At 43.5% G+C, this 144179-nt stretch overlaps 5 protein-coding genes and 1 pseudogene across 5 annotated transcripts; 4 read left to right on the top strand and 2 right to left on the bottom strand.

Annotated features, from left to right (window-relative positions):
* Window positions 1-680: 680 nt before the first annotated feature.
* LOC112220639 (neuronal acetylcholine receptor subunit non-alpha-2-like) lies at window positions 681-2499 on the top strand. The gene is made up of 3 exons (XM_042303087.1): window positions 681-1047; window positions 1408-1499; window positions 2023-2499. The coding sequence occupies exons 1-3, from the start codon at window positions 1001-1003 to the stop codon at window positions 2214-2216; spliced, it is 333 nt and encodes a 110-aa protein (XP_042159021.1). The 5' UTR covers window positions 681-1000; the 3' UTR covers window positions 2217-2499.
* Window positions 2500-3840: 1341 nt separating this feature from the next.
* LOC121838627 lies at window positions 3841-5704 on the top strand (annotated as a pseudogene).
* A 21972-nt stretch (window positions 5705-27676) lies between these two features.
* LOC112220944 (neuronal acetylcholine receptor subunit alpha-7-like) lies at window positions 27677-108667 on the top strand. Its single transcript, XM_024382942.1, has 9 exons — window positions 27677-28256; window positions 53909-54048; window positions 71404-71448; window positions 79135-79244; window positions 93154-93401; window positions 100348-100542; window positions 100955-101041; window positions 106751-106860; window positions 107497-108667. Exons 1-9 carry the CDS (start codon window positions 28187-28189, stop codon window positions 108106-108108), a joined length of 1617 nt encoding a protein of 538 aa, XP_024238710.1. The 5' UTR covers window positions 27677-28186; the 3' UTR covers window positions 108109-108667.
* Window positions 58052-61240, bottom strand: LOC112220945 (kelch repeat and BTB domain-containing protein 13). The gene has a single exon (XM_024382943.2). The coding sequence runs from the start codon at window positions 61002-61004 to the stop codon at window positions 59574-59576; it is 1431 nt and encodes a 476-aa protein (XP_024238711.1). The 5' UTR covers window positions 61005-61240; the 3' UTR covers window positions 58052-59573.
* A 17813-nt stretch (window positions 108668-126480) lies between the features above and the next one.
* Window positions 126481-129204, bottom strand: si:ch211-175m2.5 (uncharacterized protein LOC568697 homolog). Its single transcript, XM_024382940.2, has 5 exons — window positions 129022-129204; window positions 128707-128892; window positions 128492-128591; window positions 128059-128189; window positions 126481-127826 (listed from the first exon to the last, which is right to left on the bottom strand). Exons 1-5 carry the CDS (start codon window positions 129064-129066, stop codon window positions 127542-127544), a joined length of 747 nt encoding a protein of 248 aa, XP_024238708.1. The 5' UTR covers window positions 129067-129204; the 3' UTR covers window positions 126481-127541.
* A 23-nt stretch (window positions 129205-129227) lies between these two features.
* Window positions 129228-133904, top strand: LOC112220943 (small integral membrane protein 19). Its single transcript, XM_024382941.2, has 3 exons — window positions 129228-129503; window positions 130417-130541; window positions 133167-133904. The coding sequence occupies exons 1-3, from the start codon at window positions 129373-129375 to the stop codon at window positions 133229-133231; spliced, it is 321 nt and encodes a 106-aa protein (XP_024238709.1). The 5' UTR covers window positions 129228-129372; the 3' UTR covers window positions 133232-133904.
* Window positions 133905-144179: the final 10275 nt, after the last annotated feature.

The raw sequence follows: 144179 nt of genomic DNA, 5'->3' as shown, positions 1-144179 counted from the left end.
GTGAGATTCCAAAGCACAGAGTCAGCCATCCTTCCCTCTTCCCCCTGAAGCCCCCTTGTCCATAGTAAATAACTTCCTCTCCAAGTAGGCTACACGCAGCTGTCAATCAATAAAGAAAGAGATAAGGCTCTAGCACCACTCACTCTTCTCTTGGAGGACAGGCTGATCCTTAACCTTTTATCGGCTTCCCTTAGGAGGAAGAACTGGTAGACGCGTGTCATGTATTTTATCAAATGAAAGCTACAGAAAATGACATCCAGCCAGACTTCACTGCTTTTAGCGAGCTCTAGCGGACGGTCTGTGACCTGCATGTGGAGAACCACGGCGAGAGAAGCAGACAAACGAACTTCAAAGGAAATAAATCTCACCCCAGCAGCTGCCAAGCGTCAAAAATGTATTTTCTTGGTGAGAAATGTCAGAAGTTCATGTTCACTATACGCATGACTGATGGGTAACCTATATATGCTAACTTTATCATGCTGTTTTCTGAACTATTGCAAATTCCTCAACTTTCCCATAGTGGCAAATAATATAGCCTACCAAGCTAACTCCCGGTGTCTCAGAATATTATCACAACAACGGTTAGGCTACAGTGTTAGTCTACAGTTTCCTCACAGGTGTGCACCCATGCCTGGTAATCTGCCCACCCACACCTGGTAATCTGCCCAGTGCTGTGGATCCGTAGACGTCCCTCTGATTGGTTTAGGATCCTGTTTAAACCCCATTCAAACCCCTCCCTCTTGTCACCGCACGGCGTGCTGGAGAGATTTGCAGAACCGCGGGGGTGCGTCGCCGGGGCCAGTCCGCCACGCAATTAGGGTTTTGTTCTGGAGGAGCTCAAGCGAGGGCTCGTTTTTAATATTATAGATTTTTTTGTCATTAACAACATTCCTATTGTAATTATGAGACTTGTTTATTGCTCAGGTGGTTCTCAAGTCGTTGTCTGTAGCCTAATGCATGATATGAGTTTACAGAAGCCTCCGAGCCATTGAGAATCATCATGAAGTTGCGGACACCTGTCCTCTTTTTGTCTCGGCACCATTCTGGGTGAGTACAGGAATTGGAACCAGTGCATGTCTTGAACAATAAGTAGCCCAATAAATTAGTTCTAAACGTGTGGTGCTTGCGAGGGATAGCCTGTGGAACTGAGAAGTGTGTGACACATTTTTACCTATCCAAGTCACAACGGGAGAAAAATGTAACACATCTGGGCTTACGTAAATGCACAATGTGACATTCCACACGATTCCAATTTCTCATAATCATGCCATCTGACAAACTGGGAGCATTAACTGCACTCGGCCCCTGTGGCGCGCCTGTTTCTTTTGGCACGGGATAAATCTCCGGCGCGAACACGCGCTCCCTCCGTTCTCCTTCATGTCTGGTTCTGTTTCTGCTCACCAACAGGACCGGTCGATGGACATGGAGACAGACGAGGTGTCGGGTGACTGTGTCTCTGAACCCAATATTATCTTTGAAAATAATGGTCATCTTATCTGGTGAATATGCTGAAGTGCAAATGCTGGATGGAATCAAAACGATGTTAAATGTTAGGGCTGACAGATGGGGCGCCAGAGGGTGAATTAACTCTAGCTCCAGGTTAAGGGTCACACACACAATATATATATATAAAGTGTGGGAGAGACAGACAGACCACCAAAAGACACATACTTTCAGCTATACACATCTCCTCTGGAGTTGTTTCAGTTGAGAAGCCAGCTCTCTAGCCTGTCTCTGTCTCCCCCCCACCCCCATTGTTCAACTGTTTGTAATCAGATTCATATTCCACAACCCCTTCTTATGCAACCACAGTAAACACTATCTACAAATCTAAATGAAAATTAGAGACCATTAGTCTGTGGTGCTTAAGAATTTATATTGGAAATAATAGTTTAATTGACAGCTGGTGATACAATGATTGTTTCTTATTAAGCTCTTATACATAACTTAAAGCCTATATTCTACGCCTCTTCTCTCACTCCATTAAACTCCATCTCTTTCCCCCTTCACTCCCATCCCCAGGTGAGTTGGGGTCTCTGGCTGAGATGGAGGACCTCCTGTTGAGGAACCTGTTCCAGGGGTACCAGCGCTGGGTCCGGCCCATCCAGCACGCCAACGACAGGGTCACAGTACGCTTCGGACTCAAGATCTCACAGCTGGTGGACGTGGTGAGGATGCACACTACACCACGTGCACACACACAAACAAGGAATTGAAGCGAAACGCACATACACAGTGACGAAAGACCTTACCGTACAAACAAACAATGAAAGTAATCATAATCAAATCAAATAAAGATTCTAAATATCTTGTCTGAATGGCTTGAGCCATGCACTTTTTAAGCCAGAATTGTAATTCTGTCCCTCTCCATGTTGCTGAAACAAAACGAGCACTGCCACAGTGAAACAGCCCGATTCTGCTGAGCTGTCCAAGGTCCTGACGTAAAGCTGTTGGCCTCCGTAGAACTCACAGAACACGCTCGTTTTCAAGAGGTTACATTTTTTCAGGGCCAGATGTGATAGGCTGAGATGGTAATGGAACAGTCCCGGTCATGGTGTTTTCCTCACCTACACATACACATCAGTCTATGTATTCATCTCTGTCTCTCTGAGGGTAGAGGCCTGTGGTATGTAATTATCAAAAAGGGTTGTTGTGAATACGAACTGACGTTATCATACCAAAGAGAATGAAAGGAGGAGAGATGAGGTTGGAAAATTAATAGAACAAGGAGGATGGGGAAAGAGCAACAGGAGGAGGTATGGTGAGCTAGTGAGAGAAGTGCTCTGCTCCAGGCTGATGAGTGGTACCAGTGTTGCTAGATGTCTGTCCTGTATTTGGTTACAGTTCATCTCTGGACTATGTGATCCCCACAACCTCAAACTCAATCAGACAGCTGATCCCCGCTACTTACACACTTTTCTTCCACGCTCCCTCATTTTCTCTCCATCTGTTAGTCTTGCAAATCAAATCAAATCAAATTTTATTTGTCACATTTAATTTTACATGTTACCATGATTTTGTGCACTAGTTCCGACAATGCAGTAATAACGAGCAAGTAATCTAACCATTCAAATGAGATGGGATAAAGAATATGTACATAGGATATTGAATGAATGATGGTATCCTAGGCAAATACAGAGATGATTCTGTATATACATATGAGATAAGTCTACTCTAAATGATATCTTAAAGTGGCTAGTGATCTGTCTTACATAAGGATGCAGGATGATAAGAACAACATATGAGATGAACAATGTACTTATATAAGGTAGCATTGTTTAAAGTGGCTAGTGATATATTTACATAATTTCCCATCAATTCCCATGATTAAAATGGCTGGAGTAGAGTCAGTGTCATTGACAGTGTGGAGGAAAATCAATGTTAGTGGTGGCTGTTTAACAGTCTGATGGCCTTGAGATAGAAGCTTTTTTCAGTCTGTCCCAGCTTTGATGCACCTGTCTTTCCCTTCTGGATGACAGGGGGTGAACAGGCAGTGGCTAGGGTGGTTGATGTCCTTGATGGGCCTTCCTGAGGATCGGGTGGTGTAGGTGTCCTGGTGTCCTATCTTGCTTACCAGTGTGGTCATTTTCTTCATTTAATTTTACAATCTGATTTTGGAACACTATTGGTCTGCGAGTGCTCCATTCAAATGAGATGGGATAATGAACAGGTCAAAATTTATCCTGAAACAGACATGATTCTGCACCATAATGTCTTCAGACAAGACAGTGTTACATCCACCTAGTTTCCCACTAATAGTTCACATTAATAGACCGTTTTGTTTGATGTTTTCCTAAAATGTATGTTTTATATGCACAATAACCCTGACTCTTATTACTATCCTCCCCCAGTGCTGATGGGCGGTTTGAGGGCTCCCTGATGACCAAAGCCATTGCTAAGTCTAACCGTAGGATCACGTGGACCCCTCCGGCCAGCTACAAGTCAGCCTGCACTACGGACGTCACTTTCCCCTTCGACAGACAAAAACTGCTCCATGAAGTTTGGATCCTGGACATACAATGGTAACATGGTGGACATGATCCTGTTAGATGATTATGTAGACAGGAAGGACTTCTTCGACAACTGAGAGAGGGAGATCCTGAACGCCACGGGGGCCAGAGAAAACCGGCGGGACGGGATGTATTCCTTCCCCTTTATAACATACTCTTTCATTCGGAAACGTCTCTCGCTGTTCTAGACACTTTCTTATTGTTCCGTGTTTCGGTCTGTCGTTCCTGACCTTGCTGGTGTTCTATCATCTGCCAGATGAAGGGGAGAATCTCTGTCTGTCTGTCTTAGAGATCATCCCAACTACCTCCAAGGTCATCCCTCTCATCGGGGAGTATCTCCTCTTCATTATGATCTTCGTCACTCTCTGTCATCGTCACGGTGTTTGCATTCAACATACACCACCACTCCTCAACCTCCTACCACCCCATGTCCCCCTTGGTTTGCTCCCTCTTCCTTCAGAGGCTAGCCAGGATGCTCTGCATGCAGTGCCACACCGACCGGTACCACTATCCAGAGCTGGCACCGGAGAGCCCAGATCTGACGCCCTGGTCTGGGGGCTGGAGAGGGGGGTCAGAGGGGGAGCGGGTAGACCCTCATTAAAGGTTGTGCAGGACTCGAAGTTTGTTGCTCAGGTTCTGGACAGGATATTTCTGTGGGCCTTCCTCACCGTGTCGGTCCTGGGGACCATCCTCATTTTTGCCCTGCATATATTCCTTAGTACTCCTCCCCAGTCCGGTCCTCCTCCCCAGTCCGGTCCCCAGTCCGGTCCTACTTTAACTCATCACCCCTCCCTTGTTGGGAATCCAGCACCCCCCTCTAACTACCTTCCCCTCCCCAGTCCGGACCCAGGACCCCCCCACTCAGCACCCCCTGCCGATTCACCCTCTGATGCTAATTCCCCAAACTGAGGCCAGGACACCCTACCAACAATTTAACCCTGACCTCCAGCCTGGATCTATAGCCCCTCCGTCTCAAGTTTCTGCTGAACCTTTCAGCCAACTTGCTATGGTTAGACTCAACCCCATACAGTTGAGCTATGCCCTCACTTCCCCTGCCAAACCTCGAGTCAGAATAGCACATCTCCTTGCTATAGAGCCTTTACTCACGTTTACATATTACACTGACATAGTTCACTCAATGCACAGAAAATAAATGACAAATATTAGCTTGTTCTTAAGCACAAACTTTGACTGAAATACTTTGAATTAGTGTAATATTTACAATATATTCTCTGTAGTTACTGTATATACCAAGAACATTTTACTTAGTTCTGCCTGACTTTGTCTCAATAGACTCCTCAAAACCATTATCACCTTGTGGCCCAACTATTGTGTTCTTAGTTAGTGTAACTTAGTTAGTCTGTGAGTAGAATGGCGGCGGCATCCAGGCCACTCTGATCGGAAGATCACTGTTCTATTGGTGTTCGTCGAGGGACCTCATTAGCAAGGGATTGTTTGGGTTCTGTTTTTTAATTTTATTTGGGTTTTGTGTCCTTTGACTTATTTCATACTAGTTTGAGCACTTCATCAACTAGTTAATGATAATAAGCTATTATTCAAGTACAATGTATAGACAACTTTCCCCCCCAACTGAGGTCAGGTATGTGATTACTGTTTTGAGTATGAGCGCAACACAGTGAATCAACTCAATTGTTCCGGATGTACGTCAAATCAGAATAAAGAGATTTTAAATACCGAAAGTTTGTATTTCATCATGCAGTATTGAATGTCTAAATCACTTCATTTGGATTCGCTTGGAACTGTTTAGAACGCTCATAGTGATGTGGATGTTACAGACCAGATGAACGTGATAGTTTTAAATGTAGCATTATTGTATTCCACTAGGGGGCAACCTTGGTATGGCAATGATTATCAGGTGTCTCCTACACAGCAAAGTTTTTGCTGTTGGCCTAAATATGGGAGCTATTTATTTTGTCTTCTCAATCCTTTGGTCCTGAATCTTCACAGCATGTAATACATGTTATCTCTCACACACTGATACTCTCACACACTTTTGCATGTCATGCACACAAACACACACATATCCAATAGGAAAAAATGTGTTTCTCAATAAGGAATCATTCTATGAAATAAAATGCCAACAGTCACAACTACGATCAGGCTGCAAGTAGTCTCGTGATAAGAGCACTGAGCCAGTAACTGAAAGGTCGCTGGTTCGAAATACCCGAGCGACAATGTGACGAATTGGTGGATGTGCACGGCGCTTAACCCTCATTATCTCCAGGGGCGCTGTACTACTATGGCTGACCCTGTAAAACAACACATTTCACTGCACCTATCAGGTGACAAAATGTTTTATCATTAGCCATAGAAGTCAGTTTCTCCTGGGCTTGTATACTCATTTCAAGGTAAAGAACCAACTGATAATACATTATAAAATCCTGAATTAATTCTTAACTCTTAGTTCAAAACCGTTTGAGCCGATGCTATATTTATCATACCATTACATTTAAAACTTAAATTGTGATGTCAGACTGTTCGTCTAGTACAATCTTTTTTCCCCCTCTGGGATATTCCCTCCTTTCTTCCCAAATGCCACCACATTGGTGCATTCTTCCTCAGAAGTGGTCGAGAAAGGATTTGAAACTGGCGAAGGCAGCTGTGTTTGGAGGCCTGGTGAATCACTACCAAGCGATATGTGGACAGGTACAGGCCACTATTTGGGTATAATTCCTGTCCCTTTGGTGAGATCTGTGGCGTCCCAGTTGATTTGTATTGACTTTATTTTAGGTGGTAGATCACCTTTAATATTGCAAATTGCGGCTTCCATAAATATGCCTTCGGAAAGTATTCAGACATCTTGACTTTTTCCACATTTTGTTAGGTTGGAGCCTTATTCTAAAATTCCCTCATCAATCTACACACAATACCCCATAATGACAAAGCAAAAACAGGTTTAGACATTTGTAATTTATTTAAAAAAAAGAATTATCACATTTACCTAAGTATTCAGTACTTTGTTGAAGCACCTTTGGCAGCGATTATAGCCTTGAATCTTCTTGGATATGACACTTTTATTTACTTAACCTTTATTTAACTAGGAAAGTCAGTTAAGAACAAATTCTTATAATGACAGCCTACCAAAAGGCAAAAGGCCTTCTGCGGGGGCTGGGATTAAAAATGAAAATAAATAAATCTAAGGCAAAGCATACATCACGACAAGAGAGACAACACTATACAAAGAAAGACCTAAGACAACAACAGAATGGTAGCAACACATGACAGCAGCACAGGTTACAAACATTATTGGGCACAGACAACAGCACAAAGGGCAAGAAGGGTGAGAACAATAAATGACGCAAAGCAGCCACAACTGTCAGTAAGAGTTTACTCAACTGACACTACAAGCTTGGCACACCTGAATTTGGGGAGTTTCTCCCATTCTTCTCTGCAGACCCTCTCAAATTCTGTCAGGTTGCATGGGGAGCGTTGCTGCACAGCTATTTTCAGGTCTCTCCAGAGATGTTCGATCGGGTTCAAGTCCGGGCTCTGGCTGGTCCACTCAAGGACATTCAGAGACTTTTACTGAAGCCACTCCTGCGTTGTCTTGGCTATGTGCTTAGGGTCATTGTCCTGTTGGAAGTTGAATCTTCACCTCAGTCTGAGGTCCTGAGCGCTCTGGAGCAGGTTTTCATCAAGGTTCTCGCTATACTTTTCTCCGATCATCTTTACCTCGATCCTTACTAGTCTCCCAGTCCCTGATGCTGAAAAACAACATGATGCTGCCACCACCATACTTCACCATAGGGATGATGCCAGGTTTCCTCCGGATGTGACGCTTGACATTCAGGCCAAAGAGTTCAATCTCGGTTTCATCAGACCAGAGAATATAGTTTCTTATGGTCTGAGAGTCTTTAGATTCCGTCTTGACACTCTACCATAAATGCCTGATTGGTGGAGTGCTGCAGAGATGGTTGTCCTTCTGGAAGGTTCTCCCATCTCCTTCTGGAAGGTTCTCCTATAGAGCTCAATTTTTATGGAATGGTCTGCCTACCCATGTAAGAGACGCAAACTCGGTCTCAACCTTTAAGTCTTTACTGAAGACTCATCTCTTCAGTGGGTCATATGATTGAGTGTAGTCTGGCCCAGGAGTGGGAAGGTGAACGGAAAGGCTCTGGAGCAACGAACCACCCTTGCTGTCTCTGCCTGGCCGGTTCCCCTCTTTCCACTGGGATTCTCTGCCTCTAACCCTATTACAGGGGCTGAGTCACTGGCTTACTGGGGCTCTTTCATACCGTCCCTGGGAGGGGTGGGTCACTTGAGTGGGTTGAGTCACTGATGTGATCTTCCTGTTTGGGTTGGCGCTCCCCCCTTGGGTTGTGCCGTGGCGGAGATCTTTGTGGGCTATACTCGGCCTTGTCTCAGGATGGTAAGTTGGTGGTTGAAGATATCCCTCTAGTGGTGTGGGGGTTGTGCTTTGGCAAAGTGGATGGGGTTATATCCTTCCTGTTTGGCCCTGTCCGGGGGTGTCCTCGGATGGGGCCACAGTGTCACCTGACCCCTCCTGTCTCAGCCTCCAGTATTTATGCTGCAGTAGTTTATGTGTCGGGGGGGCTAGGGTCAGTTTGTTATATCTGGAGTACCTCTCCCTTCCTATTCGGTGTCCTGTGTGAATTTAAGTGTGCTCTCTCTAATCTCTCTCGGAGGACCTGAGCCCTAGGACCATGCCTCAGGACTACCTGACATGGTGACTCCTTGCTGTCCCCAGTCCACCTGGCCGTGCTGCTGCTCCAGTTTCAACTGTTCTGCCTTATTATTATTGGACCATGCTGGTCATTTATGAACATGTGAACATCTTGGCCATGTTCTGTTATAATCTCTACCTGGCACAGCCAGAAGAGGACTGGCCACCCCACATAGCCTGGTTCCTCTCTAGGTTTCTTCCTAGGTTTTGGCCTTTCTAGGGAGTTTTTCCTAGCCACCGTGCTTCTACATCTGCATTGCTTGCTGTTTGGGGTTTTAGGCTGGGTTTCTGTACAGCACTTTGAGATATCAGCTGATGTACGAAGGGCTATATAAATACATTTGATTTGATTTTGATTTGATCTCCGCAGAGGAACTCTGGATCTCTATCAGAGTGACCATTGGGTTCTTGGTCACCTCCCTGAGGGAGCCGGGAGGCCAGCTCTAGGAAAAGTCTTGGTGGTTCTACACATCTTCCATTTAAAAATGATTTACAAACTGTGTTCTTGGGGACCTTCAATGCTGCAGAAATGTTTGAGAAACTTCCCCAAATATGTGCCTTAACACAATCCTGTCTCGGATCTCTACAGACAATTCCTTCGACCTCATGGCTTGGTTTTTGCTCTGACACGTACTGTCAACTGTGGGACCTCATATAGACGGGTGTGTGCTTTTCCAAATCATGTCCAATCAATTGAATATACCATAGGTGGACTCCAATCAAGTTGTAGAAACGTCTCAAGGATGATCAATGGAAACATGAGCTCAATTTCGAGTCTCATAGAAAAGGGTCTGAATACTTATGTAAATGAGGTGTTTCAGTTTTAGATTTTTAATAGAACATTTGCATACATTTCATACACATTTTTGCTTTTTCATAATGGGGTATTGTGTGTAGACTGATGAGGGAAAACGTCAATTTAATCTATTGGTGGCAAATCTGATGGCCGAATGGTAAAGCACATCTAGCCGCTCAAGAGCACCCTTACCTGCTGATCTATAAATTCTGTCTCCGTAGTCTGGCATGGGTAGGATGGTCATCTGAATCAGGCTTAGTTTGGCAGCTGGGGTGAAAGAGGAGCAATTACGATAGAGGAAACCAAGTCTAGATTTAACATTAGGCTGCAGCTTTGATATGTGCTGAGAGAAGGACAGTGCACCGTCTAGCAATACTCCCAAGTAGTTGTATGAGGTGGCTACCTCAAGCTCTAAACCCCCAAAGGTAGTAATAACACCTGTGGGGAGAGGGGCATTCTTCTAACCAAACCACATGAACTTTGTTTAGGAGGTGTTCAGAACGAGGTTAAGGGTAGAGAAAGCTTGTTGGACACTAAGAAAGCTTTGTTGTAGAGCATTTAACACAAAATCTGGGGAGGGGCCAGCTGAGTATAAGACTCTTTCATCTGGATATAAAGGGATGTGAGAGCTTCCTACTGCCTGAGCTATGTTGTTGATGTAAATTGAGAAGAGCATGGGGCTTAGGATCGAGCCTTGAGGTACTCCCTTGGTGACAGGCAGTGGCTGAGACAGCAGATTTTCTGACTTTATACACTGCACTCTTTAAGAAATGTAGTTAGCAAACCAGCCCAAAGACCCTTCAGAGACACCAATACTCCTTAGCCGGCCCACAAGAATGGAATGGTCTACCGTATCAACAGCTTTGGCCAAGTTAATAAAAATAGCAGCACAATATTGCTTAGAATAAAGGGCAATGGTGACATCATTAAGCACCTTTATGGTTTCAGTGACACATCCATAACCTGAGTGGAAACCAGATGACAAACCTGAGAGAATACTATAGACATCAAGAAAGCCAGTCTGTTGATTATTGAGTTCCACTTTTGATAAACAGGGCAAAATAGAAATAAGCCTATATCAGTTAGGATCAGCTTGATGTCCCCTTTAAATAAAGGGCGAACCGTGGCTGCCTTCCAAGTAATGGGAACCTCCCCAGAAAGAGACAGGCTTGGTGATGATAGGGGCAGCAACCTTAAAAGAGAAAGCATCTAAACCATGACCAATATGTTTTTTTGGGGTCAAGATTAAGGAGCTCCTTTAGCACCTCGGACTTAGTGACTGCCTGTAGGGAGAATCTTTGTAGTGGGGTAGGGGAAAAAGAGGGAGAAGCATCGGGGAATAGTCGCATTAGACAGGGTGAGGAAGGGGTGAGGAAATGTTGGACGGGCAAGGAGGCATGGCTGAGTCAAATAGGAATCCTGACTTAATGAAGGGGTGATTAAAGAGCTCAGCCATGTGCTTCTTGTCAGTATCAACCACATCAATACATTAAGGGACATTGACAGCTGTGAGGAGGATAGTTTATTCTCCAGGTCTTTAAATGTTTAATCGTCACCTCGATCGGTCTCATTCTGATTGTCATAAGTACTTGGTTATCTGCACGAACCCTAGCTATTAAGTTGAATCAGCAATACACAAATTGGCTTAATTATGTATTTACTAAATATCTAAATAATCACGCAGAATTACAAATATATACCCAGAATAGATCACACATCGATTACTAATCATGTCATGAAAAGCCCCTAGTGGGCTAACCCGATATGACTACTGGTTACATAAAGGAAAGGGGTTGGGTTTGAATGAAAGAGCGGGAAGACTTAGGCACAAAGGAATTGGGTCTCTATTGGACCTTGAGAAGCTATGCTACTGTAAATACAGAATCTTATGCATTCTAATAACCGCCCATTCAGAAAAGGAAAATGCAAGATATTTATATTTACTCTGAGCTGAGCTGCGCTTCGATAGATGGGTCGAAGATGGAAGACTGGTTTACCCAGCAGAGATCGCCATTGTCCTTTGAAGAATGTTTCTGGTCGTAGTATTGTAGAACGGATACGTTAAAGTACCCTGTCGATTTTCGGAGATTGTCTGTCCTTTCCTTGGCCACATACGTTTACAGCTGCAGCTGATATTTTGACGTCTAGGATGTATCACTCCTTTAGTAAATAATCATTCAAAGTTCATACCAAGTTGCCATAATCAATTGTGCTGCATTCTGGCTGGTTGAGTTGAAATTCACCATTCTTGTGTGGTGATTATCACCTCCATGTTGAAAAAGAGAAGGGCGTGTTTCATAGTTCTCAACCAATGTCTGTTCACTTGGATGTGGCCACTGAGTGAGCATAAGTTTACTTATGAAAACAATTCTCTCATTTAGAAGCTAAAATTACATTTAATCTTTTCACAAATAGTTTCATATTTAAACATTTAAATTGCACAACAATTCCATGTGAATCTGATAACTAGAATGTGTAGACTTTCCAAAATACTATTTATGTCATCCTATAATCAGATCTGTCCCAGACACCAACTGATCTGACATCATATTATTTAAATACCAACGGACACTTTCAACTGGTTGAGAAAGGGAAATATTGTTCCATTCCCCAACCTTTTGTGTTACCATACTCTCCCTATGTTAACAAAGGGCTTTCCAAGAGTCCATTCTGTAGAGTGGAGAGAAACGGGAGAAAGGTATTTATGGGGGTGTCATAAACCTCACCCAACAGGGCAACATCATGACAGTGTATTTAAATACTCAAATGTTTAGTATTTGGTCCCACATTCCTTACACACTGACTTCATCAAGCGTGTGATGCTACAAACTTGTTGGGTGCATTTACAGCTTGTTTTGGTTGTGTTTTCGGATTATGTTTTGTCCAATAGATATTGCTGACCTATAGTTATTATCATTATTAGATACAATGCTAATCCTCTTACACTGTTTAAGCAAGCAGAGCCGTTCACACTTTAAAACATGTAGAATGATCAGGAATAGTGTGCTAATAATTTGCTAACTTTTATATCTTTTTTTGTCCACCATCCACTTTCATGGGATCATCATTTCCAACATTCTATTCTATTCACTGTAAACAATGTCACTTTTGACACAAATCAGCTACTTTGACCATTTCCCAACTTAAAATTCTTTAAAACTTTTATAAACTACAACTATATAAATGAGCATAAATTTGACTAAAATAACCCATCAACAGTAACCCTTGAACTGTTCAAGCTAGAGACACCAAACCAACTTTTAGGCTATCCTATCCACTGCTCCAAAATACTTTCAAAGAGATGAAGCAATTCACACAATTCTTCTTCATGGAAAATTACCATCTAGTTTGGTTTAAATGTTTACATTTAAACATTTTCTGATACACATGTTCAAATTGAATAGGCCTAATAGAAAATAGGTGTACATTTTTCAATATATATTTTTTCTACCGTGTAAAATTTCTGTTTTGATATTGTTTTCCAATTTTCTAATCTACTTATTTTCTAATCTAAAAAATGTAAGTAAAAATATTAGTGTGGCTGGGAAAACGGGGATTTCTAAAAGTCTGTGGTTCAAGGGGACACTACCTCTTCGGTGCAGGGGAGATTAGTGTTGCCAATACTATACACTGTAAAGTGGTAAGCTAAGTTAATGTGGTCCTCTAGGAGGTGAAGTCATACACACACACACGTATGCACGCACGCACGCACGCATGCACACACACACACACGCACACGCACACACACACGGTATCCCCGAAGCAATGCTATACAGGCTAGCAGTCTAACAGCCATGGTGCGTTGTCAGGACACCGATGACAGTCTTGGTAGCCTACAATCACTGACTGTGAAAATACATGGAGTTGCTTATCAGTCCTTGTCAGCTGCCCTTCGCTATATATAATGTTATCCTCAATCCCCTGCATATGCCAACACCTTGCATAGTATCTTATTCTAACAGCTAGGCCAGCTGTGTGTAACCTAATGGCATGGTGTTTTATTCACACTTCAAGTAGCCTCGCAGGCCTAGGTTTACAGACTATTATCTTGTGAATGCAACCTATGCACAGTTTCAGTTTCTAAATTGAGATTCAAAACTGCTCTCAACAACATCTGGTATTTTGCCAGCCAGGAAAATTAGAGGAACAATGATTACAAAAAATATATACATCTAACTCCCTTCCAGCCAATCACAAAGTAACACAGGCTATCACATGACCTCAAGAGAAGAAGCAAGAGACAGTAGTGATCACTGAGAAGTCATATTTACTAACTCTTCTAAGAAAGGAGTCTTCTTTGATATTACACCTGATCAAGCACAATGTGGCACGATGCCACTGTACCACCACAGTCAACGGTCAGTTTGAACTGTTTGACATACTTTGATCACTTGCGAACCTAATTAGTGGAATACAGGATAGGGGGTAACATTAGCTAGCTAGAATAGGTTTTTTAAAAAAGAAGATAAAAAAAGCTTGTGATCTCGTTGCTAACATAGCTGCTTTTCAACTGCAACCAAAACACTTGGGATAACTAAAACTTAAAGAAACTGTAACACATTGGTTGATAATTAATTTGATTTAATCAGAGGAACCAAAACAGCACAAAACAGGCTTCTTAAGGAAGTAGCTAGCTATGCTAGCAACAGTTTACCCCATACCATGGCCTGGTTAGCCAAATCCAGATGTTGAGATGTGTTGACATGCAGCCATGGTTTACCCCCAGTCCCATATAGTACGTAGCTACACAGTTATTTTGCAACCAGGCTGTGCCCTGCCTCCTAGAGTTTGTTTAGCAGACTCAGTTTAAAAGTGAGCAAAAGCAATGAAATGTTTTGACATCCTCCAACATCTACATCATTTGGTCAGATTTAAAGACTAATAAACTTGACAACTTGCCCGAAGTTTGTCAGTGAGATCTTGTTCTTCTTTTCTTTTTTTCGTGAATTGAGGGAGTTGAAAGGAGACACATTTAAGAGAACTTATACATTGATCAATGTGCGACTATTCCATGGTTGTTTCTCAGGAGCAACATTTGAGATACAGTATTTGCGAAATTGCTCTAAATCTCTCTTTGGTGTTGAATAATACTCTGTTTTGTCTAGGAGACATGAAGATCATACAAAAAGAGATCTCATCCTTGATTTTCCTTTCCTATGGGATGTCCCCAGACATGTCCCCACACATGCACACACTCATGCAGAAACACACGCATACAGTACGCACAGCCACTATATTATAAAAAGTAGACACCTTGCCAGAGTGCATGCAAGACAAAGACAATGAAAAGGAAAAAAATCATAAATGATGTAGGATGCTTATTTTTAGCTCTCTGTATAGGTGTCTTAGAAAAACTGCACTGTACGCCCTTCAATTCAGTCACTTGTAACATGCATTGAACATACTCTCAGCAAAGTGTAAAGCTCCCAGGTCCAACACTCTGCTGACATTGTATACAACACACAGGTAAATCACATTTTGAGCTATTTTTCTTTCTTTCTCTTCCTCCCCATCTCTCTCTTCCCTCTCCTCCACATGTTACCTTGACCTTTTCACTCTGAGTGTGTGTGATAGTTCTACCCTTTCCCAGACACCTCATAATAACTCTGTTAAAATATGAAGATAGCCAAGCGCCGCCACTACACTCAGTAGCACTGTCAAAACTGTCAACAACAAAAAAATATTACAACATCTGTAAAGAAGTGCTGTACACACGGCAGCCACGATATGTTTACAATGACGCATTGGTAATAAGCCAATATTTGGGCGACCAAATGAGAAAATGTTGGTGTGAGCATTTGAAATAAGATCAGGATCAAAAGAGCAAGTTCAAAAATGTTAGCTAGGTAGTCCAACATTCTCTCCGACATGCAACCATCCCAGAGACAGGGGAGAAAGGATGGTGATCCTGCTGCTTCTGCCAGCCAGCTAACCAGCCATATTCCAATCAGTTGCACCTGATTCATCCTAGCTAGTCAAAATACAGAGTAATAAGCAAGCATTTTGGCAATATTGATGACAGTTTGGAAACTGGAGGTTGGCTGTGTGTGTCTGACCAGTACTGTCCCAGAGCTTGGGGAAGTGTGTGTCTGACCAGTACTGTCCCAGAGCTTGGGGAAGTGTGTGTCTGACCAGTACTGTCCCAGAGCTTGGGGAAGTGTGTGTTTGACCAGTACTGTCCCAGAGCTTGGGGAAGTGTGTGTCTGACCAGTACTGTCCCAGAGCTTGGGGAAGTGTGTGTTTGACCAGTACTGTCCCAGAGCTTGGGGAAGTGTGTGTCTGACCAGTACTGTCCCAGAGCTTGGGGAAGTGTGTGTCTGACCAGTACTGTCCCAGAGCTTGGGGAAGTGTGTGTCTGACCAGTACTGTCCCAGAGCTTGGGGAAGTGTGTGTTTGACCAGTACTGTCCCAGAGCTTGGGGAAGTGTGTGTCTGACCAGTACTGTCCCAGAGCTTGGGGAAGTGTGTGTTTGACCAGTACTGTCCCAGAGCTTGGGGAAGTGTGTGTCTGCCTCGTGCGGCAGGTGTGCGAGACAACATTCCCAGCATCATAGCATAAGTATCAGTGAATCGCGATGATGTATGAAATACTAGTGATAGTGTAATCAATGTGTAATAACTGCATAAACAATTAATGAACGTGTTAAATTGTTATGTGACGTGCAATTACATTCATGTCCTGATTCATGTCCTGACGTGTGAAATTTATTTTTTTGACACGCGCATACTCAAACGGAGTTCCATACTCCTTGGCCTGGTTATGTCATGGCAGTCAGTGCAGATCAACATGTGCTTGTTTCAGAACCATGTGTGGGTGTATTTCATCTGTTTTTTCACTGAGTGCTGATTTGGGATCAGTTGTGCCTTTTAGATCACAATGAATAAGATGACATGGACACAGGAGACCTGACCCTAGATAAGCACTCCTACTCTGACAGGCTTGATACATTCACCCCTGGGACCAGTAAAACCCCCAGTCCCAAGCATCAAAGTCACAGAGCCTCAGACACACACATCAAAACTAACCTGACCCCATTCCATCACATCCCAAGGTTATGAGGGATGCGCCCAGGCCATGTTAAAGCCAGGGCTGTTTTACGTGTCTGTATGTTTGCGTGTGGACATAGATCAGGTGCAGCTTAGTTTGCATGTGTGTGTGTGCTGTGTGTATGTACATAATGTCGGTGCGTGTGTATGTGTGTGTGTCCGTGTTTGTGTTTGTCGCCCACTCGGACTCATGCAGTGGAGGAGATCTTCGAGGGCGATACTAAGCCTTGTCTCAGGGTAGTAGGTTGGTGGTTTGTTGATATCGATCTGGTACACCACTGGTGCTGCGCTTTGGCAAAGTGGATGGCATTATATCCTGCCTGGTTGTCCCTGTCCAGGGGTATCTCTCTCTCTCTCTCTCTCTCTCTCTCTCTCTCTCTCTCTCTCTCTCTCTGTCTCTGTCTCTGTCTCTGTCTCTGTCTCTGTCTCTGTGTGTGTGTGAAAACACATTATCTGTGTGACTGTCCTGGTCAGTCTGTTAAAAGTAAGTAAACATCTCATGCAGGCAGGGGATAGTGGAGAAAGGCAAACACTAGGCTACTGGAGAGTGGACTACACACTAGTCTACTGGAGAGTGGACTACACACAAGGCTACTGGAGAGTAGACTACTCTCTATGCGACTGGAGAGTAGAATACCACACTATGCTACTGGAGAGTGGACTACACACAAGGATACTGGAGAGTACATGACACTCTATGCTACTGGAGAATAGACTACACACTAGGCTACTGGAAAGTAGACTACACACTAGGATACTGGAGAGCAGACTACACTCTATGCTACTGGAGAGTAGAATACCACACTATGCTACTGGAGAGTGGACTACACACAAGGATACTGGAGAGTAGACTACACACGAGGTACTGGAGAGTAAACTACACACTAGTCTACTGGAGAGTAGACTACACACTAGGATAATGGAGAGTGGACTACAAACTAATATACTGGAGAGTGGACAACACACTAGGCTACTGGAGAGTAGACTACACATTACGATACTGGAGAGTGGATTACACACTAGGATGCTGGAGAGTGGACTACACACTAGGATACTGGAGAGTAAACTACACACTAGGATACTGGAGAGTGGACTACACTCTATGCTACTGGAGAGTAGACTACACACCAGGCTACTGGAGTGTGGACTACACACTAGTCTACTGGAGAGTAGACTACACACAAGGATACTGGAGAGTAGACTTCACACTAGGATACTGGAGAGTAGACTTCACACTAGGATACTGGAGAGTAGACTTCACACTAGGATACTGGAGAGTGGACTACACATTAGTCTAATGGAGAATAGACTACACACTAGTCTACAGCAGAGTGGACTACACACTAGGATACTGGAGAGTAGACTACACCCTAGGATACTGGAGAGTGGACTACACACTAGGATACTGGAGAGTGGACTACACAGTAGGCTACTGGAGAGTGGACTACACACTAGGATACTGGAGAGTAGCGGACACACTAGGATACTGGAGAGTAGACTACACACCAGGTTATTGGAGAGTAAACTACACACTAGGATACTGGAGAGTAAACAACACACTAGGATACTGGAGAGTGGACTACACAGTAGACTACTGGAGAGTTAACTACACACTAGGATACTGGAGAGTAAACTACACACTAGGATACTGGAGAGTGGACTACACACTAGGATACTGGAGAGTAAACTACACACTAGGATACTGGAGAGTAAACTACACACTAGGATACTGGAGAGTGGACTACACAGTAGACTACTGGAGAGTTAACTACACACTAGGATACTGGAGAGTAAACTACACACTAGGATACTGGAGAGTTAACTACACACTAGGATACTGGAGAGTGGACTACACACTAGGATACTGGAGAGTGGACTACACACTAGGCTACTGGAGAGTGGACAACACACTAATCTAATGGAAAGTGGACCACACACTAGGCTCTTCCCTCCCTCCACCTTGCTCATTCTCTCTTCCCTACCTCCATTCTCTCCTCCCTTCTTCCACCTTACTCATTCTCTCACTTATCTGACTTTTAATCTCTCATATTTTCCCCCTCTTTCTCTACACCTCTATAAAGCACCTGATCTCCTCTCTCTCTCTCTCACACACACACACACACACACACACACACACACACACACACACACACACACACACACACACACACACACACACACACACACACACACACACACACACACACACACACACACACACACACACACACACACACACACACACACACACACACACACAAGGGGATAAGGCGTGGCCGGAGGAGGGAGCAAATTGGGACGAATTCTCCTGGTGTTTGGTGCGTTAGTGACACTAGAAGAGGAAACAGGCACACACACACACTTTACCACATCCCAAGACAGATTGACCAGACAGAGCAATTTATACCTGCAAAAGACGTCTAGATTCAGACAGACAGGACAGACAAGACGCAGACAGAGACAAAGAGAGAACTCATCATCTATCAACTCCAGACTTCGTTGTACCAGTCAGTTGCGCAGCGCTCTCGTCACATCTGGCTCCTACTCCATCTGGCTCCTACTCCATCTGGCTCCTACTCCCCCCAATTGTTAGACTACTACTGTCTGTGTGCACTGGGCATCATGGTGCTTGTCTGTCAGTGTGCACACAAAAACAAGCCATCCTGCTGGTATCAAGACAACCAAACTGGAAAATAGCAAGAAGAAACATGTCACTTTAGTTTTTCTCTAGAAGATCTATGATTACACAAAATAAAGTACACGGGGCAACTCCAGCCTGAGATAAAGAAAGAGAGAGAGCACATTTGGTATATTGCGCAGTGTTTCCCTCCACCGCTTATCGGATTCTATTCCTGATTAAATTATTTATGGAACAGCATAAATAGGTCAGTTGATTACTGTATAAGCCCTGCTGAGGCAAAAGTAAGATAAACAGACCTAAATTAAGTTGATTAATACCAGGAATCAAAAATCACTTTGATACACGTTGCCATAACATGCTACATTGGCCAAAGCTACATTGGCCAAAGCTTGGTAGTATTACAAAAAAACTCTAGGCCTAGGTGTTGCAGACTATTTACTCCATTCCTCAGTTTTTCATTAGCCTAGGCTACAAAAGTTTGTTAGGCTACAAATTTGTTCAGCTGTGAAAATATTAGGCCTACCCAGGTTCCCCCTTTATATCCTAATGACTTTGTAACTGCTCTAAACAGTTGTCCACTACAACAAATCATCACTGGCACCCTAATTTACAGAAAGACCCACATGATGTATGGTTAGTGAAGTAGAAGACCTTGAAACATTTCTTGTAAAAAAATGCCCAAATGACTCCTATGCAATCAACTGTTTAATCAACAAGAAGCTTCAAACAATGAGATCATGGAAAGACATCTGACCATGATGGGGAGGGTCCACACCCAGCTAGCACATTTGGTTCCTTGGAACATACATGTTTGGTTTCCCATTGATTTTGGGAATGAAGCCATACGTCTCCTAATGTGTAAAATTGAACATTCTTTAAATGTTTTGAGCATGGAGGTGTAAATTCTGCCTTTTCTGGGAACCATATTTTTAGGTTGCAGGGAGGTTCTGAGAACATTTTGCTATGAAAGTTTTCCTGGGAGATTTTATAAACGTTCTGAGAATGGAAATGATAGGTTATTTGGAGGATTTTTAATAACTTCTTTAAAACGTTCACTGAATGTTTCGATAAGACTTTTAATAACACTGCTAGCTTGGTTTGGGTTCATTGTTTCTGAACGTCAAGCACAGATGGGACAAATGGAAATGAATTTGCTTAGGCATTAATCTATGATCTTCTGTTCTCGATCCATGGAATTAGTCCACTGCGCCACTAGGATAGAGCTAGCATGCCATGTTTAAAAAAAACTCATGCAAAGCAGTTTAGTCTGTTCAAACAGACCCCATCTAACAGGAAACACTCATAAAAAGAGGATACAGAGAGTTTTGTTGACGTTGAGAATGGAATGCATATGTTTTTAAATAACATTTTTAGAACTTTCTTTGAATGTTACTAATGTTTTTGGTTTTTTTTTTATGGAAAGATTTCTTCATGTTCTGAGAACATGACTTTAAATAGAACCACGAGGAAACCTGCAGAAAACATTATACTGAGGTACTGAAATTCAAACAGATGAACGTTGTTTCTTAACGTTCTCTGAACGTTTGGAGTACATGACTATAGAACCATGATGAAACCTGTAAAAACACTATGCTGAAGTACTGAAATTTCCACAGAAGAATTTTGTTTCTTAACATTCTTTAGAACATTAGTTTATATAGAACCATCTGTAGGAAATGTTATGCTGAAGTACTGAAATTCCCACCTAAGAATCATATGGCTCGCAGAATGGTATGTGCTAGCTGGGTATCCTGCACCATTCCCAGACTGTTGTGGGAAAGCTGTATGCAAAATAGGACAATTACGCTCTCACCAAGCTCTAAGAAACATATTGCTTTCAGAATGTTATACTAGATGGGCATAGACTTGAATATCAGTGACTTTTTTGTACTCAAGGATCCTGATGTGTTCCCCATTGATAAAAACTTGTCCCAGACTATTCAGACCAATGCGGTAGAATCCAGCAGGAGGAATGAAGGTCTCAGAGATGTCTCCTTTGGCCAAAGTGTCCTAAAACAGTCCTGCTGACCAGCCGTGTATAATGGACCCGAAAGATAGCTGGACATACGTTTGTTCTTTGATGGCTGGCGTCAAAGTTAAAATCAGACAGCTAAATTGTGCATCTGCAGCTTTTTCTCTGTTCTCTACGGCAAAGGCGGCTTTTACATTTTTTTTTATTTCACCTTTATTTAACCAGGTAGGCTAGTTGAGAACAAGTTCTCATTTACAACTGTGACCTGGCCAAGATAAAGCAAAGCAGTGCGACAAAAACAACAACACAGAGTTACACATGGGATAAACAAACGTACAGTCAATAACAATAGAAAAATCTGTATACAGTGTGTGCAAATGAAGTAAAGAGGTAAGGCCAATAGTGGCGAAGTAATTACAATTTAGCAATTTACACTGGAGTGATATGTGCAGATGAGGATCTGCAAGTCGAAATACTGGTGTGCAAAAGAGCAGAAACAAAAAACAAATATGGGGATGCAGTAGGTAGTTGGTTGGATGGGCTATTTACAGATGGGCTGTGTACAGGTGCAGTGATCGGTAAGCTGCTCTGACAGCTGACGCTTAAAGTTAGTGAGGGAGATATAGTCTCCAACTTCAGTGATTTTTGCAATTCGTTCCAGTAATTGGCAGCAGAGAACTGGAAGGAAAGGCGGCGAAAGCAGGTGTTGGATTTGGGGATGACCAGTGAAATATACCTGCTGGAGTGCGTGCTATGGGTGGGTGTTGCTCTGGTGACCAGTGAGCTGAAATAAGGCAGAGCTTTACCTAGCAAAGACTTATAGATGACCTGGAGCCAGTGGGTTTTGCGACGAATATGTAGCGAGGACCAGCCAACGAGAGCATACAGGTCGCAGTGGTGGGTAGAATATGGGGCTTTGGAGACCAAACGGATGGCACTGTGATAGACTGCATCCAATTTGCTGAGTAGAGTGTTGGAGGCTATTTTGTAAATGACATCGCCGAAGTAAAGGATCGTTAGGATAGTTGGTTTTACGAGGGTATGTTTGGCAGCATGAGTGAGGGAGGCTTTGTTGTGAAATAGGAAGCCTATTCTAGATTGGAGGATTGGAGATGCTTAATGTGTGTCTGGAAGGAGAGTTTACAGTCTAGACACCTAGGTATTTATAGTTGTCCACATAGTCAGAACTGTCCAGGGTAGTGATGCTAGTCGGGCGCACGGGTGCGGGAAGCGATCGGTTGAAGAGTGTGCTTTTTGCTTTACTTGCATTTAAGAGCAGTTGGCGGCCACGGAAGGAGTGTTGTATGGCGATGAAGCTCGTTTGGAGGTTTGTTAACACAGTGTCCGAAGAAGGGCCAGATGTATACAGAATGGTGTCGTCTGATTAGAGGTGGATCAAAGAATCACTCACAGGAAGAGTGACATCATTGATGTATACAGAGAAAAGAGTCTGCCCAAGAGAAGAAGTGAATGGGGGAATGACCTTTATTTGGCAACAAATCAGCTCTGCATGCCTCGATTATCCACTTCCATACACTTTTGGGCACTACTCCTGGCTTTCTTGAAAGGTTTATGTAAAGTTCATGGATCCACAGTGTCTCTAGTGTTTTGCAAGGAGACTCCTGTGATAGTGGTAGGCATGCTGAAGGGTGGTTGTTCAGTCTGGATGGGCTTGGTAGGCATGGTGGAAGGTGGTGGTCTGAAGTCTCTGGATGGGCTTGGGCAGCACCTGTCCACATTTGTCCAATTCTGCATATATGTCTTTGAGTTCTTCAGAGATCTGCAGTTGACCCTTAAGGCCTTCAGTCCCATGCTCTGTAAAGAGTTGAAGCTAAGTACCACAACCACAGAAATAGAATGAATAGAATGTCCGTCCCCATTCAAGTCAATGATGGCATAATGGGTGGACTGGCAGCCGTGTTTGGTTTAACTATGCCAGGAAGTAAAAGCAGGAAGTGAGTCAACTCAACTGACATTACAAAAAATACATTCCATTCCGTGAGCCACACCAGTTAGCATAATATGAATGAATATTCTACATTACCACACTGGGTGCGTTCGTAAATTGCCTCCAGTGTGTCAGAGTGCGCTCTGGGTCGTTTGTAAATTCAGAACGTTGTCAGATTGTCCGTTCGTAAATTCAGAGCGTTTCGCTCTCAGTGTTCAGAGCGCACACTGGATGCTCTGGCTGAGGAGTGGGGTTGATCTGAGTATTCTCACCTCACGACGGGAGTCAAGCACAAAAGCTAACTGGCTAAAGTTGCCTAGCTTGCTAGCTACTTCCAGACACAAATGATAGAAAACCTCACTCTGACCATTTTACTCACCCTAGCAGAGCTGGTTAGGCTGTTTTCATGTTATCTAGAGCCTTAGTGACTAACTGTGCTGCTGGCAACAATTTCATTACGTGTTTTTGCTGATGTTATAATCAGCGGATCATAATCAGCGGATGTTGCATGTTCGTAAATTCATCAGTTAATCTACGCTCTGGCACACTCAGACGAGAATGCTCTGACATCAGAGTAGACAGCCAGAGTGAATCCACGAACGCACTCACTGTAAAGTCCAATGTGCTGTCATTACTCAAAACTTTTGAGGAAACGCTTTGGAATTAATAAATATGAGTACAGTTACTTAAAGTGATTTTGGAGTTATTACTCAAACTGATAGAGTCACTGTGACCCTAGGGGGTTCAGATTTGAGTTGTATCAGCTTGAACATTTTTAGTAATGCCCCCACTAAGCCACGCCTCCAATATAATTCCCCAGTGTGCCTTGCCTTTTCAAATGAATTGTAGTTACCACCCATGACTGTATTTGTTAGTGAAAGAGACATGGTTGTTGAATTAGTTCATTTTCAGTCCTGTGGCCTTCACCAAGTGAGTTCCTAGGTGAATGTTATCATTATAATTAAACTATTTTTGGCAATACATTACATATCTCATAAGGCCTTATTTTGAGGCCTAGCATTACCCTAATACAGTGGCCTAAAACTCATGATTTTACAGGCCACATCAGGCCTGCAAGTATGGTTGCAAAATTCTGGTAACTTTCCCAAAATGCCCATATCCAGGAATCTTTCAACAGTATTGTAACAAGTGTTTTGAATAAATGTAGCCTGTACAATTTAGCTAGCCAAATGACATTGCAAACACCAACAACACAGCTAGCTAGCAACAAGCTAACCAAGCTAGCAACAAACTAAGCTAGCTAGCACAGTTCACGGTGAACAATTCTAGTTGAAACTGGTCAGGGAGAGGTTTGGGTTCACTTCAAAATTACATTTATTGACTGCTAAACCATGTACAATCATTTGCATACATCTCCTGTTGTGCTAGTCTCTGTTCTGTCAATGCTGATTGTGGGTTGTGCTGAGCAGCACAGACAGCTGTGTTGACATGACAACTGGGTTTGAATTCTGAACCTTTGAATGGATCATGTGACAAAAGTGTTTGTTTTGATTGGCTGTTGTTTCCAACTAGTTGCACAAAGTTGAAAAGCTTCAACTGGATGCAACCAAGTTGCAGATGGGTTGATTATTAATGTCAAGGGGGTATTTCCCAAAGCAATCAAGAAGCGATTTAGTTTGCAAACAACTAAAATTGATCAACTATAATGTAGAATGTGCAAGTGTGAACACTTGCTTAGCCCCGGCTATGGTGCAGTGTGAATGTGTCTAATGTACATACAAACATACAAACACACACACACACACACACACACACACACACACACACACACACACACACATATATATATATCCACAAAATCTACCTGCAGTAGAGCATGCTGGGAAAAAGTTAATTTGTTATCATAACTTAAACAAATAGAGTTGATGTGACTTCTCATTTAGTTTTGAGTCAGTACCACAAACATTTTAGGTTATAATGCTTTTTCATTGACTTTTAATTCAACTAAGTAGAGGTATTTGAGTTAAAATGGCTTGGGGTTTACAGTGCATGGCAATCCAGCATCAGTTGATAGAACATTCTAATGAACATAAAAATGATTGCACAATAACAGGTCAGCCATAGCGAGCGTAGGCCTACCCATGAGTTTACCAGTCAAATCGCCCGGGTTAGAGGCTCTAAATTGAGACCATTCTTAGATTATATTTTTGTGAGAAATCACGAAAGATGTACACATGCGCTCCCTCACCCAACCTGAGACCACCATTCAAAAACCATAGGCTATAGTATACATCAACATTGAACTGCATGTTTTCAAACACCCCTCTATGAAATAACTAGTCAATATAATATTATTAGTGGATACTTCATCACTAGTTTGAAATAGGCTTTGTTGAAGGCATGCTATTTGTATGATGAAGTCAAGTGTGTGTAAACTGTTTTTAATCTGTGGAAAAGAGGTAGGGTACTCCCTGCATTCCGAAATAACATGTCAGCCTTCAATTATATTTGTATTTATTTTATTTAACCTTTATCAGGGAGTCATACTAAGACCAAGGTCTCTTTTATTGATGACCACTGAATTACATATTTTACAGAAAATAAACATACAAAATATAAATGCAAGCAGATGTGAAGCCTACAGTGTAGAGAAAAGCTGTTTTAACATATATTCATATATTTTTTTACATCAATATATATTATTTTATATCAACAATTAAATGTTTCCTATAAATAATTCAATTTTTTATATCAACATTTTAATTATCGATATCAAAAATGTGATGTTTTTTTTAATAGCCTATTAAATATATAAATCATTGATATCGATCATTATAATTGATTATTGCATTTTTTAAATAAAAAATGATATGATAATGACCGTAATGGAGACGGGATTGCAAACCCCTTGCAGTCTTTACATTTTGCTGCCTTAATTAAAACTACATCTAAAAATGGAACGTACTCCTCTTTCTCAAAGTGAAAGAAATATTTTTGAAAAATGTGTCAAATTTATGAAAAAATGATAAATGAAAATGTATTGATTACATTATGCCTTCACACCCCAGAGTTAATACTTGGTGGAAGCACCTTTGGCAGCCATTATAGCTGTGAATAATAATTTTGAATAAGATTCTACTAACCTTGCACAACTCTTAGGGCAAATTATCCATGTCAAAATTACTCATGCTCAATAAATTTGTTTGGGAATTATTGATGAACAATGTTCAATGCTTGTCACATATTTTCCTTTCAATTAAGTCCTAGATAACCAGGTGAGGGGAGTTATTTACTAATTTGTGACCATAGTCAAGTACAAGGGAGGAGCGAAAACCCGCAGACACTCAGCCCTCTGTGGAATGAGTTTGACACCTGTGCTAAGGCATTGTTACATGGTTTGGTAACCTGACCATGCAGCTCAAAGCCCAAATCTTGAGACTGAACATGACAGCAGGGAAGATTATAGGCATGACACTTCCTTCCTCTTTCCAGGACATTTTCCAGGAGACCATCATCCGACAGGCCAGAAAGGTCATGTCGGACCCCACACATGCACTGAACTTAGAGTTCCTGCTGATGCCATTAAGGAGGTGTTATAAGCTGGCTGAACAGATATAAACTTTTGTTTATCCCCCTGTCAATAAAACTGCTTTACAGCAGGGGAGTCAGACGCAATGACAGACTGGAGCCTAGCTTTCATCATGTGGAACTGCCACCTAGACATTTTTTACATTGACATTTGAGTTATTTATCAGGTGCTCTTATCCAGATCAATTAGGGTTAAGTGCCTTGCTCAAGGGCACATCAGCAGATGTCTCACCTAGTCAACTCTAGGATTCAAACCATCAACCTTTCAGTTACTGGCCCAATGCTCTTATAGGTTACCTGCCACCTGACATTAATTTATTAAACTTTTGTGTGGGTGGGGAGGGAAGTGTATGATAATTCTATGTATTTATGTATTTACAGTATGTTGAAGCAGCAGCACTCTCTATTGTCCAAGTCAAATTTCCCCTCGGGACAATAAAGTATATCATATCATATTAACTCTGGGGTGTGAAGATATACAGTGTCCAATGAAGACATCTTGTTGTTTTTTTTCTAAATTGGGAACATGTTCTATATGGAGTAGGTTGTATACACCTGCAGGAAAACAATCAAATGTAATAAATGTTTAGATCTAATTTTAGATTAAATATTTGAGAATTTTGAATATAGCCGACTTGCGCAATTGCACATAATGTATACAGTTAATGGAGTCGGTCTCAAGTTTATTTTATTTTGTGAAATATTTATGCCTATTAGGGGTTTGCGTAAAATATCACCACATTGTAATACACATTTCAGAACAACATTTATGATCAATGTAAAGTTTTAACTGTTAACACAGTTCATAGTGAACTTTTGTGTCTGCGTGTTTAATTTTTTTTTTTTTTTTTAGAAATGTTGATGTTTTTCTAAGACTCTGACCTAGACAGAGACTCAGACCTCTCTGGAAGCTCTCAGCGGTGCGCCTGACGTCATCCCCGCCACTCGTTGATTTAAAAAAAAGTGGCACGAGGAATGCGCTCGAGCAGACCAAAGGAGCAGACGAGGCGGGAAACGGGTGAGCGCGCGTAGAGAGACAGCGCGACCACAGCCACAAGTTTATCAGTGTAAGATTCACAACGTCCGAGTATTCGGACCGCGAGTAGTATTTTGTTATGCGTAAAAGTTATTTTCTTACTGTAGCCTATGCTCCGACAATTCGCCCGGGCGTATGAGAATGTTCTTTTAACAATCGTACAAGCGCAAATGTTGTTCACTATCTCTATCTCACTCATTCACTCTCCACCTCTCCCCAGCCCATCACTCTCCACCTCTGCCCAGCCCATTACTCTCCACCTCTCCTCAGCCCATGACTCTCCACCTCTGCCCAGCCCATCACTCTCCACCTCTGCCCAGCCCATTACTCTCCACCTCTGCCCAGCCCATCACTCTCCACCTCTCCTCAGCCCATCACTCTCCAACTCTCCCCAGCCCAATGCTCACACCCTGGCTGAACAAGCGCTTACTCTCTAGCCGCCAGTGAAGGCTCGAGGGTCGTCGGATTCCTGTGAACGAAAGGATGCGGTGCCGCATGTCTTTTGGACAAGGTTCGGTTGGGATCTATCTATGGATGGCGGTCCTTTTCAAAGGTATGGTTGGCTCCGAGTCCACTTCTCTCTGTTGAACTGTGTTTCATGTCTGTTTAGAGGGAATGTGGTATGAATGCTAACCCTCAGTGATAGGCTACATACTCTAATTTGAGTTTTGGGTATACACAACAAAGTAGGTTTCCGGTTTCCAGGTAATTCTGGGCACGATTTTTGACGTTTGAAATAAAAGCACAAAGGACAGAGGAAAGTGATTTTTTAAAAATCTCAAAATAACAGTTAACGTTACCTGTAAGATTGGATTGAAACACAAATACAGTTGTGATCCAACATAGTGATGGGTTTTGGGAATAGAGTAGGCCGATTTGTATTTTGATGGATTATTCTAAATAGCCTAGGTTTGAAGTGTCTTTTCCTTTCATGTCACAGTGCAGTCGGATTCATTCATGTGCTGTGGCAATCTACAGTAGGATTATGTCATCTATTCTATACAGTAGGCATAATATACCATATAACCTAATGCATATGCAGGTCGGATGCAGTTGGGGTACATTTAAAATAGTTAAAAGTGTATGTGCACAGTGTGTTGTGCTTATTCATAGGGATAATGCATTTGTTCTTAAAGCCCCCATTCCACTCCCCCAATCATCCCTGACATCTGGGTCTACTTTATATACTGTGACGCATGCACAGCACAGGGTTTACAGAGGTTTATTGGCATAGAGGCATCTCTCCAGTGTGTTGCGTGTTACTGTCTCTGTGCATTGTTTCTCTGTCTCTTTGTGTGTGTCCAGCACACAGACACCTTCCCTGTCCTCAACTACCTACTCCACTCACATCACTGGCCAGGGATGGATGGAGGGAGAGACAGGGCTTTGGTCAGACAGGGCTTTGGTCTCAGGCAGACTTGTCCTACGATTGCCAATGTCTGACAGACAGACTGGTCTTCATAACCATTTGATTGATAGTTGAAGCAGACTATCTTTTTCTAGACATTCAACTCCTTATTCCCGGTCTGATGGGGCACTGTTGTAGCCTGACTGACGTGGCTCAGGTGGAGAGCTGTGACAAATCGGTCTGGACAGGAGCCTGTTGTAAGTGCAGTATTTACACAGAAGTTGGCTTGAGCTTGGTTCTCTGAAATGTTTTTTTTTTTTAGACCTCTCGTTTCAAAACCCTACACTTGTGTTGGAAGGGGGTGGCACTCTGGGGCTGTGTGTGTGGCTGTCCATGTGAGTGTTTGAGTGAGAAAGACACAGAGGTGAACCAATTGGTAAAAAAAGCACAGCCTCCTTCATTATCTGCGCATCTTGCCTACAACATCATGGAGCCTTTCCAGACTTTGAAGTCAGGAAGACTTCAAGTTAGGTGTCAGCCAGACAGGCACTCTTGTGCATGAGGCCATGCAACGTATACGGGCAAGTGTTGGTGATCAAATCATTTACACATCAACATTCAATAATGTCTTTCAGCACCACAGATCTACTTTCAATCAATCTTAGTTTACAATACTTAAAAAAATATTCTATGAGATGCTTCTGAAGAGTAAGAGTAACTGTGGCGCAATAAAGACATCTTAAAAAAAAACAGCAGTGTTGCTGTTCTTGACACAAACCGGTGCTCCTGGCACCTACTATCATACCCCGTTCAAAGGCACTTAAATATTTTGTCTTGCCCCTTCACCCTCTGAATGGCACACATACACAATCCATGTCTCAATTGTCTCAAGGCTTAAAAATCCTTCTTTAACCTGTCTCCTCCCCTCAATTTACACTGATTGAAGTGACATAAATAAGGGATCATAGCTTTCACCTGGATTCACCTGGTCAGTCTGTCATTGAAAGAGCAGGTTTATCTCACTCAGTGTATATTTCTGTTTCCTTTGAGCCAAAAGACACTTATGAAGATATGGATTTACATATTCAATCTTACTAACATCTGTGTAAATCATAATATATATGAATACACATTCATTTGTAGCAGCAGTAAAATTACTTTTGTATAGAGTATTCCATTGTGGCGTGACATTGGATTAGATTAGGATTATATCTAGAGCCCTGAGATTAGACCCTATGTCATTATCGTTAATGTTGTACTCAGCTGTTGGTGTTCAGGAGCGACAACATTTGTCAGGACATAAAGGAACATTATTTTTCTCAAGGTAGTGTGGCTGTGGGAGATGTACTGAAGACCATTTGGAAGTAAGTTAGTTTCCTGGTGTTCTGACCACAGGAGTGTACAGTCGTGGCCAAAAGTTTTGAGAATGACACAAATATTAATTCTCACAAAGTTTGCTGCTTCCGTGTGTTTAGATATTCTTGTCAGATGTTACTATGGAATACTGAAGTATGATTACAAGCATTTCATAAGTGTCAAAGGCTTTTATTGACAATTACATGAAGTTGATGCGAAGAGTCAATATTTGCAGTGTTGTCCCTTCTTTTTCAAGACCTCTGCAATCTGCTCTGGCATGCTGTCAATTAACTTCTGGGCCACATCCTGACTGATGGCAGCCCATTCTTGTATAATCAATGCTTGGAGTTTGTCAGAATTTGTGGGTTTTTGTTTGTCCACCCGCCTCTTGAGGATTGACCACAAGTTCTCAATGGGATTAAGGTCTGGGGAGTTTCCTGGCCATGGACCCAAAATATCGATGTTTTGTTCCCCGAGCCACTTAATTATCACTTTTGCCTTATGGCAAGGTGCTACATCATGCTGGAAAATGCATTGTTCGTCACCAAACTGTTCCTGGATGGTTGGGTGAAGTTGCTCTCGGAGGATGTGTTGGTACCATTCTTTATTCATGGCTGTGTTCTTAGGCAAAATTGTGAGTGAGCCCACTCCCTTGGCTGAGAAGCAACCCCACACATGAATGGTCTCAGGATGCTTTACTGTTGGCATGACACAGGACTGATGGTAGCACTCACATTGTCTTCTCCAGACAAGCTTTTTTCCGGATGCCCCAAACAATCAGAAAGGGGATTCATCAGAGAGAATGACTTTACCCCAGTCCTCAAATCCCTGTACCTATTACAGAATATCAGTCCTTGATTTTTTTTCCTGGAGATAAGTGGCTTCTTTGCTGCCCTTCTTTTTATTTTACCTTTATTTAACCAGGCAAGTCAGTTAAGAACAAATTCTTATTTTCAATGACAGCCTAGGAACAGTGGGTTAACTGCCTGTTCAGGGGCAGAACGACAGATTTGTACCTTGTCAGCTCGGGGTTTGAACTTGCAACCTTCCCACTACTAGTCCAATGCTCTAACCACTAGGCTACCCTGCCACCTTGACACCAGGCCATCCTCCAAAACTCTTCACCTCACTGTGCGTGCAGATGCACTCACACCTGCCTGCTGCCATTACTGAGCAAGCTCTGTACTGGTGGTGCCCCGGTCCCGCAGCTGAATCAACTTTAGGAGATGGTCCTGGCGCTTGCTGGACTTTCTTGGGCGCCCTGAAGTCTTCTTCACAACAATTGAACCACTCTCCTTGAAGTTCTTGATGATCCGATAAATGGTTGATTTAGGTGAAATCTTACTGGCAGCAATATCCTTGCCTGTGAAGCCCTTTTTGTGCAAAGCAATGATGACGGCACGTGTTTCCTTGCAGGTAACCATGGTTGACAGAGGAGGAACAAGGATTCCAAGCACCACCCTCCTTTTGAAGCTTCCAATCTGTTATTCGAACTCAATCAGCATGACAGAGTGATCTCCAGCCTTGTCCTCATCAACACTCACACCTGTGTTAACGAGAGAATCACTGACATGATGTCAGCTGGTCCTTTTGTGGCAGGGCTGAAATGCAGTGGAAATGTTTTTTGGGGAATTCAGTTAATTTACATGGCAAATAGGGACTTTGCAATTAATTGCAATTCATCTTATCATTCTTCATAACATTCTGCAGCATATGTCAATTGCCATCATGCAAACGGAGGCAGCAGACTTTGTGAAAATAAATGTTTGTGTCATTCTCAATGACCACGACTGTAGATTTTCAACCACTCACATCATCTCACCCCAGACCCTATACTGCCATTACCATGCTACATTACCCTACTCCAACCCCACCCACTCTGTGAGCCCAGTGATGCAGGGTGGGAGAAAGGGTTACAACCCCAGTCACATGATGGTGGAGAGCTGGTGTGTTAATAAAAGGCGAAAGCCTGGCATTGTCAGCTGGTTTAACTTCAGCGTGCAGGCAAATGCATGTGCAAGGAGTACAGTCGCAATAGATGGGGGACATTCACACTGTGTTCACACACACACTGACTTGACTCTAATCTAGTCAGCCTTAGAAAATCACTGTCACATTTGAACTCCCTCATGTAAAATGTATAATTTCTTGCGGCATTGTTTTTATGTTGGAACTCTCTCTACTGTCTTTTTCCACTACCCCCTCTCTCCCACTCACTAGCTCTGATTTTCCCCGCTCCCTCCCTCCCTCCTCTCTTGGGCTGAGGGCTGAAATAGGTCAGTGAATATGCACACCTTTACTTTGATGTGTGAAGACAAAACAGCTGTCTGGACCCTCCACTACTCAACTGGATATCATTTTATCTAGTAAAAACACTATAGGATAACTCTAGATTAAACTGGCTTTGAGCACAATATAGAAAAATGTGCTTGAAATGGTGAAACCACCCTCTTGTGGTAAAATGAGTTCAATCTGTGTCACAAATGACACCTTACTGCCATTATAGTGCCCATAGGGCTCTGCTCAAAAGTAGTGCACTATATAGAGGATAGGGTGCCTCTTGGGATGCATTCTCTGTCTTCACAATGGGTTTTGGGTATTCCCTCTGGATTCTAAAACACTTCTAAAGAACACATCACTTCTTTAGAGTTACTGAACAGCACAAATGTATTACATATAGCTGTTTAAAACAAATCTATCCTTTATTTCTTCACCTTGGAATGGCTTTCTGACAGGCAGTTAAAAGGACACCCGTGAAAGTCTGAGTCCTAAACTTTAAAAGAGATAGATGGGCACAATTAGTAGATACAGTGCCTTTGGAAAGTATTCAGAGCCCTTTATTTTTCCACATTTTATTAGGTTACAGCCTTTCCTAAAGTTGATTAAATAATTTCCCCCCTAATCAATCTACACACAATACCCCATAATGACAAAGCAAAAACAGAATTTCTGAAATTTTTGCAAATGTATAATTTTTAAAAACTGAAATATCGTATCAGCATAAGTATTCAGACCCTTTACTCAGCACCTTTGTCATCGATTACAGCCTCGAGTCTTCTTGGGTATGACGCTACAAGCTTGGCACATCTGTATTTGGGGAGTTTCTCCCATTCTTCTCTGCAGATCCTCTCAAGCTCTGTCAGGTTGGAAAGGGAGCGTTGCTGCACAGCTATTTTCAGGTCTCTCCAGAGATGTTCGATCGGGTTCAAGTCCGGGCTCTGGCTGGGCCACTCAAGGGCATTCAGAGACTTGTCCCGAAGCCACTCCTGCGTTGTCTTGGCTGTGTGCTTAGGGTCATTGTATAGTTGGAAGGTGAACCTTCACCCCAGTCTGAGGTCCTGAGCTGGTTTTCATCAAGGATCTCTCTGTACTTTGCTCCGTTCATCTTTGCCTCGATCCTGACTAATCTCCCAGTCCCTGCCGCTGAAGAACATCCCCACTGCATGATGCTGCCACCACCATGCTTCACTGTAGGGATGGTACTAGGTATCCTCCAGACATGATGCTTGACATTCAGGCCAGAGAATCCTATTTCTCATGGTCTGAGAGTCCTTAGGTGCCTTTTGGCAAACTCCAAGCGGACAGTCATGTGCCTTTTACTGAGGAGTGGCTTCCTTCTGGCCACTCTACCATGTCGGCGCCACTCTTCCGGCGCCGGCAGAGATGGCCTCCTCGCTTCGCGTTCCTAGGAAACTATGCAGTTTTTTGTTTTTTTACGTGTTATTTCTTACATTAGTACCCCAGGTCATCTTAGGTTACATTATATACAGTCGAGAAGAACTACTGAATATAAGATCAGCGTCAACTCACCATCAGTACGACCAAGAATATGTTTTTCGCGACGCGGATCCTGCGTTCTGCCTTACAAACAGGACAACGGAGTGGATTCCATGCAGCGACCCAAAAAAAAAACGACTCCGAAAAAGAGGGAAACGAGGCGGTCTTCTGGTCAGACTCCAGAGACGGGCACACAGTGCACCACTCCCTAGCATTCTTGCCAATGTCCAGTCTCTTGACAACAAGGTTGATGAAATCCGAGCAAGGGTAGCATTCCAGAGGGACATCAGAGACTGTAATGTTCTCTGCTTCACGGAAACATGGCTCACTGGAACAACGCTATCCGAGGTGGTGCAGCCAACGGGTTTCTCCACGCATCGCGCCGACAGAGACAAACATCTTTCTGGTAAGAAGAGGGGCGGGGCGTATGCCTTATGACTAATGTGACATGGTGTGATGAAAGAAACATACAGGAACTCAAATCCTTCTGTTCACCTGATTTAGAATTCCTCACAATCAAATGTAGACCGCATTATCTACCAAGAGAATTCTCTTCGATTATAATCACAGCCGTATATATCCCCCCCCAAGCAGACACATCGATGGCTCTGAACGAACTTTATTTTACTCTCTGCAAACTGGAAACGATTTATCCGGAGGCTGCATTCATTGTAGCTGGGGATTTTAACAAGGCTAATCTGAAAACAAGACTCCCTAAATTTTATCAGCATATCGATTGCGCAACCAGGGGTGGAAAGACCGTAGATCATTGTTACTCTAACTTCCGCGACGCATATAAGGCCCTGCCCCGCCCCCCTTTCGGAAAAGCTGACCACGACTCCATTTTGTTGATCACTGCCTACAGACAGAAACTAAAACAAGAAGCTCCCACGCTGAGGTCTGTCCAACGCTGGTCCGACCAAGCTGACTCCACACTCCAAGACTGCTTCCATCACGTGGACTGGGAGATGTTTCGTATTGCATCAGACAACAACATTGACGAATACGCTGATTCGGTGTGCGAGTTCATTAGAACGTGCGTTGAAGATGTCGTTCCCATAGCAACAATTAAAACATTCCCTAACCAGAAACCGTGGATTGATGGCAGCATTCGTGTGAAACTGAAAGCGCGAACCACTGCTTTTAATCAGGGCAAGGTGTCTGGTGACATGACTGAATACAAACAGTGCAGCTATTCCCTCCGCAAGGCTATCAAACAAGCTAAGCGCCAGTACAGAGACAAAGTAGAATCTCAATTCAACGGCTCAGACACAAGAGGCATGTGGCAGGGTCTACAGTCAATCAGACCCTGGGTCTCGACCCGCCCTGTGCAACTGGGTACTGGACTTCCTGACGGGCCGCCCCCAGGTGGTGAGGGTAGGCAACAACATCTCCTCCCTGCTGATCCTCAACACTGGGGCCCCACAAGGGTGCGTTCTGAGCCCTCTCCTGTACTCCCTGTTCACCCACGACTGCGTGGCCACGCACGCCTCCAACTCAATCATCAAGTTTGCGGACGACACAACAGTGGTAGGCTTGATTACCAACAACGACGAGTGTGGTCCACTCACACAGACAGCATCGTGAAGAAGGCGCAGCAGCGCCTCTTCAACCTCAGGAGGCTGAAGAAATTCGGCTTGTCACCAAAAGCACTCACAAACTTCTACAGATGCACAATCGAGAGCATCCTGGCGGGCTGTATCACCGCCTGGTACGGCAACTGCTCCACCCTCAACCGTAAGGCTCTCCAGAGGGTAGTGAGGTCTGCACAACGCATCACCGGGGGCAAACTACCTGCCCTCCAGGACACCTACACCACCCGATGTTTCAGGAAGACCACCAGATGTCATCAAGGACATCAACCACCCGAGCCACTGCCTGTTCACCCCGCTATCATCCAGAAGGCGAGGTCAGTACAGGTGCATCAAAGCTGGGACCGAGAGACTGAAAAACAGCTTCTATCTCAAGGCCATCAGACTGTTAAACAGCCACCACTAACATTGAGTGGCTGCTGCCAACACACTGACACTGACTCAACTCCAGCCACTTTAATAATGGGAATTGATGGGAAATGATGTAAATATATCACTAGCCACTTTAAACAATGCTACCCTATATAATGTTACTTACCCTACATTATTCATCTCATATGCATACGTATATACTGTACTCTATATCATCGACTGCATCCTTATGTAATACATGTATCACTAGCCACTTTAACTATGCCACTTTGTTTACATACTCATCTCATATGTATATACTGTACCCGATACCATCTACTGTATCTTGCCTATGCTGCTCTGTACCATCACTCATTCATATATCCTTATGTACATATTCTTTATCCCCTTACACTGTGTATAAGACAGTAGTTTTGGAATTGTTAGTTAGATTACTTGTTGGTTATTACTGCATTGTCGGAACTAGAAGCACAAGCATTTCGCTACACTCGCATTAACATCTGCTAACCATGTGTATGTGACAAATAAAATTTGATTTGATTTGATTTGATTTAAAGGCTTTTTGCAAACTCCAAGCAGGCTTTCATGTGCATTTTACTGAGGAGTGGCTTCAGTCTGGCCGCTCTACCATAAAGGCCTGATTGGTGGAGTGCTGCAGAGATGGTTGTCCTTCTGGAAGGTTCTCCCATCTCCACAGAGGCACTCTAGAGCTTTGTCAGAGTGACCATTGGGTTCTTGGTCCCCTCCCTGACCAAGGCCATTCTCTTCCGATTGCTCAGTTTGGCCGGGCAGCCATGTCTAGGAAGAGTCTTGGTGGTTCCAAACTTTTTCCATTTAAGAATGAAAGAGGCCATCGTTTTCTTGTGGACCTTCAATGCTGCAAAAATGTTTTGGTACCCTTCCCCAGATCTGTGCCTCGACACAATCCTGCCTCGGTGCTCTACGGACAATTCCTTCGACCTCATGACTTGGTTTTTGCTCTGACACTCACTGTCAACTGTGGGACCTTATATAGACAGGTGTGTGCCTGTTGTAGAAACATCGTAGAAAGTTGTAGAAACATCTCAAGGATAATCAATGGAAACAGGATGCACCTGAGCTCAATTTCGAGTCTCATAGCAAAGGGTCAGAATACTTATGTAAAATAAGGTATTTCTGTTCTTTACTTTTGATAAATGTGCAAAAATGTGTAGAACCCTGTTTTTGCTTTGTCATTGTGGTATATTGTGTGTAGATTGCTGACATTTTTTTTATTTAATCAATTTTCGATTCTGTCCGTAATGTAACAAAATGTCTAAAAAGTCAATGGGTTTGAATACTTTCCGAAGGCACTGTATGGACCAAAATACATATTGCGATAAATTGCCTGAATTGATGCGATAATGATACATAGAACACTAACTTTATAACATTAATGTAACGATTTTCCTCCTCCTCGTCTGAAGAGGAGAGGCGAGAAGGATCGAGGACCAGCGTGAGGGGGTTATTAAATATTAAACTAAACACTATGAAAAACAAAACAACAAACGAGAACAAACCGAAACAGTCCTGTCTGGCGACAAACGCTGACACTGAAAACAATTACCCACAAACAAACAGTGAAACCCAGCTACCTAAGTATGATTCTCAGTCAGAGACAACTAATGACACCTGCCTCTGATTGAGAACCATACTAGGCCGAACATAGAAAAATCCCAAATCATAGAAATACAAACATAGACTGCCCACCCCAACTCTCGCCCTGACCATACTAAATAAAGACAAAACAAAGGGAAAAAATGATTCATGATTTAAAGTACTACTGTTAGTTTGATACTTGTAGCCATCAACTTCACATTTCTCTAGTATACAGCTACTTATCATAATGAATGATATCAGCTAAAAACCCTGCGATAGATGATCGGTATGGTCGGTGTCAATCATTTTGGGATTATCGTCCCAGCTCTAACAATGAGTTATATCTGTCTGTTTGCTTCTCTTCACCTCCCACAGGGGTTAATGTGTGTGTGTTTGTTTGTGTGTGTGAATGTTTGCATAGCCGCGGGTAGATGTTTTGAGTTGGGGAGCAATGCCATTTTTCGAATAAATCATTGCATGCATCTATAATCACATTTTCGTAGTGGCATACAGTTGAGCATATGCGTTGTTAGGTTTACCACACATGGGGATTTTTTTTAGCAGGGTCTGGGGATTTTTGGGGGCCTTTTAGAAACACATTTCATGCAATTCCATGTTCTTTACATGCTAGCTGACATTAGCAGAATCTTTTTTAATACATTCAAATGACAGATTAGTCTTTTCTTTTCAGGAGTAGGCATTTGCTTTCCAAACTCTACGGTTTTCTTGCTATTTGTATTTTGGAAATTTACAAAAGGCAAACTGAGAGTCGCAACCAACCATAGAAATATAATCCATAGATAGCAGTTCCCATTCAAGTCAGTACTGGCAGCCATAGTGTACCCAGGAGTTTGCCATGGTTAGAGTTTCCAAAACTCTTCTATGGATTATATGTCTATGGCCACAACGCAACAACCTGTTTTATATTTAGTATTTTGAATTATTTTATTTATGTCTGTTTCAATGGCGGTCGGTGCCGTTTAAGATGAGGGAGGCCGATTATTTTGTTCACGAGCATGGCCTTATTTCTATTACATCAAATTGGAGGACTGTCATGCATATTTCATACACCCAGTTCAATGTAACAGCTATAGGTTTAGGCTACTACAAATTTTCCCTGTACCCATCATGATGTTGCTAAAACTGATGAATGAAAGTTTACAACATAGGCTTATGACCCCTGCTGTTCGATATTCTGCTGGTCTTTTTGAGACCTTGTGTTCCTAACTGTCCCTCTGATGCATAGACTAAGAATGAGTAGAATGTACATTAGCTTTGCAGGCAATATGTTTTGTTCCATACATGATGCTCTGAGCTCATGTGTTCTCAATTCCGATACTCTGTTCTTGTGTTCTTAGATCTTGTGTTCCATACAATCTAATGTTCCATACTATAAAGTTATATATTGTATTTTTTTATATCCCTGTGGTCTGTCCCTATGTGTTTGTTGGCTTCTGGCCTGATGACCACAGACCTATAGAGAACTACTAATAGAGCCCAACCGATACTTCAGTTCACTGACATTATTGGCCGATATTGGCCTTTTACTGCTCCATCGGTAATCAATATTCAATGTATAGGAGGAAAAAAGTGAATCTAATGCTTATCTGAACATTTGTGCCATTTCGAAAAAACAAAACGTTTATTCTTTCACTGAAATATGGAACTGTTCGGGTGGCATCCATAAGTCTAAATATTGCTGTTACTTTGCACAACCTTCAATGTTATGTCATAATTACGTAAAATTCTGGCAAATTAGTTCGCAACGAGCCAGGCGGCCCAAACTGTGGAAATCCACATTTGAAGCATAGTTATTGGACAATTACTAAATAAATCACTGTACTAGAGGTCGACCGATTATGATTTTTCAACGCCCATACCGATACTGATTATTGGAGGACCAAAAAAAGCCGATACCGATCAATCGGCCGATTTTTATACAGTATACATAATTGTAATAATGACAATTACAACAATACTGAATGAACAATGAACACTTTTATTTTAACTTTATATAATACATCAATAAAATCAATTTAGTCTCAAATAAATAATGAAACATGTTCAATTTGGTTTAAATAATGCAAAAACCAAGTGTTGGCGAAGAAAGTAAAAGTGCAATATGTGCCATGTAAAAAAGCTAACTTTTAAGTTCCTTGCTCAGAACATGAGAATATATGAAAGCTGGTAGTTCCTTTTAACATGAGTCTTCAATATTCCCAGTTAAGAAGTTTTAGGTTGTAGATGCATGCCATTCCGATTAATCGGTCGACCTCTACACTGTACCTAACATCTTTACATAATTTTGGACATACGAGTTACCACAACCGGTCTCAGGGATGGCTAACTCTGGATATTCTGAGTTAGGCAAATCAACTTTTAGTTCTTGCACGTAAATGTGCCGTTAAATGTGCCGTTCTGGTGCCTCTAGGGCCATTCAGACAGCTGATTCAGGACCTTATTACTGATGAATGTGATGTTCTGGTGCCTCTAGGGCCATTCAGACAGCTGATTCAGGACCTTATTACTGATGAATGTGATGTTCTGGTGCCTCTAGGGCCATTCAGACAGCTGATTCAGGACCTTATTACTGATGAATGTGATGTTCTGGTGCCTCTAGGGCCATTCAGACAGCTGATTCAGGACCTTATTACTGATGAATGTGATGTTCTGGTGCCTCTAGGGCCATTCAGACAGCTGATTCAGGACCTTATTACTGATGAATGTGATGTTCTGGTGCCTCTAGGGCCATTCAGACAGCTGATTCAGGACCTTATTACTGATGAATGTGATGTTCTGGTGCCTCTAGGGCCATTCAGACAGCTGATTCAGGACCTTATTACTGATGAATGTGATGTTCTGGTGCCTCTAGGGCCATTCAGACAGCTGATTCAGGACCTTATTACTGATGAATGTGATGTTCTGGTGCCTCTAGGGCCATTCAGACAGCTGATTCAGGACCTTATAACTGATGAATGTGATGTTCTGGTGCCTCTAGGGCCATTCAGACAGCTGATTCAGGACCTTATTACTGATGAATGTGATGTTCTGGTGCCTCTAGGGCCATTCAGATAGCTGATTCAGGACATTATTACTGATGAATGTGATGTTCTGGTGCCTCTAGGGCCATTCAGACAGCTGATTCAGGACCTTATTACTGATGAATGTGATGTTCTGGTGCCTCTAGGGCCATTCAGACAGCGGATTCAGGACCTTATTACTGATGAATGTGATGTTCTGGTGCCTCTAGGGCCATTCAGACAGCTGATTCAGGACCTTATTACTGATGAATGTGATGTTCTGGTGCCTCTAGGGCCATTCAGACAGCTGATTCAGGACCTTATTACTGATGAATGTGATGTTCTGGTGCCTCTAGGGCCATTCAGACAGCTGATTCAGGACCTTATTACTGATGAATGTGATGTTCTGGTGCCTCTAGGGCCATTCAGACAGCTGATTCAGGACCTTATTACTGATGAATGTGATGTTCTGGTGCCTCTAGGGCCATTCAGACAGCTGATTCAGGACCTTATTACTGATGAATGTGATGTTCTGGTGCCTCTAGGGCCATTCAGACAGCTGATTCAGGACCTTATTACTGATGAATGTGATGTTCTGGTGCCTCTAGGGCTATTCAGACAGCTGATTCAGGACCTTATTACTGATGAATGTGATGTTCTGGTGCCTCTAGGGCTATTCAGACAGCTGATTCAGGACCTTATTACTGATGAATGTGATGTTCTGGTGCCTCTAGGGCCATTCAGACAGCTGATTCAGGACCTTATTACTGATGAATGTGATGTTCTGGTGCCTCTAGGGCCATTCAGACAGCTGATTCAGGACCTTATTACTGATGAATGTGATGTTCTGGTGCCTCTAGGGCCATTCAGACAGCTGATTCAGGACCTTATTACTGATGAATGTGATGTTCTGGTGCCTCTAGGGCCATTCAGACAGCTGATTCAGGACCTTATTACTGATGAATGAGTTAGTTTTTTATCACTGTGTTTCTCTTTCTGCTTGCTCTTTGTATTTATATTTAGATTTGTGTATTTTCTGTAACTTCTGTAATTTAGGGCTCATCTGTAAAAGAGACCTTGGTTTTAGTATGACTCCCCGATTAAATAAAGGTTAAATAAAAAAATTCAATAAAATAGCACTTTTCAATGGCAATTTATGAAAATTTAGTGTGGAAAATTACACTTTTTAATTTCCCTGCTGTTAAACCGTATATCGGCAGTAAGTTTTGTCCCCCCGAATATCGGAATCGGTATCGGACCCAAAAAATAAATATTATCTAAATAATATCTAAATATTGGTCGAGCTCTAACTACTAACCTACATATACTGGTCTCCCGACTCCATGTCCATTGGGACTAATTTGACTAGGGACTCTCCGTAGGGACCCTTGTTCTGTGTGCCTGGCATGGCCAAGTCTCCTTAGGGACGGACCCTTGTTATGCACCCTTGTTTTAGCTACAGTGACACAGTAGTTAAGTGATTATGAATTGGTATAATTAGCCTAGTCATCAATAGTAGTTCAGTTCTGCCTATTTGGACCAGTCTGCCCAAGAATTACACCCTCTGTCTGTCTGACTTGGTGCAGTAGGAGGAACTCTTAATTCTAGGCTTCAGCCTGTGCCTTGTGTCTGGAGCTGAATGTGGGATGCACATCTGAGTGTACTGACCCAGTAAAGAGTCTCAGATGGGGCATGATCACTGAGTAGGGAGGGATGGAGGAATGGAAGAAGGGAGGAATGGAGCGATGGAAGGAAGGAGGGGTATGAGAGTGTCAGCCAGCCTTATGTGTGTGTGTGTGTGTGTGTGTGTGTGTGTGTGTGTGTGTGTGTGTGTGTGTGTGTGTGTGTGTGTGTGTGTGTGTGTGTGTGTGTGTGTGTGTGTGTGTGTGTGTGTGTGAAGGGGAGGGAGGATGTCTTGTCTCAGCTTCTGTTTGCAGATGCTACCCAGAACAGAGGCTTATTTCCTGATTCATGTGTTCAGGGTAAATCAGCCCACAAGGAAGAACACATTAGCACACAGACAACGCTCTTTATACGTCTACAAGGCGGGGAACCATCATCACTAGATAATCTATTCGGACACTTCTTCTTCAGGCTTTCTCAGCCTACCAGTTATAGTCTCGAAAACCTGACCCTAGGCAGTAGTGACTAAGTTCGGTTTTCAATGACGGACTATTTTGGCATCTTCGATAAAGAAAAAAAAATCTGGGGAGGCTCTTCTTCAGACAGACAACTCCCCAACATATCACGAGGCAGACACATACCAAAACGTTGCGATTTGAAACCAAAGTTTGCAGGCAAAACCTTTGCAGTGGTCTTAGTGAAGGTGGTTAATGCAAACTAGCCCCTTGCGAAATGCACTAATTTAAAATGACTCCCGTGATGATATTCATCTTTCGAGCTACTATTCTGTATTTTATTGAAGCGGATAAGGTAGTAACACAGGCAGTGAAGTAGTTCCTCTATGTCTAAAGAGTCCGTCATTGAAACCAGACCCGAGTCTCTGTTGCCTAGGGTCTGATTTTCAAGACTATATCAGCTCAGATCTCTTTTAAAGCTAATCCTTTTGATCCCAGGCTGTGTCACAACCGGCCGTGACTGGGAATCCCATAGGGCGGCACACAATTGGCCCAGCGTCGTCCTTGTTAGGGGAGGGTTTGGCCGGGGGGGGGGGCTTTACTTGGCTCATCGCACTCTAGCGACTCCTTGTGGTGGTCCGGATGCCTGCAGGCTGACTTTGGTCGTCAGTTGAAAAGTGTTTCCTCTGATACATTGGTGTGGCTGGCTTCCGGGTTAAGCGGGCGGGTGTTAAGGAGCGCGGGTCATGTTTCGGAGGACACATGACTCAACCTTTGCCTCTCCTGAGCCTGTTGGGAAGTTGCAATGATGAGACAAGGTCATCATTGAAATTGGGAGAAAAAGGGGGTAAAATACAGCAAAACAGTTTTTTTACACTTCACTTGCACAGCACAAGCTCCATGCTAGTAAGCATGTCCAATTTGGAGCTGTTTAAAAATAGCAACACAGAACTGCATGTAGTATTTTCTGCATGCTATGGTGAACAAATGTTACTCACTATTAGGGCGGCTAAACAGAGACTCGGTGAATCAGTAAGGTTTGGGTGACGGGACAGCTGAACCAAAAAGAGCTCTAATATTAATGCCTAGATTGAGAGAGGGAGAGGAAAGAGAGATCAAGGAAGTGACAGATAGGCAGAGAGAGAGAGGTGGGAGAGGGGAAGGGGATATGGAGAATGACAGATGGAGAGAGATGGTTGTTTACTGTCTGTCATTCTTGCTGAGGGTGTAAATGAATTACGTGTTAGTGTGTGGGCTGTGCAGCTCCAATTCTAACTGTGGAGTTATGACTGACTCTTAAGTATACCACTTTACCTAACCCTCCCCTCATATTCCCTCCCACTCTCGCCACTCTAACACCCACAAACTTGCCTGCCATTCTCTCTCTCGTTCCCTTCCTCTGTTCTCTTCAGTTCTTTCACTCTGTCCTGTGACTGTGAGAACTCCAATACCTCAGAGAGAAACCTGCTGTCAATGAACAGTGAGACACTCCTCTCACCTGTCCAGACTAGGAATGACTGTATTTGTAACAAAGAATTCCTCTTTAGGACATTGTAGACATGGCTGAGATTCATGATTCCTGGCCCTACTAAGAAATAGATTATTCACACCATTAGGATTTTATGTCTTTTACTAAGCTCAAGTAAGTTATAAGGTTAATATCCATATTAATATAAAATGTGTGTTTTAGCTGGAACATGTATGCGTGTATGTGTCTGGAAGTTGCTTTGGGGTTTTTATGCCCTGTCTGGACAATAATCTGGGATCAAAAGACACGTATTAGTGTGTGTGTGTAGAGGCCTGAGGTGTGCTGTGATTGGGTTGCTGGTGATTCAGGCACATAGCTCAAGCAGAGAAAACAGCAGGAGAGAGAGAGAGATAGAGAGTTAGAGAGAGAGTGTTAGAGAGAGCCCTGTCGATGTTAATGGGGGCCTGAGAGAGAGAGAGAGAGAACACCTGACCACTGTGACTGACCCAAAATTAAGGAAATATTTGACTGTACAGTCTCAGTGAGCATAGCCTTGCTATTGAGAAATGACACCGTAGGCAGAACTGGCTCTCAAGAGAAGGCAGACTATGTACACACTGCCCACAAAATGAGGGGGAATCTGAGCTGCACTTTCTAACCTCCTGCCAAATGTATGACCATTTTAGAGACACATATTTCCCTCAGATTACAAAGACCCACAAAGAATTCGAAAGCAAATCCAATTTTGATAAACTCCCATATTGTAACGGTTTTCTTGTGTCGAAGGAGAGGCGGACCAAAACGCAGCGTGGTTATTATTCATGGTTCTTTAATAAAGAAACTATACATGAATAGACTAACAAAACCAATAAATGTGGAAAAATCCAAAACAGCCCTATCTGGTGCAAACACAGAGACAGGAACACTCACCCACCAAAACCCAACACAAAACATGCTACCTAAATATGGCTCCCAATCAGAGACAATGACTAACACCTGCCTCTGATTGAGAACCATATCAGGCCCAAACACAGAAACAGACAAACAAGACATCCAACATAGAATGCCCACTCAGATCACACCCTGACCAAACAAAACATAGAACATACAAAGCAAACTATGGTCAGGGTGTGACACATATCTACTTGGTGAAATACCACAGTGCTCTATCTGTGCACGTGCCTGGTTTTACCCATAATGCACTTCACTTAATTAACATCATAAAGGCATGAATGACACGACACACATTTTCAGGACATAAACATCTCAATCAAGGTGCTAAACCGTGCCTTAAGTTACACATTCCAATGTTACCAATTATCCTCCCCGGGACAATCAAATAGGTTCGCATGGACCACAACACAGTTTAAACACTGCACTCCCTGTTTACCAGTCACAACATGAATAAATTCTCTACAATTACGAGGGAAAATAAAGTAGGTATTTTTAGACTCTGTAGCTTAAATTGAGTGTTTTAATTGTTAAACACAGAAGTTTGTCTCACGGTTAGTTGCAGGTGGTCTCACAAACAGACTGATAGGAAGAGACAGAGAGATACTCTATCCATTAAATCACTCCTCCCCACCTCTCCTTCGGTAGGCACAAGAGAGGTTTAAGGGAGGTCTATCGAATCCCTGGTTAATAACAGGAAAGGTCTTGCCATTTAAATCTCCTCCCGTGTGTGAGTGTGTGTGTGAGCGTGTGTGACAGACACTGAGACAACAGAGATGCCGTTTTTCTAATGGAATGAAGAGATGATGCATATCAGGAGAGTGTATGTGTTCTGTGATTGTGTGTTGTATGTCGTTTGTGACTCCATAAACACACAAACTCACTTAAAAACCAACCAGAAACAATCAGAGATGACTTTCTCTTTGTCAGTCAAGGAGCCGCTACAATCCTCCCGGCAGTCATGTAACAGAAGAGCTTTAATGAGTAGCTTATGTTATCACACTGTTTTATTGGGGGATGGAGAGGGAGAGATGAAGAGAAAGAGGGAGATGTTGAGAGAGCGGGGGGTGAGGTAAAAAATGGAGAGATGGAGAAGATGCAGAGAGAGATCCTCACAGATGTTATCTGAGACATGACTTTCTGTGTTCCTTCCTTTCATCTCTCTGTGTTTGATTGAGTACCATGCGGCGTCTGCTAGATGAAGCCTCAGCCTCTCTGCTTCTCATGGCTCTTTAAAGAAAACAAGCTCAGAGTAGCCTTACCGAGTCCTGTTGTAAGCTGTGTTACACCATGCTGATATTTTGTTTGGGAATTCAAGTTTGTGTAACATGTTTCATTAGATTACCACATCCCAGCCTGTAAGTCATTTAACCACATCTTCACAAGGCTTTCCTCTGTGAGAGCTTGGAGTGTGAGAGGGTGCGTCTCAAATGGTTGAGCGTCCCTATTCCCTATATAGTGCACTGTTTTTTTTACTAGGGCCCATGGTGACTCCATAAACACACAAAGGGCTCTGATCAAAAGGAGGGCACTATATAAGGAATAGCTAGGGTGCCATTTTGGATGCACACAGAGTGAGTTTTTAATCTGCCATCATTCACCTTATTAGTTTAGGTGTGTGTGTGTATATTAGAGGTTGACCGATTATGATTTTTCAACGCCGATACCGATTATTGGAGGGCCAAAAAAAGCCGATAACGATTAATCGGCCAATTTTTATATATATATATATATATCTTTGTAATAATGACAATTACAACAATACTGAATGAACAATGAACACTTTTATTTTAATTACTACATAAATAAAATCTATTAGGTCTCAAATAAATAATGAAACATGCTCAATTTGGTTTAAATAATGCAAAAACACAGTGTGTCACGAACGCCATCAGGGTGGAAATGACCGAACCAAGGTCCAGCATGGTGAGCATACATTTTTTTAAATGTAGCCAACAAAACAAAGAATACGGAAACGACCGTGAAGCTTACTTCGGCTATACAGGCCACTAACAAAGACAACTACCCACAACTAAGATGGCAAAACAGGCTGCCTAAGTATGATACCCAATCAGAGACAACGATAGACAGCTGTCCCTGATTGAGAACCATGCCCGGCCAAAACATAGAAACAGAAAACATAGAAATAAAGAAACTAAAATGCCCACCCTAGTCACACCCTGGCCTAACCAAAATAGAGAATAAAAGCCTCTCTATGGCCAGGGCGTGACACAGTGTTGGAGAAGAAAGTAAAAGTGCAATATATGCCATGTAAAAAAGCTAACGTCTAAGTTCCTTGCTCAGAACATATGAAAGCTGGTGGTTCAATATTCCCAGTTCTTCAATATTCCCAGTTAAGAAGTTTTAGGTTGTAGTTATTATAGGAATTATGACGCATCGACTATTTCTCTCTATACCATTTGTATTTCATATACCTTTGACTATTGGATATTCTAATAGGCACATTTAGTTTTGCCAGCCTAAACTCAGGTGTTGATAGTAATGCTTGATTCACAGCACCTAAGAGTGGCTGGCAAACGCAGTAAAGTTTTGATGAATGCTTAAGAGCCTGCTGCTGCCTACCACCACTCAATCAAATATCAAATCATAGACTTAATTATAATATAATAAACACAGAAATACAAGCCTTTGGTCATTAATATGGTCAAATCCGGAAACTATAATTTCAAAAACAAAACGTTTATTCTTTCAGTGAAATATGGAACCGTTCCGTATTTTATCGAACGGGTGGCAACCCTAAGTCTAAATATTGCTGTTACATTGCACAACCTTCATTGTTATGTCATAATTATGTAACATTTTGTCAAATTAGTTCGCAACGAGCCAGGCGGCCCGAACTGTTGCATATACCCTGACTCTGCGTGCAATGAACGCAAGAGAAGTGACACAATTTCCCTAGTTTAATATTGCCTGCTAACATTAATTCATTTTCACTAAATATGCAGGCTTAAAAAAATATACTTCTGTGTATTGATTTTAAGAAAGGCATTGATGTTTGTGGTTAGGTACATTCGTGCAAATTCTTTCTTTTTTTTGTTATTGCGCTTTTGTTAAATCATCACCCTTTTGGCAAAGTTTTTTATTTGTATTTTTTTTATTTCACCTTTATTTAACCAGGTAGGCTAGTTGAGAACACCTTTATTTAACTAGGTAGGCTAGTTGAGAACACCTTTATTTAACTAGGTAGGCTAGTTGAGAACACCTTTATTTAACCAGGTAGGCTAGTTGAGAACACCTTTATTTAACTAGGTAGGCTAGTTGAGAACACCTTTATTTAACTAGGTAGGCTAGTTGAGAACACCTTTATTTAACTAGGTAGGCTAGTTGAGAACACCTTTATTTAACCAGGTAGGCTAGTTGAGAACACCTTTATTTAACCAGGTATGCTAGTTGAGAACAAGTTCTCATTTACAACTGCGACCTGGCCAAGATAAAGCGAAGCAGTTCGACACATACAACAACACAGAGTTACACATGGAATAAACAAACATACAATCAACAATACAGTAGAAAAGTCTATATACAGCATGTGCAAGGATAAGGATAGGATAAGAGAGGTAAGGCAATAAATAGGCCATGGTGGTGAAGTAATTACAATATAGCAATTAAACACTGGAATGGTAGAATGTGCAGAAGATGACTGTGCAAGTAGAGATACTGGGGTGCAAAGGAGCAAGATAAATAAATAACTACAGTATGGGGATGAGATAGATTAGATGAGCTATGTACAGGTGCAGTGATCTGTGAACTGCTCTGACAGCTGGTGCTTAAAGCTAGTGAGGGAGGTAAGAGTCTCCAGCTTCAGTGATTTTTGCAGTTCGTTCCAGTCATTGGCAGCAGAGAACTGGAAGGAGAGGCAGCCAAAGGAAGAATTGGCTTTGGGGGTGACCAGTGAGATATACCTGCTGGAGCGCGTGCTACGGGTGGGTGCTGCTATGGTGACCAGTGAGCTGAGATAAGGCGGGGCTTTACCTAGCAGGGATTTGTAGATGACTTGGAGCCAGTGGGTTTGGCGAAGAGTATGAAGCGAGGGCCAGCCAACGAGAGCATACAGGTCGCAGTGGTGGGTAGTATATGCGGCTTTGGTGGCAAAACGGATGGCACTGTGATAGACTGCATCCAATTTGTTTTGGAGGCTATTTTGTAGATGACATCGCCGAAGTCGAGGATCAGTAGGATGGTCAGTTTTACAAGGGTATGTTTGGCAGCATGAGTGAAGGATGCTTTGTTGCGAAATAGGATGCAGATTCTAGATTTAATTTTGAATTGGAGATGTTTAATGTGAGTCTGGAAGGAGAGTTTACAGTCTAACCAGACACCTAGGTATTTGTAGTTGGCCACATATTCTAAGTCAGAACCGTCCAGAGTAGTGATGCTGGACGGGCGTGCAGGTGCGGGAAGCGATCGGTTGAAGAGCATGCATTTAGTTTTACTTGTATTTAAGAGCAGTTGGAGGCCAAGAAAGGAGAGTTGTATGGCATTGAAGCTCGTCTGGAGGTTAGTTTATACAATGTCCAAAGAAGGGCCAGAGGTATACAGAATGGTGTTGTCTGCATAGAGGTGGAACAAAGAATCACCAGCAGCAAGAGCGACATCATATATGTATACAGAGAAAAGAGTCGGCCCAAGAATTGAACCCTGTGGCACGCCCATAGAGACTGCCAGAGATCTGGACAACAGGCCCTCCGATTTGACACACTGAACTCTATCAGAGAAGTAGTTGGTGAACCAAGCCAGGCAATCATTTGAGAAACCAAGGCTGTTGAGTCTGCCAATAAGAATGTTGTGATTGACAGAGTCGAAAGCCTTAGCCAGGTCGATGAATACGGCTTCACAGTAATGTCTCTTATTGATGGCGGTTATGATATCGTTTAGGACCGTGAGCGTGGCTGAGGTGCACCCATGACCAGCTCTGAAACCAGATTGCATAGCAGAGAAGGTATGTGATTCGATGATAAATTAACAGGCACCACATTGATTATTTGCAACACAGGACAAGCTAGTTAAACTAGTAATATCATCAACCATGTGTAGTTTAACTAGTGATTATGTTAAGATTGATTGTTTTTCATAAGATAAGTTTAATGCTAGCTAGCAACTTACCTTGGTTCCTTGCTGCACTTATGTAACAGGTGGTCAGCCTGCCATGCAGTCTCCTCAAGGAATGCAACATAATCGGCCATAATCAGCATCCAAAAAGGCCGATTACCAATTGTTATGAAAACTTGAAATCGGCCCTAATTAATTGGCCATGCCGATACACCTCTAGTGTATACATTCCCCACTTTGTATATCAGAGAGGAGTAAAACATGAAAGAGGCAAAGTGAAGGCTCTAGTTTCTGCAAGGCTGCAGAGCGTGCAGGTGACATGCAGATACATTGATGTCTATTGTGGACTAATGTAGATGTACAGTATGTAGATGACATCTCAACACCTTTTCAGAACCCATAGGCCTATGTGTTATACATTGGGTGCTGTATTGCTGATAGTTACTGTATACAAGTACACACGTTGTATGCATTGATGTGAATATGGATAGCCCAGCTATAGCAGAGCTATTTCTAGGTCTCTCCAGAGATGTTAAATTGGGTTCAAGTCCGGGCTCTGGCTGGGCTATTAATGGACATTCAAAGACTTGTCCAGAAGTCACTCCTGTGTTGTCTTGGTTGTGTGCTTAGGGTCGTTGTCCAGTTGGAAGGTGAAGCTTCCCGAGTTTGAAGTCCTGAGTGCTCTGGAGCAGGTTTTCATCAAGGATCTCTCTGTACTTTGCTCCATTCATCTTTCCCTCGATATTGACTCATCTCCCAGTCCCTGCTTCTGAAAAACATCCCCACAGCATGCTGCCACCACCATGCTTCACCGTAGGGATGGTGCCAGTTTCCCCCAGACGTGATGCTTGGCATTCAGGCCAAAGTGTTCAATCTTGGTTTCATCAGACCAGAGAATCTTGTTTCTCATTGTCTGAGTCCTTTAGGTGCCTTTTGGCAAACTCCATGCAGGCTATCATGTGCCTTTTACTGAGTAGTGGCTTCCGTCTGGCCACTCTACCATAAAGGCCTGCTTGGTGGAGTGCTGCAGAGATGGTTGTCCTTCTGGAAGGTTCTCCCATCTCCACAGAGGTACTCTAGAGCTTTGTCAGAGTGACCATCAGGTTCTTGGTCACCTCCCTGACCAAGGCCCTTCTCCCCCGATTGCTCAGTTTGGCCTGGCAGCCAGCTCTAGGAAGAGTCTTGATGGTTCCAAACTTCTTCCATTTAAGAATGACGGAGGCCACTGTGTTCTTGGGGACCTTCAATGCTGCAGAAATATTTTGCTACCCTTCCCCAGATCTGTGCCTCGACACAATCCTGTCTCTGAGCTCTACAGACAATTCCTTCTGCCTCATGGCTTGGTTTTTGCTCTGACATGCACTGTAAACTGTGGGACCTTATATAGACAGGTGTGTGCCTTCCCAAATCATGTCCAATCAATTTAATTTACCACAGGTGGACTCCAATCATGTTGTAGAAACATCTCAAGGATGATCAATGGAAACAGGATGCACCTGAGCTCAATGTCCAGTCTCATAGCAGAGAGTCTAAATACTTATGTAAATAAGGTAGTTATGTTTGTTATTATTTTTCATAAATTTGCAAAAATGTCTTAACCTGTTTTAGCTTTGAAGGTTAAGGATTTATTTTAGAATAAGGCTGCAACGTAACAAAAAGTGTAAAAAGAGAAGTGGTCTGAATACTTTCCGAATGCATTGTATGTATGTACTTGTCACATTGGTATGAAGAGATTCTGGAGTAAGGCCTCGGGGACGAAGACCAAACATGCACTATACAAAAACACAGGATTGAAACCCAAACAAAAGAGCGAGGAGTACCTTGAATAAATAACCCACGCACACAATGATTAACACATGGGACGAAACCCGTAATCATCGATCCACAAGGGCACGAAAGCCAAAACACACAGCACAGGTACTTACACGCACCAACGGACATACAATAATCGGCCGCCCAATGGAAACCAAAGGGCACATATATACAAATACAATCAGTGGGAATAGGGGACAGGTGTGCGTAATGAAAGTTCCGGAGGGATCCGTGACAGTACTATATATGTTTTAATACAGTACACGTGTGTTGTATAGATTAATGTCTATAGATTAATAAGTGGCTAAGTGCTGCAGCATTCAGGTTTATCCTCTCGCTCTCTCTCCTTCTCCTCTCTCTCTCTCCGCTCTCTTTCTTTCTCTGACCTCCAGTAGAGTCATGACCAGCTATAACTCACCTCATTATGGCCCTAATGGACCTCGTCAGCAACACGCTGTTACAGAGATACATCTCTCCCTTTCTCTCTCCCTTTCTCTCTTTCTTTCTCTCTCTCTCTTTCTGACCTCCAGTAGAGTCCTGTCCTGCTATAACTCACCACATTATGGCCCTAATGGACCTCATCAGCAACACGCTGTTACAGAGATACGTCTCCATCTTCTTTCTCTCTCTATTCTTGCACTTTTCCATGCACTGTACCTGTCTCCCTGCATTCCCTTGCTAACCCTCCTTGTTTTCTTTGTCTCTCTTTTATATGCATATGAGACTGTCAGTGGCGTGTATGTATATGACTGAGTGTGTGTGTGTGTGTGTGTGTGTGTCTGTGTGTATTCCTGTGAATGATGTGAACAGCGGTGCTTGTCTTCCACAGTTCGCTCTGTCTGGGGTTGGCTGTGCAATGGGGCGAGATGTTTGAATCCCAAACCAACATGTACTGTAGACTACGTCTGCTTGTCTCTATCTGTATTCTACACAGTCCTCTATGAACCAACCCATAACAGTGGCTATATACTTAGAAAAAAAGTGCTATCTAGAACCTAAAAGCGTTCTTCAGGTTGTCCCTTTGAAGAACCCTTTTTTGTTGCAGGTAGAACCCTTTTGGGTTTCATGTAAAACCCTTTCCAAAGAGGGTTCTACATTTAACCCAAAAGGGTTCTACATTTAACCCAAAAGTGTTCTACATTTAACCCAAAAGGGTTCCACATTTAACGCAAAAGGGTTCTACCTGGAACCAAAAATGGTTCTACCTGGGGCCAAAAAGGGTTCTCCTATGGGGACAGCCGAATAACCCTTTTGGAACCCTTTTTAGGACTGGACTATTTTGTTGTGACCACTGTGTGAACATTTATGTATCCTTTTCTTCCTCGAATATGAAGAGAACACATTTAGGTCATGCATCTGTTTAGCCGTAGCTCTGAACAAACCCACTTTTAGGATCAATTAAGGAACAGTCTGTTCTGGTGCCAGTTGGCCCTAGACTAACACAACTGTGATTCCTGTGTGTTTAATGTCCCTCGTCCTTAACTGACCAGTGGTGTAGCTTCTCTCCCCTGGCCTCAGCTTTAATGCTGGATCTTAATAGGATCAGAGGGAGAGAGGGAGGAAAGGATGAGAGAAGAGAGCAGAGAGAAGAGATAAGAGGATGAGAGCTGGGCCAGCAAACACATTATCTTAATCACCACTGACCCCCTCCCTCCCAGCTAACTGACTGAGGGAATAATAGCTACAGAAGAGACATTTTCTCTCCCTAACATGCACGCTGACTTGTTTCCTTGCTGTACCCCAGGGTCCCTACAGGGGGAGCACCAGCGCAGACTGTACAAGGAGCTGATGGCCAACTACAATCGTCTGGAGAGACCAGTGATCAACGACTCCTCTCCTCTTCTGGTGGAGCTGGGAATGACTCTGTTGCAGATCATAGATGTGGTGAGGGAGGGAGTGTGTGTGTGTGTGTGAGGGGGGCATCACTGTGTTAGCTACTTGTTTATGTGTGTGGAGCAATGGCGGTCGTTGCCGTTTAAGATGAGGTAGGATGTAGGATGATCATTTTTTGAATGAGCATGGCCTTATTTCTATTACAGCATATTGGATGACTTCCATTCATATTCCATTCACCCAGCTCAATGTAACATGGATAGGTTTAGGATACTACATGATGCTAGAATTAGCCCTATACCCATCATGAGGTTGCTACAACCTAGACTACGAATTAAAATGTATAACGTAGGTGCACAAGGTCGGGAGAATTTTGAGCAATCAAGGTGACAGACAGTGACACATTCAATACCGCCTTGCACACTCTTGCCTGCTTCTAGCCGATCAAGAGTGTAATCATTAGTCCAACAGAGTTTCTATTGGACAAATTCAGGTATGTTTATCACTGTTTCGTTCCGTTGTCTTCCATTTAAGAAATGTTTTTCAACAGAATCAGCGCAATAATTACATCCCTGATCACACACAAACAAGAGTTCACTTTCATACCAGACACATACTGTACAAACTGCTCGTTGTATATATATTTCCTTCTCACATCTATCTACGTTCTCTCCTCTCACCTTTTCCCTTTGCTTGTGGACTTCAGTGCACAACACATCAGGCGAGAAAACCTTTCCAAGCCAAACCTTCATATCATGACTGCTAACCGTTACACAAGGCCTACAGACTTGTCATGTCATAGTCAACATAGCTACTAGAATTAACATGTTATTAAACCCGCTACAATCATGCAGTAGACTGTAGCAATCAGTTTAGCAGTTACACCAGTGGGCCCCGGTGGCAATAAATTAATAAAAACAAAAGCTTACATTTACTTGGAAGAATTCCAGTGTTGGTTAGTCATAGCCAGTTAGCTAACATAGCATCCCTCTCTGTTTGACCCGCGTGTTTGAGTATGCTAAACTATACAAAAATATAACATGCAACAATTTCAAAGATTTGAGTTACAGTTAATATAAGGAAATCAGTCAATGTAAATAAATTCATTAGGCCCCAGTCTATGGGTTTCCCATGACTGGGCAGGGGTGCAGCCATGAGTGGGCCTGGAAGGGCATAGGCCCACCCACAGGCCCACTCACTTGGGAGCCAGCGATCCCGCAGGTGATGAAGCCGAATGTGGAGATCCTGGGCTAGTGTGGTTACACGTGGTCTGCGGTTGTGATGCCAGTTGGACATACTGCCAAATTATTTTAAATGATGTTGGCTTATGATAGAGAAATGAACATTCAATTATCTGGCAACAGCTCTGGTGGATATTCCTGCAGTCAGCATTCCAATTGCACGCTCCCTTAAAACTTGAGACACCTGTCAGGTGGATGGATTAACTTGACAAAGGATAAAATGCTCACTAACAGTGATGTAAACATACAGTGCCTTGCGAAAGAATTCGGCCCCCTTGAACTTTGCGACCTTTTGCCACATTTCAGGCTTCAAACCTAAAGATATAAAACTGTATTTTTTTGTGAAGAATCAACAACTAGTGGGACACAATCATGAAGTGGAACGACATTTATTGGATATTTCAAACTTTTTTAACAAATCAAAAACTGAAAAATTGAGCGTGCAAAATTATTCAGCCCCCTTAAGTTAATACTTTGTAGCGCCACCTTTTGCTGCGATTACAGCTGTAAGTCGCTTGGGGTATGTCTCTATCAGTTTTGCACATCGAGAGACGGACATTTTTTCCCATTCCTCCTTGCAAAACAGCTCGAGCTCAGTGAGGTTGGATGGAGAGCATTTGTGAACAGCAGTTTTCAGTTCTTTCCACAGATTCTCGATCGGATTCAGGTCTGGACTTTGACTTGGCCATTCTAACACCTGGATATGTTTATTTTTGAACCATTCCATTGTAGAATTTGCTTTATGTTTTGGATCATTGTCTTGTTGGAAGACAAATCTCCGTCCCAGTCTCAGGTCTTTTGCAGACTCCATCAGGTTTTCTTCCAGAATGGTCCTGTATTTGGCTCCATCCATCTTCCCATCAATTTTAACCATCTTCCCTGTCCCTGCTGAAGAAAAGCAGGCCCAAACCATGATGCTGCCACCACCATGTTTGACAGTGGGGATGGTGTGTTCAGGGTGATGAGCTGTGTTGCTTTTACGCCAAACATAACGTTTTGCATTGTTGCCAAAAAGTTCAATTTTGGTTTCATCTGACCAGAGCACCTTCTTCCACATGTTTGGTGTGTCTCCCAGGTGGCTTGTGGCAAACTTTAAACAACACTTTTTATGGATATCTTTAAGAAATGGCTTTCTTCTTGCCACTCTTCCATAAAGGCCAGATTTGTGCAATATACAACTGATTATTGTCCTATGGACAGAGTCTCCCACCTCAGCTGTAGATCTCTGCAGTTCATCCAGAGTGATCATGGGCCTCTTGGCTGCATCTCTGATCAGTCTTCTCCTTGTATGAGCTGAAAGTTTAGAGGGACGGCCAGGTCTTGGTAGATTTGCAGTGGTCTGATACTCCTTCCATTTCAATATTATCGCTTGCATCCGGCTTTAAACTTCTTCACAACAGTATCTCGGACCTGCCTGGTGTGTTCCTTGTTTTTCATGATGCTCTCTGCGCTTTTAACGGACCTCTGAGACTATCACAGTGCAGGTGCATTTATACGGAGACTTGATTACACACAGGTGGATTGTATTTATCATCATTAGTCATTTAGGTCAACATTGGATCATTCAGAGATCCTCACTGAACTTCTGGAGAGAGTTTGCTGCACTGAAAGTAAAGGGGCTGAATAATTTTGCACGCCCAATTTTTCAGTTTTTGATTTGTTAAAAAAGTTTGAAATATCCAATAAATGTCGTTCCACTTCATGATTGTGTCCCACTTGTTGTTGATTCTTCACAAAAAAATACAGTTTTATATGTTTATGTTTGAAGCCTGAAATGTGGCAAAAGGTCGCAAAGTTCAAGGGGGCCGAATACTTTCGCAAGGCACTGTATTTGTGCACAAAATCTTTTATTTCAGCTCATGAAACATGTGACCACCACTTTACATGTTGTGTTTATATATTTTTTCAGTAATAGCTAGCATCATTTTACGCTAGTTAAGTAAGTAAAAGTGAGGAAAAATATATACTAAGAAATATAGTTAGCTCTCTCTCTCTTGCTTCTCCTTAATTTTGGAAGAAATGAATTTGTTCAAAACTGTTCAACTATTGTCTTTCTCTCTCTCTTTGAGTCAACTACTCATCACATTTTATGCACTGCAGTGCTAGCTAGCGTTAGCTTATGCTTTCAGTACTAGAATCATTCTCTGATCCATTAATTGGGTGCACAATATGTCAGTTCATGCTACAAGAGCTCTGATAGGTTGTCCTCCGGAAGTTGTCATAATTACTGTGTAAGTCTATGGAAGGGGGTGAGGATCATGAGCCTCCTAGGTTTTGTGTTGAAGTTATTCTACCCAGAGGAGGACTAGCCTACAGAGTGCTGCTGAGGCTACTGTAGACCTGTGGTCACGATCACTGTCTTCAAACTCCCTGTCCAAGATGAGCCAAGGCGCAGCGTGCATATAATTCCACATATTTTAATAAAGTAAAACTTTCACAAAAAAAACAGGTAAACAGAAACCGAACGTGACGCAACCGTGGCGCACAAACACACACAGAAAATACATATTTACCCACAACATTAGTTGGGAAAAAGGCTGCCTAAGTATGATTCCCAATCAGAGACAACGACAGACAGCTGCCTCTGATTGGGAACCACACTTGGCCAAAAACAAAGAAATAAAAAACATAGAATGGCCACCCAAATCACACACTGACCTAACCAAATAGAGAAATAAAATGTCTCTCTAAGGTCAGGGCGTGACACCTGCATTGCAAAACAGTGTGTTTTAATCAATTATTTGGTGATGTGAATATATTTAGTATAGTAGATAGTTTAAAGGATGTGTTTTTTATTTTTTATTTTTCTGAAAACCTCTGAGGAGGATGGTCCTCCTCTTCCTCCTCTGAGGAGCCTCCACTGGTGTGGACGTGTATGTTGATGAAACCACGACTGATAAACACGCTTTATAAGAGAGATTTTGAAGCTTTGAACATTGTCTGTTGAGAGTTCTGTGTGTGTGTGTGTGTGTGTGTCTGTGTGTGTGTGTGTGTGTGTGTGTGTGTGTGTGTGTGTGTGTGTGTGTGTGTGTGTGTGTGTGTGTGTGTGTGTGTGAGTGCGTGCGTGCGCGTAGAGGGGACATGTACAGTTGCAGGTCTGTCTGTCTGAGTTTAGGTGACGTGTCTGTTGACGTGTAGAGGTAATACACTCCTGCTGTTTGGCTCCTGTTATATAAGACTCCCAGACAGACAGACACACACACACACACACACACACACACACACACACACAGAACATGGTTTCTGATTAGCAACAGTTGCTGCTGCTGTGGTTTTGGAGCTGTTTTGGTGGCTGGATAGCCTCCATGGAGTAAGTGAGTGTGTGTTTGCGCGCGCGCGCGCGCGTGTGTGTGTGTGTGTGCGCACTGTGCAGAGAAACACTGATGGAATATTGCTGTAATATACTGCATATTCATACAGATGCAGCACCTGTGGTTCTGATTTGTAATTTGACTAGACTGAATGAATTCTATTAATTTTCTCTTTAATATGCATACTTTTGAGCACAACATTCTATACTTGTTTTCTAGTACAATATTCTATACTTGTTTTCTAGTACAATATTCTATACTTGTTTTCTAGTACAATATTTTATGCTTGTTTTCTAGTACAATATTCTATACTTGTTTTCTAGTACAATATTCTATACTTGTTTTCTTGTACAATATTCTATACTTGTTTTCTAGTACAATATTCTATGCTTGTTTTCTAGTACAATATTCTATACTTGTTTTCTAGTACAATATTCTATGCTTGTTTTCTAGTACAATATTCTATACTTGTTTTCTAGTACAATATTTTATGCTTGTTTTCTAGTACAATATTCTATGCTTGTTTTCTAGTACAATATTCTATACTTGTTTTCTAGTACAATATTCTATACTTGTTTTCTAGTACAACATTCTATACTTGTTTTCTAGTACAATATTCTATGCTTGTTTTCTAGTACAATATTCTATGCTTGTTTTCTAGTACAATATTCTATACTTGTTTTCTAGTACAATATTCTATACTTGTTTTCTAGTACAACATTCTATACTTGTTTTCTAGTACAATATTCTATGCTTGTTTTCTCTCATAAAAAAAACAAGGGTATTTCTGGGTTCTAAGAGGTTTTCCACAAATTGCTTAATTCTCTCATCTCTGTCGTTTTTCCTCCATCTGCCTCCTGGGGTTTAACTGGGCCGTGTTACTGTTTATTTCTGGCACCATATAACAATGTTGTGTGTTGTGACTGAACAGAGACAGGGGAGAGGTGGCTGAAGTTAACCCATACTTTTAATACAGTAACACCTCCCCCCAAGCACCGTAGTACAGCTCTATCAGTGTACACCATTACAGGCCAGCCTTGGGAAGCCTCAGTAAGCATGTCCATAGTGAGCCACTCTTGGGAAAGCCTTTCTTCGTCTCCCTACGGGGTTTCCATGTGTCCCCAGTAATGGTATACTCCAGAGTTAGCATGTGTTTGACCGTGAACACAGAGTCACCCCTGACCATGGCGGTAAACAGTGCTCCCTTAGTGTTGATGTAACTTCCTGGTATAGCGGTCCACTGTCCCGTGGTGATGTTGTAACGGTCCATGAGGCAGCGTAGGAAGTCGTCCGATGGCCCATTGCGCATCACATACAAATTGTCCCTGTGGGCCACCATACAGTGTCCGTAGCTCTGCGGCCTTATCATCGTGGTGGCTAACATCCACTTGTCCTTCGCCGGGATGTACTCGTAGATATCCGTGGTGTCTGGCGGCCTCCAGAAACACACAAACATCCGCCTTCGTGCGATGGCGCATGCCACAGCTGCCACAGGCCGTGGTGCGGACTGCACGAACGCCCATTCTCCTGTGGCTACATCATAAGCCTCGGCGGAGGACATGGTTATTTTCTGGTGCTCACCGCCGATGGCGTACAACTTCCCCTCGTACCCCAGAAGGGTGAAGTCGGCACGGGGCTGTTGGGGTCCAGGTAGCACACTCCACGTACTCGTCCCTGGGTCGTAGCAGAAGCCGCCGTCCACCGTGCCTTTGCCATAGCCGTAAATACCCCCCACCACATACAGCCGGTTGTCCAGGACGGCGATGCCCGCCATGGAGGTGCTGGCGTGGGTGGGGAGGTCTGTTAGGTGCCTCCACTCTCCCTCCACCTCGTCCAGGTAACACACGGTCCTAAAGGAGTCCTTCAGCAGCTCCATAGAGGGTGAGTGGGTTCCCAAAGCGACAAAAGATGCTGGCGACAAAGACTCTGCATACAGTACCAACTCCTCAGGTAGAGTGTTTGTTGCCTCACCCTTCAGGTCACTATAGGCGTCGCAGAGGAACAGGGCAGCACATTGGAACAGGTTGGGTAGACCAAAGATGGCCGCTGCGTGGTAGAGCAGGAGGCAGTTGTCAGAGTCAATGATATCGCAGAGATGCTGGGACAGTGACGCCACCTGGAGAAAGGCAGCACATTCCACGGCCTCTATTAGTTCTTCCGGGTCCTGTAGAGAAAGTTTCTCGCCCCTGGACACTGCCAAAGCAATCAGGAAACCCCGTGCATGCACTCCTCCTTTCAGATGCAGCTCATCCTCCTGGCTCTCCCTCATGCCAGACCGGAAGAGGGCGCGGAAGTACTCGCTGCACTGCTCCAGCAAAGCCCGGTCCACAGTTAAAACGCTCCCTTCCAACCTTACCCTCAGAGAGCCTGCCTGCTGCGCTCCCTCCCCCAGCTTGGGGCTCTCACTTTGGGCTTCGGCAGCTCTTTCGAGTCCCTGGCTTCTGGAGGCCTCCATCTCATTCTGAGGTTCCTCTACTTCAAACTTGTTCCTGGTGACAATACACTATGGCAAAGTGACACAGGCTAGGACTGACAAGGTTTTCCCCAGGCTTGATGATATTTCAAGGTGTGCTAGGAGTGTGTAGAGTTGTATTGCCGCCTCTCTGCCTGCTCTGAAAATAGAATGGTGCTATAGATAGCAACAGCACCGCTCACTAGCGTCTGATAGGAAAGGGAAACTGTTGACATCTAAGCGACATTACAACAGGCTGCAGTTAAATCTCATAGCAAGCGCGCCCTTGACTACGTTATGAATAATGAAGTAGGTACAAACAGAAATGAAATTTTTACTGCTACTGCCTATCTACCACCAACAATACAAACTGCTATTACTATAAATGATGAAGACAATAACAATATGGTCAAATAAAGTGTTGCATTATATAAAAATTACTGTTATTATGCTAACAACTCTAATTGAAGTTTGGGGAAGCTAATTTTCACCATGAAAACTGACCTTTATAATGAAGCATTCCATGCATCATCGCATTTCCAGCCATTTGCAGACTACTGTAAGATAGCCTACTATTTGTAATGTGTTGAGTAGATTGGATAGTCATAATTTAGGCTAGTAATATACTGTAACTCAATCACTGTTTGTTAAAAAGACTACTCAGTGCATGGCTGAACCAGTATAGCCGTAGAGGCCTAGGCTATAGGCTATATCAGATACATTTCTTCTTTCTTTGCAAGAGGAAAAATGTGGCCTTTTATAAACACATTTCATTCAATTCTACTACACTTTATATTACTGGAGATGTTAGCAGAATTTTTTTTTATGTGAGAAATGACAGGGTAGCCTACTCTGCTGACATTGACAAACAGACATATGAAAACGACGCTGTCCATATAATAGGCCTACGAGAAGGGGAGACACAAATAGAAAACGACATACACTGGAGGAGGAAATTATTGTCCCGAAACACACTGAGCCAACAATGATAAAGAGTGAATATGCTCAGTGCACACTCATCGGGAATGTGGCAGATGCACTCCGCTGGTGCCAATAAACTGCAGGCCTACTGTTGTTCGCTCAATTAAGTTGGGAATTAAGGAAATTCAATTAGCATAATACAAAAATCCTATAAAAATCGGTACATTTCAGCTAGAAATATGTTTTTTTGCCTTGGATGCGTCTCAGTCCACCGCATCCGGGGATGTTGCACTTCCGCATCTGCATTGAAAGTTGACAGAGCTAGAGCGGTGTTTGTCAGACCATGAGACATCTGGAAAATGTATCTTCTCACAAAATTGTCTGTAGAGTCCGAATGGCATCTCCGGCCCCCACAAGCGTCTTAGGACCCATACTAATATGACCCCTCTGTGGAAAGGTGAGACTCTCACGAACACGTACATGTTACATGTTGGTTGTTTTGCCAACAGGCCTCACAAGACTCATCTGAAGGTCCCCCAGTACCAGTTGAAAAAATGAGGGGAAGTACACTGTACTGTATATACAAACGTATGTGGACACCCCTTCAAATTAGTGGCGTCAGCTATTTCAGCCATACCCGTTGCTGACAGGTGTATCAAATTTTGCACACAGCCATGCATTCTCCATGGACAAACATTGGCACTGAAGACTTCAGTAATTTTCAACGTGGTACTGTCATAGGATACCACCTTTCAGTTTGTCAAATTTCTGTCTTGCTAGAGCTGCCCCAGTCAACTGTAACTGCTGTTATTGTGAAGTGGAAGCATCTCAGAGCAACAACGGCTCAGCTGTGAAGTGGTAGGCCACACAAGCTCACAGAACGGGACCGCCGTATGCTGAAGTGTGTAGCTCTTCCTCGGTAGTGCGTCTGTCCTCTGTCCTAGGCTACATAAAGAAACATGTTAAAAAGTAATGAGTTTGATGCAACAAATCACAACGTTTAGTTAAAATATAGATACACTATTATTTATTAACATTATTAGCACACAAATGTGTTCAAGGCAGTAGGAGACAGACGAAAGTGCATTTAGCTACTGGACAATGAAAGAAAGTTGAAAACCAGTAGAACATGAGAGAAATAGGCTACTGGTTTCAATGACATAGGGAAGTCTTTATGAAGTTATTGCCTCCACGGATATGGTGGGATTTTGCCTAGGCTACTTTGAAGCAAGGTAAAACATGCCTCATAATATGTACACTTAAGTATACAGTCGTGGCCAAAAGTTTTGAGAATGACACAAATATTAATTTTCACAAAGTTTGCTGCTTCAGTGTGTTTAGATATTCGTGTCAGATGTTACTATGGAATACTGAAGTATAATTACAAGCATTACAATCATAAGTGTCAAAGGCTTTTATTGACAATTACATTAAGTTAATTAATGCAAAGAGTCAATATTTGCAGTGTTGACCCTTCTTTTTCAAGACCTCTGCAATCCGCTCTGGCATGCTGTCAATTAACTTTTGGGCCACACCTGACTGGCAGCCCATTCTTGCATAATCAATGCTTGGAGTTTGTCAGAATTTGTGGGTTTTTGTTTGTCCACCCGCCTCTTGAGGATTGACCACAAGTTCTCAATGGGATTAAGGTCTGGGGAGTTTCCTGGCCATGGACCCAAAATATCGATGTTTTGTTCCCCGAGCCACTTAGTTATCACTTTCGCTTTATGGCAAGGTGCTCCATCATGCTGGAAAAGGCATTGTTCGTCACCAAACTGTTCCTGGATGGTTGGGAGAAGTTGCTGTCGGAGGATGTGTTGGTACCGTTCTTTATTCATGGCTGTGTTCTTCGGCAAAATTGTGAGTGAGCCCACTTCTTTGGCTGAGAAGCAATCCCACACATGAATGATCTCAGGATGCTTTACTGTTGGCATGACACAGGACTGATGGTAGTGCTCACCTTGTCTTCTCCGGACAAGCTTTTTTCCGGATGCCCCAAACAATCGGAAAGGGGATTCATCAGAGAGAATGACTTTACCCCAGTCCTCAGCAGTCCAATCCCTGTACCTTTTGCAGAATATCAGTCTGTCCTTGATGTTTTTCCTGGAGAGAAGTGGCTTCTTTGCTGCCCTTCTTGACACCAGGCCATCCTCCAAAACTCTTCACCTCACTGTGTGTGCAGATGCACTCACACTTGCCTGCGTGAGTTCTGAGTTCTGAGCAAATTCTGTACTGGTGGTGCCCCGATCCCGCAGCTGAATCAACTTTAGGAGACGGTCCTGGCGCTCGTTGGATTTTCTTGGGTGCCCTGAAGTCTTCTTCACAACAATTGAACCGCTCTCCTTGAAATTCTTGATGATCCGATAAATGGTTGATTTAGGTGCAATCTTACTGGCAGCAATATGTGAAGCCTGTGAAGCCCTTTTTGTGCAAAGCAATGATGACTGCACGTGTTTCCTTGCAGGTAACCATGGTTGACAGAGGAAGAACAATGATTCCAAGCACCACCCTCCTTTTGAAGCTTCCAGTCTGTTATTCGAACTCAATCAGCATGACAGAGTTATCTCCAGCCTTGTCCTTGTCAACACTTGCACCTGTGTTTAAAAATATATATTTATTTTTTAACCTATTTTTCTCCCCAATTTTGTGGTAGTTACAATTGGTAGTAGTTACAGTCTTGTCTCATCACTGCAACTCCCGTATGGACTCTGGAGAGAGCCATGCGTCCTCCGAAACACAACCCAACCTAGCCTCACTACTTCTTGACACAATGCACATCCAACCCGGAAGCCTGCCGCACCAATGTGTCGGAAGAAACACCGTACACCTGGCGACCTGGTCTGCGTGCACTGCACCCGGCCCGCCGCAGGAGTCGCTTGTGCGCAATGACACAAGGATATCCCAAACCCTCCCTAACTCGGACGATGCTGGGCTAATTGTGCGTCGCCCCATGGACCTTCCGGTCGCGGCCGGCTGCGACAGATCCTGGGCTCGAACCCAGAATCTCTGGTGGCACATGCAGTGCCTTAGACTTAGACCACTGCACAACCCGGGAATCCCACTCACACCTGTGTTAACGAGAGCATCACTGACATGATGTCAGCTGGTCCTTTTGTGGCAGGGCTGAAATGCAGCTGAAATGTTTTTTGGGGGGGATTCAGTTCATTTGCATGGCAAAGAGGGACTTTGCAATTAATTGCAATTCATCCGATCACTCTTCATAACATTCTGGAGTATATGCAAATTGCCATCATACAAACTGAGGCAGCAGACTTTGTGAAAATGTATATTTGTGTCATTCTCAAAACTTTTGGCCACGACATATTTTCATAATGCATACTGCCTCCAGCTCATTTCAAATAGTTTTGTCATGCGTTGATGAAGCCTGCCTTCCGTTGCCTATACATTTAAATGGTGAATGGGAAGTGCACTTCAATTACCAGTTGAGAAATAAAAATAGTATTTATTTTTAAACATGGACCAAAAACTTTTTTTTAACTCAATATTGCATTTAGAATTGTAGGGCAATGATTATGCTTATAAAAGCGCTGATTTTCCGCTCAAAGCCTCTGTATGCTGTGCTTGTGTGATAAGTACAATCCATAACAATTATACACGCGCCAATTTAGTTCCACTAAATTATGCAATTTAACAGACAGACCGATAAGCACGACCGGTCAAATGTATTTCCATCAGTGAATAGGCTTTAAAAACATTTTATTTTATTTTTTACAATAGGCCTGTGACACTTATTTATCGGCTTTTCATTTTTGGTATTGGCCAAAAGCCGGCTATTACCGGTGTGTGTGCACTGTGTGCACTGTGCAGAGAAACACTGATGGAATATTGCACCATCATTCCATCCTCTCACACTCAGAACAGACCCATGCTGAGACTCTGACACATGGACACATCACCGCCCGATAGTAGACTGTCTAATCCCTATTTTCTGGTCATTAGGTCTTCAATATCCCTATCATTTATATCCAGACAGGCGGATAGACAGAGAGACGTTTACACACACACACACACACACACAGACACACACAGCAAAGGGGAAAGTGTGAGAGAGAATACATTGACCCGTGAAGGGTATATAATCATATTTTTACAATGTCCATTTAATCACCAGGCATATTTGTTACAGTACATCTCTAGGAGAAGGTCAGTAGCCAGATCCTCTGTTCTACCATGCTGCTTAATGATGCAGAGAGGGTTTCTCTAATTTAAACAGGACACAGCCACTCCTCTCTCTCTCTCTCTCCTTCTGTCTCAGTCAACCTGCTCCATCCCATCAGCTCTCTCAGTCAACCTGCTCCATCCCATCAGCTCTCTCAGTCAACCTGCTCCATCCCATCAGCTCTCTCAGTCAACCTGCTCCATCCCCATCACCACTCTCAGTCAACCAGCTCCAGCCCCATCAGCTCTCTCATTCAACCTTCTCCAGCCACATCAGCTCATTTAATAATCTTTGAAATCTAAAAGAATCTGTGTGCATGTGTTAACAGCTCCAAGACAATGGTTAAAAGTGTTAGGAGTGTGTAAGGAGTATTAAAAGTGTTTAGCATGTTACTGTACAAAATATAGTCTTAAAAGTGTGTAGGGTGTGTTAGCAGTATTAGGAGTGTGTTTATGTTCTCGCTTCTCCATATTCTGTTCTCTGTCCCGGGCCCTGGGGCAGTGATGTTTTTCACCTTGGCTGCCAGTCAGTCGTTCAGAGCTGTAGAAACCAGAGTCTCTAAAACACACAGAGAGAACAAAACTGTTTGTGTTTTAAATATGGCTTTTACAAAAGCCAGATCTCTGATCCCATTTGTCAACTAGACTCTGAGGAAAGAGGAAGAGGAAACAGAAAGGGCATAGAGCCGTGCGTAGCTCAGGAGGGCATGCACAGTTCCCCTCAGGGCTAAGGTAGATTTTATATTTGCTCTGAAATGTTTGTTGTTGTGTGTATTGGCTTTGGCTCTGTGGTCTGGTTGTAGCTTTAAAAAAGGTAAATAATGTAACCTTTATTTAATTAACTAGGCAAGTCAGTTAAGAACAAATTCTTATTTACAATGACAGTCTAGCCCGGCCAAACCCAAACAACACTGGGACAATTGTGCACCGCCCTATGGGACTCCCAATCACAGCCAGATATGATACAGCTTGGATTTGAACTGTAGTGATGCCTCTTGCACTGAGATGCAGTGCCTTAGACCGCTGCGCCACTCGGAAGGCCAAATAGTGTGCTATGGTTCCTTTGGTGTGATCTAGTTCAGGCTCAGGCCGGAACTGTGGTGTGTATGCTGGTGTGGTCCCTTGTCTTGGTCCAGTCTGTTGGTCAGGTCTAGTTGAGGTCTGGTCCAGTCTGTTGGCCAAGTCTAGTTGACGTCTGGTCCAGTCCTGGGGTCTAGTCTAGTTGAGGTCTGGTCCAGCCCTGGGGTCGAGTCTAGTTTAGGTCTCGTCCAGTCCTGGGGTCGAGTCTAGTTTAGGTCTCGTCCAGTCCTGGGGTCTAGTCTAGTTGAGGTCTGGTCCAGTCTGTTGGTCTGGTCTCATTGAGGTCTGGTCCAGTCCTGGGGTCAAGTTTAGTTGGCCAAGTCTAGTTGTGGTCTGGTCCAGTCCTGGGGTCTAGTCTAGTTGAGGTCTGGTCCAGTCCTGGGGTCGAGTCTAGTTGAGGTCTGGTCCAGTCTGTTGGTCAGGTCTAGTTGGGGTCTGGTCCAGTCTGTTGGTCAGGTCTAGTTGGGGTCTGGTCCAGTCTGTTGGTCAGGTCTAGTTGGGGTCTGGTCCAATCTGTTGGTCAGGTCTAGTTGGGGTCTGGTCCAGTCTGTTGGTCAGGTCTAATTGAGGTCTGGTCCAGTCTGCTGGTCAGGTCTCGTTGAGGTCTGGTCCAGTCTGTTGGTCAGGTCTAGTTGAGGTCTGGTCCAGTCTGTTGGTCAGGTCTCGTTGAGGTCTGGTCCAGTCCTGGGGTCTAGTCTAGTTGGGGTCTGGTCCAGTCTGTTGGTCAGTTCTAGTTGAGGTCTGGTCCAGTCCTGGGGTCTAGTCTAGTTGAGGTCAGGTCCAGTCTGTTGGTCAGGTCTCGTTGAGGTCAGGTCCAGTCCTGGGGTCTAGTCTAGTTGAGGTCAGGTCCAGTCTGTTGATCAGGTCTCATTGAGGTCAGGTCCAGTCCTGGGGTCTAGTCTAGTTCAGGTCTGGTCCAGTCCTGGGGTCTAGTCTAGTTGAGGTCAGGTCCAGTCTGTTGGTCAGGTCTCGTTGAGGTCAGGTCCAGTCATGGGGTCTAGTCTAGTTGAGGTCTGGTCCAGTCCTGGGGTCTAGTCTAGTTGAGGTCAGGTCCAGTCTGTTGCTCAGGTCTCGTTGAGGGCAGGTCCAGTCCTGGGGTCTAGTCTAGTTGAGGTCTGGTCCAGTCCTGGGGTCTAGTCTAGTTGAGGTGAGGTCCAGTCTGTTGATCAGGCCCAGTCCTGGGGTCTAGTCTAGTTGAGGTCTGGTCCAGTCCTGGGGTCTAGTCTAGTTGAGGTGAGGTCCAGTCTGTTGATCAGGCCCAGTCCTTGGGTCTAGTCTAGTTAAGGTCTGGTCCAGTCCTGGGGTCTAGTCTAGTTGAGGTCAGGTCCAGTCTGTTGCTCAGTTCTCGTTGAGGTCAGGTCCAGTCCTGGGGTCTAGTCTAGTTGAGGTCAGGTCCAGTGTTGTGACTCAGGGCAGGGCAGTGAGACTCAGATGGTGAGGGGGGCCCATGGGTCCTGTCTGGGAAAGGCTCAATGCATGATTTAACGCGATTGGCTAACGGGACGAGCACAGCTGCCAACGCTCCACTGAGCATGGGTGTGTGTGTTTGTGTGTGTTGTTAATGTGTGTAGTGATGTGTGTGTGTGTGTTTGTGGGGGGGTGGGGGTGGGTCGTGCATCATGCAGAGCCGTCTTTAGTTAGTTTTTCAGTGATGTTGAACACTGAATGTGGCCCAACTTTGACCTTCTGGATGATGATTTGATTTGATGCATAAAAACAACGAGTAGATGAGAATGCACCACATGATTTTGGGGATATTTCAGAGGAATAGCTACTTTAAGCATGAAATCTCCCTGGTGTCAACACGTAATATTTCACCTTTCAAAGTAGCCTACCTGTCGCCATAGCTACAGCACAGCTCTACACATGGTTCAATGTATACAGCTTTGAGACAATAACAGGACTGCTTGATTAGGTGTAATTGTTTCATCACTGGCAGTAATGTCTCTAGATCAACAGTCATAAACTGGTATTACAGTAGCTGATTAGCATAGTCAATTTAGCCTTTCTGACACGATGGTCATTGGTTAGGCCATGCCACTGCAAACTAACAAGCTAGGCTTCAATTGTTAGCCATACACCTTGTATTAACATAGCAGATACAGTATTAGCTTAACATAGTCCAAATGCTCTCAGAGCCTGCTTCTGTTAGCATAGCACAGTGGATATTAGCCAGGATACTATAAATTGGTGATTTGCTAACTGTGGAGTTAATCGTTTATTTACTACCTTTGCGAAAACAACATTTTAGGTCAGGTCCCCACTCCCCCCTGACACACTCACTCACACTCACACGCACTGAATACATCACATATTAAGATGTTGCTGCAAGTCATTTCTTGTGAGTATGATTACAGGGAGTGTAAAGGGCAGTAAGGTGGGGGGGGGGGGCAACACTCTTTTACACTATTTATACTTTGGCACTTAAGATAATGCTGCATTTGATGTGCTGTGGTGTTTATGTTTGTTTGTGGGAGAGAGAGAAATGAGAGAGAGCGGGAGAGAGAGAGAATTACTTTTCACATTCCACAAAGTCTTGTTAATAGTTTTCTACATTGTGCAAGCTAATTATATTGCAAATTAAATTCCAATCTGTGGGTATCTATTTCCTGCTTGTGTTGGGGAGCCAGTTAGTTTTGATTGGCTTCTGGCTCCCCATAGACAGCAATTAGACAAGCATCAAACACCAGCCCAGACACATTGTTAGACTTAAAGATACCCTCTGCAACTTTTGTATAATTTCAGCCAGTAGTTTGAAACTGGTGCTCACGAGCTAAAACTGATTCCCATTTTTTGTGTATTACGTCATCCATTTCGTGTGATAAGATACAAATTTTGTGTGATATGTTACAAATCCAATTTGTGCAACATATTAAAGGGCAACTCCACCACATTTCATTATCTTCAGCATTATACCATTGTCAACATATGTGAAAACAGCGCATTTCTACATTTTGTTAAAAAAAAAAAAGTTTCAAAGTTCTACCCGATGACATCATCATCATGCTTTTAAAAATTTGAATCTTACGGTGTGATGTCACAGAGAAGCATGTTTTTAGGACATTTCATATCTTTTTTACCGTAGATCATAGAAACACGTTGTTTTCACATATGTAGACACACACTGGTTTGGTGCTGGAGATGATGAATATGAGGTTGAAAAGAGGTGGAATTTACCTTTAAGAATTTGTTGTGCTTAAGATCCAGGAGTTCATCTTGAAGGGATAAGAATGATAACAATCTTCAAACATTCAAATGGGAAATATTATTTAAAGTGCCTATGCCAAGGTCTAATGACATTTCAAAGATGTGACTTCCATTTTTTGTGAAACTTTCTATTGGACTAATGAGACAGTGAATTTGCATGTGTTTGCATGTGTGTTTGTGTGGTTGGGGGGTGGGGGGTTCCCATGGTAAGAGATGCCATATCCAGCACAGGAGGCTGCTGAGAAAGGGAGTGATGTTGTAACCAGCCACCAGGGATGTCCAGTGACCCTCACAGCTGAGCGATGCAGGGCTGTATCGTCGGTGACCTTGAGTTGGTGGAAGGTTGATATTTTCTCTTCATAAATTTGACCCTAACAGCCTTCAACACCCACCAAGCCTGCTCCCATCTGCTAGACAGACACAATTACTGCAGGATCAGAACACACACATTGAGGAGAGGGGGATCTGCAAGCTGTCGCTACACACACAAGTACACATTCCCTTTAGAAAGAATGGCACTGTCTTCATCATCGGGGTCATTTGATGGAATATATTGTCACATAGCCTCCACTCTCAGCCCTACTTTTTAGAAGTGAGTGTTAGTGATTGATACAGTGGAAGAGAGGCAGAAACCGACAAAAGTGAGATCGACTTATAGAGACGTCCTGTAGAGAGAGAGAGAACAACAGAGGAGGAAACATATCTGTCTAATCACTTATTTACTCAGATCAAGCAGTCTGAGGTCTGTCTCTCTGCTGTGTGTTGAGTTGTTTAGGTTCATGGGGCTTGTTGTTTTAGATTGAAACGAGGCGCCAACTATATGCTGCGTGCCTCCACTGAACCCAATGCGTATAAAAACACTGTGGTTGCATAAATGCGAGGTTTCACAGTCCAGTTGTTTTGTACCCATGCCAAACCAAAAGCAGACAATCATCAAAACATTACCCTTTTCTATTTACTGTAATGACTTCCTGTTGTAGCCATTGAATTGAACTTACCTTCTGTCTTTCATCAGGATGAGAAGAACCAGGTCCTGATGACCAATGCTTGGCTACAGCTGGTGAGTAAATGGTTGAGAACTGAATAACACACAATTACCTATTATTTTCTCATGCATAAAATTGTACAATTGTATTCGTCACATGCTTTGTAAACAACAGGTGTGGACTAACAGTGAAATGCTTACAGGCCCTTCCCAACAATGCAGAGAGAAAGAATAGAAAAGTAAAACATGTAAAATATAAGTAATAATAGGTACACAATAACTAACGTTAACATGGCTATATACACCGGTACCAGTCGATGTGCAGGTGTACGAGGTAATTGAGGTAGATACATATAACTAGGAATATAGATACAGATAGTAAACACTAGCAGCAGTGTATGTGATAAGTCAAAAAAGATAGTCTGGGTAACTATTTAACTAACTATTTAGCAGTCTTATGGCTTGGGTTAGAAGCTGTTCAGGGTCCAGGTTCTAGACTTGGTGCATCAGTACCGCTTGCCGTGCGGTAGCAGAGAGAACAGTCTATGCCTTTGGTGGCAGGAGTCTTTGACAATTTTTAGGGCCTTCCTCTAAACTTAACGCTGACACCGCCTGGTATAGATGTCAGGGAGCTTGGCCCTAGTGATGTATTGGGCTGTACGCACCAAGCGGGGATGCAGCCAGTCAAGATTCTCTCAGTCGTGCAGTTGTAGAACTTTTTGAGGACCTGAGGGCCCATGACAAATCTTTTCATTCTCCTGAGGGGGAAGAGGTGTTGTTGTGCCCTCTTCACAACTGTGTTGATTTGTTTGGACCATGATAGGTCCTTAGTGATGTGTATACTGAGGAACTTGAAGTTCTCGACACCTCGGTCAATGTGAATGGGGGTGTGCTTGGTCCCGTAGTCAACTATCTGCTCCTTTGTCATGCTGACGTTGAGTGAGAAGTTGTTGACATGGCACCACACTGCCAGGTCTCTGACCTCATCCCTATTGTCTCGTTGTCAGTGATCAGACCTATCACTGTTGTGTTGTCTGCAAACTTAACGATGGCGTTGGAGTCGTGCTCTGCCATCCAGTCGTGGGTGAAACAGGGAGTACAGGAGGGGACTAAGCACGCAGCCCTGAGGGGCCCCTGTGTTAAGGGTCAATGGATGTATTGTTGCCTACCTTCATCACCTGGGGGTGTCCCGTCAGGAAGTTCAGGATCCAGTTGCAGAGGGAGGTGTTCAGTCCCAGGGTCCTCAGCTTCGTGATGAGCTTGGAGGGCACTATGGTGTTGAATGCTGAGCTGTATTCGCTGAACAGCATTCTTAAATAGGTAATCAAATCAAATCAAATCTCATTTTATTTCTCACATACACATGTTTAGCATATGTTATTGCGGGTGTAGCGAAATGCTTGTGTTTCTAGCTCCGACAGTACAGTAACATCTAACAAGTAATATCTAACAATTTCACAACAAGACAAGCAATACACACAAATCTAAAGTAAAGGAATGGAATTAAGAATATACAGTGCCTTGCGAAAGTATTCGGCCCCCTTGAACTTTGCGACCTTTTGCCACATTTCAGGCTTCAAACATAAAGATATAAAACAGTATTTTTTTGTGAAGAATCAACAACAAGTGGGACACAATCATGAAGTGGAACGACATTTATTGGATATTTCAAACTTTTTTAACAAATCAAAAACTGAAAAATTGGGCGTGCAAAATTATTCAGCCCCTTAAGTTAATACTTTGTAGCGCCACCTTTTGCTGCGATTACAGCCGTAAGTCGCTTGGGGTATGTCTCTATCAGTTTTGCACATCGAGAGACTGAAATCTTTTCCCATTCCTCCTTGCAAAACCGCTCGAGCTCAGTGAGGTTGGATGGAGAGCATTTGTGAACAGCAGTTTTCAGTTCTTTCCACAGATTCTCGATTGGATTCAGGTCTGGACTTTGACTTGGCCATTCTAACACCTGGATATGTTTATTTTTGAACCATTCCATTGTAGATTTTGCTTTATGTTTTGGATCATTGTCTTGTTGGAAGACAAATCTCCGTCCCAGTCTCAGGTCTTTTGCAGACTCCATCAGGTTTTCTTCCAGAATGGTCCTGTATTTGGCTCCATCCATCTTCCCATCAATTTTAACCATCTTCCCTGTCCCTGCTGAAGAAAAGCAGGCCCAAACCATGTTGCTGCCACCACCATGTTTGACAGTGGGGATGTTGTGTTCAGGGTGATGAGCTGTGTTGCTTTTCCGCCAAACATAACGTTTTGCATTGTTGCCAAAAAGTTCCATTTTGGTTTCATCTGACCAGAGCACCTTCTTCCACATGTTTGGTGTGTCTCCCAGGTGGCTTGTGGCAAACTTTAAACAACACTTTTTATGGATATCTTTAAGAAATGGCTTTCTTCTTGCCACTCTTCCATAAAGGCCAGATTTGTGCAATATACGACTGATTGTTGTCCTATGGACAGAGTCTCCCACCTCAGCTGTAGATCTCTGCAGTTCATCCAGAGTGATCATGGGCCTCTTGGCTGCATCTCTGATCAGTCTTCTCCTTGTATGAGCTGAAAGTTTAGAGGGACGGCCAGGTCTTGGTAGATTTGCAGTGGTCTGATACTCCTTCCATTTCAATATTATCGCTTGCACAGTGCTCCTTGGGATGTTTAAAGCTTGGGAAATCTTTTTGTATCCAAATCCGGCTTTAAACTTCTTCACAACAGTATCTCGGACCTGCCTGGTGTGTTCCTTGTTCTTCATGATGCTCTCTGCGCTTTTAACGGACCTCTGAGACTATCACAGTGCAGGTGCATTTATACGGAGACTTGATTACACACAGGTGGATTGTATTTATCATCATTAGTCATTTAGGTCAACATTGGATCATTCAGAGATCCTCACTGAACTTCTGGAGAGAGTTTGCTGCACTGAAAGTAAAGGGGCTGAATAATTTTGCACGCCCAATTTTTCAGTTTTTGATTTGTTAAAAAAGTTTGAAATATCCAATAGATGTCGTTCCACTTCATGATTGTGTCCCACTTGTTGTTGATTCTTCACAAAAAAATACAGTTTTATATCTTTATGTTTGAAGCCTGAAATGTGGCAAAAGGTCGCAAAGTTCAAGGGGGCCGAATACTTTCGCAAGGCACTGTATAGTATTTGGGCGAGCAGTGTCCGAGCGGCATAGACTAAGACACAGTAGAATAGGATAGATATGTATATATATATATATATATGAGATGAGTAATGCAAAATATGTAAACATTGTTAAAATGACTAGTGTTCCATTATTAAAGTGTCCAGTGATTTCTAGTCTATGTATATAGGGCAGCGGCCTCTAATATGCTTGTGATGGCTGTTTAACAGTCTGATGGCCTTGAGATAGAAGCTGTTTTTCAGTCTCTCGGCCCCTGCTTTGATGCACCTGTACTGACCTCACCTTCTGGATGATAGTGGGGTGAACAGGCAGTGGCTCTGGTTGTTGTTGTCCTTGATGATCTTTTTGGCCTTCCTGTGATGGTGGTGTAGGTGTCCTGGAGGGCAGGTAGTTTGCCCCCGGTGATGCGTTGGGCAGACCGCACCGCCCTCTGGAGAGCCCTGCGGTTGCGGGCGGTGTAGTTGCCGTACCAGGAGGTGTTGTGCCTTCTTCACCACAGTGTCTGTGTGAGTTGACCTTTTCAGTTAGAAGTTTTTCACCTCCACTGCGGTCCCAGTGATGTGGTTAGGGGGGTGCTCCCTCTGATGGTGCTTTTGTCCAAGTGGGAAAGGGCTGTGTAGAGTGCAATAGAGATTGCATAATCTGTGGAGCTGTTGGAGCGGTATGCAAATTGGGATGGGTCCAGGGTGTCTGGGATGATGGTGTTGATGAGAGCCATGACCAGCCTTTCAATGTATTTCATGGCTACAGATGAGAGTGATCCTGGTCGATAATCATTTAGACAGGTTACTTTGCCGTTCTTGGGCACATGGACTATGGTGGTCTACTTGAAAGATGTAGATATTACACACTGGGCCAGGGAGAGGTTTAAAATGTCAGTGAAGACACCTGACAGCTGGTCAGCGCATGCTCTGAGTACGCGTCCTGGTAATCCGTCTGGCCCTGCTGCCTTGTAAATGTTAACCTGTTAAAAAATCTTATTCACATCGGCTAAGGAGAGGGTGATCACACAGTCATTCGGGAACAGCTGGTGCTCTCATGCATTGTTCAGTGTTGCTTGCCTCGAAGCAAGCATGGAAGCCATTTAGCTCTTTTGGTAGGCTCGCGAGATTTGGCGGGATTTCTTATGAGCGTCTGGATTAGTGTCCCCCTCCTTGAAAATGGCGGATGTTACCTATAATCCATGGCTTCTGGTTGGGATGCGTATGGTCACTGTGGGGATGACGTTGTCAATGCACTTATTAATGAAGCTGAGGACTGATGTGGTAAACTCATCAATGCCATCGGATGAGGCCAGGAACATATTCCAGTGCTAGCGAAACAGTCCTGTAGCTTAGTATCTGCTTCATCGGACCACCTCTGTATTGAGAGCCTAGGGTTGGACGGTTTCCAGATGTTCGTATTGTCATACCGTCCTTCTCTCGTTCCAGGATTTACGGTATTACCAGTTTAGTACACAAGGGGGCGCCAAAAATTCTAAAAGATTATTGGGCATTTGTTACCAGAATGCTAACAAAATTAGCAAAAGTAATATGGAATTTCCATGGAGGTTGCTAGCTAAATATGCTAACGAGCACAAATGAAAATAAACACATTCCAAATACAGGCAATCCAGCTCATAAAGTTATTCATGTATAGGTAGGATCTACCAAATGTCATTTTTGGTGAGTTTGGACATTTGCAAGTGAATATGAACAAGAGACATTGTGGAAATGAACAAAGTTTTTTGATGCATGCTTGTCTGCTCTGAAGCAGCATGTTGTGTACACACTGTCTGTCTTGAGTCGCTAGCGCAACGGGCATGCCTGCTTTGCTCAGAGAAGAAGGGGGAGGAGCAGACAGGCCAAGAACAGAGAGAAGGAAAATACAAGGAAATCAAAAGATAGCAGTGGCAGCTGTATAGACAACGCATGCAAAGGGCTTTGACATCTCAAACATGGCAGAAAGCTGACACAATATGATGCCCTGTCACCTTATTAATTCAGTAACTTACTTAGATAACTAGCAAGTTAAATTTAGGGGTCACGTTAACACAGAATTCTTCTTTTTTCATGCAGGAAAATAGCATTTCCCCCATCCCACCGAAGAGACAGTAACACCATCTCAGATTGATATGCCAGAGGGGATGTCTGGTGGGATCACATCCTATTAGTTGTATATTGAGATATCAATAGCCTGTCCTTATTGTCTCTTAAAAATATTGCTTCTGTTGAGTTAAACCTGCCAGTTAGTTTTTCCATTTTGATCTTGATCCAACATATTGGATTGGACAGTTTAGATTGCTTATCCCAATGTTCCGTTGGTAATCTGGAGGATACATGCTTACAGAGAGTTGAGGTCGGATTTCTGGAAGGGGCATGCAGTCCACCTTATTTAGTCTGGTCTCTGTCATTGACATGACACAACCAAAATGTAGCGATCGTCGTCTGAAGGAGAATCGGACCAAAACACAGCGTGGTAAGTGTTCATGATTCTTTATTAACCAAAACACTTGACCAAAATAACAAGGGGGGGGGGACCGAAACAGTTCTGTAAGGTGCATAAACTATACAGAAAAACAACTACCCACAAATCACAGGTGGGAAAAAAGGCTGCCTAAGTATGATTCCCAATCAGAGACAACGATAGACAGCTGCCTCTGATTGGGAACCACACTCGGCCAAAAACAAAGAAATAGAAACCATAGAAATACAGAAACTAGAATGCCCACCCTAGTCACACCCTGGCCTAACCAAAATAGAGAATAAAAGCCTCTCTATAGTCAGGGCGTGACAAGAAAGAGCAATGCCTCCACTCTCCACAATCATTACAAACAGACTTCTGACCAATTTACGTTTCCCCATTACTTTAGTAAAATTGTATTTATTTATTTATTCATTTACCCCTATATACAGTGGGGCAAAAAAGTATTTAGTCAGCCACCAATTGTGCAAGTTCTCCCACTTAAAAAGATGAGAGAGGCCTGTAATTTTCATCATAGGTACACTTCCGGATGCATGACTTTCAACCTTTGTCTCTCCCGAGCCCGCACGGGAGTTGTAGCGATGAGACAAGATAGTAGCTACTAAACAATTGGATACCATGAAATTGGGGAGAAAAAGGGGTCAAATTCAACAACAAAAAAACAAACAAAAAAATCCTACAATGTGATTTTCTGGATTTTTTTTTCTCATTTTGTCTGTCATAGTTGAAGTGTGATGAAAATTACAGGCCTCTCTCATCTTTTTAAGTGGGAGAACTTGCACAATTGCACAATTGGTGGCTGACTAAATACTTTTTTGCCCCACTGTACAAGTCTTGCAATTATTCATTATTTTCCTATTGTCCAATTAGGACGCCAGCCTCAATATTCTAGCCAATCACTCAGCTAGTCAATGTTGTGTGGATTATGCGACACTGGCTTTGGCTCATATCATCAGAGAATGCCCTCAGGCTCAGAGTGTTGCCACAACCCTTCAGTTGACAGACTGCCAAGACACAAGCTCAGACAGGATCTTTCATCAGAGAATCAATGAAAAGCCCCCCCCTCAATGCTGTTCTGTCCTCAGTATATGTTTAATGTGCCGCCTATCTGTGTGACTTTCTCTAATGTCTTTCTCTGTGTCCTGCCCTCAGTACTAGAGGTCTTCACGGTTCCAACAAGTTAGACCCGTTCCGAAATGGACCCGGGGCTCTCCCACCTAGACTCTATATGCATGAATTCATTTTTTAAATATAGAGACCCATTCCGAACGGACCTGAGGACAACCGGACCCGGTCCATTCAGACCCGGGAAAGGTCCACACTCAGTCAGATCATATCCGAGTGAAGGAAGCCGCAGAAAAGCCTATTTTGTTTGCTATGTTATTATCTGGAGGGAGACATACATGTAATCAGAGCCAGTGACCCGCTATACCAGCAGGCAGGGGAGGACCTGTGCCATGTGTGTGAGTGGACTGGGGTGCAGGCAGCAGGAAGGGAGAAAGAGAATGTCACCAGCCAAGCCGAATCGCTCGCACTGATAGACTAACTTCTACCTGATTTATATAGTTTCAGTCTTAACTGCATCAAACCGAGACAATAAGCATGTTAAGCTAGCTAGCTCGTTAGCTAAGCTAGCTGGCTAGGCTAATTGAGGCATATAGGCTATTGCACTTTTCCCTGTCTTTCCCCAACAACGAGGCGACTCTATTCGGATAATACAGTGGCAGCCTACCTGTTGGCTCTTGGTTGTTGTAGCCTATCCTTCTCACTTTAACTTTGAATTCCGTCATTTTAATTCTATCTTCCATTGATCTCCTAACATGCTTGTCACACACGGCGGCTCGATGACTGCAGTGCCTCTTTGATGGTTTGTGATTCGCTGACAACAACAACAAGCTATACGTGCCAATCTCGTGAAAAGCCTGAGCAGAAGAATAATTATATAATTCTCTCTTTCTACTGCAGCAGGCCCGTCTGGTCTGTACGAGCCCTTACTGGCAAATCAGTTATAATTACACATACACAACGAGACAGGTTACAATCAAATCAGATCCAACCTAGACTCGTGAGATCATTACGAATTCTCAGCGTCTCAGGTATTCAGGCACAGGTGGACCTGAATATGTGTCTCTCTGTGTTCTGTCCTCAGTACTGGACTGATGTGTACCTGAGCTGGAACCCAGAGAAATACCCTGGGGTTCAGAACCTACGTTTCCCCTCCAGCCAGATCTGGACCCCTGACATCCTCCTCTACAACAGGTGAGCTCCCACATTCCTCCTCTCTCCTCCCACAACCCCCCTCTCCTCCCCTCATCCTGATCTCCTGCCATGATCCTCCCCTTCTACAGAGCTCTCGCTTTACAAGAGGTGGAACAACCATCCCCTGTTATATGACAACTTTGTGATGCAGTCATTATGATTGATCCTTTCTTGGGATGAATTTCGAGCTGACATTGTCTATAAACCAACAGCATCGGAGCATCTGTGATCTGCCATCACCCTGCCTGGAGGGACAGGGTTTGAATAGGAAATATGTTTACAGACGTGTTTAGTGCAAAACTCCCTCAGATTGTGTGTGTGTGTGTGTGTGTGTGTGTGTGTGCGCGCGCGCATGTTAGCATTGAAAGGCAGTTGGGTAAGCATGTTTTTAGACGTTCACAGTGTTTGGGATACAGGTGCGGTTTGTGTCGTCTTGTCTCATCTCTCCCTTTATCACCCCCTCCTCCTGTTAGTGGCAAATTTACAGAGATTGTATCTACCCCTCTTCAGTTAGCTATGTAGGGCAAAACACAAGCAAATGCACTGCTTAGACAAGTGAGAAAGAGAAATACATGGAGTGAGGTAGAGACACATAATTACAATCTCCATGCATGTAATCACCACACACACATCACAGCATCACAGGATCACAGGATTAAGGAGAAAAAACAAAAAGTATTTTATCCTGATTTTAAAAGTCCTGCTGCATTTAGAATAGGGATTTACTCCTCTCCTAACCTCTCACCCCTCTCTTTACCTAACCTGCTTCCCCCCTCTCCCTCACTTTGTCCAAAAGGGTAACTAGTGCAGGAGATTTCCTTCTCATTCATGTAAAAGGTGCCTATTCTATTATATCCTGTTCTGTTCTATTCTATTCTATTATGTTATATTCTATTATGTTCTATTCTATCCTTTTCTGTTCTATTCTATTCTGTTCTATTCTATTATGTTCTATTCTATACTGTTCTATTCTATTCTATTATGTTCTATTATATCCTGTTCTATTCTATTATATTACGTTCTATTCTATCCTGTTCTATTCTATTATGTTATATTCTATTAGGTTCCATTATATTATATCCTGTTCTATTATATTATATTATGTTATATTCTATTATGTTCTATTCTATCCTGTTCTATTATATTCTATTATACATGTTATATTCTATCCTGTTCTATTCTATCATATCATATTCTTCATATAAAATGAACATGCTTCTAGTATTTTTGGTGTGCGTACATTTATGACACTATAAAGGTTAAATGATGGTTAGGGTCATTGGTTTGGGTCATTTTGAAGTAAACATCACAGATGTTGATGAATTTCACCATGAGAGCAGGGTTAACCTTGTAGACCTTCTAATATCATGGTGCTGCAAAATATAATCAGTTTTATAGCAGTGCTGCTGAGGTTTAGCTGCCCCAAAGGGAACCTTACATTTACAGTCTCCTGCAATGATATGCACCATTGACACACACACACGCACGGCTAAACACAGTACTTTGAGACTCACACACACTGCACCCTCACATGGCATGCACCCTCACATGGCATGCACACACACACACACACACACACACACACACACACACACACACACACACACACACACACACACACACACACACACACACACACACACACACACACACACACACACACACACACACACACACACACACACACACACACACCAAAGCACCAGACTTTAATGACACACACACCATTAAACCGTTCGTCATGAATGTGCAACCAATAACATGCTGGTCTGGCAGCAGTGTATATAGCTGAGGCACCCAGGCTCATCAGTATGCTTCATAGATGAGAGAACGTAAATATTCATTTATTCAATTCTATTGTAATTTAATGGGAGGGGATTGACTCAGTTTAATACATCATTAGTGTTTTGATCTAAAAAGACCATTTCATTATTGAATGCTTTATAAGTACACACAAAAGAAGGATCAACAACATGTGACAGATTATGCATTGTTTTTCTGCATTCCATTTCATTCGTTCCCCCTCTGAAAGATCCTGTCACATCTCAGACTGCCTGGTATTCAGCGGCCGAGGGACGTTGAACACGTCTGATTTCTGTTTGTTTGCGACTCAACGCATAGCAGGATTAGACTATAAAACATTGTTGATTGCATTGGTAAACTGTCGGCAGCATTGAGTTAGCTGTGAATGAATCCTGAATAGCAACATGTGTTTCCTAAAGAATATGTGCTGAATATAATAGCATGGGGGTGTGAAATGCTGTACATTACTGTATGATACAAAAACAACTCAAACATGACACATACACACCACCTTTCAAAGGTTTGGGGTCACTTAGAAATGGCCTTGTTTTTGAAAGAAAAGCACATTTGTAGTCCATTAAAATAACATCAAATTGATCAGAAATACAGTGTAGACATTGTTAATTTTGTAAATGACTGTTGTAGCTGGAAACGGCTGATTTTTAATGGAATATCTTCATATGCGTACAGAGGCCCATTATCAGCAACCATCACTCCTGTGTTCCAATGGCATGTTGTGTTAGCTAATCCAAGTTTATTATTTTAAAAGGCTAATTGATCATTAGAAATCCCATTTGAAATTATGTTAGCACAGCTAAAAACTGTTGTGGAGATTAAAGAAGCAATACAACTGTCCATCTTTAGACTACTTGAGTATCTGGAGCATCAGCATTTGTGGGTTCGATTACAGGCTCAAAATGGCCAGAAACAAAGACCTTTCTTCTGAAACTCGTTAGTCTATTCTTGTTCTGAGAGATGAAGGCTATTCCATGCAATAAATTGCCAAGAAATACAACGCTGTGTACTACTCCCTTCACAGAGGAGCAAACTGGCTCTAACCAGAATAGAAAGAGGAGTTGGAGGCCCCGGTACACAACTGAGCAAAAGGACAAGTACATTGGCGTCTAGTTTGAGGAAGTCAATGTTTTTATTGTTGTGCTGACCGATCAGACCATGGACACCCGGGTGACAGAACATAGGATAGCACAGTACAGATCAGAATAATACACTAGCAATCAACTATAGTGTACGTATAGCCCAGACATACTATTACACAGTTACACGATTGGACATTGAGCAGCGCTGCCTATTACAATCATATATCAGGGGTGTGTGTTGACAAATTGCCATCCTAATCTGGTGTGGCTGTGTGTACACGTCTCCCATCTGTCGAGATATCATATTAAACAGACAGGCAGCCATTCACAGGGTTTCCCTGGCGGACTGGGAAGTGTTCACTCTCGTCTGTCTGTCAATAGAGTGTATCAACTGCACAAGCCCCTGTGTGTGCGTTTCTTTAGCCTTGACTCTCAATTAGGACCGGTGTGACTGTGACAGTATTGTGAATGGACACGTTAGGTTTTAAAAAACGAGTAAGATCATCACTCTCTCTCTCTCTCTCTCTCTCTTCCTCCCTGCTTCTCTGCACTGAAAATGGTTTATATGTGTATTTGTACTGGGAACAAATTGAGACGAGGCTCACATAGACGTTGTCTGTTGTCATTACACTGATGCTCAGTGTGAGAGGCATGCAGAGACAGAGAGAGGGACATATGTTCTGTCCCAACTCCCACTCATCAGGCCCCTGGGGCGGTTTCACTGTACAGTCTATGCCTGATCCTAGTGATCTGAGGGCAGTGAAGGCACATGGGGAATGATACACGAGGAACATTCTCTTCTTCTTTCTTCCTCTCAGGGTAGACTGGACGGACTGTCTCTTCTGACCTGGTTGGATGTTTCCTTCATATATTTTACTTCTCTCTTGCTTTCTCTCTGTGTCTTTCATTGGGTTCTATCGCTCTGTCTCTCGTCTCACTCTCCTATATCTTTCTCTCTTATCTCTTGTCTCTCTCTCTCGTCTCTCTCTCATTTCTCTCTCTCTCGCCTCTCCCTGTCTCTCGCCTCTCTCTCTCGTCTCTCTTGTCTCTATCGCCTCTCTCATCGCTCTTATCTCTCATCGCTCTCGTCTTTCTCTCTCTCGTCTCTCTCTCGTCTCTCTCTCGTCTCTCTCTCTCGTCTCTCTTGTTTCTATCGTATCTCTCTCGTCTATCTCTCTCATCTCGTCTCTCTCTCCATCATTTCCCTCTCCTCTCTCTCTCTCTCTCTTATCTCTCTCTCATCTCTCTTTCTCACTCCCTCTTTGGGTACCCAGTTGAACTGCTTCATCTCTTTTTTTTGTGTGTGTGTGTGTGTGTGTGTGTGTGTGTGTGTGTGCGTGCGTGAGTGGAGGTGCAGCAGGAGGCGTTGAGTGAGTAGAGAAGACAGTAAGGTGTCACGTCCCCTGGTGCAGGAACCTGTCACCACCTCTATTGTTTGTCTGGTCTCTGTATGTCGCCAGAGCGCGTTGCCCCCTTTCACTGTCCCCACATGTTTAAGACTTTACTCTTTCCACCATGTGCGTGTGATTTGAACTCTGCCCCCTCTCTCTGTCCCCTCTCCCAGGGATATCACCTATCACCTGTCCTCTCATGCATCTGTGCTTTTATTGTTTGAGTGAAAATGGACTTGTGTGTGTGTGTTCTCTATCGTTTGTATTTCGTTTCCTCTGCTTTGTGATGCACCCTGTTCTGAACTCGGTGTGTGCTCTGCATGTGTCTCTGTGTTCAGATTGCATGTACGTGTGTGTGTGTGTGAGTGTGTAAATGCACACTCTGGCTACGCACTAGCTGATACAGAACGCCGAGCTCTGAATAAAGCCCTGCCCATGCATAAATCTCCCCTTGCCCAGCCAACACAGATACACTCATCCTGCACGCACATGTGCACATTGCACACACACACGTACAGGCACGCACACACAGACACACACAGGCACGTGCTCGCATCTCATCCTGCCAGACCAGCACAGATCGCACACCTACAGCAAGTAGAGATAAATGACGACTAAACTCTGAAAAGGTAGATCATTCGATCCACTGAGTCAAACAGGAAGACGAGATGGAGAAAATAGATAAATCAGCAAATCCTCTCTAAGGCTCGGGCCACTCTTTTGTCACCGCTGAATGTGTGTAAGCCGGGGGATTGTGTTCCCAGGCGCGGCTACGTTATTGCTTGGGGTGTCTCGCGGTTGTCGGGGGGGATAAGTGGTCGTTGATAGGGGTCTGAATAAAACTGTCAGGTGCCTTAATGGGTTTCCACTGTTGGGGATGGACCACTGATAAAAGGGGAAGGCATGGTCTGCCCGATACGACCTGCAGTGTGTTTGTGTGTGTGTGTTTCGTTCCTGGAACTGTGCTGCTTGGTGCTACCTGTGCTAGTTACATTGTGGTTATGTGTTTGCATGCGTGAATATTATATCTGATCCTGGATCAGTCACAGAGTTAAGATTCTTCACCCAATCGCTCCAACTATAACTTCAACCCCAGTCCCAGTCGGAACTAAGCCCTAGAACCATCCCCATAGCCCTAGCCCCCCGCATCACCACTAGCCTCATCGTCCTTTCCAGTACAAGCATATGCAATGTGAGTTGAGTCATGAGGTAGCCTGCAACCCACAGATCCTCTAGACCCAGTAGACCCTCCAGACCCAGTAGACCCAGTAGACCCTCCAGACCCAGTAGACCCAGTAGACCCTCCAGACCCAGTAGACCCACTAGACCAAGTAGACCCACTAGACCAAGTAGACCCAGTAGACCCACTAGACCAAGTAGGCCCACTAGACCAAGTAGACCCACTAGAGCCAGTAGACCCTCTAGACCCTCCAGACCCAGTAGACCCACTAGACCAAGTAGACCCACTAGACCCAGTAGACCTTCTAGACCAAGTAGGCCCACTAGACCCAGTAGACCCAGTCGACCCACTAGACAAAGTAGACCCACTAGACCCAGTAGACCCACTATACACAGTAGACCCTCCAGACCCAGTAGACCCACTAGACCAAGTAGACCCACTAGACCCAGTAGACCCACTAGACCAAGTAGACCCACTAGACCCTCTAGACCCAGTAGACCCACTAGACCCAGTAGACCCAGTAGACCCACTAGACCAAGTAGACCCTCTAGACCCACTAAACCTACTAGACCCTCTAGACCCACTAGATCCAGTAGACCCAGTAGACCCTCTAGACCGACTAGACCTAGTAGACCCACAAGACCAAGTAGACCCACTAGACCCAGTAGACCCTCTAGACCCACTAGACCAAGTAGACCCACTAGACCCACTCGATCCAGTAGACCAATGAAACCCACTAGACCCAGTAGACCCTCTAGACCAAGTAGATCCACTAGACCCACTAGATCCAGTAGACCCAGTAGACCCTCTAAACCCACTACAACAAGTAAACATTCTAGACCCACTAGACCTAGTAGACCCACTAGATCCAGTAGACCAAGTAGACCCACTAGATCCAGTAGACCCAGTAGACCCTCTAGACCAGGGGTGTCAAACTCAAATACCCAGTGGGCCAAAATGTAAAACCTGAACAAAGTCACGGGCCAACATTGAACAAATTAACCTTTTAATATGGACCCAAACAAGTTTTGCTTTAACATTGAATATGGAACAAGCATCGCTTATTACCATACAATATATAATTTAATAGTGGAGACATGCAAAATCGAATTTCAAATGAAAAAACACATCAATGGCATTCATTTATTAAATAAATAAAATTTAAATAAAAATTGTATGCCTCTTTTCTATTTGCAGCCTTCTGATTTAAATACCAAAATAAACTTTTTTTTAATTTTACAAATAAAATGATAATAAATCAATCAACCATTCAAGCCCATGCCTTGTAGCAAGAAAAAGTGCATAAAGAAAACGTTAATTATTGCACACTGGTCTAATCTGATGTGCCCAAGCCAGATACCTGGCATCTCTTCTTGGATGCTAGTTCATCAATGTCTGGGCTCAAGTTCTGAGCTGAAGAAATCCTCAGTATCGAGCGAAGATGTTCATCAGTCAGACGTCTCCTGTGAGTTGTTTTGGTCATCTTCATCGAGGAGAAAAGTTGCTCGCATAGATAAGTGCTGCCGAACATGGAGAGCATCTGAGCAGCTTGGGTGCGGAGCTGAGGCATTGTGTCAGGGATGAACCGTGGAAACTGTGCGGCGCCCACAGCATCATACTTTGACTTCAGCGTGTCGTTGCACTGGAGTTCAATCAGCTCCATTTGGATGTTGGTTGGTGCATTTTCCACATCAACTGCAAAGGGATTACTAAGCAGTTCAAACTTGCATTTCTGGGCATCGAAGTCGGCAAATCGCCGGCTAAACTCAGCGGCGAGAACACTGAGTTTTTCAGCAAACTGTGCGCATGGGAACACGGCGGTAGAGATCTGCGCTTTTATGGATTGGCAGCAGGGAAAATGGCAAGGGTTTCCTTGCAGCATCTGATTCTCCCACAGGCACAGTTTAGTTTTGAAGGCCCTCACTGCAGCGTACATGTCTGTGATGATGCGCCCCCGCCCCTGAAGCTGCAGGTTCAGCGCATCGAGATGGCTCGAGATGTCACAGAGAAAGGCCAGCTCACACAGGAACTTTTGCTCCCGGAGCTCTGCTGTATCCTTCCCTTTGGTTTCCAGGAATTGACATATTTCCTCACGCAGCTCGAAACATCTGTTCAGTACTTTTCCTCTGCTTAGCCATCACACCTCTGTGTGATACGGCACGTCTGCGTATTCCGAACCACACTCCTCCAGAAAAGATTTAAACTGGCGGTGATTTAGACCTTTGGCTCTTATAAAGTTAACTACCTGTGTTACTGTGGTCATAACATGTTCCATCTTTAGGGCTTTGGCACACAGTGCTTCATGATGTATGATGCAGTGGTAAACAGTTAGCTCACCTGCACAGTTCTCTTCCCGCATCTTCTCCCGAACCATGCCCACCAGTCCACTCTTTTTTACCGCACATCGCTGGCGCACCATCTGTCGTTAATCCAACGAGTTTATCCCACGGCAGCTTTATTTCAGTTACACATTTGGAAACCTCCTCAAAGATTTCCTTTCCTGTGGTTGTGCCATGCATTGATTTGAATCCTAATAGCTCCTCCGTAACACACAGATTTGAGTCCACTCCACGGATGAAGACTGACAGCTGAGCAGTATCAGATGCGTCGCAGCTCTCATCCACAGCGAGGGAGAACGCAACAAAATCTTTTCCCTTTTCCATCAGCTGGTCTTACAGATTGGTGGCAAGATCACATGTGCGATCAGCTACTGTGTTCCTGCTCAGGCTCACGTTTGAAAATGCTTGTTTTTTCTCTGGGCATACGAGGTCACAAACCTTCATCATGCACTTTTTCATGAACTCTCCCTCATTAAAGGGCCAGGCTGATTTTGCGATCTCTGCTGCCACTATATAACTAGCCTTTACAGCAGCCTCGCTTTGTGATGTGGCTTTTTTAAACATATTCTGTTGTGAAACCAAACTTCTTTTCATCTCCTCTACTTTCTGGCTCCTTTGAGTCATGTCCAGGTCCTTGTATTTGTCATGGTGTTTCGTTTCATAGTGTCGTCTAATGTTGTACTCCTTACTTACAGCCACGTTGACTCCACAAACAAGACAAACAGGTTTATCTTTTACATATGTAAACAGATATTCTGCCTCCCACTTGTCCAGAAAGCTCCTGTTTTCTGCCTTTCTTTTCGCCATTTTTGGGAAGGGTTAGCTCGCTGACAGTTGTAGCGTCTATGTTGCTATGACTACTGTCACAGAGGAGAGAGCGTTTCTGGGTCCTGTCCTGATTGGCGCGCGAAAACAGCAGAGCATTATGGGATTCGTAGTATTAGTGGTGAATGCGCTGTATAATACCGGCGGGCCAGCTCTAGTAGTAATTTGGTATTGTCTCGCGGGCCAAATATAATTACCCCGCGGGCCAAATTTGGCCCACGGGCCAGAGTTTGACACCCATGCTCTAGACCCACTAGACCAAGTAGACCCACTAGACCCACTAGATCCAGTAGACCCACTAGATCCACTAGATCCACTAGACCCTCTAGACCCAGTAGACCCACTAGACCAAGTAAACCCACTAGATCCAGTAGACACAGTAGACCCTTTAGACTCACTATACCCACTAGAACAAGTAGACCCAGTAGACCCACTAGATCCAGTAGACCCACTAGACCCAGTAGACCCTCTAGAGTCTAGACCCACTAGACCAAGTAGACCCACTAGACCCACTAGACCAAGTAGACCCAGTAGACCCGCTAGAACCAGTAGACCCACTAGACCAAGTAGACCCACTAGACCCACTAAACCAAGTAGACCCTCTAGACCCACTAGACCCTCTAGATCCACTAGACCAAGTAGACCCACTAGAACCACTAGACCAAGTAGACCCACTAGACCCAGTAGATCATATCATGTCCTTATTAGCTCCATTGTGTCACAATGCCTCATCTAACCGGAACATATCCCTCTCCTCTCCGGTTTAATCTCTTTATCTATCATCATCCAGAGTGTTCTCTTGGTCCTAAAGGGAGGGAGGTAGGGAGGGGTGGAGGTAAGGAGGGGTGGAGGGAGGGAGGAGTGGAGGTAAGGAGGGGTGGAGGGAGGGAGGAGTGGAGGTAAGGAGGGGTGGAGGGAGGGAGGGGTGGAGGTAAGGAGGGGTGGAGGGAGGGAGGCGTGGAGGTAAGGAGGGGTGGAGGGAGGGAGGAGTGGAGGTAAGGAGGGGTGGAGGGAGGGAGGGGTGGAGGTAAGGAGGGGTGGAGGGAGGGAGGCGTGGAGGTAAGGAGGGGTGGAAGGAGGGAGGAGTGGAGGGAGGAAGGAAGATTGTTAGGGCTCACCATTCACGACTCACAGTGCACAAACACATCGGCAATCACTCCAATGTAAACTCTCTGTCTGATGACATCTTCAGACATCTCCTGTGTGTGTGTGTGGGCGTGCGTGCATGCGCACGTGTGCGCGTGCGCGCGCGTGTGTGTGTGTGTGGTTGCGTGTGGTTGTGTGTGTGTGTGTGGTTGTGTGTGTTAGCACAGGACAGGTTCTCTGACTGTTTTTAACTCTTTAACTCAGGCTTTAGTTGACCTCAAAGAGTATATATTTGTTTTACCATAGAAATGTGTGTTTGCACCCCAGTGTAACAGACGTTTGCAGGCACAGCAGGGACGACAGGGGTTTGTTTATTCCCTGTCTGTCGCTGCATGTCTAACATATCATGACATTATCAGCTCACCTGGGCATCACTTGTCTGGCCCTGTGCTGGTTGGTCGGTCCACAGCTAGCCATGCATAGCGCTTCACTGAACATTACTGTGACAGGTTGAGCTGAGGCAGCAGAGAGATGCACGCACACACCCGCACACAGTAGAAAACAGTATCTGATATGCAAAACACACACTCACACGGCCCCACACCACCCGTTGCTCTAGAGCGGCTTGTCTTCTATCATGCTATCTATAAACAGGTAAAATGACCCATTTGCTCTCTCGCTCTCTCTCTCTCTCTCTCGCTCTCTCTCTCTCTCGCTCTCTCTCTCTCTCGCTCTCTCGCTCTCTCTCTCTCTCGCACGCTCTCTCGCACGCTCTCTTGCTCTCTCTCGCTCTCTCGCACGCTCTCTCTCGCTCTCTCTCACGCTCTCTCACGCTCTCTCTCTCACGCTCTCTCTCTCTCACGCTCTCTCTCTCTCACGTGCTCTCAGTTCAGTTCAAGGGACATTAACATTGCCAAAGCAAGTGAAGTGGATAATAAACAATCAATACTAACAGTAAACATTACACTCATAGAAGTTCCAAAAGAATATAGACATTTCCAATGTCATAGTATGTCTATATACAGTGTTGTAACGATGTGCAAATGGTTAAAGTACGAAAGAGAAAATTAATAAACATAAATATGGGTTGTATTTACGATGGTGTTTGTTCTTCACTGGTTTCCCTTTTCTTGTGGCAACAGGTCACAAATATTGCTGCTGTGATTGAACACTGTGGTATTTCACCAAGTAGATATGGGAGTTTATCAAAATTGGGTTTGTTCTCAAATTATTTGTGGGTCTGTGTAATCTGAGGGAAATATGTGTCTCTAATATGGTCATACATTTGGCAGGGGGTTAGGAAGTGCAGCTCAGTTTCAACTCATTTTGTGGGCAGTGGGCACATAGCCTGTCTTCTCTTGAGAGCCTGTCTGCCTTCAGCAGCCTTTCTCAATCGCTAGGCTATGCTCACTGAGTCTTTACATAGTCAAAGCTTTCCTTAATTTTGGATCAGTCACAGTGGTCAGGTATTCTGCCCCTGTGTACTCTCTGTTTAGGGCCAAATAGCATTCTGATTTGCTCAGTTTTTTTTGTGAATTCTTTCCTATGTGTCAAGTAATTATCCTTTTGTTTTCTCATGATTTGGTTGTGTGTTGCTGTTCTGGGGCTCTGTGGGGTGTGTTTGTGTCTGTGAACAGAGCCCCAGGACCAGCTTGCATAGGGATCTCTCTGTAGGGGATGGCTTTTTTATGGAAGGTTTGGGAATCGCTTCCTTTTAGGTGGTTGCAGAATTGAACGTATCTTTTCTGGATTTTGATAATTAGCGTGTATCAGCCTAATTCTGCTCTGCATGCATTATTTGGTGTTTTATGTTGTCCCATTTTGTGAATTTTTGTTGGTGAGCTGACCCAGACCTCACCCAACCTTAAAATGAAATGGGTTCTATAACTGATTCAAGTATTTTTCTCCAGATTCTAATTGATCTGTCAAATTTTATGTTCCTTTTGACGTCATAGAAGGCCCTTCTTGCCTTGTTTCTCCGATCATTCACAATCTCAACCACACTGCACACTGCCCTAACCCATCTGGACAAGAGGAATACCTATGTGAGAATGCTGTTCATCGACTACAGCTCGGCATTCAACACCATAGTACCCTCCAAGCTCGTCATCAAGCTCGAGACCCTGGGTCTCGACCCCGCCCTGTGCAACTGGGTACTGGACTTCCTGAAGGGCCGCCCCCAGGTGGTGAGGGTAGGCAACAACATCTCCACCCCACTGATCCTCAACACGGGGGCCCCACAAGGGTGTGTTCTGAGCCCTCTCCTGTACTCCCTGTTCACCCACGACTGCGTGGCCACGCACGCCTCCAACTCAATCATCAAGTTTGCGGACGACACAACAGTGGTAGGCTTGATTACCAACAACGACGAGACGGCCTACAGGGAGGAGGTGAGGGCCCTCGGAGTGTGGTGTCAGGAAAATAACCTCACACTCAACGTCAACAAAACTAAGGAGATGATTGTGGACTTCAGGAAACAGCAGAGGGAACACCCCCCTATCCACATCGATGGAACAGTAGTGGAGAGGGTAGCAAGTTTTAAGTTCCTCGGCATACACATCACAGACAAACTGAATTGGTCCACTCACACAGACAGCATCGTGAAGAAGAGCAGAAGGACCTCAGGAGGCTGAAGAAATTCGGCTTGTCACCAAAAGCACTCACAAACTTCTACAGATGCACAATCGAGAGCATCCTGGCGGGCTGTATCACCGCCTGGTACGGCAACCGCTCCGCCCACAACCGTAAGGCTCTCCAGAGGGTAGTGAGGTCTGCACAACGCATCACCGGGGGCAAACTACCTGCCCTCCAGGACACCTACACCACCCGATGTTACAGGAAGGCCATAAAGATCATCAAGGACATCAACCACCCGAGCCACTGCCTGTTCACCCCGCTATCATCCAGAAGGCGAGGTCAGTACAGGTGCATCAAAGCTGGGACCGAGAGACTGAAAAACAGCTTCTATCTCAAGGCCATCAGACTGTTAATCAGCCACCACTAACATTGAGTGGCTGCTGCCAACACACTGACACTGACACTGACTCAACTCCAGCCACTTTAATAATGGGAATTGATGGGAAATGATGTAAATATATCACTAGCCACTTTAAACAATGCTACCTTATATAATGTTACTTACCCTACATTATTCATCTCATATGCATACGTATATACTGTACTCTATATCATCGACTGCATCCTTATGTAATACATGTATCACTAGCCACTTTAACTATGCCACTTTGTTTACGTACTCATCTCATATGTATATACTGTACTCGATACCATCTACTGTATCTTACCTATGCTGCTCTGTACCATCACTCATTCATATATCCTTATGTACATATTCTTTATCCCCTTACACTGTGTATAAGACAGTAGTTTTGGAATTGTTAGTTAGATTACTTGTTGGTTATTACTGCATTGTCGGAACTAGAAGCACAAGCATTTCGCTACACTCGCATTAACATCTGCTAACCATGTGTATGTGACAAATAACATTTGATTTGATTTGATTTGCTTTGTGCAAGTTACCTGTTGCGCTGATGTTTAGGCCAAGGTATGTATAGTGTTTGTGTGCTCTAGGGCAACGGTGTCTAGATGGAATTTGTATTTGTGGTCCTGGCGACTGGACCTTTTTGGGAACACCATTATTTTGGTCTTCCTGAGATTTACTGTCAGGGCCCAGGTCTGTGCAGAAGATATAGGTGCTGTTTTAGGCCCTCCTTGGTTGGTGACAGAAGCACCAGATCATCAGAAAACAGTAGACATTTGACTTCAGATTCTCTCTCTCTCTCTCTCTCACTCTCTCTCTTGCGTTTTCTTTCTCATTTAAACACAATATATATCCTTGTATTCTCTGATGTGTATAATTAATGCATCACTTCTGCAATGCATCTGCGCTTGTCTGGCTCTTTACAGTCAGTAAAGTGCAGCAACACATCCACTAAGATTGACATATAACCAAATTCCATCCTATTATTGACATTGAACTAAATAGGATCAGATAAATACATTGGTCCGTCTACATATTGACATGGATGTATTGAGAAGTCTTATAGGTTGTTAAAGATGTCTGTCTACATATTGACATGGATGTATTGAGAAGTCTTATAGGTTGTTAAAGATGTTTATCTCTCTTTCTCTCTGTCTCTACCTTTCTCTACCTCCCTCTCCCTTTAGTGCTGATGAAAGGTTTGATGCTACCTTCCACACTAACGTGCTGGTGAATGCGTCCGGTTACTGCCAGTACATACCGCCGGGCATCCTGAAGAGTACCTGCTATATTGACGTGCGCTGGTTCCCCTTCGACGTCCAGAAGTGTGACCTGAAGTTTGGCTCTTGGACCCACAACGGCTGGCTGCTGGACCTCCAGATGCTGGACGTGGACACGTCTACCTACATACCCAACGGGGAGTGGGACCTCGTGGGTACGATTTGGTTCATCTCCCTCCTCTCTCTGTCTCTCTGTCTCCCTCCCTCTCTCTCTCTCTCTCTCTCTCTCTCTCTCTCTCTCTCTCTCTCTCTCTCTCTCTCTCTCTGTCTCTCTCCCTCTCTCTCGGTTTCTCTTTCTCTCTCTCTCTCTCTCTCGGTCTCTTTCTCTGTCTCTCTCACTCTCTGTCTCTCTCTCTCTCTCTGTCTCCCTCTCTATCACAACTGTCTCAATTCAATTTGCTTTATTGGCATGACGTAACAATGTACACATTGCCAAAGCTTACTTTGGATATTTACAATATTAAAATAATAAGAATCAAAATTGTTAACGGGACAACAGTAACAACAATAACCAAGGGTCAAAATAACCATACATTGAACAATACCAATAAGCATACAGTAGAGGACATGTGCAGGTTGATTGGTCTGTCAGACACTGTCCCTCATCTTATGGCAGGCAGCAAAGTAGTGTGCTGCCAACCCACAGCTCTCTGCGTCCTCCCCCAACAGGAGGCGTAGCCTACTCTCATCAGAGAGGTCTTTGAAACCTTGAATAAGGGTTTCAAATTTGGGGAAATTACACTCTCCAATTGTTTTATATTTTTTACATTTTGTCAGGAAATGCAGCTCTGTCTCAGGTTCTGCTGTTGTGCAGTGGTTGCACAGCCTTTCCTCTACAGGGAGCCAGGTTTTCCTGTGTCTACCCTTCTCAATGGCAAGGCTGTGCTCACTGAGCCTGTACTTTGTTAAGGTCTTTCTAAGGTTTTGATCAGTAACCATGGTAAAATAGTTAGCCACGGTATGCTGTCGATTTAGGGCCAGATAGCACTGCATTTTCTTGTGCTTGTGTTTCTCTCTTTCAATTCAATTCAATTCAAGGGCTTTATTGGCATGGGAAACATGTGTTAACATTGCCAAAGCAAGTGAGGTAGATAATATATAAAGTGAATATATAAAGTGAAATAAACAATAAAAATTAACAGTAAACATCACACATACAGAAGTTTCAAAACAATAAAGACATTACAAATGTCATATATATATAGACAGTGTTTTAACAATGTACAAATGGTAAAGGACACAAGATAAAATAAATAAGCATAGATATGGGTTGTATTTACAATGGTGTGTGTTCTTCACTGGTTGCCCTTTTCTCATGGCAACAGGTCACAAATCTTGCTGCTGTGATGGCACACTGTGGAATTTCACCCAGTAGATATGGGAGTTTTTCAAAATTGGATTTGTTTTCGAATTCTTTGTGGATCTGTGTAATCTGAGGGAAATATGTCTCTCTAATATGGTCATACATTGGGCAGGAGGTTAGGAAGTGCAGCTCAGTTTCCACCTCATTTTGTGGGCAGTGAGCACATAGCCTGTCTTCTCTTGAGAGCCATGTCTGCCTACGGCGGCCTTTCTCAATAGCAAGGCTATGCTCACTGAGTCTGTACATAGTCAAAGCTTTCCTTAATTTTGGGTCAGTCACAGTGGTCAGGTATTCTGCCGCTGTGTACTCTCTGTGTAGGGCCAAATAGCATTCTAGTTTGCTCTGTTTTTTTGTTAATTCTTTCCAATGTGTCAAGTAATTATCTTTTTGTTTTCTCATGATTTGGTTGGGTCTAATTGTGCTGCTGTCCTGGGGCTCTGTAGGGTGTGTTTGTGTTTGTGAACAGAGCCCCAGGACCAGCTTGCTTAGGGGACTCTTCTCCAGGTTCATCTCTCTGTAGGTGATGGCTTTGTTGTGGAAGGTTTGGGGATCGCTTCCTTTTAGGTGGTTATAGAATTTAACGGCTCTTTTCTGGATTTTGATAATTAGTGAGTATCGGCCTAATTCTGCTCTGCATGCATTATTTGGTGTTCTACGTTGTACACGGAGGATATTTTTGCAGAATTCTGCGTGCAGAGTCTCAATTTGGTGTTTGTCCCATTTTGTGAAGTGTTGGTTGGTGAGCGGACCCCAGACCTCACAACCATAAAGGGCAATGGGCTCTATGACTGATTCAAGTATTTTTAGCCAAATCCTAATTGGTATGTTGAAATTTATGTTCCTTTTGATGGCATAGAATGCCCTTCTTGCCTTGTCTCTCAGATCGTTCACAGCTTTGTGGAAGTTACCTGTGGCGCTGATGTTTAGGCCAAGGTATGTATAGTTTTTTTGTGTGCTCTAGGGCAACAGTGTCTAGATGGAATTTGTATTTGTGGTCCTGGTGACTGGACTTTTTTGGAACACCATTATTTTGGTCTTACTGAGATTTACTGTCAGGGCCCAGGTCTGACAGAATCTGTGCATAAGATCTAGGTGCTGCTGTAGGCCCTCCTTGGTTGGTGACAGAAGCACCAGATCATCAGCAAACAGCAGACATTTGACTTCGGATTCTAGTAGGGTGAGGCCGGGTGCTGCAGACTTTTCTAGTGCCCGTGCCAATTCGTTGATATATATGTTGAAGAGGGTGGGGCTTAAGCTGCATCCTTGTCTAACCCCACGACCCTGTGTGAAGAAATTTGTGTGTTTTTTGCCAATTTTAACCGCACACTTGTTGTTTGTGTACATGGATTTTATAATGTCGTAGGTTTTACCCCCAACACCACTTTCCATCAGTTTGTATAGCAGACCCTCATGCCAAATTGAGTCGAAGGCTTTTTTGAAATCAACAAAGCATGAGAAGACTTTGCCTTTGTTTTGGTTTGTTTGGTTGTCAATTAGGGTGTGCAGGGTGAATACATGGTCTGTTGTACGGTAATTTGGTAAAAAGCCAATTTGACATTTGCTCAGTACATTGTTTTCATTGAGGAAGTGTACGAGTCTGCTGTTAATGATAATGCAGAGGATTTTCCCAAGGTTACTGTTGACGCATATTCCACGGTAGTTATTTGGGTCAAATTTGTCTCCATTTTTGTGGATTGGGGTGATCAGTCCTTGGTTCCAAATATTGGGGAAGATGCCAGAGCTAAGGATGATGTTAAAGAGTTTTAGTATAGCCAATTGGAATTTGTTGTCTGTATATTTGATCATTTCATTGAGGATACCATCAACACCACAGGCCTTTTTGGGTTGGAGGGTTTTTATTTTGTCCTGTAACTCATTCAATGTAATTGGAGAATCCAGTGGGTTCTGGTAGTCTTTAATAGTTGATTCTAAGATCTGTATTTGATCATGTATATGTTTTTGCTCTTTATTCTTTGTTATAGAGCCAAAAAGATTGGAGAAGTGGTTTACCCATACATCTCCATTTTGGATAGATAATTCTTCGTGTTGTTGTTTGTTTAGTGTTTTCCAATTTTCCCAGAAGTGGTTAGAGTCTATGGATTCTGCAATTACATTGAGCTGATTTCTGACATGCTGTTCCTTCTTTTTCCGTAGTGTATTTCTGTATTGTTTTAGTGATTCACCATAGTGAAGGCGTAGACTCAGGTTTTCCAGGTCTCTATGTTTTTGGTTGGACAGGTTTCTCAATTTCTTTCTTAGATTTTTGCATTCTTCATCAAACCATTTGTCATTGTTGTTAATTTTCTTCGGTTTTCTATTTGAGATTTTTAGATTTGATAGGGAAGCTGAGAGGTCAAATATACTGTTGAGATTTTCTACTGCCAAGTTTACACCTTCACTATTACAGTGGAACGTTTTACCCAGGAAATTGTCTAAAAGGGATTGAATTTGTTGTTGCCTAATTGTTTTTCTTAATTTCTTAATGTTACTCAGTTCCTTTGGCTTTGATGCCTCATGAATGAGTATTGCTCTGTTTAAGTAGACTGTGATTTTGCTGTGGTCTGATAGGGGTGTCAGTGGGCTGACTGTGAACGCTCTGAGAGACTCTGGGTTGAGGTCAGTGATAAAGTAGTCTACAGTACTACTGCCAAGAGATGAGCTATAGGTGTACCTACCATAGGAGTCCCCTCGAAGCCTACCGTTGACTATGTACATACCCAGCGTGCGACAGAGCTGCAGGAGTTGTGACCCGTTTTTGTTGGTTATGTTGTCATAGTTGTGCCTAGGGGGGCATATGTGGGAGGGAATGCTGTCACCTCCAGGCAGGTGTTTGTCCCCCTGTGTGCTGAGGGTGTCATGTTCTTGTCCGGTTCTGGCATTTAGGTCGCCACAGACTAGTACATGTCCCTGGGCCTGGAAATGATTGATTTCCCCCTCCAGGATGGAGAAGCTGTCTTCATTAAAATATGGGGATTCTAGTGGGGGGATATAGGTAGCACACAGGAGGACATTTTTCTCTGTTAGGATAATTTCCTTTTGAATTTCTAGCCAAATGTAGAATGTTCCTGTTTTGATTAATTTAATGGAGTGAGTTAGGTCTGCTCTATACCAAATTAGCATACCCCTGAGTCCCTTCCCTGTTTCACACCTGGTAGTTTGGTGGATGGGACTACCAGCTCTCTGTAACCTAGAGGGCAACCAGTGGGTCCGTCTCCTCTATACCAGGTTTCTTGCAGGATGACAATGTCTGTGTTACCGATTTCTTTGGTGAAGTCCGGGTTCCTGCTCTTTAGGCCAAAGGCAGATGACCTCAGGCCTTGGATATTCCAGGATGATATAGTGAAGGCTTTTTGTTCCATAGAGTGTCCAATGTTGTTGGTCATGGTTTGGCCTCAGGCCAGTAAGTGTGAGCAGAGCCTGCTGAGCATCTGGTACATGCCGTTGGCTTGGGCGAGAGTGAGGGTTGGAACTGTTTGCCCGCTCACAACCTGGGCGTATGAGTGGCTTCCATGTTGAGGCCCTCTTTGCGGGGGTGGGGTGCATGGGGTGGGCAGGAGTGGCATAGGTCTGATCTGAGGGGGCCTAAATGGGGTATGGGCATGATTGACGTGGGGGGTTGATTGGTTGGGGTGGGGGTGTGGATGTGTCTGGGGGTGCTGTGGTCTGGATGTAATTCCTCTTGGCGTGGGTCCTCTATGTGTAGGTCCAGGGGGTCCTGCAGGTCTGGGAGGGTGTCTCGCTGGTCTGGGTGGGGTGTCTATTGATCTGTTGCTCCTGTGTGAAGTGTTGGGGATACGTTTGAGAGCAATGTCCTTTCGGGTTCGGGCAAAGGTGGGCACTGCTGCCTTGTAGAAGTGGACCTGGTCATAGAGGCTGTTCAAGTCCAGGGTGGAGTGGTGGGCCAGGAAAACATTTGGTTTTGAGGCACAGTCACGGGAAATACTTGCGTTTACCCGCTGTATTGTGGCAGGGTGGAAGTCTTTTCGTGGTAGCAGGGTGGAGATAACCACTTGTGCGTTGGGGAAAGTAGAGGAAGCCTTTTCAATCACTCCCTTCAGTGCTGTGGCCACCCTTTCCTGCTGTGCTCTCAGGTCGTTTGTGCCTGTGTGTATTATTATGTGGCTAGGTGAGCCTAGTTGGTCCTCAGACAGAAGGTCGAGGGCGCGCTGGGTGTTTGGACACCAGAGTTTAGACACACTGTGTTTGGGAAAAAGTTTTTTATCTTCTATATATTTCCCATTTGAGTCCATAAGTAGTATAATCTGTGTCTTGTGTTTGTCCTCAGTGGGTGTGGGGGGTTGTCAGAAGGGCTATCAGGGTGGCTGACAGGGGGGGTGCTCAGAGGGGGTGAGAGCCGCTGGGCTTGGGGTTCTTCATTTGTCTGTTCTGCTGTGATGTCGACTCTATGGTCAGGGTCTGGTGTGGTGTGTGCTGTGGTGTCGAGACTTTTGTCGGATGCTGAGGTGGGCTGTTCTGCTGGCTTCTCTGTGGGGGTGGCCACCTCTCTAGTGGGTTGCTCTCTATCACACGCCGTCCCCCTCACCCTGTCCTCCGTCCCCCTCACCCTCTCCTCCATCCCCCTCAACCTCTCCTCCGTCCCCCTCACCCTCTCCTCCATCCCCCTCGACCTCTCCTCCAGCTGTCTGATCCCCTCCTCTTGTGCTCTGTTCTTCTCCTGATCCTGCTCTTTCTCCTGTTGAAGTTGTCTCACCACTGTCCAGAGTGCAGATATGTCTCTCTCCACCTCCAGGATTCCGGGTCTGGTTAAGGGGGAACTTTCTCTATCTCTCTGTCTCTATCTCTCTGTCTCTGTCTCTGTCTCTCTATCTCCCTGTCTCTATCTCTCTGTCTCTCTATCTCTCTATCTCTCTGTCTCTCTATCTCTGTGTCTCTGTCTCTGTCTCTCTATATCTCTGTCTCTCTGTCTCTCTATCTCTCTGTCTCTCTGTGTCTCTGTGTCTCTGTGTCTCTCTCTCTGTCTCTCTGTCTCTCTATCTCTGTGTTTCTGTCTCTCTATCTCTCTGTCTCTCTTTCTCTACTCTGTCTCTGTCTCTCTCTCTCTGTCTCTCTGTCTCTGTCTCTCTCTATCTCTCTGTCTCTCTGTCTCTCTATCTCTGTGTTTCTGTCTCTCTATCTCTCTGTCTCTCTATCTATCTGTGTTTCTGTCTCTCTATCTCTCTGTCTCTGTCCCTCTATCTCTCTGTATCTTGGTCTCTGTCTCTCTATCTCTCTGACTCTCTGTCACCCTGTCTCTTTCTCTCTGTCTCTTTCTCTCCTCTGTCTCTCTGTCTCTCTATCTCTGTCTCTCTGTGTCTCTGTCTCTCTGTCTCTTTCTCTACTCTGTCTCTATCTCTCTGTCTCTGTGTCTCTGTGTTTCTGTCTCTCTATCTCTCTGTCTATCTATCTGTGTTTCTGTCTCTCTATCTCTCTGTCTCTGTCTCTCTATCTCTCTGTCTCTTGGGGGGTGTCAGACTATATTTCATGTTCACTCCACACTGCCAGAGGGGGCATGTTACTTGATCAACTCTACACAGTGAGAGGAACAAGTGTCTGAGAGTGTGTAGATCTCCGGCGTGTGTAAGACCGTCTTTTGAAGTGTGTGGTTCCTACTCATGTGTGTGTGTGTATGTCAAAGAACATGTGAACAGGTCATCATTGAATCAATGTAAATGCATTGATTTGGAATTACCCCTAACAGTGTTTCATAGTGTGTGTGTGTGTGTGTGTGTGTCTCCTAGGAGTCCCGGCCAAGCGTAATGAGCTGTACTATGACTGCTGTAAGGAGCCCTACCCTGACGTCACCTTCACGGTCACCATGCGAAGACGAACCCTCTACTACGGTCTCAACCTTCTCATCCCCTGCGTCCTCATCTCTGGCCTGGCCCTGCTGGTCTTCCTGCTGCCCGCCGACTCAGGGGAGAAGATCTCCCTGGGTAAGGAAGCAACGCCGGGAAGCCGTCTTGGAATTCCGTCCGTTATGGAATTCTATCCATACCAAACCTCCGCCAGGTCTATTATTTGGGCTGATTGATGGATGTCTTGGGATGATGGGTTATCTTCCTGCTGTGTTCAGATGGGAACGTCTGAACACACATTCTGGAATCCTCTCCTTCCTGAAATTCTGTCAGGGATATTAGGCTTGATTAATAGATATCAAAGGGGGGAGCAGTTAACTGTAATTGCTTCCAATTGGGAACTTGCCTCGAACATGTCAGAGAAACCACCAGTGTAACAAATTGGTTTAGCCAAGAGGTTATAACCGATCACTAGCGTAACGTATTCCAAGAATAATTTCAGATGTCTCTCTCTCTCTCTCTCTCTCTCTCTCTCTCTCTCTCTCTCCAGGTATCACAGTCCTGCTCTCTCTAACAGTCTTCATGCTGCTGGTTGCTGAGATCATGCCTGCCACCTCAGACTCTGTGCCTCTCATCGGTGGGTTCTGTGTGTGTGTGTGTGAGTGTGTGTGTGTGTGTGTGTGAGTGTGTGTGTGAGTGTGTGTGTGAGTGTGTGTGTGTGTGTGTGTGTGTGTGTGAGTGTGTGTGTGTGTGTATACGTGCACGTTGTTATTATACATGATCTTCTTTCCTCTTATGGTTTGGTTTGATTGGCTGTGCGTTGGTGAATGTTAACCCAGAGAGAGCGTGTGTTGGTATTAATGTGTGTGTGTGTGTGTTAATGTGTATGTCAGTACAGTCTGTTATCCTCTCATTGTCTGGCTAGGTTTGGTTTGACTAGCTGTATACAGTGCATTCGGAAAGTATTCAGACCCCTTGACTTTTTCCACATTTTGTTATATTACAGCCTTATTCTAAAATTCATGATATTATTTTTTACCCTCATCAATCTACACACAATAATGACAAAGCGACGGCAGGTTTTTAGACATTTTTGCAAATTTATAAAAAATAAAAAACAAAAATACCTTATTTACATAAGTATTCAGGCCCTTTGCTATGAGACTCGAAATTGAGCTCAGGTGCACCATTGATCATACTTGAGATGTTTCTACAACTTGATTCGAGTCCACCTGTGGTAAATTAAATTAAATTAAATTAAATTGATTGGACATGATTTGGAAAGGCACACAGCTGTCTATATAAGGTCCCACAGTTGACAGTGCATGTCAGAGCGAAAACCAAGCCATGAGGTCGAAGGAATTGTACGTAGAGCTCAGAGACAGAAGTGTGTCGAGGCACAGACTTGGAGAAAGGTACCAAAACAAACAACAACAAGAACACAGTGGCCTCCGTCATTCTTAAATGGAAGAAGTTTGGAACCATCAAGACTCTTCCGAAAGCTGGCCGCCCAGTCAAACTGAGCAATCGGGGGAGAAGGGCCTTGGTCAGGGTGACCAAGAACCTGATGGTCACTCTGACAGAGCTCCAGAGTTCCTCTGTGGAGATGGGAGAACCTTTCAGAAGGACAACCATCTCTGCAGCACTCCACCAGTCAGGCCTTTATGGTAGAGTGGCCAGACGGAAGACACTCCTCAGTAAAAGGCACATGACAGCCTGCTTGGAGTTTGCCAAAAGGTACCTAAAGGACTCTCAGAGCATGAGGAACAAGATTCTCTAGTCTGATGAAACCAAGAATGAACTCTTTTGCCTGAATGCCAAGCGTCACATCTGGAGAAAACCTGGCACCATCCTTACGGTGAAGCTTGATGGTGACAGCATCATGCTGTGGGGATGTTTTTCAGCAGCAGGGACTGAGAGACTAGTCAGGATCGAGGGAAAGATGAATGGAGCAAAGTACAGAGAGATCCTTGATGAAAACCTGCTCCTAGACCTGAAAATTGCTGTGCAGAGACGCTTCCCATCCAACCTGACAGAGCTTGAGAGGATCTGCAGAGAATAATGGGAGAAATACAGGGGTGTCAACTATGTATCCATATCCAAGAAGACTTGAGGCTGTAATCGCTGTCGAAGGTGCTTCAACAAAGTACTGAGTAAAGGGTCTGAATATTTATGTAAATATTTTGTTTTTACATTTTTTATAAATTAGCTAATATTTCTCAAAAAAACAAATTTTGCTTTGTCATTATGGGGTATAGTGTGTAGATTGATGGGGGGGAGAAGGGGGACGATTTAATCAATTTCAAAATGAGGCTGTGGAAAAAGTCAAGGGCTATGAATACCTTTCCGAATTCACTGTACATATCTTTAATGTCAGTCTCAATGCCCTGATTGTAACGGTTTTCTAGTGGTGATGAAGGAGAGTCGGACCAAACTGCAGCGTGTCGATTGCGATCCATATTTATTAAACAAAACGTAAACACGACTAAACACTAAACACTATAAAACAATAAACGTAATGAAAACCGAAAACAGCCTATCTAGTGCAAACTAACAGAGAGTACAAGTAAGACACTAAGGACAATCACCCACGACAAACTCAAAGAATATGGCTGCCTAAATATGGTTCCCAATCAGAGACAACGATAAGCAACTGCCTCTGATTGAGAACCACTCCAGACAGCCATAGACTTTGCTAGACAACCCACTAAGCTACAATCCCAATACCACCACCAAAACCCCAAGACAAACACCACAATTACAAAAACCCCATGCCACACCCTGGCCTGACCAAATACATAAAGATAAACACAAAATACTTTGACCAGGGCGTGACACTGATGTCATGTTTGAGCAGGATGGTGTTGGAACAGGCTAACAATGAGGATGATACTGGCAACATTATTAGTGGGTCGTGACAAGCCAGGCTTCCTGTGAGGAGAGGAAGAAGAGCAGAGCAGAAGGCGGGATTGATAAATGGATGGATGGCGTGAGATGAGTAACCTTTAGTGGGTAAAGTTCTGAGAGAGAGAAGTTTAAAGGCTTCCGCTGCTGTGATGAGACACTCATGATAGTGCTCACAAGTTCAGCCCATCACATCACTTTCATGGAGTGGAGGCCTGGGAGGAGTGTGTGTGTGTGTGTGTCTCTCATCTCACTCTCTCGTCTCTTTCTCTCATCTCTCATCTGTCTCTCTCGTCTCTCTCTCATTTCTCTCTCGTCTCATCTCTCTCTCTCGTCTCTCTCTCTGTCTGTCTCTGCTTCATCTCATTTTCGTGTGCGTGTGTACCCGTACACGTGCAGTTTCTACGTATAGTCCTGCAAAAATAGTAATACATTTGTTAATGATATAAATGTGTGTGTGGGTGTGCTTGTGTGTTAGCGCTATTGAACAGAGCACCATAAACTGTGTGTATGTGTGTGTCTCAGTTGAGTTAGTGTAACAGAGCGCGGCTTTTACTGAGAAATGCCCCATTAGTTGTGTTTATTATGTATCAATCCCACTCTATCTCTCTGTTTGTGTGTGTGTGTGTGTGTGAAGATGCTGACAAGCTCAGATGGACATGGGCTGTGTAGAATTATAAGTGAAGGGCAGTGATAGTCAGCACTATGTAGGAGCATCTCTGCACTTCCCACCTCCACTCTGCTGGATTACACCCTCTGACAGGGCTCCTATCTGGTTTCTTCATTCAACTCTTCCTCCTAATTAGAATCCCACTCCTGTCTCGACCTCCTCTTTCTCATACTTATCGTCTTCATTTTTGTTCTAGTTCAGTGTTTTCCTCCTCTTCCTCCTGCTCCTCCTCTTCACCATGCTCTTCCTCTGTCTTCTCCATTTCCTCCTCTTCTTCAGTACTCCTTCTTAGTGATTAAGAATGGCAGCCGGGATCCCGGGATGTGGCGCTAATGCAATTCCACAAAATACACAACATGCCCATTATCCAAACATGTTGTCGCATGGAAGCCTTTACCTAAAATAACCTGTGCCTCTTTGAGCTGTCACTGTGACTCTTCAGATCGGATAGGCCTATGAACTGCTCACTACATAGGTTTCTCCTGTCCTAAATCCTGGGCTATTTTCCTATCCAGTCCCAATCCCACTGAAACCCTAAATCCAACTGTATTCCGTAATCCATCGGTTGAATCGCCCTATGCATGTCAAATACCGCTGTTACATTTCCCGTGCTTCTCTGCACTGTCTCGTACTTGTGCCCACATGAGAGCTCCGGTAGAGAATGTGTGATCAGCAAGCAGTATGAGGAGACTGCGTTCACGTTAGGCTCTGCATATGTCGGCTCAATCGCAAATTACTTTTACATTTCTCAGTGGTGGAAAAAGGGCCTAATTGTCATACTTGAGTAAAAGTAAAGATACCTTAAAGTCTAAAAGTATTTGGTTTTAAATATACTTAAGTATCAAAAGTACATGTAATTGCTAAAATATACTTAAGTATCAACAGTAAAAGTAAAAGTTTAAGTAATTTCAAATTCCTTATATTAAGCAAACCAGACGACACCATTTTCTTGTTTTTAAAATGTATTTATGGATAGCCAGGGGCACGTTCCAACACTCATTTACAAACGAAGCATGGGTTTAGTGAGTCCGCTAGATCAGAGGCAGTAGGGTTGACCAGGGATGTTCTCTTGATAAGTGTGTGAATTAGACCATTTTCCTGTCAAAATGTAACTAGTACTTTTGGGTGTCAGGGAAAATGTATGGAGTAAAAAGCATTTTCTTAAGGAATGTAGTGAAGTAAAAGTAAACGTTTTCAAAAATATAAATAGTAAAGTAAAGTACAGGTACCCCAAAAAACTACTTACGTAGTACTTTCAAGTATTTTTCCTAAAGTACTTCACACCACTAAGATTTCTATCGCGGAATTTGTAATGCTTCAGTTTTACATAGAGCCCATAGTCCCCCTTTAAGATACCTTGATATTTAAACTACACAGAGTGCTCTGTGTGCCCTCAGCGTGCTCTGTGTGCCCTGAGCGTGCTCTGTGTGCCCTGAGCGTGCTCTGTGTGCCCTCAGCGTGCTCTGTGTGCCCTGAGCGTGCTCTGTGTGCCCTTAGCGTGCTCTGTGTGCCCTAAGCGTGCTCTGTGTGCCCTCAGCGTGCTCTGTGTGCCCTGAGTGTGCTCTGTGTGCCCTGAGTGTGCTCTGTGTGCCCTGAGCGCGCTCTGTGTGCCCTCAGCGTGCTCTGTGTGCCCTGAGCGTGCTCTGTGTGCCCTGAGCGTGCTCTGTGTGCCCTTAGCGTGCTCTGTGTGCCCTAAGCGTGCTCTGTGTGCCCTCAGTATGCTCTGTGTGCCCTCAGCCTGCTCTGTGTTGAGATAGCCTATTGCTGAAATGTGCTGAATGAATTGAGGAACATGATAATGCTCTGCATTTATGTACGGCCTGTTTCGCAATTCATAACAATGTCATTGGCGATAGTTACTTTATCATTACTAAATATCAGTTTAATTTGCTCTGAAATCTTTACATAGTGGTGCAGCCAAGCCGGCAATGTGGTGCAGCTCCCCTCTTATTTGGGAAGAACCCTGGCAGTGAACATATCATTTTTTTTAAATGCTTTGAATGACGACTTCTGACTTTTGCGGTATTTCCTGGGATTCCCGTGATAAATATGAATTATTCCCAGTATTGAAACTTGGTAGATTTTCTGGAAAATATGAATCCCTACTCCTTCCCATCCTCCTCCTCATAAGCCGACCAGGGATAATCTGTACCCCTGATCGCACAGTGGGTCATGTGCCCTTTTCCCTGCTATCCTCCTGCTAGCGTTTGTTTCTTGTCTGAAGCATTTAGCGGTTGTTTGCTAACAGAGAGAGGGAAGGGGTGTGTCTGGTCTGTGAGACAGTTACATAGCTGAGATATTTGGGAAAGAGCCGTGTTGAGTTAATACTCGAGTGGAGTGGAGCTCCCTTCCCTCCCTCCCTTCTTCCCTTCCTTCCCTCAGTCCCTCCCCTGAGAGAACACATCCATGATGTGCTCTCAAAGAGTCAGCTCTTAAGCTTGGCGGTGTTTGCCTCCACCCTCGGTGGTGTTTGCCTCCACCCTCGATGGTGCTTGCCCCCACCCTCGGCGGTGTTTTACCAAAGTGTTATATTATCGGGCTGCTTGATTTTCCACAGATATACAAAGACACATTCAACTGAAACCACACTACAACTACAAAGACAAGATTCTCTGGCTGTGTATTAAATGTCAACCTATTCCCTCTTTAGTTTGCTGCCTTTGCCCAGTGCCATTTGGGATGCACCGTCTCTCCCTTCTGTTGGTCAGTGTCTGTGTGATGTATGATGTCACGGTGTTAATGTTTGATCTGGTTGTGGTTTGTGTTTTGTAGCTCAGTACTTTGCCAGCACCATGATGATAGTGGGTCTGTCTGTAGTGGTGACTGTTCTGGTCCTGCAGTTTCATCACCACGACCCTCAGGGCGGAAAAATGCCCAGATGGGTGAGTCCCACTCCCAATCTTCATCATATCCCTCATCATTCTCGTTGTTGTATCATCGTCGTCTTTGTCCACATCATCATCGTCGTCTTCGTCCTCATCGTTGTTGTCATCATCGAAATCATCATTGTTGTTATCATCGTCGTATTCGTTCTCATCATCGTCGTAATCATCGTCGTCTTCACCCTCATTACTGTCGTCTTCGTAATCATCGTTGTTGTCATCATTGTCGTCTTCATCCACATCATTGTTGTCATCATTGTTGTCATCATCGTCGTCTTCATCCTCATCATTGTTGTCGTCATCATCGTCGTCTTCATCCTCATCGTTGTTGTCATCATCGTCGTCTTCGTCCTCATTATTGTCGTCTTCGTAATCATCATTGTTGTCATCATCGTCATCATCATCGACATCTTCATCGTCATCATTGTTGTCATCATCGTCGTCTTCATCCTCATCATTGTTGTCATCGTCGTCTTCATCCACATCGTTGTCGTCATCATTGTTGTCATCGTCGTTGTCGTTGTTGCCGCTGTCTTCTGCATCAATGTCATTCTCATTACTCATCAACCATCACACATTGTGTGTATATGTGTGTTGCAGTCTCAACCCCCTCCCCCCCCCTCTCTCTCTCTCCAGGTCAGGGTAGTGCTTTTGAACTGGTGTGCTTGGTTCCTGCGTATGAAACAGCCAGGCGAGGAGCGTAAACCGGCAGGCTACAAGTACCGCCACACTCCACAGCACCACTCCAGCGCCAGCTCCATCGAGATGGGACCCATGGGCACCATTACGGGCCTCACCACGCCCCTCTCCCAGGCCCCCTGTGCCACATGCCCCACCGGCACCTCCAACGGCAGCATGAGCCTCTACTTCAGCTACCATGCCGTGGAGAGCGCCCGTTGCCCCCCCTCCAGTGATTCAGGAGTGGCGTTGGGGGGGCGGGCCCAAGGGACCCCCTGCGAGGAGGCTGAGCCCCCAGGGGGAGGTGCTGGAGGAGGAGGAAGGGGGTTGATCTTTACTCCTCCTCCCGAGGTCCTTCAGATCCTGGAGGAGGTGTCGTATATTGCCCAGCGCTTCAGGGACCAGGATGAGGAAGTGGCGATCTGCAGCGAGTGGAAGTTTGCTGCTGCCGTGGTGGACAGACTGTGTCTGGTGGCCTTCACTCTCTTCTCCATCGTTGGCACCTTCACCATTCTCATGTCTGCTCCCAACTTCTTAGAGGCCGTCACCAAGGACTATTTAAAGAAATAGTGTCAATATGTTCAACCATATATGCCAGCTTCCCGGACACAGATTAAGCCTAGGCCCGGACTAAGAACCACTTAGCATGCTTTTTAGTATACGACTAGACTTTCTCTGTGTATGGGAAACCAACCTTATGTTCTATCCAGATTACTCTGGAGTATATTTGAGAAAAATGGATTTAATGTAAATAGATGTATACTGTACATGTATCAATGCAAGGGTTGTCCATAGTCCCTTTCCTCTCCTTAGATCCAGCTTAACTGAGGTTGTTCCTGTGTGTTGCTTTGCCATCCAGATATCTCATTACAATATCAACTCGCCGTTTGAACTTTGGATTCCTGGACCTCCAATCCACGACCTTCAGAACTTTGAACTGTCTTGGACGTTCTGGACTGTTGTCAGCATTATGTGGTGTGGTTAAGGTAACTGTCTATTTACAGAGATGTTTCACTGTGACTTTATGAGCTTCTTATTGTTTTTTTGGGACTGTTTTACTTTCACTATATTGTAAGTTTGTATGTACACACTGTTTACTTTTTGCTTGTCGAAGCTAAATAGCATCGAACTCTGTCACGGGTGTAGAAGTGATATTGTCACGATTTACTAGGAGTGGCGGGTGGAATCAGGCGCAGAGAGCAGGGTTCAGTAGATTGTCAATTTATTCTCCGGCGCACAAAAACGGTCACGTCAACACACAGGGCGCATACAATAGACCAGCCCAAACACAGGACCAAAATAGTCCGGAGAATAACCACACGAAAAAAACACCATACAACAGAGTAACAAAAACAATCCCGCACAAAACAAGGGCGGGACAACCTACTATATATAAGGACACTAATTAAACTAAAATACACACAGGTGAAACTAATAAGACAAAACCAACAGACAAACGAAAAAGGGATCGGTAGTGGCTAGTAGGACGGTGACGACGACCGCCGAGCACCACCCGAACAGGCAGGGGAGCCAACTTCGGCGGAAGTCGTGACAGATATGTTTTCTTGGTCCCAGTTGACATTGTTGCCATGGTAGTAACTGATTGACGTTGACTGTGCCACTGTGAAAACCTGGAGTGATTCATAGACAGAATAGTGGCATCATCATGTAAGACTCACCTGCACATTAGAGGAGGAATCAGCCTGCAACAACCTGAAACAACAAGAGCTATTGAAACAAGGAACTGGACAAGTGGATACTGAAGAACTGCACTGGCTGCTAGCCTGAAACAACTCCTGCTGAGACTGGGCCTGTGCTAATATGCACACGTAATCCCACCATATATTGGAGAACTACTATAGATCTGTTATTGATCCATTATCCATCTAGTACTATCAGTAGGTGTAATCGGTTTATATGACATAAATGTATCTGTGCTGCATATAGGGGAATGGATATGGGGGTGGTACATTAACATGGAGGAGCTATGTGTCTGTCTGTGGTGATGATATCTAACCTAAATGTAAAGGTTACATGGAGAACACAACATCCACAGGGAGGTTATTATGACTAAAGATCAAGATATTCTTCTATTGATATTGATTGAAACATAATGTGGTTTACAAATGAGACATAAAGACCATGGTATATGGAATCCCTCAGGCCAGACAGTCAATACTGTAAGTAACTGAACTAAACTGCCTGTCATGTTAGAGAGTTAGTCCGTGCATCTATGTTTTTCTTTGAATTATCATTATTACTGTATACTGAACATACCCACCCACCCCACAGTCAGAGTCCTCCTCTGTTGTAGCTGTTGTTGTCACACTGCTGTCCTCTTCTTCCTGTGATTTTTTTTGCTCTTACCTAATAAATATCCCATATAGCCTAAGATAAGATCATCCTGGACAATTCATATGGACATGAATGGGACAGGGAGGGGCTGACTGGGTGGATATGGGCTGACTTGGTGAATATAGAGTGACTGGGTGTATATGGGCTGACTGGGTGTTTATGGGCTGACTGGGTGGATATGGGCTGACTTGGTGAATATAGAGTGACTGGGTGAATATAGAGTGACTGGGTGGATATGGGCTGACTGGGTGTTTATGGGCTGACTGGGTGTTTATGGGCTGACTGGGTGAATATAGAGTGACTGGGTGTATATGGGCTGACTGGGTGTTTATGGGCTGACTGGGTGGATATGGGCTGGCTTATGGGCTGAATATAGAGTGACTGGGTGTATATGGGCTGACTGGGTGTTTATGGGCTGACTGGGTGGATATGGGCTAATTGGGTGTATATGGGCTGACTGAGTGTATATGGGCTGACTGGGTGTTTTTATATGTGCTGACTTGGTGTATATGGGCCGACTGGGTGTTTTTATATGGGCTGACTGGGTGTATATGGGCTGAGTGGGTGTTTTTATATGGGCTGACTGGATATATATGGGTTGACTGGGTGGATATGGGCTGAGTGGGTGGATATGGGCTGAGTGGGTGTTTTTATATGGGCTGACTGGGTATATATGGGCTGAGTGGGTGGATATGGGCTGAGTGGGTGTATATGGGCTGACTGGGTGTATATGGGTTGACTGGGTGTATATGGGCTGACTGGGTGTATATGGGTTGACTGGGTGTATATGGGCTGACTGGGTGTATATGGGCTGACTGGGTGTTTTTATATGGGTTGACTGGGTGTATATGGGCTGACTGGGTGTATATGGGCTGACTGGGTGTATATGGGCTGACTGGGTGTTTTTATATGGGCTAACTGGGTGTATTTATATGGGCTGACTGGGTGTTTTTATATGGGTTGACTGGGTGTATATGGGCTGACTTGGTGTTTTTATATGGGTTGACTGGGTGTATATGGGTTGACTGGGTGTATATGGGCTGACTGGGTGTTTTTATATGGGTTGACTGGGTGTATATGGGCTGACTGGGTGTATATGGGCTGACTGGGTGTATATGGGCTGACTGGGTGTATATGGGCTGACTGGGTGTATATGGGCTGACTGGGTGTTTTTATATGGGTTGACTGGGTGTATATGGGTTGACTGGGTGTATATGGGCTGACTGGGTGTTTTTATATGGGTTGACTGGGTGTATATGGGCTGAGTGGGTGTATATGGGCTGACTGGGTGTTTTTATATGGGTTGACTGGGTGTATATATAGGCTGACTGGGTGTATATATAGGCTGACTGGGTGTATATGGGCTGAGTGGGTGGATATGGGCTGACTGGGTGTTTTATATGGGTTGACTGGGTGTATATGGGCTGACTGGGTGTTTTTATATGGGTTGACTGGGTGTATATGGGGGTGAGTTAGATTACTGTTTTGGGGTCCAGAGAATTGGGATGAAATAAGTATTTTGTCAGTGATCTTGGTATTTCACAGGTTTGTTCATTGATATTTTATCATTCAACCCCCATTCAAGGCTTATAGCCAGGAAAGAGATAAAGAGATAATTGAGATAAAGAGATAATTGCTGTTCTGTTAATATTTATAAAAGTGGAACATAGGCCCGAATCCTATTTGATAACTCTTAGTGAGGGGAAATATTAGCCACAAGGTGTTTGTGTTAATTTTAGAAGGAACGCTCAGGGCAGAGTTCCTGTCTGTTTTTAGAATTTGTTTTTAGCACTCTGAATTTCTCATCATGAGGTCACTGCAGAGGATTGGAAAGTGTTGACTGCCAACATTAAGAGGGAACGTGGAGGTTGGTAACAGGAGGGGTTTAGCTGACATCTGACCTGGCTGCACCCCAACCCCGTAAGCAGAAGGGACCCAAAGTTTACTTCTTAGACCACTGAAATATGATATGTCCAAGGGCTCTCTCTACATTGTCCTCTGGCTGCTAGCTGACCATCCGTAAGTGTTGCAACACGTTCACCAATACCAATACTTCTGTTTCACTTAGTTCTGCTGATCCATCTTCAAGATAAATAGAATATTTAAGCAAAATGGTAAGAGTGAGATGTTCTTTGGCTGAGACGGTGAAAGGGGTAAAGAGAGAGAGGATGGTGGGAGATAGGGACCATGTGGAAGGCAGTATATGAGTTCAGTCCATAACGTGACACAGCTTATTCACAAGAGAGGGAGAAGATAGAACGAGTGAGAAGTGATGACAAGTTGAACATGCATGGCAAGTTTACCCCCTGGGGTTGCGGCCCGTCTTTGTGTTGTTGGTGTGAATGTCAGCCTTCAGGGTGCTTCTGAGAGCACAATAGCACAACGAGCACTGGGACAGCTACGCACGTGGGGCTCTCCTCTCTAGAGTTGCTGTCTACACTGTCCCTCTGATGAATTACTACAGCATCAGAGTGGAGGGCGAGAGCATGGACATGAGGGAGGGAGGGAGGATGTAATTGTTCCACTTGAAATGCAAAGCCTCACTGCTCAGATCTCAAAATGCAAACTGAGTGAGGTCTATGGAGATGAAAACGGCAGTTTGAGATGTGTGAACCCTGTGGTTGCGTATGCCATGGCTGTGCGGTTCATCAACGCTTACACAGTAACCCTATGATGGAGCAGCACAACATTTCTCTGTATTATGTATGCAACAACATCCTGATCGAATTGAACAGCCATATTGCACAGCCATATTGCACAGGCATATTGCACAGCCATATTGCACAGCCATATTGCACAGCCATATTGAACAGCCATATTGCACAGGCCACATTGAAATGAAACAGAATGGAAAACTGCCACTGTGCTTTTTCTGTCCGCTCTATTTCTATGACCTCTGACATCACCTTGGTTCTGTTTTACCTCTGTGCAGCTCCAGTCTGTTCTAGTTGGCCCAGTTCTGTTAAAGTTAGTTTCTGCACTATTGGAGATATTCATGGACCTTTCAGGTTTTTGTCTATTCAAACCACTTAAATGGTTGAAAGCTTAGCAGCCCTCTAATGGTAATACCGTATAAATGCCGTATAAAGTAGCTTAGCGAGCTGAGAGGGCTTATCGATAGCCGAGAACTGAGAGAAGTTGATGTGACTGTCCAGTTATTCTAGGCCCACTCATTAGAGTGTATTATACGCCAAGCCTCTTAAGTTTATAGGAAATACTCTGTGCATACCGTTGATCTTTGTGTTCCAAAATCACCATCACTGATCATTTCATTGTAGAGGATTGTGTGTGTTTATGACTGTGTGTTTGTGTGCCCGTGTGTTTGTGTGTGTGTGTGTGTTTGTGTGTGTGTGTGTTGTGTGTGTGTGTGTGTGTGTGTGTGTGTGTGTGTGTGTGTGTGTGTGTGTGTGTGTGTGTGTGTGTGTGTGTGTGTGTGTGTGTGTGTGTGTGTGTGTGTGTGTGTGTGTGTGTGTGTGTGTGTGTGTGTGTGTGTGTGTGTGTGTGTGTGTGTGTGTGTGTGTGTGTGTGTGTGTGTGTGTGTGTAAGACAGATATGGATGATGTTTTAAAAGGGTTTTAAAGGCTCTGTGTTTATGAGTGGTGGAGGGTTTACCAGCCAAATGACAGAATGTGTTGTATCTTAAAGATCTACTCCCTCCCTCCCCAACACCACAGATGATGCATGAGAAAGATGTAAAGAGGGAGAGGGGGGAGAAAGAAAGGTGGGAAGGAATGGGGATAGAGAAAAAGAGAGGAGGAGATGGAGACAGAGAGGGGAGATAGCAAAAGAGGGAGAGGGGGAAAGGGGCAGAGAAAGTGAGCGATTGAGAAGGAAGGAATTTTGAAAGACGAACAGAGTAATAAAGGGCAGTTTGTGTGTGTCATAAGGTATGTGTGTGCAGACGCTTGTGTGAGTGTGTTTGTGTGTGTTAATTTCATTGTAATTTTTTTTTTTTTAATTTTACCTTTATTTAACCAGGCAAGTCAGTTAAGAACACATTCTTATTTTCAATGACGGCCTGGGAACAGTGGGTTAACTGCCTGTTCACGGGCAGAACGACAGATTTGTACCTTGTCAGCTCAGGGGTTTGAACTCACAACCTTCCGGTTACTAGTCCAACGCTCTAACCACTAGGCTACCCTGCCGCCCCAATAATATAATAATAATAATGGCCAATGCTTTTTGCTTTTTGCTCAGCGACAGACAGCCTCCTTATGTGGGGTAATCCCTGTGTGTGACAGACAGACCTACCCCAGCCTCAGACAGAGAGAGTGTGTGTGTGTGTGTGTGTGTGTGTGTGTGTGTGTGTGTGTGTGTGTGTGTGTGTGTGTGTGTGTGTGTGTGTGTGTGTGTGTGTGTGTGTGTGTGTGTGTGTGTATACCTCAGCCTATCTTTGCTTACCTCAGCTATCAGCAGAGGACTGCTTCCCACAGTAATAGTAATGAGCTACTGAAAATTTACCCCCCCCCCACACACACACACACACACACACAGGGAGAGAGAGAGCTATAATTCACAAAATGGGACGAACACCAAATTGAGACTGCATGCAGAAGTCTGCAAAAAAAATCCTACTTGTACAACGTAAAACACCATATAATGCATGCAGACCAGAATAAGGCCGATAACCGCTAATTATCATAATCCAAAAAAGTAACGTTAAATTCTACAACCACCTAAAAGGAAGTATGATGCACTAAGGACAAGACACACAGACAGACAGACACACACACACACCACAGCACACACACACACTCTCACACAGCTCTGTAGATGAGGTAACTTTCAGTCAAAATGAGGTTCACTCAGGTTGAGCTACTGTATGAAGTTCTGATGCAGACACCCAGATTTGCCTACAGCTGGGGAGTGTGTGTGTGTGTGTGTGTGTGTGTGTGTTTGTGTGTAATTTTGTATTTTCCAAACACGTTTTCCTGTAAATATACCCAACATGAGATTACTTTGGATTCCAAAATAAAATCAATGTATTATCTTACAGTTAAACCCCCTGGCAATCTCTTACCATTCAGGCTAAATCCTGGATCCCGCAGAGATATCCCCAAACAGATGAATTCAGCTCCGTGTTCCTGTGTACAGAGACAGGAGGGAGATTTGGGACGGCTGCTGTATTTTGTTTTGTAAGAACAAAAGCGCTGGGTTGACAGGTAGAAAAATAGTGAAAATGAAGATGGATGTGTATGTGAACGAGAGAGGGAACGACCCCCTCCATCACACCTCAGCGTACAGATTGCCTTGACCATACCAACACTATTATTTATTTTAACATTTTTACTTTTAACCTTTTTTTCTCCCCAATTCCATGGTATCCATTTGGTAGTTACAGTCTTGTCTCATCGCTCCCGTACAGACTCGAGAGCCACGTGTCCTCCGAAACACGACACAACCAAGCCGCAATGCTTCTTGACACAATGCCCGCTTAACCCGGAAGACAGCCACACCAATGTGTCAGAGGAAACACCGTACACCTGGCAACCGTGTCAGCATGCATGCGCCCGGCCTGCCACAGGAGTCGCTAGAGCGCGATGGGACAACGACATCCCTGCCAGCCAAACCCCGGACAATGCTGGTTTTGGCTAATTCTAGAACTAACGATGGAATTTTAATTCTTGCGTTGGAAAAAGTCTCCTTCATATCAGATAAAAGAGCAAGAGTAGTTATCATTTTTTCATAAGGGGTTTACAGGTAGCGATATATCATTCAAAATCATATTCATTCAGATACTGTATGTTCATTTGTTTAGTCATAAGACAAAGAGCACCATCAACAGTTTTGTAAAATTCTCTTTGCAAGGAAAATAAACAAAAAAAGGATCCCGCTCCCCAACCCATTTCCCCCACCAGGAAACCATGCCCCCCTCCTCTTAGCCCCCCCTCCTCCTGCATCTTCATCTAGCATTTCATGCTTGGAAATACAATTTTGAGTTTGGAACAGATAGACCTCCAACGTCTTTCCCTCTCTGTAAATGTGTTCATTTAATCTGGGATCTCTAACCTTTACATTTATGTTTTGAAAACGCACTGTGGATTTTATCCCAATAGCTGGAAGAGAAGGCATTGAGCTCACAAAATACCGAGGCAATATATCCAGTTTCACAATAGATATTCTGCCAATTAGAGCAACTGGGTAATTAGTCCATTGTCACGATCGTCGTAAGAAGAAGCGGACCAAAACGCAGCGTGGTATGAATGCATCATTTAATAGATGACAAAAAACACGAAGTAAACTGTACAAAAACAATAAACAAATAACGACTGTGAAGCTATCATAAGAACTGTGCTGACACAAGCAACTAACATAGACAATCACCCACAAACAAACAGTGAAACCCAGGCTACCTAAGTATGATTCTCAATCAGAGACAACTAATGACACCAGCCTCTGATTGAGAACCATACTAGGCCGAAACATAGAAATCCCAAAATCATAGAAAAACAAACATAGACTGCCCACCCCAACTCACGCCCTGACCATACTAAATAATGACAAAACAAAGGAAATAAAGGTCAGAATGTGACATCCATCTACTGAGATTGAATTGATTTGAGCGTTCTGTTTTATCTAAAGAAGGAAATACTGTATATATTTCGAAATATTTAAAATGGGAAATGATTGGAATTCCATAAATAGGAATTGGGTCCCCTTTCGGGTTCTTGATGGGGAGTAGGGCAGATTCAGTTAGATTTATTTTATAACTTGAGATGAAGCTGAATTTGTCTATGATCTTCAAAGCGTTTGGGAGAGATTGAAATACATTTTCTAGATAAAGTAAGTAAGATATTGTCGGCGTATAATTAGATGTGGTGGTCTGTAGAATTGAGTGATTTTGTTGTAATTTCTTTCGATTGTCGAAATGCCTGTGCCAGGGGCTTATTATACAATAAAAAATAGTAGACGTAAACTGGGATTGACTTGCCTGCTACTTCTAGTTATTCTGAACGGAGCAGAGCAGGTATCGTCTGTTATTACTATGGCTGAGGGATTAGCATATGGTATTTTAATTATATTAATGAAATTGGAGCCAAGTTCCATCTGTCCCAAAACCGACTAAAGATATGACCATTCTATTCCATCAAAAGCTTTTTCTGCATTGAGAGATAGAACTGCCCAAGGAGCTTTTAGTTTCTGATGTAGGATACAGTAAGTTATAGACAACGGGGGTTATCTGAGGATAATAGTTTTTTAACAAACCCGCGTTGGTCTGAAAATACTAATTTGGGTAAGTTTCGAGGTGGGATGACAGAATTTAAAAAAAAAAAAGTTTTATAGTTGGTGAAAGTGGGAGCACTGTGTGGCATCCTTTGTGCTTGGAAGGATGCAGTATTTACATTCCTTCCAAATGAAGCTATGTGAACGGCTATGTTAATCATTTAGAGTAATACTTGACCTAATTGGTTAAAAAATGTTAAATAGACCTCCGTCCCAATATCGTCCCAAACAGGTTCTGCTTGGTGAACAAGTTTGTACAAATTGTTCTCTATTCTTTGTGTGTCATTATGGAGCACGTGTGTTTCTTGGAGCATTTCTATATCAAAATGATTTCTTGCAAGACTTTTAAGACAGCTGGAACATTTGATCGGACTATTAAGGCCTTTCAAATTCCAAGAGAGAATCGCTAGCATTGCCATTGTTTTTCTAAAATGTAATTATTATCTTTAATGGTGTTAAGCCCATGGATGTAAAATAAAAAGCAGGACCCACAGGGAAACCCACCCATTGGATCGCTCCCCACTCAGAATACCCTCTCTATAAAACGACATTGGAGGCGGCTATCAGGTTTCAGGTATGAACCAGATGCAGATAGTGTCGAAGAAACAAAACTGGGGATTATTAGGTGACCATGACAGTTTGAGGGCCAGATTGGGAATTTAGCCAGGACACCAGGGTTAACACCCCTACAACAAGTGCCATGGGATCTTTAATGACCTCAGAGAGTCAGGACACCTGTTTATCGTCACATCCAAAAGACAGCACCCTACACAGGGCAGTGTCAATCACTGTCCTGGGGCATTGGTATATTTTGTTTTTAGACCAGAGGAAAGGGCACCTCCTACTGGCCCTCCAACACCACCTGGTCTCCCATCCAGGGACTGACCAGGACCAACCCTGCTTAGCTTCAGAAGCAAGCCAGCAGTGGTATGCAGGGTGGTATGCTGCTGGTATAGGGGCATGCAGACGACAAGTCACAGGCAGGCAGAGGTCAGTAATCCAGAGAGGGTGCAAAAGGTCCAGAATGGCAGGCAGTCTCGGGGTCAGGGCAGAGTCTCAGGGTCAGGGCAGGCAGTCTCAGGGTCAGGGCAGGCAGTCTCGGGGTCAGGGCAGGCAGTCTCAGGGGCAGTCAGGGCAGGCAGTCTCAGGGTCAGGGCAGGAAGTCTCAGGGTCAGGGCAGGCAGTCTCAGGGTCAGGGCAGGCAGTCTCGGGGTCAGGGCAGAGTCTCAGGGTCAGGGCAGGCAGTCTCAGGGTCAGGGCAGGCAGTCTCAGGGTCAGGGCAGGCAGTCGCCGGGGTCAGGGCAGGCAGTCTCCGGGGTCAGGGCAGGCAGTCTCGGGGTCAGGGCAGGCAGTCTCGGGGTCAGGGCAGGCAGTCTCGGGGTCAGGGCAGGCAGTCTCAGGGTCAGGGCAGGCAGTCTCAGGGTCAGGGCAGGCAGTCTCGGGGTCAGGGCAGGCAGTCTCAGGGTCAGGGCAGGCAGTCTCAGGGTCAGGGCAGGCAGTCTCAGGGTCAGGGCAGGCAGAACGGTCAAAACCGGGAAGGACTAGAAAACAGGAACAAGAACAGACAGGAGCAGGGGAACAAACGCTGGTAGTTTTCACGAAACCAAACAAATTGGCAGCAGACAAACAGAACACAGTTATAAATACAGTGGGGCAAAAAAGTATTTAGTCAGCCACCAATTGTGCAAGTTCTCCCACTTAAAAAGATGAAAGAGGCCTGTAATTTTCATCATAGGTACACTTCAACCATGACAGACAAAATTAGAAAAAAAATCCAGAAAATCACATTGTAGGATTTTTAATGAATTTATTTGCAAAATAAGCTCTTGCTCTTCTTTCCCACCGCTGTTCTCATCTCAACATATCCCCCCCTCCCCTCCCCTCCCCTCTCTCTTTCCTGGGGTGATTCTCCTCCATAAACAGACACTAACAAGCACCCTCCCTCCCACCCACCCTGCAAGGACACACACATTAAAAAGCACCCAAGGTGCTGCAGGCTCAGCCCCGTGTGAGATGAGTGGACCATGCAGCCCCCCAGCCTCCCATTGCTCCAGTCCTCTCACCGTGACAGAGCATCACACTCCTCTCTCACGCCCTGACCTCCACACTAAGGACCCCCTCACAGCCCCCCTCTGTCCCGCTTTTCTAGATCAGGTGTGTGTGTGAATCACATACTGTGAGCACAGAGAGACAGAGAGAGCAAGAAAAGGAAGAAGCTGTCAACTGTTGTGGATGTTTATTTGTATATTTCAATGTTTACCTATGAATCGTTTTTTATTTGTCTGGGACATGGATTTATGTGTGGTCTGAGGTCAACAGGTGAATTTGAATGTGTCTAGACAACAACATAACATTGGAATTTCCGGTCATTTAAACTTAAACTCAAATGTCATTGTGACCATATGAGGCACTGATTGTCACCAGCAATGGCTACCACGGAAATCCCATGTGCACAGGCATGACACATTATATGGATGCAATTATGTTTGTGTGCACTTTGCATCCATAGGGTCACTTAACACACCACTGTCACCGTAGTGTATATCTACGTATATGGAGTTGTGTTTGGTAGGCAAACCCAAATCCCTTGTGTTCAAATGAAAATGATACCCGGCCATAGTAGTAATCTGTGGTCTCCATCATGTTATATGGCCATACTTACTGTGTTGTTCACTGTGGCAGACAGTTAGCTTCAACAGCAGGGGCAGCACTCTCATAAAATGACATGGGCTTTACAGTTCCCATCTCTCTAAGAACAGCAGCCAGTACACAGATCATCTCTGGGAACAAGGTAACTGTGAATGTGCAGTAAGATTATCCCTCTGGGACATTTTAAAAATCACTCCTGGGTGGAGTCCTCTTCTCTTCCTCTCCCAACAGTGTTAACCCCCAACTAAAACAACTAACCTGGTACATGTAGCCTCATCTATGTTGTGTACCCTATGGGGATGCTAGCTTAGACAGAAAACAGGTAGGCTTCTGTCAAGTTCTCTGTTCCTCATGAAATTACCTACTGGTGCAAATGACCGGAATTGTTATTGCTCACAGACAAATCTGAGACTGCAGAATGTGTGCGTGTCTGTGTTTACAGGACAGAATGCTTGTTGGAACCCCTCTGGTTGTCAGCCCTGATATCTCTTAGAGGCTTGTCTCTGTCTATCTGCTTGGCTGCCTGCCTTCAGGGGTGGGTGGGACACAGCCTTACACACAGAAAAGAAAATAACACAAGCAAAAACTCCAAGATAACAGAGTTTAAAACCTTGCGACAGAATGGAGAGGGTTTATATTCTAAATTTCAGCGCCACGCTCCCTCAACCACTCACTTCTCTCCTCACCACCTCCCCAAAGACGGAAAGTGTGGGAGTTATCCAAAGATACTAAAAGTTCTGTCGTTAAAACGAAAAAAAAGGCCCAGAGTGGCCTGAGTAGGCAGAAGAAAAGCACTCTGCAAAACCATAACTTATGTTCTAACTGAGGATAGCTCTGGTCTACTGGCGGTCTACTGGCGGTCTGGGGGTTCGCACACTCACACACAGAGAGGAAGCGGGAACATCCTAGAACTAGAACAAAATAAAACACAACATCCAAAAAAATCTGTTCAAAAGATCAGTTAACTCCAGATTTCTCCCATTTTCTGTATTAAATTGATTTGTCTTATCCAGGTAAGACCTATTGAAATTGATGTTACATGGACCCCTGGTCAGAAGGAGGCAGCACAATCATCCAGACAAATCTACCATGACATGACCCACAAGCTCACCCCTTCTCAAGGGAACATTTTCAGTCGCTCCTGCCATGGAGGCAGTACTGATCTGCCGCTGTCGCTTACTGTACCGCACTGTGGCTGTCAGACAGACTCACTGAAGAGAGGACGTTATCTGTGTCTGCGGTGCATGCTGATAGTCTGATCTCCTCTTCCCTGTCCTCTCTCTGCCTCGTAAACAGTGGCCCCGTCAACATGTGTGTAATCTCCCAGTGGTTTTATCTTCCTCGAGGGAAGGAAGCGAATGAGGACAGTTAACGCCATGGTTCCTCTGTCTGTCGCCCCTCTCAACCTGAACCCCCTCTCAACCTGACCCCGGCCCCATGGATAAAGGCTATTGATCAATCAACCACGTGTCGCCATGATGGCTGCATTGTTTTATACTGGCTGTCAATGGATGGAGAAACACATTAAATGAAGGGTTTCACTGCAGGCCTGGGCCAAACCTCTGCCCTGAGGGACGATGGTGTCTGTTTACAGTATGACTGACCACTTCTATCAGCATCCACACACTACATGTCTCTGGCCATGAGTCAGATACTGTTTGTAATAAACTAAATTGAAGAGGAAATATAGGAGAGTTGGACAAATGGGAAATACTGAAGAGATCCATATATTTCATCATAAATCTGTGTTGGTGAGATGTGTATAGTAGCCTTTTCTCTTAAAAGAAAGATGAGGGTCAGTTTTGGAGCTGAGGGATTTTTTAATTTGGTACTATATAACTGGTATAATACATTTCCCTCCTGTCAAGGCTTTGGATCTCGAGTGATAGGACACATATGATTGAGTTGTTAATAACAGTATTATGTATGGACCACCTGTGGAGAACATTTTCAGTACAAACACACTCATACACATGCATACATGCATGCACACACACAGAGACACGCATACACACACTAGAGCCTCTCTGGTCTTTCCACACCCTAGGTAACTGGATGTGGCAGCATGTGCAGATGACACAAAAATTTAAAATAGTGTCTCTGAAAATAAACTAGGCCTCGAGCACACAGTACTGGACCACAGACAAGCACAGAGACTTGAATCATCCCCGTAATTAATGAATACATCTATCAAGGTATAGCTAAAATCACAATGACCCATTCAAGATATAGAACTCTTTTTAAAAAAATTTTTAAATCACTCCCTCCCTACCTCCTATTGCCCCTCTCCTCCCTCCCGGTCCTTTCCGTGATAGCAGGTGTGTAAACACCCTTGGCTGGGCTGTGTCCTCATGACTGTGAGGTGGGCTAGTACAGACACACGTGTACTGTCTGATGTCATTGGGCTGGAGGAATATTACCTAACGAACGTGCGATGAGATTAAACACAAACAGCGAGCTTTACGGTGCAGTCCTGTTTCCTCTGCTCCCACGCCATACCTCACTGGCTGACAGGCCTGATGGGAGGGGACTGGCTTCTTCTATAGACCTTCTGATCAGACCGGACCATGCAGCCAGACCTCACCAAACAACACCTCTGGTTCTCCTTTCCCTGGGACAATGCAGCAGTTGGACCCCAACAATTGTTACACTTTCATTCGTGAAATAGTTCAGATCTTCTAACAGGTGAATTAGATAGGTCAATATAAAATATTCTGTCATTAAAAATGAAATTATTCATGGCTAATAGACAATCTTACGTCCACTCAACTAAAAGAGAAGAAGAACTGGAAGTCTCTTTTCAATGCGGTGTTTTTTGTGTCCTGTTGATCAACTATAGAGGTAGACCTCCCTCTAGTGGTTTTATTACATACTACTGAGTATCGGAAACCGGTATGGCAAACGGAGAATGGGCGAGTGGGTGTGTCGAAAGGGAGTGGGTATATGGCCGCCGTAGGCAGACATGGCTCTCAAGAGAAGACAGGCTATGTGCTCACTGCCCACAAAATGAGGTGGAAACTGAGCTGCACTTCCTAACCTCCTGCCCAATGTATGACCATATTAGAGAGACATATTTCCCTCAGATTACACAGATCCACAAAGAATTCAAAAACAAATCCAATTTTGATAAACTCCCATATCTACTGGGTGAAATTCCACAGTGTGCCATCACAGCAGCAAGATTTGTGACCTGGATGGATGGCAGCCTATACAAGACATGACTGATATTGATAACCATTTAGATGTCATCTTGATACATAATGGGGAGGGCATGAACGGCAACACCGGGACACAGTGCATTTCTCTCCCGCGTGACAAGCACTACTGTCCAGCAACGGCGCGGGAAGTAGCAACAGTACATAGCAGCCAATGTCAGAGAGATAGTCACAGTAAGCACAAGCATACAACGCATCATAAATACTTGTAATCAAAAATAATCAATCGTCAGTTTTACAACTGAAAATGTACAATTATTTGTGTAAAACTAACAGTGCAATGACACTCAGAATCATCTGGTTAAAAAGCAGAAGTACAAACTCTTCTATGATTTCAGGGCGGTCTGCAAACAAACGTTTAAGGTGCATGCCGCCACCTACTGTGCTGGAGTGTGTAATCATTCATGGTCTGTCTAATTCTGTACTACTAAGAAAATACAATTTTACAAAGTATAATTTTTTTAATAATAAAATAATAAACCCCTACTAATAATAAATCCATACACCCCCCCAAAAATATTGAAATAACATCTCAAGCCCCAGTACTGTATCTGCATCATACTGAAACAATCCACCCTTAGGATTATTCAGCATGTCTACAACCATTTCAACAGTAACATCTGTTACCCACAGTAACTATTTTAACGTATCCACAATAACCTTCAACCTGATATTTCTGCTTTCCACAACCCGAGTCATGTTGATAACTTTATAGCTTTCATTTGTAAGGTTAACTGTATTCACTATCAAAGTGTCCTTTGACAAAGCACATTCATGTTCGCAACATTTCTGAATAGATCTCGAAACCATGCCAGGACCAGCAGAAGCACCAGCCCTGACATTAGGTCCACTTAGTACAGGAGCAGCCATAGAAGCTCCATCATTCTGCACTTTAGTTCCACCAATCTGACTTACAGCCTCTGTATACGATCCATCATGACTGATTCTATATCTCCGAGCCTCTCTAGCCTCTCTCTGCACCTGGCATCCACCAAACGCTGCACTATGTTCCCCCACAAAATTACAACACTTAACCTCCACGTTGCACCCACATTCTCTGTAATCATGTTCCCCTCCACACTGGCATGTTTTTTCTTTCCTTTACACTGAACATTTAGCTACATGTCCCATTCAATGGCATTTCAAACACCACAATGGGGATGGGACACATTCTCTGACATTGAAACTAAGGAATCCTATCAGCACTTTTCCAGGCAAAACCTTCTCAAACTTCAGTAGCACTGATAAGCTTTCACTTCTTTGACCCTCTTTCTGACTGATCAACCTTTTGGCCTCAATCACTCTTCCTCCCTTCACATTTTCTTTAATATCATCTATGGACGTAGATATTGGGACCCCAGTGATGACTCCGCTCAATCTAGTATAAACACCAGGGACATTTAATCTTCTTCCCATTAAGCTTTTCCATTTGCAGAATCTTCCCTTGCTGAGCCTGGCTTCCACAAAATATTAACGAACTACCATTTCTAATGAACCGGGCTAATTTGACTTCACCCGTCTCTTTCTATACAGCAGCGCTCAATCAAAACGGGTTGACCTATAGCAGAGTGCTGTCGGCACACCCACTCCTTGACACACCCACTCCTTGACACACCCACTCCTTTCCACACACCTGCTACTTTTCTTTCGACACACCCACTCGCCCATACTCAGGTTACCATAATGGGATGCAGCTACCCCCTTCCCATCAGAAAGGCAATAGATAGAGAGCTGGGGCCTCATTTCTAACTGTTGCGTAAAGGTTACACCTTAACGTATGCGTGTGCCATTTCTGAAAAGTTCAAGAATATTGAGATTTATAATCTTGGCGCACGCCATACATACGCATGTTTCTGTTATAAATCAGACCTGTCGTAAAACTGTGCGCACGTGAACAGCACTAAAACTCTGCCCGGAAAACACCTCCCTTTACCTTTTATGGTGACGATAACGGCCTTTATTTGCTGTATAATTTATCATTTGGAACTATTGACATTATGCCTTAGCATGAAAAAGACTAATTGTTGTTCACGGTGGCGATTTTAGCATGTAAATCTTGGTGGGACAAACTCCCCCACTTTTTTTAGATGCATGCCAGCAAAGCCACAACACAACACTAAACACTACATTAATTGCACTATAACGGTGACAAACGGTGTCCACAAGCTGTTAGTCCCAACAGCAGTCCCAACACCTTACCCCTGCTACACCCGGCTATCAGTGGAGCCTTGTCGGACAGTGAAACAGTCCATTCAGCCTCATTTACTGCCTTTAAAAAAAACATAGCTGATATTGCTGACTTGCTTAAACAAATGTGGTTTCTACTGTCAATTGAAATGTACAAACTATGGCATAAGGGGAGAACGAGCGGATAAGAGGCAATCCGTAATTTAGATTAAGACATTAATGAGCAAGCTAGGACGGACAAAATCAATATAAATATTTGTTCAGCACTTTTGAAATGTACAGCAACAGAATTCAGAACATGGTCCGTTCTTAGTATTCTCCCTGTACACCAAGTCAGTACCGTAGGATGGGGGCATATAAGCAGACAATGAAAGCTCTTACAATATTTGATTACGTTTCTCTAAAACAGGCTATAGAGTACATGTGCACTACCAAGTCAGAACAGTAGGCTAAGTTATGAGGGGGAAAGGGACCAAATTATTAGGGCGAGGCACATGTGCTGCTAACATCTTAATACACAACATACACTTACTGTAATATTACTTTCTTAGCTACATGATCAGTTCAATCAAAGCTACGGTAGATATGTGATTTGACGTAATTTTATCTGTGGCCAATGGCCTTTAGCCTTCTTGGATGGGCAATTCTAATGTAACTCCATGGCAGCAACAAAGGGGCTATTATTTTCGAGCTTTTGCAGTGACATAGTGTCACCATGCGGTGGCTGTCCCACCGCACTGAGCTAGGCTGAAACACCTGCATTTTGGAGCTGCCTTACTCAGAAAGCCAAAAAAGAGACCATGTTCGTATGCGGCTTTATTTTAACTCAATTATGTTTTTTGCATTGTTTGCAAACTGATGTGACCCGTATTAATGCCAAAATAACATGTAAAACAGGCAACAGCAAAAAACAGGTGGGGCTCAAAACAGGTGATCTGCCCCACCTGCCCTGAATGACAGGTCTATTGATAAACATTTAGTTTGTCAATAGATTATTGGGTTTATGATATGCCCTGCCTTAGCATAGGCAATGAAGTCACACTCCTATCTCATAGTAATAGGCCTACTGTAGCCTAACCATACTGTTACATTTAAATAAACTACCAGTCTATTTACAGTGTTGGCAGAATGTTTTAATCTTTAGCAGTAATTTATGCTCTCTCTTCAAAAAGGGACTGACAGCTTAAAGAGATTAGAAAACAATGGCAAATTGTCATGGACCTGACTTCAATGTTTTGCATCGACTTTTCTCTGACCTAAATAAGGACTGCCTGTAAATTCTGAAACAGGACAGCTTGTGTTTTTGTTCTACTTAAAAGTTTGCATTTTTTATTTATAGTACTACTGGTAGTCATTACTGCATTGTTGGGAAAGAGCAAGAAAGGCATTTCACTGTACTTGTGCATGTGACAACTTGATACATACACATCAATGTAAAATATCAGCTGTTACTGTATACCGGTATTATAAACCGCACTGTCTATGATGTTGTAAAACCTGAAATACATAGCCTATCTATTTACTAGGTCCAATGAAATGAGGTGTACATAGTAATTTGTTGTATGGCTCCTTCAGGAATATGAACCCATCACAGCCAGAAAAGGTAATTAAATTCTGCAATGCTTATGAAAATTAAATTGGTTTATCTAATGATTTTAGATTCTAAAAAATAAAGGCACTTAATCTTTTGTCTTGCCCTTTCACCCTCTTAATGGCACCCATACACAGGCCATGTCACAATTGTCTAAAGGCATTACAAAAAATATTTTTAAACTATATTTAACCCATCTGCTCCCCTTCATCTACCTACACTGATTGAAGTGGATTTAACGTGACAAAGCTTTCATCTGGATTCACTTGGTCAGTCTGTCATGAGAAAGAAGTATTCATTAGGTTTTGTAAACTCAGTGTACATGGAGATGTTATGAACCAAGAGGACAGGACAGCAGGGCTTGTTCTATTTTAACCAAATTGACAGAGGGAGAGAGAGAAACAGAAGATAAATTCCTTATTGTCATTGCATAGCATTGAGTGTTCCATTATGTTACTGCCTGACTATCAGACATCCCAAATGCCTTTCCTAGAGTGAATATTACAGAGATATATACCCTGAGTTTCACATACTTACAACCAAACTCAATTTAACATATCAAAATCCTCAGTTAACAATTGAGCCCAGAGACCTCCACAAAGTAACATGAACAGGTTCTACTGTAGATATTGTGTGGCAGACCGGCCCTAAACAGTCACATTTGATATCACATGCTTAGATAGGTCCCCTGGCCTCTTGAGTCTCTGGTTAAGACACCCATAAAAATCAATAGGAAGAAACTTAAAGTCTGTGTGATGTTTTCTGTATCCCTTGTCACCTCACTACTTGCCCTCTCCCTCCCACTTGGTCTTGTCCCGGGGCATACGGCCCATGTTGTAGAACTCTGCGTTGGGTCTCATGTCGGTCAGGTGGGCCAGCCGATTGGACATGGCAAAGAAAGCAGCGATGGCAGCGATGTCCCAGGCGTCCTCCCGGTCAAAGCCCACTTCCTCCAGGGACAGAAAGTGCTGGTCGGTGACGGTGTCGCTGCGACACACGGCCAGAGCAAAGTCCAGCATGACCCGCTCCCGAGGGGACAGCTCTGCGTTCTCATAGTTTACAATCACCTGGGGATGAGGGCCAGGGGGAGAAAGAGTTAAAATATTAAACACATTTAGAAAGGTGACAGTGGGTGAGTTTTGCACCTTTTATACTTAATGTGGTTGATCAGTCAGAGGATATCAACTGCTTGACAAACAACTCACACCTCCAATGTATAAGAGGATAGAGGCATAAAACAGTTTCGGGTCACACCAGTAAACAGATCAGGAGAGAACTAAACTAGAGAGAAGAATGTACCTGGTCAGCCAGTGTGGGTTTCTTAGAGTAGATGCGGTGCAGTGCACTGTGAGACACGACGCAGTAGAGACACTGGTTGTGGATACTGGTGGCGACCACAATCAGCTCCCTGTCAGCCTTCGTTAGTCCCCCTGACATGAAGGAGCAACAAACATTGCAGATCAACACAGACACACACACTGCGTTTGAAATTCACTGCTCGACTGAGGGACCTTACAGATAGTTGTACATGTGGGGTACAGAGATGAATAAAAAAGTGTTAAAACACTTATTACACAGTGAGTCCATGCAACTTGTGACTTGTTAAGCAAATCTTTACTGCTGAACTTATTTATGCTTGGCACAACAAAGGGGTTGAATCCTTATTGACATTTCGGTTTTCATTTTGTGAAAAATAAGGGTGTGAATACTTTCTGAAGTCTCTCACACACACCTGTCTCCTTGTTCATCAGTTCATTGTAATAGGAAAAGAAAGCACGGAACTCTGCTGGACGATGTGCCAGGACCTTGAAGACATTGGGAAGGAAGCCTCCCTGTCAAAGAGCAAAACACACTGATATTACACCATGTATATAGTTATCCAGCTCCCCACAGTAGTGTCTTTTCATAGCAGGAACATTAGAGACACGAAAATACTCTGCATCCTACCTTGGTCTCCACCTCCTCCATTAGTTCTAACATGTCGAATGGCAGGTCTTTCTTGTTTGGAATCGGGTATCGGCTGATGTTCTGCGGGGGAGCATCGCTAGAGAACTGTCTACTGTTCGCCGCGGCCCCCACGGCCACAGGTGCGTTCTGCTGCCATAACGTGCACCCCACATACCGAAGGGAAGCCTGCATGTACACAAAATAAAGTAACTCCATTGCAGACAGGTTATTTTAGCTAGAAAGACAAAGCATGTGGTTTATGCCGTGGCTAGATCCAAAGTAAAAAAAGTAACAACGAGCAAGTCGACTACTTACAAGGTTACAGTGACGAATTAATCTCCAAACACTTCCAGGCGCCATGTCAAGTAACAGCAAAATGAACTTACTTCCTCTTTTGAAAAAGGTAATCGGGGGAGGTCTTTTGTGAGGTTGAAAAACCAATCATCGTCTAGTATTTATGTCACTCCCATTAAGCACGCCTCTTTGACTCATCCACCCAAAGCAGTCCCACTCCTCGCCAGCGGGCTTGTGAACGACTCCGGAAACGACGTCACCTTTCTGTTTACATCGTAGGAGTCGCAGTTAGCTAATGCTTGTTGCATGGAATCGTATTTTTAGACATTTATGAAACTAGAAAAATAGCTGCCTCACAATTGTTTGATCGCAATGGGCGGTCATGGGGTGATGGAGAGCGAGGAATCTTTGGACTACTCCGTGCACGAGGCGTGGAACGAGGCCACCAATGTCTATTTGCTCGTCATCCTGGTTAGCTTCGGACTGCTGATGTACGCTAGAAAGTAAGAGATTCCTTTGCATTTTGTAGTTCCCAACAAATGCCCGACTGTTGATAAATATTTGCATCATCATCAACAACTAAATGTGTGCCTTACTAGTAACATATATTTACAAGCGTTGCTTTTAAAAAGCTTCCATTCAGCTAATGCATGAATTACATAGGGGTTGGTCTCATTCTCTCCTTCCTCTCGAGCCCAATGTTGGAGGTGTCATAATACCCACAAAACCTAGCGGTCAAACAGGCAAATGGTTCCAATCTTTTTTCCACCATTCATTTTTCCCCATAAAGAAATTTTGAAACACTTAAAATAAGGGCTGTGTTTTGTGTAGGCTTACACCCACGTGACATGTTGATAAACCATGTAAATCTCTGATAAGATGCCTTTTGTCAATATATCCTGCTCTAACTACTCTCAAATTCGAAAATGCTAATTAACATCATGCAGACTGCAAATCCTTGCAAATCCTTTGCTAACAGGTATTGTGTCAATTTAAAACTTTCAGAAGACAGTTCACAGAATTGTCAATTTAAAGAACTGTAGCCAATTTATTAATTACTACATTTAGCTAACATTAGATCATTAATCCAAAGATTCTTGCCTTTACCTCGATTCGGCAAGCTCGTCCAGATCATCATGGCATTTGTAGTTCTTTACGATAGCCACATTAGCAGCTACTTAGCGTTTCATTTTTGGGGGGTAAATACATACAAATATATAGAGAGATTTACACAGTTATCAAAACATCACGCCAGGCTAAGCCTACACAAAACACAGACCTTATTTTAACTGCTTCTATAATCCCATATGGGGAAAAATGAATGGTGGAAAAACGATTGGAACCATTTCCTTGTTTGACCGCTAGGTTTTAATCGGTATTATGACTCATACTGTGGTTCTCTATTCTCCCCATCAGAAATAAGAGGAAGATCATGAGGATATTTGCTCTGCCGCCTACCGCTGGAGCCACGACCGAACCCAACTTCTACGACAGTCTGCAGAAAGTGAGACTGCGCCAGCAGCTGGAGATGTACTCCCTTGGTGAGTTTGTCAGTCTCAGTTCTGTTCTGATGCGTCAATGTTAGGCCTTGTGCTCACCTATGATATGATCAGGAAGGGGCAAAAATGACTAAATACAATGACTAAATACCATAAAGAGCAATGTTTCAAAATAAACAACAATATACTTTGAAATGAATTTCATTAAAATATTTAGAATTTTAAAATGCAGAAATACATTTGCAAGTAGCCAGCATGAACAGAAACCTTTGACTGTGATATGTTGTTGTTTATCTACCTTAGTTGAATGCTCAGAAGTCATTTAAATGCATATTTCAAATACATGAAACAGAAATATTGTCAATCTCTGATTTTGAAACATACATTTAGGTAATTTTGAGGACACTCAAATGTATCCCATCTAGACATGACCTCTAAACAAGGCCAGTTCATTTTGGTATGTTCATTTTCACATACAATGCATTTGGGAAGTATTGCCCTGGACTTTTTTCATATTTTGTTATGTTACAGCCTTATTCTAAAATTGATTAAATTGATTAAATCTAGACACAATACCCTGTAATGAAACAACAAACATTGTTTTTTTAATCAATTTTAGCCATTGTTTAACAAATAAACTGAAATATCACATTTACATAAGTATTCAGACACTTTACTCAGTACTTTGTTGAAACACCTTGGCAGGGATTACAGCCTCCAGTCTTCTTGTGTATGGCGCTACAAGCTTGGCACACCTGTATTTGGGGAGTTTCTCCCATTTTCTTTCTCTGCAGTTTCTCTCAAGCTCTGTCAGGTTGGATGGGGAGCATCGCTGCACAGCTATTTTCAGGTCTCTCCAGAGATGTTTGATCGGGTTCGTTTCTGGGCTCTAGCTGGGCCACTCAAGGACATTCAGAGGCTTGTCCCGAAGCCATTTTTTGCGTTGTTTTGGCTGTATGAATCTTGTTTCTCATAGTCTTTAGGTGCTTTTACCATAAATGTCTGATTGGTGGTGTGCTGCAGTGATGGTTGTCTTTCTGGAAGGTTCTCCCATCTCCATAGAGGAACTCTGGAGTTCTGTCAAAGTGACCATCAGGTTCTTAGTCACCTCCCAAGGCCCTTCTCCCCCGATTGCTCAGTTTGGCCAGGTGGAAAGCTCTAGGAAGAGTATTGGGGGTTCCAAACTTCTCCCATTTAACAATAATGGAGGCCATTGTGTTCTTCGGGAGCTTCAATGCTGCAGAAATGTTTTGGTACCCTTCCCCAGATCTGTGCCTTAACACAATCCTGTCTCTGAGCTCTACGGACAACTCCTTCGACCTCATGGCTTGGTTTTTGCTCTGACATGCATTGTCAACTGTGGGACCTTATATAGACAGGTGTGTGCCTTTCCAAATGATGTCCAATCAATTGAATTTGTCACAGTTGGACTCCCAATCAAGTTGTACAAACATCTCAAGGATGGTCAATGGAAAAGAGGATGCACTTGAGCTCAGTTTCGAGTCTAATAGCAAAGGGTCTGAATACTTATGTATTTTTAGTTTTAATACATTTGCTAACATTTCTAAAGAGAACTGTTTTTGCTTCGTAATTATGGGGTACTGTGTGTAGATGGAGGATTATTACATATCATGTCATTCATTTTAGAATAAGGCTGTATTGTAACCATGTGGAAAAAGTCAAGGGGTCTGAATACTTTCTGAATGCACTGTATACAGTCAGTGCATTCAACTAAGGTAGGTAAACAACATATCACAGTCAGGAAGTAAAACGTTTCTGTAATCGTTACTGAGAATGTTGTTTCTGTTCAGGCCGTCTGCTTTTAAATGTATTTCTGAATAAAAAATAAATAAATACAAAATACATATTTTAATTTCCATTTAGTTGTTTATTTTGATACATTGATCTTTATGGTATTTAGTAATTGTATTTAGTCATTTTTGCCCGTCCCTAGTGAAAATGAACATACCAAAAGGAACTGCAAAGCACACTGGGTGTTATTATTGGCCCTGTTTCGGTGTCCTGTATAGATGGGATACAGCTTAATCGAATTCTACTAACCTGCTATGTTAATTTTCCTAACCTGCTGTGTAAGTTCTCCTTAACCTGCTACGAAAAGTCAAAGCTATAACAAAGCCTTGTTTCGTGGCAGAGCTCATTAGAATAATACTCTGCATGCAAGTGCAATTGTCCATTATCACATACACATTTATATTTAGTTCATTTAGCAGACACTCTTATCACACCATAGTGCCATCAGACTTCTGATAACCATGCAGGGTGAAAGAGGGCCACAAAATGGTGAACCGCTATATAAATGATATAGAAATCTATTTCATATTTTGAAAATACAAATTACAGCTCTTGAAAGTATCTTGTTACAAAATACATTGGAGTGTAGTTCAGCCCAGTAAAATACAAAATGCTCAGAAGTAATTGAAATGCATATGTAAAATAGATGTAGGAGAAATAATGCCCACCGTTGGATATGGTAGAGTCTGTGGTCAAACTGACCTCAAATCTGTTCATCACTCGAGTCAAATATATTTCTGGTTTAACAAATAGCTCTGTGTCAAACTCTAGCTTGCCCAACTGTTCTGCATATATCTAAATCTATCCCACTGTTTAAATTGGTATAATTCGGTCTCCTTTATTCCTTTTTAACAGCTAGGAAATTTGACCAGCAGCAGCACCAAGGCCAGAGTGAGAGTGTTCAGCTCTCTATGGAATGAGACCACGCCATTAAGGTAGCATGGCCCTGCATCACACCTCTGCCTGCTCCACCCTTAAGCCTCTTTGGCTTTGGTAAGTCTGAACATTACTACACTCCTGAAGAGGGCATGCGTATTACGGAGGAAGAAGTCGAGGGTCAAGGAAGGTGTCTGTGATTAAGACTGTCGTCAAGTCAAACGAAACTGGATGATCCCTTTTCATTTCTGTTATTTTTTTGCATTCATTTTGCCTTTATATATATATAAACATTGTTTTGGTGTGGATGTGTCGCCACATAGTGGGTTTAGGAGGACCACATCCAGTGTATTTGGTGAATTCTCTACAGCACCTATTCAAGTTATTGTCTTAAACTCTAAATAACATGTATTTGTACCATAAAATGATGGTACAACAAACCTTTTAATCAAGCATATCTATGTAAATGTTTGGTTGTCAAGAATTGTTCTGTTGCCAAGTTTTTGATCGTCCTATATAATCCTTATAATGGCATTACAACAGACCTGGGAAAGTTTTGCTGAGCCTTTGCAGCAAGGAGCGTTGTGATCCAAACGGAGAGTCGCTCTCTTTCATGTTGCGAGGGTCAAAGTTGACTTTTCCCCACTCCAGTTGTTGTTTCTGAAAAGGAAATGCATTAATATTATTACTCTGATTAAAAATATATATTTTTTAAAACAAGGAAAAATATTTATGTTTTGCTTGATTTCACCTCCCTCTGTCCCGTCTCGTTTCTTTTGTAATAATAATTCATTTCGTTTCCCTCCAATGTCACAATTCTCAGAGCAGAAACTCGGCACTGGTGTGTGTGTTTTATGGAATGTAGCACGATGGGGTGGGTGTTTGGGAGGCAGTGATTGAGGAAGGTGACATTTAGCATCAGGGGCCTAACAGAAAAGCTAGGCCTCTAATCCATCAAAGAAATAAACAAAACATTAGTCAGAGGAAAGCTGTGGCCCAGAAACACAACACCAAGAGGCCAAACAAATGCAAGTGGACATCCTTCGGAGGTAGTGTAATGGAAAAATGATTACTCCTTGCGGAGGAGAAATGGCACACTGATTAAACACATCAATACATCAGCGGCTGGAGTGCAGGGCAGGGCCAGATCCTTATACATTCTAAATAGGGCTGTGCGTGGTGTATTGAATCTTTGCTTATTCAGTTTTGTCGTGTGCATACCCCTTTTTGTACCTCTGAGAAGAGTCTACTTCAGGATACTCTACTATTGGCCCACTGTAATTAAAAACCTGCAGACTGAAGGGAAATGGTTATGGAGATTAAAAACCATTGAAATGAGAATATGTGAGTTGAGCAAATATATCATTGGGCAAATATAGGAGCATGGTAAAAAAAAAAAAGTCTTGCAGTTATTAAATCCATGTCACCGACTCACCATTATCAACAGAGAGATAAGCCATGCCCATGAGTCATCTGCTGTGTTATGCCGAGTCGTAAGGTACCACCCAAAATGCCTCCTAGCCTATCTTATTAGCCCAGTCCAAAACAAGATTGTCACGTGAACCAGCCTGTTAACCAGATAATGAGCCGTGTACATGTGCTTTGCTAATTAATCTGCTGATGTAATCAATCAGTTGCTCATTACCATAGGTTTAATATTTAACCAGTACTATCCCATTGAGAAACATTATTCACGTCAAACATTAATCAATATCTGGAGTTAATTGCTTAGTCACCAAATTGACTAATGAGGTCGTTAGTGGGAGAGGTCTAAATGAACCAATCTTCACTTCATCCAGAGAATGACCGAGGGGTGGCTTTGGGTCAATACCAGGATCAAAGTGTTTCATCCACACGGCTGTTCACCTTCTTAATAAATTCACTACCTGTTTTCTATGAGAAGAGAAATGGATAGGGTTTGTATCCCTGAAATTCGGCAGAGTATGATAGAGCTATAGAACTTTTTGTCAATCCACTTGGGATGGTAGCATGTCACCTAAAATGACTGTGTGCGTATGTGAGCGCATGCGTTGGCCGTTGTTTGTGGCTAGCTAGGGGGTGGAAAAAATTAGGCACAGCTCGGTAGTTTTTAATATTGTTTCATAAGGTGTAATTAAAAACAGTTTATCACTGGGTTTGGGATAACACAGCGGCTCAATCTCCCAGTAATGAACCGTCTCCAACCATGCAGAAATCTATTAATAAACACCAGTCTGAAACAGAGGGAGAGGGGCTGAGAGAGGAATTAAGGGATAGAAAGAGTTGGGGTGAGAAGAAGGGAAAGAGAGGGAGAAGGCAGAGGAGGAGAGAATAGAGGAAACCCAGCTGATAAATGAATGTCATCTCACAGTGAGAAAGCGAGGAGCCACTGTGCTTATACATCACCTGGAGAGGCTAATGAGATGTCATTTTCTGTTAGCCAAAGAGCACAGAGAGGGATTCTAGTACATCTCAAATGTTTCTCCCTCTCTCTGCCTTACACAGTAAGTGGGAGAACAGTTAGACTTGGATATTTCTGTTTTTCTCAGTCTCTCTCGTTCTTGCTCCTGCTTCTTCCTCTCCTCTAATCCATGTCCTTTTATTAATAACATTTCATATACACAGAGTTTACCAAACGTTAAGAATAGCTTTCTAACGTTGAGTTGCCCATTCACCCTCTGAACAGCACACACACACAATCAATGTCTCAAGGCTTAAAAATCCTTCTTTAACCTGTCTCCTCCACTTCATCTACACTGATTGAAGTGGATTTAACAAGTGACATCAATAAGGGGTAATAGCTTTTTCACCTGGATTCACCTGGTCAGTCTATGTCATGGAAAGAGCAGGTGTTCCTAAGTGTATGTGGAGATGTTATAAACCAAGAGGACGGGACGCCAGGGTTTGTCCTATTTTAATCTCACCTGAGAAACATCTCATTTTCATCTTATTTACACAGAAAGAGGGGGAGGGAGAGAGAAGAGGAGTAAGAAGAAAAAGGAGAATAGAAGAATAGTTCATTGTCCAACACTCTTTATGGTGATAAAACATCTGCTTCAGGCTATCATGGTATTGCAGGACATCAATATATTATACACAAGCTCACATTCTTATTTCAACTCCACAACAGCCGCCATAAAAAATAAGACAAAGGTAAAGACCTTCATAATTGAGTTTTTATATTAAAAAGTCAGGAACGAATGCAGATGACCAAATAACTCTGGGTGTTTTGGATGTATTAGTATGCAACATTCTCTCTCGCTCTCAATGAGCTGTGTTTGTTCTGGCTTTGTTCTGAAAGCAGGAAGTGGGCCAGAGCCCAGGGCAATCTCTCTACCCTGCTCTACGTCCAAGAGCCAGTTCAGAGAAAATTACTTTCTCTATTCGTCCCTTTCAAACTGAAAGGGACTTTCAAGACAATCTGTCTCCCAGGGACACGCATTAAAACATTGTTTCTAGTTTCCAAGGACTTGTAATATAGTAGTAATATAGTAGTAATATAGCAGTACTGAATAATCTACTACTGATGATCTACTACTTACAGCCATTTATATGCAATAATATGAGTAATATACAGAAACTAATACACACACACACACACCGGCCGTGGTGAAACGATGCCCCACTCTTCAACACGAGGGACCATCATCTCCTTTCTCTCCTTTATTAAGGTGATTTATAATGCAATAGTGCCTTAACTTCAGCCCCTTAAAATGTCTCCCAGATTAACTGGACCTTGTTCGTCTTCTCCGCTCCTCTCTTCATTAGCCAGATAAAAGCAGACAAGCCAATCACACTGCCTCGTCAGCCGCGGGCTGCGACAGGAAGGAGCTAGGTGTTTTATGGCCGGTGTGCACCATATGACGGGTGGTACATGTTATGGTTATTATGCTCTATGGGTGGTCTATCAATTAGCTTTATTGAATAGTGAGTTACACTGCTGTTCGTCTTTCTTCCATAGCTGAGTAGGGTGTTATCCTATGAAATGTGTTTATAGGAGCGTGTTCAAGGTTGCGCCCGCTTGTGATGCGTGGCCTGACTCATAACCTGCAGTCCCGCGGTTATATCTGCTGGGTGGGCGGGTTTACGGTCATGAATTATTGTGTGGAGGAAGGGCGGTGGTTGGCGGGTGGGTTGAATGAAGATTAAACAATACACAAACAAATCTGGGAATGTGTCATTCTTGTGCATTCATTAATTCTTTCATTATTTTTTATCTGCCATTAGTGTGTAATCTTACTGTACGTGCGCCAAACACACGGCAAAACGGCAAATGCTTTTGGGAACTTGGGCATAAAAAGTTAAGGTCGATCCACAGAGGCAAAAAGGACAATGTTGGAGTTGAATTCAATAAAAGCTGCAAAATGGAGAGTTGAAAGTAAAGAGAAAGGAGGTTCAGAGCAGTAATGGTTGGGGGAGATTTAGTGAAGTGGTGAAAGAGGACGATAGCAGTGTTATGTGTGATTATTGTGAGGCGCTGTACAAATTCCACAGTCACAAGACAGGGACTTCAAATATGGCACATCAAAGGAACAGTAGCCTACTGTTCAGACGAGTTAAATAATAACTGAAATCTGGACACTGACTGTAGGTCTGTAACCTCCCACATAGTCTAATATAATATTAACTCCTGCAGAATTTAAGTATTTCTTGCAGTAAAAGGATAAACTAAATGTACATTTTGACTCTGGAACAGGAGTGGAGAAATAGTGTTTCTTTCTTTCAGCATCTTGAGAGAATGAATACGTGGTTAGGAACTTTCTGTAAAGGTGCTATCTTTATCAGCATCATGAAATCTGATAGTATTTCAACCACATAAAATATGCAGCCAAATTTTATGTGAATGCATATTTTCACAGCTTTTAATTTGGTTAAACTGATGTAGTTTGGAAAGGTTGCTTTAAAAAAATGAAACAATTATTGCATTTTTTCCGGTGCCTTAAACGTCTGCTGCAGGAGAGAAGCAGAGATGAAAGATAACTTTACCGATGCCAACTAGATTGAAGCATTCATCGATTTATGACATTATTCTGGGTTTATCAAGGCTACAAGTTAGGGTCAGGTGCGGTCCTCAGATTTTCACTTTATCACATATAGTCGGGTGGTTGTGGATGGGTTATTAGCAGGTGGGGTGAACAAACAGAGGATCCGCGTATCACTACTAGAGGTCGACCGATTATGATTATTCAACGCCGATACCGATTATTGGAGGACCCAAAAAAGCCGATAACGATTAATCGGGACGATTTTTTATTTTTTTTTGTAATAATGACAATTACAACAATACTGAATGAACACTTATTTTAACTTAATATAATACATCAATAAAATCAATTTACCTAAAATAATAATGAAACATGTTCAATTTGGTTTAAATAATGCAAAAACAAAGTGTTGGAGAAGAAAGTAAAAGTGCAATATGCGCCATGTACAAAAGCTAACGTTTAAGTTCCTTGCTCAGAACATGAGAACATATGAAAGCTGGTGGTTCCTTTTAACATGAGTCTTCAATATTCTCAGGTAAGAAGTTTTAGGTTGTAGTTATTATAGGAATTATAGGACTATTTCTCTCTATACCATTTGTATTTCATTAACCTTTGACTATTGGATGTTCTTATAGGCACTTTAGTATTGCCAGTGTAACAGTATAGCTTCCGTTCCTCTCCTCGCCCCTACCTGGGCTCGAACCAGGAACACATCGACAACAGCGTTACCCATGCAGAGCAAGGGGAACAACCACTCCAAGTCTCAGAGTGTGTGACGTTTGAAACGCTATTAGCGCGCACCCCGCTAACTAGCTATCCATTTCACATCGGTTACACGAGCCTAATCTCGGGAGTTGATAGGCTTGAAGTCATAAACAGCTGCTGGCAAACGCACGAAAGTGCTGTTTGAATGAATGCTTATGAGCCTGCTGCTGCCTACCACCGCTCAGTCAGACTGCTCTATCACATCATAGACTTAGTTATAACATGATAACACACAGAAATATGAGCCTTAGGTCATTAATATGGTCGAATCCTGAAACTATCATCTCAAAAACAAGACCTTTTCAGTGAAATACGGAACCGTTCCGGGTGCCACCCGTATTTTATCTAACGGGTGGAATCCATAAGTCTAAATATTCCTGTTACATTGCACAAGCTTCAATGTTATGTCATGATTACGTACAATTTAAGAAAGGCATGGATGTTTATGGTTATTGGAGCAACGATATGCACCGCTTCAATTATATGCAACGCAGGACACGCAAGATAAACTAGTAATATCATCAACCATGTGTAGTTAACTAGTGATTATGATTGATTGTTTTTTATAAGATAAGTTTAATGCTAGCTAGCAACTTACCTTGGCTTCTTACTGCATTCGCGTAACAGGCAGGCTCCTCGTGGAGTGCAATGAGAGGCAGGTGGTTAGAGCGTTGGACTAGTTAACTAAGGTTGCAAGATTGAATCCCCCGAGCTGACAAGTTAAAAATCTGTCGTTCTGCCCCTGAACGAGGCAGTTAACCCACTGTTCCTAGGCCGTCATTGAAAATAAGAATGTGTTCATAACTGACTTGCCCAGTTAAATAAAGATTAAATAATGGTATAAAAAAAAAGAAGAAATCGGCCAAATCGGTGTCCAAAAATACAGATTTCCGATTGTAACGAAAACTTGAAATCGGCCATAATTAATTGGCCATTCCGATTAATCGGTCGACCTCTAATCACTACCGCTTGCCGTCATGTTTCAGGAACCGGAGGGGAATTGTGGGCCATTGTGATCTACTTTATTCATCCATTCACTGCTGCTCACTAGTTTGTGTTTAACAGTTTCTCCTCGGTCCCTTAGTCACTTCACTAGACCTGATAGAGGATTAAAACGTGACAGATCAGACAAGATAAATCCGCCCAGAGCGATAGATCGTGTCCTCCCGGTAGACCAGTTGAGCCTGTTTCCTCGTGACCTTTTCTGCAATGACGTGATACACGTCCCAATCGTCCGCCCCAGTTGTGTAATCCCTCGGGTCCTGTTTAATCTCTGTAATCGTCCTGTTGAGGCGGAGGCATACAATTTGAACTGTCTCATTACAACCTGAGAGGACAGAATCATCACCTCCAAATCAATCCACTTCCTCTTCACTGAGGCTGCATCTGAAATGGAACATTAGTATGCCCTATATAATACACTACTACCCTATGGGCCCTGGTCAAAGGTTGTGCACTATAAAGGGAGTAGTGTGCCATTTCGGCTTGGCCCTTTTTATTAATCACTAGTGTTAATGATTGTTATATATAAAGACACATCCCCTGCTGTCTTTCCTCCTAGTGTGGCTCTCTGCTCTATGTTTTTTGGAGAGGCTCTCTGCTCTATGTTTTTTGGAGAGGCTCTCTGCTCTATGTTTTTTTGGAGAGGCTCTCTGCTCTATGTTTTTTTGGAGAGGCTCTCTGCTCTATGTTTTTTTGGAGAGGCTCTCTGCTCTATGTTTTTTTGGAGAGGCTCTGCTCTATGTTTTTTTGGAGAGGCTCTCTGCTCTATGTTTTTTTGGAGAGGCTCTCTGCTCTATGTTTTTGGAGAGGCTCTCTGCTCTATGTTTTTTTGGAGAGGCTCTCGCTCTATGTTTTTTTGGAGAGGCTCTCGCTCTCTGCTCTATGTTTTTTTGGAGAGGCTCTCTGCTCTATGTTTTTTTGGAGAGGCTCTCTGCTCTATGTTTTTTTGGAGAGGCTCTCGCTCTCTGATCTATGTGTTTTTGGAGAGGCTCTCGCTCTCTGCTCTATGTTGTTTTGGAGAGGCTCTCTGGCTCCGTCGTGATTCAATTACATGTGATAAAGGGGAAAATGCCCAGAGTGGAGGAGGTAATATGAGACAAAAGGGGACCATTATGAGGCTGTAACTACCTCTCCTCTCCCCAAGGATGGTTTGCTGCCACCATGATGATCAGGGGCAACGTGGAGCCCTGCTTTTAGGCTCTGCAGAGCCAACATGGACCAACTCCACGTATGCTTTACCGAGCCAAAGTGTCCCCTGTTCTCACAGGCTTATCAGCCAAAAGGAACTAAGACATCACAGGCTTAATTGTTTCAAAGTGGAGTCCACTGTAACAGGTTGACTAGATGGCGCTGGCGGCAATTGGCTTCCACAGCCCAAACGGAGACACTACTTTCAGGCTTTTATGGACTCCGTTGTGTTGGCATTAACTCTATGGGAGCCTCACCTGCATTAAACGACAGTCATTTTGTGGGGAAACAGTGTATGCCTGCTCTATCGGTTTCCCGTGAGTAGATTAATAAAGTTGAATTGAACTGAATTTAATTGAGGTGAGAGCGAGGCATTGTTCAGCAATGGATATCTGGCTGAAGGACTAGGGCCCAATTAAATCAGATCGGCTATAGCTGACATCCGCATAGCTGTTGTTTTGGCGGTGTCAGAGGTGGAACTGTCAGATCCACAAACGGCTCACGACATTATACCTAAAGCGGACATTGCCATTGGCTGCACAGAGTCACATTAAGAGAAATCCCATGCAGCCTTGTTTACATGTTCAGACACTGGAATGTGAGGTGTGATCTACACTGATAGAAATCCAAATGTAGTTCATTGAATGATTTTCAAAATGATCGTCATTATTTCTATATAGCCTACACTTTCTCGTTCTGAACTTCTAACATGTGGGACGGGTGTGGCTTCATGACAATGATCAAGAACAGCTGCTCACCGATTTGACAGCTCCAACACAATTCCATCTCTGACACCGCCTAAACATCAGCTATGCGGGTGTCGGCTATTGCCGGTTAACAGGTGATCTGACTGAATCCAAGCCCTAGTCTGTCCATATGTGGCAGGTTCAATCACCAATTAACAGTAAAACTCTGAGCTGAGAGAAATGACGTGAGACGAACTTAGAAAATAACCAATTCCCTCCTTTCCGATAGGGGGTGTAATTGAAAAGAATGCTAGAAACACTCCATGAGAAGAGGTTATCTCATTTTGATGAAATAAAGCCGGACACTGTTAGCTATACCGGTAATGTAGGGGGCTATAGCATAATGTCAGGTTAACACAGGGCTGTGTGTGTCTCTCTCGATAAGAGATGTTTAATACCCCACAGCTCCATATCGCCTCCTAGATCCCTGGATCAGTGGAGATAACACTCCTAACCTCCTGTCACACAACACTCCACAACCCGCTATTGCGCCACACATTCTATTAAAAAAGTACCCCCCCCCACCCCAAACCACCAAAGCCAATTCCCTGGTTTCATACCATCCCTCTTGTCTTCTCTCAGGTCTTAATGATGACTGGAGAGGAGGATCACACACGGTGTACAGATTTGGACATCGAACCAAACTGAGAGCACAGTGTTTTGTTGTTGTTTTGTTGTCGTCACTGGTCCTTTGTCATTAATGCCATTCCAGTCAGGTTCCACTGCTTTGCAGTGAATGGAGGGGAGGAACTCTCTGCCTGCTTTGCCTCTAGAGGTCCCTGTGACTCTTCAGAGTATGGTGTGTGAGCTCAGGGTGCCTCGCTGCTCAGTTAGTTACATTACAACAGAACAGAACCACAGAAGAAGAGCAGCAGGCCTTTCAAAAACACTGGAGCTGCAACTGATTCAACACACACTGAGACGTGGGTCTCACATTCACACGTTATATAAATGCAAGGAAGGTGTGTGTGTGTTTGTGTATTTTTTATTTGTGTGTGTGTGTGTGTGTGTGTGTTTGTGTATTTTTTATTTGTGTGTGTGTGTGTGTGTGTGTGTGTGCGTGCGTGCGTGCGTCCATTGGATAACATGTTGTGAATTTACAGTAAAGCCATGCATTATAATTTTTGGATGGATTGCGGTCTGATTAACACCAAGGGAATACCTATCAGCTGATCAAAAGCACGTGTGTGTACTGTGTAGTGATGTCATGTGTAGTCTGTAGTGATGTGTAGTCTGTGGTGTGTAGTGATATGTAGTGTTTGATTGTGTCATCAGGGAATAGATGATTGGCCTCAGCTGTAAACAATACAACAACCAAATCATACTGTCTTGCATTGTATTTCTCCATTTATTTCCAACAGACTGCTGCTTAACCTACGGCTCAGTGAGTCAAACTTCTCTGACGTATGTGTGTGTATGTGTGTTGGATTCCTCATTAACCGAAGGTCAGAAATGATTAAGGCTTCAGGTCACCGTTCCAACCTGAAGTCAGGGGTTAACAGGGTGGTGAGTGCAGGGCCAATAGAGAGATGTCGCTGAATTCAATTTGCATGGCAGAGAAAGCCAAGAGCAATTAACTCTTAACGCAAGCACTGACACACACACACACACACACACACACACACACGAACGTGCCCGGATACACCTACACAGACAGACGCACGCAAACATGAGAGAGAGAAAGAGAGAGAGAGAGAGAGAGAGAGGAGAAAGAGACAGATAGAGAGACAGAGAGACACAGAGACAGAGTAGAGAGAGAGAGAGAGAGAGAGAGAGAGAGAGAGAAAGAGACAGATAGAGAGACAGAGAGACACAGAGACAGAGAGAGAGAGAGAGAGAGAGAGAGGAGAAAGAGACAGATAGAGAGACACAGAGACAGAGTAGAGAGAGAGAGAGAGAGAGAGAGAGAGAGAGGAGAAAGAGACAGATAGAGAGAGACAGAGAGACACAGAGACAGAGAGAGAGAGAGAGAGAGAGAGGAGAACGAGACAGATAGAGAGACAGAGAGACACAGAGACAGAGAGAGAGAGAGAGAGAGAGATAGAGAGACACAGAGACAAGAGACAGATAGACACAGAGAGAGAGAGAGAGAGAGAGAGAGAGAGAGAGCCTGGGAGCAGTTACCCATCAATGCAAAATGACAGAATGGAAGAGCAGGGAGAGTTTGACGTCCGTACAGGTCCCAAGAACGGCGGAAGAGTAACGAAGCTGAGGAGAGAGAGACTGTGTGTTTCAGAGTGTGAGTGCTTCTGTTTGTGTATGTGGCGTGTTTGTGTTAGTGTGTTTCTGTTTGCATAATGTTCTGTGTGTGTGTGTGTGTGTGTGTG

This window comes from Oncorhynchus tshawytscha, linkage group LG21 (genome assembly GCF_018296145.1).
Source record: "Oncorhynchus tshawytscha isolate Ot180627B linkage group LG21, Otsh_v2.0, whole genome shotgun sequence".
NCBI lineage: Eukaryota > Metazoa > Chordata > Actinopteri > Salmoniformes > Salmonidae > Oncorhynchus > Oncorhynchus tshawytscha.
The sequence above is the reverse complement of the archived record's forward strand: the minus strand, read 5'-3'. Positions and strand labels throughout refer to the sequence as shown.

Coding starts and splice junctions, on each gene's coding strand:
- LOC112220639 (XM_042303087.1), top strand. CDS start 1,001: ATGAAGTTGCGGACACCTGTCCTCTTTTTGTCTCGGCACCATTCTGG. Junction 1,048..1,407: donor TTGTCTCGGCACCATTCTGG/GTGAGTACAGGA, acceptor GCTCACCAACAG/GACCGGTCGATGGACATGGA. Junction 1,500..2,022: donor AATAATGGTCATCTTATCTG/GTGAATATGCTG, acceptor TCCCATCCCCAG/GTGAGTTGGGGTCTCTGGCT.
- LOC112220944 (XM_024382942.1), top strand. CDS start 28,187: ATGCGGTGCCGCATGTCTTTTGGACAAGGTTCGGTTGGGATCTATCTA. Junction 71,449..79,134: donor CCAATGCTTGGCTACAGCTG/GTGAGTAAATGG, acceptor TTCTGTCCTCAG/TACTGGACTGATGTGTACCT. Junction 106,861..107,496: donor GCGGAAAAATGCCCAGATGG/GTGAGTCCCACT, acceptor CTCTCTCTCCAG/GTCAGGGTAGTGCTTTTGAA.
- LOC112220945 (XM_024382943.2), bottom strand. CDS start 61,004: ATGGAGGCCTCCAGAAGCCAGGGACTCGAAAGAGCTGCCGAAGCCCAA.
- si:ch211-175m2.5 (XM_024382940.2), bottom strand. CDS start 129,066: ATGGCGCCTGGAAGTGTTTGGAGATTAATTCGTCACTGTAACCTT. Junction 128,592..128,706: donor TGGAGGAGGTGGAGACCAAG/GTAGGATGCAGA, acceptor GCTCTTTGACAG/GGAGGCTTCCTTCCCAATGT. Junction 128,190..128,491: donor ACTGATGAACAAGGAGACAG/GTGTGTGTGAGA, acceptor CCTTCATGTCAG/GGGGACTAACGAAGGCTGAC.
- LOC112220943 (XM_024382941.2), top strand. CDS start 129,373: ATGGGCGGTCATGGGGTGATGGAGAGCGAGGAATCTTTGGACTACTCC. Junction 129,504..130,416: donor CTGCTGATGTACGCTAGAAA/GTAAGAGATTCC, acceptor TCTCCCCATCAG/AAATAAGAGGAAGATCATGA. Junction 130,542..133,166: donor GCTGGAGATGTACTCCCTTG/GTGAGTTTGTCA, acceptor CCTTTTTAACAG/CTAGGAAATTTGACCAGCAG.